The 144,179-nt window shown below is 48.9% G+C and overlaps 3 protein-coding genes across 3 annotated transcripts; 2 read left to right on the top strand and 1 right to left on the bottom strand.

The window, feature by feature from the left end:
- Nucleotides 1–44,793: 44,793 nt before the first annotated feature.
- LOC144724972 (uncharacterized) lies at nt 44,794–54,940 on the top strand. Its single transcript, XM_078604340.1, has 2 exons — nt 44,794–50,555; nt 51,794–54,940. The coding sequence occupies exon 1, from the start codon at nt 45,923–45,925 to the stop codon at nt 46,664–46,666; it is 744 nt and encodes a 247-aa protein (XP_078460466.1). The 5' UTR covers nt 44,794–45,922; the 3' UTR covers nt 46,667–50,555; nt 51,794–54,940.
- Nucleotides 54,941–60,300: 5,360 nt separating this feature from the next.
- On the top strand, nt 60,301–81,227 carry LOC144724971 (neuronal acetylcholine receptor subunit alpha-2-like). Its single transcript, XM_078604338.1, has 6 exons — nt 60,301–60,754; nt 64,946–65,097; nt 73,132–73,176; nt 74,878–74,987; nt 75,645–77,079; nt 78,608–81,227. Exons 1-6 carry the CDS (start codon nt 60,694–60,696, stop codon nt 78,731–78,733), a joined length of 1,929 nt encoding a protein of 642 aa, XP_078460464.1. The 5' UTR covers nt 60,301–60,693; the 3' UTR covers nt 78,734–81,227.
- Nucleotides 81,228–94,563: 13,336 nt separating this feature from the next.
- LOC144725113 (potassium channel subfamily K member 15-like) lies at nt 94,564–123,379 on the bottom strand. Its single transcript, XM_078604584.1, has 3 exons — nt 123,314–123,379; nt 97,854–98,076; nt 94,564–95,585 (listed from the first exon to the last, which is right to left on the bottom strand). The coding sequence occupies exons 1-3, from the start codon at nt 123,371–123,373 to the stop codon at nt 94,564–94,566; spliced, it is 1,305 nt and encodes a 434-aa protein (XP_078460710.1). The 5' UTR covers nt 123,374–123,379.
- Between the last annotated feature and the right edge of the window lie 20,800 nt (nt 123,380–144,179).

Below are 144,179 nucleotides of genomic sequence, written 5' to 3'. Positions count from 1 at the left end.
AGGTATCGGGGTTAAAAGGGAACGAAGAGTGGAGCTTAGAAACACGCCAATTGGCAGGAAGGGTAACACATGGATAAGGAGGCAATGTCAAATTAGAGGCAGCATAATGAGTGAGGGAATGGTGGCCGGTTGTCAAAGCTTGACCACAGAGTGGCAGCGAAGTCGCTTCTGAAAAAATTAACCCGTAAAAACAAAGTTTTTCACTATAAATCCTTTATATGCGTGGCATCGGTTTTATTTTATTATTAATTTCTGTTTTTCTTGAGTAAGAGTTTCATTGTTATCACATTGGTATTTAAAATTAAATATGAAAAAAAAAATTCCTAAAAAGTGGAAAATTTTGGATTTTTTTTCACAAAATAAATTGTCACGCACAACGAGTCTGTGTGCAAAATGTCAGCTTGATTGGATCACGGGAAGTGGGTTAAAAGACGACTGAAAGATTTGCACGGTCGTAAGCGCACAAGCAAGCAAGCAAGTGAACTTAACATAAAGGATTTAAAAATAAGCTAATAGCTCAGTGGGCTTTGCCTGGTAATATAAAACATAGTTTAGTTTTGTGTATATATTAAGTTATTTTTTTACTTTGCAGTCCTATCGTGTTTTTGTTTGTATTGTTTGGTGTCTTCTCGTTTTAACCTGCCCTGACTGATCATCTGCGAATAAGAGCTTTGCAGCTCATCGGATTCCTCCAGTATCAATTAATATTCTGATTCTGGATCACACCTGGGAGGGTGCCCCCTGGGGAGATGTTGCAATGAGATCAACTTGTGTACAGGATCAAGATCGGTTTTGGGATCGTAGAACGGCCAATTCCAGCGACGATTATCTGAACCGGTCCTGGGTCTCCCCTAGGTCGCCTCAGCCTCAAATGAGTACCTGAGTGCGGTGTGTAAACATCGCTACTGGGGTGACAAAGGCGGTCGGGCGTGGTGCTGGCCACCCACCCCCTCGTGTACCGTTCCGGCCTTCATAGGTGCTACTCGCTAACAGCACTTGCCCCAACAGTCTGTTAAGGCTAAAACGGGGGATTTTTGTGACAGTGTCCGTGCGAGCCGGTCTATCAGCACCACTCACTCGGGCGGGTGGAGGGCGGGTCTCACCAACACTCATGGACACGTACGGCCCGAAAGATTCCCTCATCCGCAGAGAGACACTTTATACGCCCCCCCCTCCCCAACTCGTCGTAACACAAAAGCATCGGTCTCGTGTTAACGATCCCGCACTCGTCCGCACGCGTGCTGCGGCCGTGACGGGGGGGGGGCCCTGGCAGTCCCCGCCGCACTCTGAGGGGGTGAGGGGGTGGATGGAGGAGGGGGTCAATTGCTCTTTTGTCATCGTCTCTGGATGCGGCCCCAGACGAGGGCGCATATTTCCCAGGAGAAAGAGCCCGCGGAAGGCCCTCACCGATGCAAACCGGCTGCTGCTGCTGCTGTGATATCCTCAGAATCCTTAAAGAAGCGGCGGGTGGGTGGGGGGTGAGAGAAAAACAACCACTACCCCACCCCCAGGCGTATGGTATTAAAAGGAGATGCTCAAAGTGGTCGTCTCCCAAATGGCAAAAAATATTTAGCTCCACCGCTGGATTTTTACTAATTCCCGCAATCTTCCTTTGCCGGCCGTTTGCCGTCTGTGGGTGACAGCGGGGGCTTTGTTGATTTTCGGGCACAGACTCAGCAGGGCATTGAATGCGAGCGATTCCGAAAATCCACAAACAAAAGGCTGTTTGTGGATTTGCGTAACCGGATGGTGATCTTAGTCCGGCTTCATAGGCACGTGATACGCCCCGGGCCGCGAAAGAAGAGCAATACGGGAGTGATTTCGATTTAAAGCTTTCGTGACTGCAGGGATTCATCTTCTTGGTTATTTCGGTAAAGTCACGTAGATTGGAAATAATAAAATAATAAAAATTAAACATAATAAAAATAATTCTCACGAATTATTTTATTATGTTTTATTTTTGTCTTATCGACAGACCTGTTCTTCACCTGAGGACGGCTGCTTGCGTTGTGGCCGAAACGTCGTGAGAATTATTTTATTATGTTTTATTTTATGATTTTATTATTTCCATTCTACGTGACTTTTCCGAAAGAACCAAGAAGAGCAATACGGGAGTGCTTCGATTGTATTGCATTACAGACATTCCTCAGGGCTGACAAGTGACAGTATAGCTCTCAGTATGGTTGAGTTTAAATGTAAAATGCGTCTTTCTCTCTCTCTCTGACACGATGTCATTCATCTCCGCGGTATTTCCGAGGCATGTAACGATACTTGGAGTCGTCATAATCAATTTTACGCTCGCGCCACGTGGCCGTGAATGACGCGCGTATCGTGAGCGATAGGCCGACTCCGCAGTGAAGCTAATGGAGTGGAGGACGTGGCGGCTAAGGTGACTCAGAGGTCAGGGCGCCGAGTTGGCACCGCGTGGAGTTTGGGTTTCGAATCCAGGCGGCTGCCAGACGAGCTCCCTCCTCGCTAGAGAGGACCTCGCTAGGGCTGGAGGGTGGTTTTTTTATCTACTCATTGGGGCCGTCCATAAATGACGTCACACGATTTTGGACGATTTTTGACCCCCCCCCTCCCTCGTCACACGGCGTCACAAAAAGTCAGACCCCCCCTTAAATATGACGTCACAAAGCTCTGCCCCCCCCCCAAAACCATATTTCTATTTTGAAGATAAAACATGCTTCAAATCGCTTTAAACTATTGTCATTGTAGTGCGTATTTAATGTGGCGCTGCACTCTGACGTAGGAGTGTTGTTATAACAATTAGTGTTGTTATAACAATTCTATATTAGATAATTGTTTTTTTACCCGTTTATCTGGAAACAAATTGACACCTTTTTTTTTTACAAGGAGTCATGTTTGCATTGACCACAATACCTGCGGTCGGAATGCAAACAAAAAACACAACTCTGAAAATGTACAGTGTATACAATGCAAACAAAAACACAACCCCCCCCCTGTCACACATCGTCACAACTGTCTGACCCCCCCCCCCCCCCCTAGGTGCGTGACGTCATTTATGGACGGCCCCTTTCACACCCACGCGTCACCCCGTCACACGCGACCTGCCGGTCGACGTTCCTCGGTGAACCTATTTATGTCCCTGCTCGGTGGACCGGGAGGTGGGGAGGATTCAATAAACTCGCCGCGTTCTCTCAACTGCGCGCGCCAGGAGTTGGAATCGAAGCGGGTGCTTCTGGTATTGAGAGTCTAGTGGACAAACTCAAACGATGAACGTCACGTGGTGACTGAAAACGAGCGTTTTTCTGGATTTTTGTTATTGCTATTCTGTCTGTCACTGTTCAAATAAACCTACCATTAAAATTATAGACTGATCGTTTCTTTGTGAGTGGGCAAACGTACAAAATCAGCAGGGGATCAAATACTTTTTAAATCCTTTATATTAAGTTCGCTTGCTTGCTTGCGTGTTTGCTTGCTTACGACCGTGTAAATCTTTTGGTCGTTTTTTAACCCACTTCCCGTGATCCAATCGAGTTGACATTTTCCACACAGTCTCGTTGTGCGTGACAATTAATGTTCGTGAAAAAAAATTCCCAAAATTTTACACTTTTTAGGCAAATTTTTTTTATTTTACATATATTCAAATAGAACTCATTCATGGCTTTGGCTGAACGTCACAGTGTAAGAGCCCAGAGCGTAACCCCTCCACAGGCCGTGGCGGAGTTGCGCAGTTGGTAGCGCCCTCGCTTCCCATGCCAAAGGTCGCGGCATCGATCCCCGCGTCCTCCACAGGCGAATATATTTTTAAATCCTTTATATTAAGTTCGCTTGCTTGCTTAGGACCGTGCAAATCTTTCACTCGTTTTTTAACCCACTTCCCGTGATCCAATCGAGCTGACATTTTCCACACAGACTCGTTGTGTGTGACAATTAATTTTCGTGAGAAAAAAATTGCAAAATTTTACACTTTTCAGGGAAAACAAATTAAATATTTAATTACCAATTGCTTAATGGTGGCAGACAATCATCTGACCCATAGGTGGCAGCCATCTCAAGCCAGAGGACGAGAGGACTCTAGCCGCCACGCATATAAAGGATTTATAGTGAAAAACTTTGTTTTTACGGGTGTACTTGTTTCCCTCACTGTATTCCGTACAATATAGCGTCATTTGTGCAATTTTAATTTCAAAACGTAACGGGTCCAGATTTCGCACCGGAGAAACGACAGGCGAGAATGGCAGAGGCAGCCGCTAGATCCGGCCACCAACAATTTGCCGAAGCTCCGTATCGGGATGTTCATACACGTGATAGGAAACCGGAGCAGCGCCCGGAGAGAAACCCCCAACCCCCCTACCACGCACAATTAATCCTGCACAGATGAAAATTATCCCACTTGCTGTGCTGCCGTACCCGTGACAAGCCTCGCAAATGCTCCGCGTGATCCACAAACCACCGTCGCCTCCGCTGTGCGCCGATTTGCAGGCGAGCGTAGCGCTACCGCCGCCGCCGCTGGCTGGTCCGCCACGCGCCGCTGGTTCTGCCTCGATGAGGACACGTGGGGTAGTGGGGGGGGGTGGGGGGGTGGTGAGTGGGGGGGTGGGTGGGGGAGCAGTTTAGCGCTCGCGGTGATGACAATACTATTTAACACGATTTTTGTCCCTGGGTAGCAAGTGTTATTTTGTAATTGCTTATGACTAAAAAGTATGGAAAATGACGATTATTACCCACAAATTTGGCTTTTGTGACCGGGACTTTACGTGAAGGAATGACACAAATGCACACGTTTTCTCATTGAAAATAGGTACATTTCTAAATATCACTGTCCTGGTCAAAAAAGCAAAGTTTGTGGGGAATAATAGCAATTTTCTGTACTTTTGAGGCATAAGCAAACAGGAAATAACACTTACTACCCAGGGACAAAGAAAATGTGTTACACAGTGCAGTCATCGCGGGGACGGGAACACCGTCCAACCCCTTCGCCCTCCCATCTCTCGCTGCGGGCAGCGTGATGGCATTTCCACGGGAACACGGATTTCCCACGGCTGTCACCATGCACCCAAGCGTGTACACCACTCGCGCCCCCATCTCGGCCCAATAAGGCCACAAGATTAATGGCCTTTCGGTGCCCATTAGCTGGAACAAAGCTAGATTAGAGGAGGGTGAAATTAATTTGATTAAAAGCTTCTTGCCTTCCTCAGTGTTGTTGCTGCTGCTGCTTGCGCGGCGTCTGCTCTTGCCGAGTAAGGCGTGCGTGCCTCTGTGTGCGTCTTTGTCTGTGTGTGTGCGTGTCTACGCAGCCTCAAATGTGTACCTGGTGCGGTGTGTTAACATCGCCACTCGGGAGGCAAAGGCCGCCGGGCGTGGTGCTGGCCATCCACCATCTCGTGTGCCGTGCCGGCCTTCTAACAGCACTCGGCACTACAATCTGTTAAGGCGATACGGAGGATCTTTGTCTTTGTCGGACTGTGCCTCTGTGGCGAAAGCTCATGAAGGACACTATTGGACAATTGGAGGCAGCCGTTCTCCTGTGTAGCAATGAAGGTCGGAGGAGCGACGCTCACAGCGATGAGTGGCGTGTCGGGCGCAAGCAAAGTTGGCACAGTGGGCAGCACGGGTGGGGCATCAGCCAGTCATTTCAGTCAGTCAAGCAATAAGCACCTGGATCTGTGTGTTTTGACCGAACAAGCTGTCGATATTTCACGTGGGCTTAAAGTACAGCTGGCTTGGCACAAGCCATGTGGTGAGGCCACCTTGAGTGTGGAAGTGCGTGTGCGTGCGCGAGTGTGTGTATGTTGAACCTCATATTCTTTGTGTCTAACGGTAAAGTCACGTAGATAGGTTCAAAGAAAATTACACCCTATCTACGTGACTTTACCGAAAAACCCAAGGAATTCCTGCAGTGACGAAAGCTTTAAGTCAAAATTTAACCGTCTCTACGGGGAGGGTTTCCACTTAACTATGAAATCTTTCAATAAACTTCGAGACAGGAAGTCTCATCTGATCGAGTCACTCACATTTCTGCTTTTAGCAGCTTTCCCCCTCTGTTTTCCTGCTGATGACGATCGCTTGTGTTGTGATCGAAACGTCGTAGTTTTTTGTTTATTTCATTTTTAATAATTTGAACCCATCTACGTGACTTTACCGAAAGACCCAAAGAATGTGAATTCCTACAGTCACGAAACCTTTAAGTCAAGATTCATGACTTAAAGCTTTCGTGACCGCAGGAATTAATATTCTTTGGGTCTTTCGGTAAAGTCACGTAGATAGCTTCAAAGAAAATAACAAAAACAACTACGACGTTTCGATCGCAACACAAGCGGTCGTCATCAAGATTCACGTTGAACCTTATTTCGCACTGTAGGTGGCCAACCGTGGTAATCGGAGGAGCGGGGGAAGGTCAACAAACTAAACGCAAAAAAACAAGTTCTAAAGAAAGTAATTTTCAATCTAGATTTAGAAGTGCATGGCTCCAGTGGCTTCCTAAAATCGCAAGGGGAAGAGCGTTCCAGACGGCCCCAGAAGCGCGTCTGAAAGCGCGCGATGCAGTGACCGTCTTTGCTCGATGGCCAGCCAAAAGCGAGTTGCAAAACGAGAGGCAGATGATTAATGCCCTACTTCCCGTGAGAACGTTTGTCACGTTTTAATCGGCAAATTAGCAAGGTCATTTCTTGACCAGATAATGACAGTGATTGTTACAACGTAAGTTGCTTAGCAGAAAGGCAGCCCTCCCCCGAGTCTCAATACAGTACTTTCTTCAACATACACACACACACACTGCCTCATTCCAAGACGTGGTCATCTCTCCTTTAAGGACCTCAATAAAGCAGGCGGTCGGCACCTTGCGACCTGTACATTCCCACTGGCAGTCCCTTGGAGACGGAGAGTCGCCTGACCTCAGCAGGAGCTCGCATTAACGCGTGGCGGTGGAGGAGGGGGGATGATGGGATGGAACAGGAGTGGAGATGGAGGTGGGGTGAGCGAGGCACGGTGCGTGGGGGTTTTGCCGTTCCCCTTAAGGTCAATCTGACCCCTTTAAGTGTGTCCTTGTTGTGAGCTCTCTCCCCCCCCTACCCCCAACTATGTGCCAACCGTGAAATTAACAGTGCATTCATTAATGAATTGCGGGGCAATTAACCCGAGTCGCTCGTGTGACACGATGCAGGCAATTTACTGTCACACAGGGAGCGCCATAGGGGGCCACGGCTCTGTGTGGGGGGGGGGGTGGCTATTGTCCCACCCCCTTGGCAGACTGGTGGAGGAGGGGGCGAGGGGAAAAAGACTTGAGTCGTGAACTTGGGTCTCAGTTTATTTGATTCGTTGCACCGTCGCCAGCTGCCCCGGCTATTTCGCACGGGAGATCCGTGGGCTGCGTGAGCGCAGCAGGAGCAACACACACAACAGACAAATAAAAACATTGACATCGCAGGAGAAATACAGCCGCGTCGTTAAGGTTGGGCGTCAACAGGGGTATGAACTTCCTGGCTTAATTTGAATAGAGAACGATGACGGATTTAAAAGACGTTTCGGCCACAACGCAAGCAGCCGTCCTCAGGTGAAGACCAGATCTGAGGACGGCTGCTTGCGTTGTGGCCGAAACGTCGTGAGAATTATTTTATTATGTTTTATTTGTATTATTTTATTACTTCCCTTCTACGTGACCTTACCGAAAGAACCAAGAAGATGAATCCCTGCAGTCACGAAAGCTTTTAATCGAAATTTCCCAGTGAGATGACCGAAGAAACACGAGACGAGAGGAACGTTTCCAGCAAGACCCGAACACTTGTGTGAAAAGCAACACGGCGCATGTGCGAAAAAGCCATCGCCGGCATTTGGATGAAGAATTGCACCGTGGCACAACGGCTGGCGATTTGGACACGTTTCTGCACGTCGCTCGAGACTTATGTTTTTTTTGTGCGATCTGCGCTGGTATTCCGCTACGATGTTTTTTTTCTCTACATTCTCTCTCTCTCTCTCGTAATTTTGCCGAATTGAACAGAGACATCTTCTTGGTTCTTTCGGTAAAGTCACGTAGAAGGGAAGTAATACAATAATAAAAATAAAACATAATAAAATAATATTATTATGTTTTATTTTTATTATTTTACTACTTATTTTACTACAAGAAGATGAATCCCTGCAGTCACGAAAGTCACGTAGAAGGGAAGTAGTAAAATAATAAAAATAAAACATAATAAAATAATATTATTATGTTTTATTTTTATTATTTTACTACTTCCCTTCTACGTGACTTTACCGAAAAACCCAAGAAGATGTCTCTGTTCAATTCGGCAAAATTACGAGAGAGAGAGAGAGAATGTAGAGAAAAAAAAAATAATAAAAATAAAACATAATAAAATAATTTTATTATGTTTTATTTTTATTATTTTATTACTTTCCTTCTAGGTGACTTTAGCGAAAGAACCAATGCAGTCACGAAAGCTTTAAATCGAAAAATGAACAGAGACAGCCAACTAATGCCAGGGAGGCTTACAGATGTAGGCGAGAGACAACAATGCAGTTGGATCAGAGGAGAGATGCACACGCAAGTCACGAGATGAGAGAGATAGATTACAACATTGGCATTCACGTCTTTTGAAGATTGTTTTCTTTGTTCGGATTTTAATTGAGGATGCTATTTGGGTCGTGCCTATCGCATGAGCCCACCACCTCGTGAGTTTATTGGGACCTTGATCATTTGCTTAGTTTGCTCTTTTCTAGCGCAGCCTCTGGCGCTAACAACCGTGACCGCCACTCCTAACGCAGACTTCTGCCTCACGCACAAAGACAAAGATCCCCCGCACAGCCTCAACGTACTCTCGGGACAACTGCTGTTTCAGGCCCGGCCGCCTTTGTCTCCCTCGTGCCGATGTTTAGACTTCGCATCAGGTATTTATTTGAGGCCGAGTCGATCCTCCGGAGGATCGGTTCATATTAATCGTCGGTGGTGTTGGCCGTTAGCGGAAATCAAACTCAACGTACACACAACTCGTGTCGCCGGCTTCGCGTGCTAACCACCGCTCCCCACAACTACTTATGCACAGACATAACTCAGACTTCCACGCACGCTCACACCTACACAAACACATGCGCGTGTGCATTCACTCATATGCGCAAGCACACGCGCACACACTTGCAAATGCATACAAAATACAAAGGTCTCCCCTATAGCCTGTAACAGGCTGTTGGGGCAAGTGCTGTTAGCGAGCACCTATGAAGGCCGGAACGGCACACGAAGGAGTGGGTGGCCAACACCACGACCGGCCGCCTTCGTCTCCCCCAGTGACGATGTTTACACACCGCACCAGGTGCTCATTTCAGACTGAGTCAACCTAGGAGAGGCCCAGTTCCGGTTCAGATAATCGTCACTGATGTTGGCGTGAGCGGAAATTTAACTCGGGTCGCCGGGTTCGTAGCGCAGCGCCCTAACCGCTACACCACCGGCGTGTGTGTGTGTGTGTTAATGCATTTGCATCAACACACACACACACAGACACCGGTAGTGTGTGTGTGTGTTGCATCAATATGGGGAGCGGTAGTGTAGCGGTTAGCGCGCTGCGCTATGAACCTGGCGACCTGGGTTCGATTCCCGCTCACGGCTAACACCAGTGACGATTATCTGAACCGGTCCTGGGCCTCCCCTAGGTCGACTCAGCCTTAAATGAATACCTGGTGCGGTGTGTAAACATCGCCACTGGGGAGACAAAGGCGGTCGGGCGTGGTGCTGGCCACCCACCCCCTCGTGTACCGTTCCGGCCTTCATAGGTGCTCGCTAACAGCACTTGTCCCTACAGTCTGTTAAGGCTATACGGGGGATCTTTGTCTTTGTCTTTGTTGCATCAATATACACACACACGCGTGCACATGAATATGAATGGTCACATTCAGGACGGAGCTCTTAAAGTCGCATGCGACACCGTGAGTGCCACCAACTGTGCAGCCAATAAAGTTTTTTTTTATGCGGCGAATGAAGATTTCATGGACAAAGACTTTAATAATGCAAACAAATACTGGAGCGCACCGGCATGGAGACAGAAGCCAGACCGTCCGCATGCGTTTTTATCCTTGCACTTTCGCAACCAAAGAGCACAACGGATGCTCTCGCAATCGAGAGGTCGATTTGAAACAATGGGGTCAAGTTTCGTCAATTCTCCCCTGCGCTGCCCCCCAACCAACCACCATCGCAGGGCTGCACCTTTACCTTTATACACGAGGGCGATGTCAATTGCAACCCATCGGGGTGATTGTGCTTCTTTCTTCTTCTTCTAAAACCACGTGTCTGATAAACATCTCAGCCACTGTGCGCACAATGCACCGCGTTTTTGTGCTCGGCAAGCTCGTTGATTCATTGTCGCTTAATATTCGGCTAAATACTGTAAATAAATGGTCAGGCCATCTAATCGAATTTGGTATGATAATAATTGAGAAAAAAAAACGATTCATAATTTCATAACAAGCTGAAAGATGTTGTGCCGTCTATGGCTTTGGCACGGGCTTACAAGAAATGCTTCGTTGCACACATGGTCTATTATCCTAAACATAATGAGGCCGTTTCTAGCGGGTGGCCCAGGTCTCAAAAGGCCCGCACCGCCGCTGTTGTAAACCCGCCAGAACGGCACCGCTGCGCTCCCATGAACGGTCAAAACGAGGGGGGCTGCCCCCAGGGTTGTGGATCTACACGGCCAAAGAGAAAATGTAACTGGACAGCGCAGACCACTTTATTTGGACCGCATTCAGGGGGTGGGGGGGCTACCAATGGGACCAAATGAATGGGCCGTCCTCATAAAAAGTGATGGCGATTATTTATGATTTCGCTTGTTTACCCAGCAAAGCGTCACTGAGTCTCAAGACTCTGTTATCGGAGTGTTTTGCCCGTTTTCACAGTCGATGCATTGATTTATATGTAGATCCAAATTGAGTTAATTTTGCGGTGTATTTTTTTTTTCAAATTGGGCACACAATGACATTACTCTTACTCTCGCTGCGAATGACTTCACGGGATCTCGAACGTCCCCTGTGATGCAGACGGGTGCGCATTATTAACATAGCGGTCAATGAACCCGCAGTGTTAATCAGGGCGGCCGCTGCGAGCTAAACCGTGAACTTCTGCAACAACAACAACCGCCGTGCCCCGTCACTGACGTCACCGCCGGCCTCGTCGAGCGCTTCATCGTTAAGGGGGCTTTTGCCGACGACGAGATTCCTCTGAGAAGCACGTTTATAGTTTCATAACACGCAACAGCCGGTGGAAAATTTTACAGAAAACAGATTTTAGACTGAGAAAGCATCGGTTAACTAATGTATCGGCGAAACGTAATTCTGCGTTTGTAAAAAAAAAATTGATTGTGAAAAACAATATTGCATTGTGGCTGAAGAAGAAAGCTTTCCATCGGTGCATTTTACTCGCTGTGAGAAATGGATCGGCGACATGGACATCGCGATGGTAGAAGATGTGGCAGAAGGGTTGGTTCAGAAATCACTCGCCAGGAATCGAACTCAAGTCACTAGGTTCATAGCAAACTGTGCTAACCACTACCCCACCATTTTGCTCGCCCCCCCCTCCCCCATGAAATTCAAACTGATAAATAATAAACACGACATCTAACCTGCTCACATTTCACCAATCAGAATGCATCGTTCGATGGACAACTCGGAAGTGCGAGCCAAAGCTCACGACTGCCCGCAAATTGCCCGCAAAATCTCCGTGAAATCAGCAGCGATTCTCTTTGGCTCCTGGCCACTTGGAAGGGTTGAAAGACGAGACCACGAGACCCCCCCCCCCCTTCGCCAGCATTAGGTCTGCGTGCCGAGACGTGACCCACTTTTTGTTTGCCAAACTGCTCACCCTTAATGGTCATGCTGCTTCTATTACGTCCGTCAGTTTTGAGCCGCTACAGCCAGCGTAGGGTTTACACTCTTAATGTTTCGTTGTACGTGTATATAGCGTCGTCGTTCACGCAAATTGCATCTCACAATCGCCGAGGAACTACATGTTGAAAGGCAGCAGCCAGGCGATAGCGCTGCTACTGCGAACAATTGTCCAAGCTCTGCAATCCTCTGCGTATTCAAATCTTGTCAGCCGATTCAGAAGGGTTTATATACGTGGGAGGAAACTTGGACACACAAGGAGAACACCCACGCTTGCGAGGAGGAAAACTCTATCCCAAACAGAAGGGACCAGATGTGATATTAGTTCATACTTAGCTGCGCTGCACTTCTGGCGAGCCAGGGTATGGCTTTCAATATTGCTCAAAGTCATTTGAAGGTCATAACATCGCCACGGGCGAGCTGCTGGTCGCGGTGTAGCGGTAATGCCACAGGTCGCCGGCTAAAGTCTTTCATCTGAAGCAACGATGGACAGTTTATCAAATCCCACCCAGTACCATGAGAGCGTCTTTGTCCTGCACTCGTCTTCTTCTTCTTGTTCGTCCATCAAAGTTGATGATGACCATTGCACGTTTGTCATTTTGTTGGGTTTTGATGAGTGCGCAGATGGCTGAAGAGGCCAATCCGAGCCCGGCATTCCCTGTGGCACACTGGACAGGTCAGGGAGGATGTAGAGCTCTGAGGTGCAGCCACACGTCCTTCCTTGGTAGATTTGCGCTGCTGCCTCTTCAAGATAGCACAGGAGCTTCTCCTGCTCTCACAGAGGACTGCACAGTCCTGTACTTTTCTTCTCCAGGCAGGTCGGTCCTGTGCTAGGGATTCCCAGCTTTTCAGGTCGAATCCAAAGCTCTTCAAGGAAGCTTTAAGGGTGTCCTTGTAGCGCTTTTTGGGGCCACATTGTGCTCTCGCTTGCCATTCTTCAGCTCGCACTCATCAGTGTAAATGTGTACTCCGTAGTCAGTGGATTGGCATTGTCGTGTGCGGTGGGTGTAAAGTGTGAATACGCCAACCTCTTCCACCGTGTCTGCCCGACGTGGAAGAGTAGGCCAACTGCCACTCGAGCGTTTGAGTTCATTTGATTTGTTACACGGATGATGGTCGCTTTAAGATGTTCTCTGTTCATATTTTGTTTGTTGCGGTTGCACCCGACTCAAGGGCCGCACGGCTCACAGGGCTATACCTAATCAATGAAACTTGAAACTTGATTTTAGCCGGCTGCTCGGCTATATACATAAATAGTGGAGGCCTTTCATTCAGCAGTGCCGCGAGCAAGCAGGTGCACATCAGCGCCTTTATCTATTTTGTTATACACATCCTGAGAGGCATGTTGACACTCTCCTGTTTCCTGTTGTTGTTGTTGTTATGTTGCATGCTGCAGTTAACCTGGGGTGTTATTCGAGTGCCGGCCCTGGAAATGGTCTCGTGCGCACTCGAGCACGGCACAATTCACTCCACTCTGATTGCGACGAATTCCCCGTCAGGCCGGATCCCACCACCGTGGGCTGCTCTCCACAGACCCCACAGTGGGAGTTGCGAGCTCGGTGTTAGAGTTGATTATATGGCGCGTGGGGAGAAAATCATTTTTTTTGTTTTTTGCCGATACCATCTGAGATGGTCACACTTGAGTCCAAACAACAGTTTTAATACGCCAATAAAATGTCGTGAATTCGATTCACTCTTTTGTTTATAAGTACGATATCGCGGGCGCCACGGTGTGCGAGATGTTAACTGTCTCGCCTGGTATACGGGAGGTCGTGGGTTCGATCCCGACCCTGACGCCAGTATACTCGGAGTTTGCGTGTTATCTCTCTCCCCGTGGTCGCGTGAATTTTTGTCCAGGTCCTCCTATTTTTCCTCCAACATTTAGAAACATGCGTTTCAAGCATTTGGCTGCTATAAATGTCCAGATGATGATCCAACTTCGTTGAGCTATCATTTGTGGCCAGATCGCTTCTCAGTGGGCCTTACCTAGCAAAATAAAAAAACATGAGTTTGGAATGTTAATTCTTTGCTTTTGACGGGAGCGTCTCAGATGGCCTTACATTGGCACAGCTCATCTCAACACCAAAGGTCACCCCCAGTGGCAGCTGTCTCCGTATGAAACAAGGCGACTCGGCACCTGGCCTGCAATCGGGCATTTGTCTGCCAGGAGGGGCGGGGGGGGGGAGTTGTGGTGGGAGGGGTGGCGATAATTGCTGCTGCCGCTGCCATGTGGAATCCCAGTTGAGCAATTTGCGAGAATGTTTTTCTAATTTAGCAAATGTGTGCGCATGGCGCCGGCACGCAATGTTCCCCCTCCTCCTCCCATTGTTTCGAACGAGGTCAAGCGAGACGGGCACGGGTTGTACGGTGAACGCACCCGTGGTGATAACCACGCGCCTCCTCTGGAGCAAGAGGAGGGGCCCATCATGTAATCCACATCGTTAGCCGTACAAAGATGAACTGCTGTTGTCGCTCCGCATTTTCCATCTCTCGGCGGTGACGAACTTCTTAGCCCCCGGTTCAGTGTCCTCGTCCCACGCGCCTCTACGTGGCGACTCGCGCGCGCTTTCACTCAAGGGATCGCGTTGCTTTGTTCGCGTCCCGGTGAAACTTAGTGTGGCTCGAGGAGGCATTGGAACCGATTTACGTGCAAACTCCATATGCGCAGCAATGCGCGTCGACGCACCTCTCACGATCCGCAGATGATTTTCACAACACAAGCGGGGCTTTCGTTTTACTTTCATATTCGACGATGCCAAACACCACATTATGAGGTAACAATGCAGTGTCTTGTGACGTGCTGGACCCTATAATTCCCTAGGAACTGCCCGCAATAACCTGGAAGTAGCGGAGTATATATATAATCTGTGACAGCTGGTAGATAAAAATTGGTGGGGGGGAGCGGGGGGGGGGGCACAGAAATACGCGGGGGTTGCCGGGAGGGGGGGCAGGGAAGGGGAGGAGAAGATGACTGTGCGTGTTAAGTAGGTTGGCAACCCGAGGGTGTATCCTATTTGGTCAAGTATAGTGATTGACAAACGCTTGCACAGCGATGAGCACCACCAGCAAAAGGTCTCGGCTCCGTCAGCCCCATCGTTGGCTCAGCCAAAGTCACCGAGGAGCAGGTGTCAGCGCGCCCGTGTCTGCAGCTATTGTGTAGGGCGCAGGCGTGAGCAAAGCGCATGCCGCAAACGAACCGCAATGCCTTGCTGATCTCGTCACCGCTCATCCTCGCGGCAGCGGCAGCAGCAGCAGCTGCAGCTTCTGGCTGACCGTCAAACAAAGACGGCGATGGTCACGGCATCGCGCGCTTTCAGATGCGCTTCTGCGGCCGTCTGGAACGCTCTTGCTTCCGATATTCGGAAGCCACTGGAAACATGCACTTTTACAACTAGATTGAAAACTAATAATTTGTATCACCGCTTTTTGTGTTCCGTTTGTTGTCCTTCCCCCACACCTACGATCAGCACAGTTGGCTACGTACGGTGCGAAATAAGTTCAACGTACAAACATACAGGGAGTCCTCTACTTACGAACGAGTTAGGTTCCAGAGATCTGTTCGTAAGTCCAACCTTAATCCTGTCGATTCCAAACATGTTGTAGGACATCTACACTAAACACGGGGAATTGCTTTAAAGGTTGTAAAATCTCATGTAGATGCCACTGGTTCTTCAAGTTCAGCAGATGTAGATGCCGCTGGTTCTTCCAGTTCAGCAGATGTAGATGCCACCACCGTGGTCGAACTTACAACTCTCGGTCCGGACAGGCAACTGGACATACGCACATGTTTGTTCGTATCTCTGAAAGTTTTGTAAGTCGAATGTTCGTAAGTAGAGGAGTCCCTGGCATACACGTCACGGCCGCTGGGTGAGTGCAGAGTGTGAGTGAGCCGACTGTGCGTGCGATGTTGCGTGGGGGTTATGGTGTGGGCTGGCGGATGAAACGGGGCTATCTGTGCCATCCAAACCTCCTTTTGTAAATTATTAATTCCGTCCATCACAGCGTTGAGGAGTGTTCAGTGGAACGTTGCTGTCCTGGCATATGTGTGTGCATATATGTGTTTTAAAAAAAGTAGAAAAATGTAGAACATCTTCTGAGGTTATTGTATTTCTTGTAAACCTCGCGGAAAAAAAGGAATTCTGCCAGGTCTGTTTGTTATTGCAAACATTCTCCCTGCGACATTCGAGCTGGCCTTTGGCAGGAATAGCTCGTCTTCTGTAGCCAACAAAATAACACGTAGGAAAGATCATGGGCGTGCAAAATTAAAACCACACGAGAGAGAGAGTGCACACAGAGAGAGAAAGTGTACACAAAGCCTCCCCCACCCCACCCCACATAGCCCCAAAGAACTCCAAGGATAAATAATGTTAGTGAGCACCTATTAAGGTCCGCGCAGCAGATACAGAGGGCCGAGTGTGGCCAACGGCACGCCAGGTAGAACTTTGACTCCCCAGCGCTGATGGTTTAACATCGCACACGAGTACCTCGTATCCGTTGGGATGTGGTTTGTCAGCAGTGGGTGCTCGTTTAAGGTCGAGGTCCAAGGATCGGTTCAGGTACCCGAAATCAAAGTCGAATCGTCAGCTTCGTAGCGCCGTGCCGCTAACGTCTAACACTTACTGCTCCCTCCACACAGGTATAAAGACCCCCCGTATAGCTTTAACAGAATGTTATGGCAAGTGCTGTTAGTGCACCTATGAAGGCTGGAACGGAACACGAGGGAGTGGGTGGCCAGCACCAAGCCCGACCGCCTTTCTCTCCCCAGTGGCGATGTTTACACACTGCGCCAGGTACTCATTTGAGGTTGAGTCTACCTAGGTGAAGGCCAACGACCGGTACGGATAATCGGCACTGGTGTTGGCCGTGAGCGGGAATCGAACTCGGGTGGCCGGGTTCATAGCGCAGCGCGATAACCGCTACACTACCGCTCCCCATCCACACACATACACACACACAGACACACGCACGCGCACACACGCGTTCGCACAGCAGCGCGCAGTGTCTGTGCCATGAACTCGTGCGCTGTTATTTCTCTTGACGCGACACTGCCGTCGGGCGTGACCCTTCACGTCGCAACAGGTTTCTCTAATGTCCATCACATTAGGGAGAAACATGTACGTTTGCCCGCGGAGATAAGGGCACGTGCGAGCGCGTGGGTGTGAGTTGGAAATTCGCGTTGTCACCCACACAATTCTCTCTCCAGACGTTTATGCTCCGCTTTATGCGCGTGGGGTGGTGGGGGTAAGCTGAATGATTTAGCATGCGTAATAACGGGGGGCGGGGGGTGAGAGCGAGGGGGGGTGCTTGCGTTTGATCTCAAGCTCTGTATCGAATGAAATCATCAAAAGGACATTTGGAATCCACTCCGCCACTCCACGTAGCGAGGAGCGGGAAGGCTGTGGCGCAAAAGCGACGTTTTGCAGGCAGTGGCGCCTGAACGATGCCCACAGTCGGTTCTTGACAAACGCTCCGGAGAAGCAATGCACAGCACGTAGCCCGAGCTGGGGAAACTAAACTTTTTTTTCTTCTTCTTCTTGGTTCTTTCGGTAAAGCCACGTAGAAGGGAAATAATAAAATAATAAAAAATTTAAACAATAAAACATTCTCACGACGTTTCGACTGCAACGCAAGCAATCATCATCAGGTGTGAAATCCACAGAAATAAATTTTGGAACAAGGTTGCTGTGGATTTCACACCTGATGATGATTGCTTGTGTTGCAGTCGAAACGTCGTGAGAATTTTTTATTGTTCTATATTTTTTATATTTTATTATTTCCCTTCTACGTGACTTTACCGAAAGAACCAAGAATATGAATCCCTGCAGCCACGAAAGCTTTAAATCAAAAGTTTTCTTCTTTGTTAACCAGATAAGGCCGACTGAGCTATATATCTTTCTTTTTCAGAAGCGGCCTGGTCACAAATGATCGTTTAACGAAGTGGCTTATCGCGTGGAAATTAATTGTAGCCAAATACTCTAAAACTGATGTCTCTAAATGTGGAGGGAAAACAACCGGAGGAGTCGGAGAAAAATCCACGCGACCACGGGGAGAGAGAAAGAGAGACACGCAGACTCCAAATATACAGCAGGCGTCAGGGTTGGGATGGAACCCACGGCTTCATGCATACCAGGCGAGGTAGTTAACATCTCCTAGCCACCGTGATAATGATGAGAGAGAACGGCTTCCTGCATACCAGGCGAGGTAGTTAACATATCCTAGCCACCGTGATAATGATGAGAGAGAGAGAGACACGCAAAGTACAAATATACACAGGCGTCAGGGTTGGGATGGAACCCACAACCTCCTGTGTAACAGGCGAGGTAGTTAACATATCCTAGCCACCGTGATGATGATAAGAGAGAGAGACACGCAAACTCCAAATATACACAGGTGTCAAGGTTGGGATCGAACCCACAACCTCCTGTATACCAGGCGAGGAAGTTAACATCTCGCCATCGCGCTTAGGCCCACACAGATGGGGTTTGCAAACAAACCGTTCTGTACTTCCTGACGAATATTGAGAGCTTCACAAATGTCGAAATGATCCACTGACCCCTTGCCTCAAAAGCGCCGCATTTTCCTACTGCTGGCGTGCGTTCATTCATTGTCGACTCCCTCCCCCTCTCGCTCCTCTCTCTCTCTCACCCTGCGGTGGAACCGCCACGGATGAGATTCGTTTTGATGTGTGGGAGGGTGGTGCGTTTCTGTTGGTCGCGTCATGAATATTCACGTGGCGGCGTGATCGGTGCCCGTCACACCAACGCTGGCGCCGTTGAGGTCTGCCACGTGCGTCTTTCGATTAGAGCCGCTCGTGCTCCGATGCGCGCCGTGGTTGGATCACCATCTCGAGCAGTGGCGGCTCCTGCAAAATCTCTGAGGGGGGGCAAATGTCTGGATGATTGATAAGGATAAGGTCCACCCATGCAATGGATAACAGCTTAAGCATGTAAAGGCAACTTCACTTCTTTAATATTAATGAAAAATAAAGTGACTCTTGCAATACATCTTGTTTGTTTCTATACTCACTATTAATACAATCCACTCAAGTTTATTTTATTAAAGATTCCACTAGGTGGCGACAAATTATTTTGTTGGATGAAACGTGCTTACGTATGATGACGTAAGCACGTATGATGACGTAAGCACGTTAGGGCGAGCCCTCCCGGAAGCCATAGAGAATGCATTGCAGCGCCCCCGTTCGAAAAAAAACATCTTTGAATGTAAGTCTATGGGAACACTCTGGGCGATTCTCAGCCGGAGTGAAATCGCCCAAAAAGAGGCGGTACTCCACAGAACGTGACATGATGCTGATTGGACTATATCCAGAGGCACAGTGACGGCTAGCGTGACTCTGTGGTTGAATGACATTGGTGGTGCGTCGCCCAATCGCCCTAATGAAGAAACCGCCCCTATTTCTCGAGCATTCGTTCTCGCCGTGCGATCGCTACCTCGTTTGAGCTGCCAACGAAGCAGAGGGGTCGGCTTCCGAGAGTTGCAGCGGCGAGCGCGATCGCTGACCGTTCTCCCCTCGGCGGCGGCTCACATCACCGCACGCTCGCGTACTTAACCAGGCACCGGTGAAACGTGGCAAGGAAAAATCTAATTAATAATAATACTACTCTCTGATTCTTTCGGTAAAGTCACGTAGATAGAGAAAAATGATGAAAGAAAGAACGACGTTTTCGGTCACAACACGAGCGTCCGTCTTCACCTGAATCTACCTCGGTGACTTTACCGAAAGAACTAGAGATTATGGATTCCTGCAGTCACGAAAGCTTCAAATCAATAATAATAATGATGATCATGCGATTTGTGACGAGCACAATGTTTCACAGACGTTTTAATGGCCGTGACTCTGAGGCTCAGAGCAAAGCTCGGCGTCGCTAGAAAGTCAGGGGCAAGATGTGGAAGAGGTGGAAGGGGTGAAAGATGTGGGGGTCGTTCAAGTGTCTCTTTGAAAGTCGGTGGTGATTGAATGCTGCTGCGAGTGTGTAGCATCATCAGCAGCACGGCAGTGACCACGGACCCGCTCCTTGGTGTAGAGAGGAGGAGGCGGTGGTGGTGATGGTGGTGAGTCATGCTGATGCTCCAGCAGCTGTAGTGCAGGGTGACAGGAGCTGTAGTGCAGGGTGACAGGAGCTGTGGTGCAGGGTGACAGGAGCTGTGGTGCAGGGTGACAGGAGCTGTGGTGCAGGGTGACAGGAGCTGTGGTGCAGGGTGACAGGAGCTGTGGTGCAGGGTGACAGGAGCTGTGGTGCAGGGTGACAGGAGCTGTAGTGCAGGGTGACAGGAGCTGTAGTGCAGGGTGACAGGAGCTGTAGTGCAGGGTGACAGGAGCTGTAGTGCAGGGTGACAGGAGCTGTAGTGCAGGGTGACAGGAGCTGTAGTGCAGGGTGACAGGAGCTGTAGTGCAGGGTGACAGGAGCTGTAGTGCAGGGTGACAGGAGCTGTAGTGCAGGGTGACAGGAGCTGTAGTGCAGGGGGACAGGAGCTGTAGTGCAGGGGGACAGGAGCATTAGGTGCTATATTTAAGAGACAGGCTTTGACTTGCTAGCGAGACAGAACACACCAGGCAGACAATACGAACGAGAGAGCACAAATGACAATGGAACTAACAGGAGTTGACAAGAATTTCGACGCCGAATTTCAGGGGTTTCGTCCTCATGCCTATGAGCTCAACGCACCCACGAAGCTACTTGGGGCAGCGATTGTGAGAGCTGGTGCATTCATTATGAAACCGCTTTTTTCCGTCTGGATTTTTTTATTATTATTGTAACGTTACAATGAAGGCAATTATGTAAATGAGCAGATTTCCATTGTACTCTCCCGAAGTCAATTATGCAAATCAAGTATTAAAAAGCAACGTATTTTTTTTATTTTTGGCTTCAGCTTGAGGGCCCGTTCAGGCTTGCAGGGGGAGATCAGCCAGCCGTTCTACGGGTCTCAGAGCGACGCTCGTAAAACCAACCACGTCAGCAAAACAGTCGAATTAAAACATTCGCCCTGACCCCCGACGCATTGGCAGCGAGCAAATAGAAACACGAAACTGTTATTTTATTTTACCAGCTAAGGCCCCCAACTGAGCTGCATAGCTCTTCTTCAGAAGCCACTAGGCTATTACTACGATAATAAGCCAAGAATGTCGGTGTGTCACGCACGTGACGTCACTCCACATGCCACCCCCCCTCATTAATATTCATGAGTGGGTGGATTTTTACACTTACGCAGAAGGTCGGGTGGAAAGAATTTTTTTTTTCGCAAATTCGCTTTAATTTTGACGTTTCTTTGTTGAAAGTTGATCTAATAAATAATGCTACGCAGCAACAAAGTGGATTTGGTGTCTTTATTTATTTCTTCAGCACTTGAGACAAAAGGTAAGTCTAATTTATGCTTGTACATTATGGTAAAAGAGACATTTCTCGGTGATTTTCCAGATATTGTATCGAATTCAAAATCTATTTCATCCCCAGCGACCGAAAGCAGAAGAGAATAAAGCATCAGAGCAGCGAATTTGAACAAAGGTAAGGTCAGGTATATACAGTGCTACAGTGAACTGCAGTGAAGTGTTTGATGACATACTTTCGTGCAAGATACACTGCCATTACATTTACACAAGATACAATTATACTCTGCTCAATTTTTTTTCGTAAATATTACAGCTTCCGTCCTAGGACGGGCAAACAATCTTGTCACAAATAATAGCTCAACGATAAGTGGCTTATCACTTAGACATTCATATACGGGTGATGTTAGATTTTAAATGTGGACAGAAAAACCGGAGTAGCCAGATGAAAAATCCACACGACCACGGGGTAGAACATGCAAACTACAAATATACAGGGGTCAGGGTCGGGATCGAACTCACGACCTCCTATATACCAGGCGAGGGAGTTAACATCTCGCCACTGTAGCGCCCGTAGTTTTTGGGCTATCAATTAAGAGACTCTGCTGACGTGTGAATGAACGTGTGTCTGTATAATTTCGTAAAATGTGCCATAGGCTCGCAATGACCGACTCTTTTTTTTATCATTTGCGAATGACATGCATTGGGTCTTTAACGCCCGCAAGTGAAGCAGACCAGCGCTTATGTTTCTGTCGGTTAATCTCCCTGGCGGTGTTAACCAGAGCGGCCGCCGAGGTTGAGCCGCGAACCTCTGCCACGCATTTCAACCGCGTTAATTTCCGACCCATTAAACAAAAAAACGCAAACACACAAATGAAACCCATTAGAGATAAGTACTCCACTAACTGCCGCTGTCATTATCTCCACCACTGAAACACGCAGGCAGACAAATAGTGGTGATGTTGTTGTTGTTGTCTAAAATCTCTCACGAGGGATTAATCAGCTTTCATTGTCGAGGTGCATGTCCCCTGTTTTGTTCTTGTAACCGCTCGCAAATAAAAAAAATTAACCCGTAAAAACAAAGTTTTCACTATAAATCCTTTATATGCGTGGCGGCTAGAGTCCGCTCGTCCTCTGGCTTGAGATGGCTGCCACCTATGGGTCAGATGATTGTCTGCCAGCATTAAGCAGTTGGTAATTAAATATTTAAAAAAATATCCCTAAACAGTCTAAAATTTTGGAAAAAAATTTTCACGAAAATTTATTGTCACGCACAACGAGTCTGTGTGGAAAATGTCAGCTCGATTGGATCACGGGAAGTGGGTTAAAAAACGAGCGAAAGATTTGCACGGTCCTAAGCAAGCAAGCGAACTTAATATAAAGGATTTAAAAACCGCTGAGCCGGCCGATTTCCACGACGGTCGATTTGAGTCGCAATCCGTCGTCTCGCTGCCGTCCTCCGGAAATAACAAACGCGAACCCTGCGCGGTGCCTGCAATGAGACCGGGCGCGTCCATCATAGACGACTCCGGTGGCTACGAGCGCAAACACCGCAGAGCGACGGTTCTTCACTCATTTTCAGAGGTGGTGGGGAAGGGAGAAAGTGGGGGGGGGGGGGGGGTAATTTAGCTGAGAAGACGACATCAGTGTGAGGGCCGGCACACACGTGAAACCATTGGGGGTTTGACAGCAGGATGATGACGATGATGATGGGGGGTGTTGTCACGTGTTGTGTATTGTCTGGGGGAGCTGGGGGGGCACTAAAGGCCACCAGGGGCTGCCAGTGGCACGCGGGCCGTTAACACCCAATGGCTCATTGAGCTCAGCTAAGGAGGCCGAACTGGACGGAGTAAGAAAGCATTGTAACCTAGTGTAACGATCCACTGGTGGACACTAACCCCGTGAAATATATTAAAAAAAAAAAATTCCGGTTTGCTACCAAATGATGATTGGCATCAAATGTGCACGATGTTTCGGTTATGAATGGATATTTTGTCTCGTGGCATTACACCGAGAGCACAGTTGAACTAAAATTTAGATTTTTTTTGTTCATAAATGCCCACGATAATAGTGACCTTTACATACCTGAGAAAGCCACAATGACTCAGCACTCTCCTTTCAGGAGGGCCCTTCGTTGACGTTAACCCCGTAACATCATCCCAAAGAATAGGCCATTAGATCCAAGCGGCCGTCTTCAATTTTTCCATCATCATCATCAGCATCGTCGTCATCGGCCATGTTCAATCCACTACAAGATGAAGTCTTGCAAAAGCCACCACATCACAAATCTGCAAAGCAACAATCCATCTAGCACCTGCACATAAACTAGATTTATCAACGCATTATAATACCTCACTACGTATATGGTGTTTAATAATATACAGTACATATATGGTATAATAGAGACAGGACCAGTCATTTGGGGAGAGAGCGTTGGAAAAATTGGGTCGCCATGGTGGCAAAGATGTTAACTACCTCGCCTGATGTACAGGAGGTCGTGGGTTCGATGCCGACCCTGATTCCTGCTGAATATTTAGGAGTTTGCGTGTTCTCCTTGTGGTCGCATGTTTTTTTGTTCCGGGTCCTCCGGTTTTTCTTTCCACCTTTATAATCAAAGTGCCTTTAGCTTACTCTTTGGTTATTTCGGTAAAGTCACGTAGGTAGAAAAATAAACTTCTTGTTCAGCAGTTCTACGGCTGTATCTTTCTACCTGATGACGATTTATCGTGTTGAGATCGAAACGTCGTAATTTATTACTTATTTTTTTATACCTACGTGACTTTACCGAAAGAACCAAAGAGTATGGATTCCTGCAGTCACGAAAACTTCAAATCAACATTGCCTTTAGCTTATTTGGCTGCTATACATTTTTCATACGATAAACCGCTGCGTTGAGCTATCATTTGTGGCCAGGTCGCTTTTGAAAAAGAGCTAGCATAGCTCAGTGGGCCTCACCTGGTAAAATACAAATAAAAAGAGGGCGATGACAAACACATCTGTGAGATGATTGTGGGGTAGAGGCTGGCCGGGTGATAGTTGGTGGGAAGGTGGTAGTGGTGGTGGTGGTGAGGGGTGGCAGTTGGAATGGTGGCATGCGGTGCTGCGGAGGTAACAACTGCATCAGCTTCCCGCATGCACGGTGGTCCCTCGACTGTGTGGGTGGTAAACGACGTGAGCGTCACTGCAGCAGAGAGGGCAGCACTGACCTCGTGGAGGAATCCCGGGCGATCGAGTGTCTAGACATCCGGCCGTGCGAGAGCCGGGGAAGTGGCGTGGTGAGAGAGAGAGAGGGCAGCGGGGGGAAGGGAGAGACGGTAATGCAGGAGGCGACTGCGGGGTTGGGGGAAGTAACGCCACATTCCAGAAATCCTGGGGATTCTATAGAAATACTGAGGGCTCAGGGACTCCGACTGAGAGGCCTTCACGGACAATGCCATTTGTGCCTCAACATCTCACCGTGGCTCCCCCTTCCTTCTGCCAGATCTAAGAAGTGTTGCACGTTCGACACCTGACCATCAATGTCAGAACCAGAAATAAGAATATGTATTCATACTGGAGTAATTTGATGAGCCATGAAGCTCTGTTTCACATATGTCCAGTTGGGGCGGGTCAGAACGTTACAACAACAAACAATACAAAACACGAGAGGCGTGCAAAGTATAGGAAACGTAAATAAATCGCTTGAAAATATGCAAATACAAGTATTTTTTAAAATCTTACCAGATAAAGTCCAATGAGATATTAACTTGTTTTTCAGATGCGACCTGCCCACAAATGAGTCTTATCATGTGGAAATTCATCGCAGCAAAATAATCGAAATAATCTCAAGGGCCTAAAACCCTCTGACTTTAGCTCTTCTTCCAATTGCTGCAAAGTCAATGTGTCTATTAAGGGCCACTCTTGAAGTCTCACCACCACCATCTGGCTTGAGGTCTTCTCATCTGGTCGCCAACCTCTGGGTGCCACTCAAGTGCCCGTCTCAGTCGCATGGCCTCCTCCATCCTGCGCATGCTCCTCCGCCCAACACAACACATTATTTATCTTTAATACAGGGTTTTTTTCGGGTTAGATCGCGTAAATATATAAATGTGTTGTTATTAAACACGCCATTACCCGACACAGCAAATTAGGTTTGTCACGTAAACAGAACATTCCAATTCGTCACTAGTACAGCACACCGGTGTGTTGGAAAGCAAAGCCACAACATTTACAGTCTGTTTACGTGACAACCCTTACTAATTGGCTGTGTCGGGTGGTGGCTGGTGTAACGACATATTTATATATTTACGCGATCTAACCAAAAAAACCGCTGTATTATGAATGATATTGGTTGCGACAGCATACGTGTTAAATCCTTTCTCTTGATTACACAAAATACTTTTTTTGCAACATTTAATTAATTCCAACTTCAAAGTTGTTTTCCCGGCCTGCCCGACTGAAAAATGTCATTATTATGTATATTAAAACAAATGTTGTTAGCAAGCACCTACTAATGCCCGTACGGTACACAGGAAGGTGCTGTGACCACGTTTGACCGTCTTTGTTTCCCCAGTGCAAATGTTCAAATGCTACAGAATTTAAGGGACAGCCTAGGTGAGGCCCAAAACTGGTTCAGACTCCACTCGCCACTAATCTTATCCATGCAGGCAGAGGCTCACGCAGTGTACTAACCGCTGCACTCTCCATGTCACCGTCACAACAGAATGGCACACATGTAATAGCCTACATCGGCTGATGGGGCAAGGGCTGTTAGTCTCCACCACAACAAAGACAGATCCCCCGTATAGCCTTTAACAGACTTTGGGGCAAGTGATGGCACCTATGAAGGCCGGCACGGCACACGAGGTGGTGGGTAGCTAGCACCACACCCGGCCACCTTTGTCTCCCTAGGTACTCATTTGAGGCTGAGTCGACCTAGCGGAGGCCCAGGACCGGTTCAGATAATCGCCACACACGCACGCACGTTCACACGCACACGCGTAAACGCACCCAGCCCACGCGCGTGCGCGCATGTGTGCAAAGTATGAGAAGCAGAACATTCCGTGACATGAAAGGGGGGTGTTTTAAATTGGAACCGTATCTAAACCTGCCACCGCCTTCCCTTCACCCGCGCGTGCCCCTCCACCCACTGACGTCTCTAGAGGTGGCCGTGCCCTCCCTTTGGGTGCAAGTAGGATAGGAGGAGGGTCGTGGGATGGAGGTGAAGGGAAGGGAGGGGAGGGAGGAGTAACGTGGCACGGGCTTAAGGGGGGGGGGGTGGGAACAAAATAATTGCAGCAGTTTTCATTCTCCTCTTGGTCTGGCCCAAGCAGTTGTTTATCTGGGTGACCTTTGCCCCCCGTGTGTTCGCGTTTATTTTGGGTGGTTCGTTCAACGGTAACGTATTCACCGTTGGTGTATTTGTTACGGACGGCAAAGATACAAAAGCCACAACGTTTAGATGCATCTCGGGGCGACGATATACAGATAGCGAGCACGTGTTTTGGTCAGTATGGAGTACAAGGTTACACGACTAGCATCACACCTGCCCGCCTTTGTATCTCCCCTTGCTAGAGTTCACACATCGCACCGGATGCTCATTATTGTCCGAGTCAACCTTGGGGATGGCCAGACAAAGCTGAAATACCACTTACTACGAAAGTTTGTATATGACCAATAATCGCCAAGGTTTGCAGTGCAGAGCAGCACTATAGCCACTATTACAAAATCCCAAAGTCGTGTAGCCTTATACTGTAGACCGGAGTGGAAAGTTCTGTTCGCCAAAACGTTTTAAGGACAGCACAGCAGAGCACGCAGGGGGTGACGTAGCCGACACCATGCCTGGCCGCCTTTGTCTCCCCAGTGCTGATCATGCCAGGTACTTATTTAAGGTTGATGTGGAAGAAATAAAAAGTGAAACCCTGAACCGGTTCGGATAGAACGTGTGCGTCCACACACAGCACCTTTTAGACGAAGACATTGTTCAAAATCAAAGTCTTATCATTACGATACTGTATAACGTACGCACAAGCTTGCACACACGCACGCACGCACACCGATAATACATTTAGCCGGTGCGCTTGCTTTGCTCGTACTGCGGTATTCATTGTTTGGCGAGCGCGCATTAGAAGTGACGCATGCTGGCCGCGTTGGTGAGCGGCGAGCCATATGGGGGGGGGTGGTGGTGGCGCTGGTGGGGGGGGGGTGAAGCGAACCGTTCGGCGGAGATGGCGCCACGCTATCGCCCACTCGGTGCTCGCGGAGACGCGAGGGGAGCGAGAATCGGAGCCGCCGTTGCGACCGACGAAATGCTGGCCCCGTCGGTCGGCGTCGCAAAAGCAACAACAACAACAAACAAATTGACGGCGATTTAAAGACGAAGGCAGGCAGGGGAGGAGGAGGAGGGTCATTTAAAATAAAAACGAATAACGAAATGTCATTCCGTCAAGTACACGCGCGCGCGCGTGCGGGTCTTGCGTTTCAACCGGGAGGAATTCACAATGACGTCTTGCTCTCTCGCTCGCTCTCTCTGCATGTCAGTTCGCCCTGGCATTTTGCGTTGCACCTCCTGCAGGGCAGAGTGAAAGCCAAAGAAAACTGAAACCCAACCGCGGGCATCTTACGAGCAACGCGCGTACGTTGAAATACTTTCGTGCCGTACGTAAGCCAACCGCGCTAATCGGAGGTGCGGGGGAAAATAGAACAAAACTAAAAACAAAAGGCAGTCCTGAAGAAATCAGTTTTCAATCTCGACTTAAACGTGCACAGCTCCGGTGGCTTCCCAACATCGGAAGGAAGAGCGTTCCAGACGGCCGCAGAAGCACATCTGAAAGCGTGCGATACAAACAATCAATTTCTCTTACTCTTGGCTTCTCATATCCTCCTGCAAAACGTAAAACCCGTTTTTGTATATATATAACTCGTAAATGACGTGCCAGCGCTTTAATTCGTGGGGAAAAAAGCAGTTTTAGCTGGGAAGTCGTAGCCGGTTTAATGATGCGTGTCTTTAAATGCCACGTAGCCCACTCCACAGCCAGAATGTCTTCATTGGATGGGCGCGTGCGATGCTTGCAGCGTGAGCAACTGTTTGTGTCGGCCCTGTTGCTATCACATTGTGTGCAATGGCATTGTCAGCTGAGAATATTCCAAAATAAATATATATGCATGCTCTGGGTGTATATCGAATTATACTGGTAGGAACCACCTGGTTCCACCAGCCCACAGGGGATTATTGTGTCCGTCCGTCCGTTGTGCATCCAAAAATGGGAGGAGTGGGGCTGAGTGGAGAGGGGAGGGTGGGGAGGGGCTGGGTGGGGAGCGTGAGGAGGGGTTGGGTGGGGAGGGGAGGGTGGGGAGGGGCTGGGTGGGGGGTGGGTGGGTTGGGGCTGGATGGAGAGGGGCTGGTCACCCCGTGGTGCCCTTATAAAACTCAACGTTTAACCTACGCACGCCGGCTTGTGCCCGCCCTCACAGTCGGCCATTTTTCCGGAAAACACCACGCCGCCGTTGACCCTGGCCATTGACCGAGCAACCCAACGTTCCTACCAGCTCCCTCCGCAGGAATGTGTTTATGGTTTACCCAGAAAAGCCATCAAGACTCTTTGATCAGAATTGTCCTATGATGTTTTCCCAGCAGGGGGCGATGCTGCAAAGTGTAATCCTAATTTACCAATTTGCAATATTAATGTTTTGGCAAAAAACTTACAATGGGCATTGGTGTTGGTCAAACATCCCAATGCAGTAGCCCCTCCTGAAATAAACATAATCGACACCCTTCTGGCAAATCGTCCGATGATGCTGGATGTAATTACCAGCGAAACGTCGTACTCAGATTGTGAATATTGTAGATTCACTCTCCAACACACCGGTGGGCTGAAGTAGTAACTATTTGGCGTTTTGTTTACGTGACTTTACCGAAAGAACTAATGAGTATGGATCCTTGCAGTCACGAAAACTTCAAATCTAAACGTGAGAGAGTCTTCATATTCAGCGTGGCTTTCCTGTGTGCACAGTATGGATTCCAATGACAAATAACAATAATACATTTGAAATAATTCTTATCTGTGACCCTATTATCCACTCGTCCTCTTATCTAAGGCCCCTAAATCAATCTGCAATGATAAACTCGTCCGATTTCTCAACATCATCACATGTGTACCATCCACCGCTTTGTGGTTATGTGGATAAGTGGAGTTATATAACGTGGACAGGAGTGGACGATAAGTCTCACAGCCCCCCCCCCCCTCCACATCGTCGTGGTTCAGATTAGGTTCACTGTGTATATCGTGTCCTGCATTCAAGTGCATGTTGAAGTGTGGCCGTCTGGAACATTCTGCCTTGCGATATTCGGAAGCCACTGGAGCTGTGCACTTTTAGATTTAGATCGAAATCTCATTTGGTTTAGAATTGCCATTGTGTTTAGTTTGTTTCCCCCGCACTTTCGATGAGCACGGTCGGCTATGTACAGTGCAAAAGAAGTTCAACACATATTCGTATATATTAATAAATGTACCAATCTGAAACCTGGGCCACTAACGTAACCCTTGTCCTAACACTGACCTGAGTTCTCACTTTATCTCTAAGCAAAGTTAATACGCAAAACCAGACTTACAAATAGTATATTGATATCCATGCGTAGTAATCCACGTATTTAAATGAGCTCAATCCTCCTGTAAGTCATGTGACTTGTGTTTGGCCAACCCCAGTTTGAATCCCTCCCCTCTCCGCGCCCACTGTGAAAACAGACGCCGCTCCATGCAGCAGCATTGAGGCCCTCATTGAATTTGAAATTTTTGATGCTTCTGCTGTTATGGAGTGACTCATGCTGCCAGCTATGGCTGCAAAGTTTGGTTGTACATGTTATGTATATTGTTTATTGTTAAATTTGAATAACAGTTTCTATGATCACTGTCACATTGTTTTCATAGCGTTATTTTGGTGATTTCGTAAACGTATTGTTAAGCCATGTTTGTTTGAAGAACGGAGTTAGCCTGATAACTTTATCTAAATTGTGTTATGGTTGTTATTGTTCGACTTGCATCCCACTGATATTTTTGCACACAGCGTTGATATACGGTGCTCTGTTCTGGAAGATTTTACTGTTTTTTCCTGGATGTTTCTGTTGCGCGTCGTCACTTTAAGATGTTTCTTATTCATGTTTTTGTTTGTTGCGGTTGCACCCGAGTCAAGAGCCTCACGGCTCACAGGGCTATACCTAATAAATGGAACTGAAACTTCTAGATTTGAAGCTTTCGTGACTGCAAGGATTCATATTCTTAGGTTTTTTCGGTAAAGTCACGTAGGTAAAACATTAAAATTAATACAAGTAAAATAAAATAAAAATCCACCTGAAGACGGAAGCTTGTGTTGCCTCCGAAACGTCGTGATTTTTATTTTATTTTACTTTTATAAATTTTAATGTTTTACCTACGTGACTTTACCGAAAAAACCTAAGAATAGGAACTGAAACTGAAACTCATCTCTCCTGACCCTTGTCTCCCATTTCTCTCTTCCTTTTCCGTAATTTTTCTCCAATTTCCAATTTTATCTGTTTACGCTCCTTTGCCTTTCTCAACGCATCGAATCCTTCCCTCTGCTCCCCTTCCCATGGTGGTCCCACCAGTTGCCGGGAGAGCACCAAGTAGGAAGTCACTCCGTAACATTTAATTCACGCGACGATAAACAAAGAGTCGGACAAGGGCTGCTCAAGAGTGCTTTTGGAATAATGAATTTTGGTCACGAAAAGCAACGTGCACCAATATGCCCTAAAAAAAATTGAAGTTGTCAATCATTGAATATTGCCCTGCTCTGACACGTGAATCGGAAGCATGGACGTTGACAAAAAATATGGATGAACAAAAGCTGAACGAACGCACAAAGGAGCACGGAGAGATGTATGCCTGGAATTCCCGAGGCACAGAAAGAGGAATGCATGGATCAGGGAACAAACGCAAATCGTGGACATCACCTTGACCGTTAGTACACGACATTGGGCAGGACACATAGGGCGCTGCGATGGCGAGATGTTAACTCCCTCGCCTGGTATGCAGGAGGTCATGGGTTCGATCCCAATCCCGACCCTGACGCCTGCTGCTGTATATTTGGAGTTTGCGTGTCTCTCATCATCATCACGGTGGCTAGGAGATGTTAATTCTAGATTTGAAGCTTTCGTGACTGCAAAGATTCATATTCTTAGGTTTTTTCGGTAAAGTCACGTAAAATTAATAAAAGTAAAACATTTTTTTATTTTTTATTTTTTTTATTTTTATTTTACTTTTATTAATTTTAATTTAAATTTTTTACCTACGTGACTTTACCGAAAAAACCTAAGAATAGGAGATGTTATTTATCTCGCCTGGTATGGGTTCGATCCCGACCCTGACGCCTGCTGCTGTATATTTGGAGTTTGCGTGTCTCTCTCATCATCATCACGGTGGCTATGAGATGTTATTTATCTCGCCTGGTATGCAGGACGTCGTGGTTTCTATCCCAATCCTGACGCCTCTCTCTGTGGTCGTGTGGCTTTTTCTCTGCGTTCTCCGGTTTTTCCCTCCCCATTTAGGAACATGCGTTTAGATTATTTGGCTGCTACAAATGTCCACATGATAAGCCGTTTGTGGCCAGGTCGCTTCCGAAACAGGGCTATACAAAAATGGCTCAGTGGGCCTTACCTGATAAAATAAAAAATACATAAATATGTTTAGTTTCATAGTTTAGTTTCACATCACTAGAAGGGATGACGACCAATGGACGAGAGGACATCGCACAAGAGACGCAGATTCAACAAACAGGCATTCACTGCGCACACAAAATCATCTCATGTTCCCTGGCCTGCACTCGTTTACCTGCCGTGACGCATTTTTTACCTCGCCATTCGCTCGGATAGGTACAGCCACCGCCGAGGAGGAGTGACGTCATTAGCACGTGCTCAAGGAGCGAGATGGTTTGTTGCAAGTCCGTGAGACACGGTAGCCTGCGGATGGTGGACTTCATGCAGCAGGTGTTTCAACAACAGCTGCCGACAATGATGCCACCGGTGACTCCGAGTTACGCCGCCTTCCAGCTATGCCGCGTGAGATTATTGCCCAGGTTCTAAACCGCCGAAGCGCTGAAAGGGGGCGTCCATAAATGACGTCACTCGATTTGGACGATTTTTTTACCCCCCCCCCCCCCATCGTCACACGGCGTCACAAAAAGTCAGACCCTCCCTCAAATATGACGTGACAAAGTTCTGCCCCCCCCCCCAAATACACATTTCTCAAACACCCCCCCCCCCTCGTCACACATCGTCACAAATGTCTGACCCCCCCCCCCCCCTAGGTGCGTGACGTCATTTATGGACAGCCCCCAACTATCCACTGGTCGTGTGAGCCGAGTGCGTGAATGAGTTGACGAATGGATGAATGAATAAGCGGGTCCGTCCTCGCGGGCTGCGCTCATTCGCTGAGCCTCGCTCGCCCGTCGTAGGAGGGTCAACCGTGGGGTCGTACCTAGTCATGCTCGCGCGCGCGCGCATTTGTCCGTGAGCATGGTGCGTGCGGTTTTGAACGTCGGTGTCTTGCGTCGTGCATGAGAACTCGTGCGTGCGTAGTGGAGAACGGTGGTGTGAGCGGTGACCCGAATTCCCATTCCCGCTCACGGCCAACACCGGTGACGATTATCCGAACCGATCCTGGGCCTCCCCCTAGGTCGAATCAGCCTCAAGTACCCGGTGCGATGTGTGAACATCGCCACTGGGGAGACAAAGGCGGCCGTGCTTGGTGCTGGCCACTCACCCCCTCGTGTGTCGGACCGGCGTTCGTAGGTTCTCTCTAAGAGCACTTGTCCCAACAGTCGGTTACAGGCTATACGGGGGATCTTTGTCATTGTCTGTTTTGCGCGCTTCGTGCACGCATGTGTCTGTGTGTGCGTTTATGTATGAATGTGTGTGTGCATGTAAGGTAGTGGAGTGGTTAGGATACTGTGCTCTGATTTTGCTGACCCGAGTTCAATTTCTGCTCATGGCCACATTGTTGACGAACTGGTCTGAACCGGTCCTGGGCCTCCCATTAGTCGATTCAGGCTTAAATGAGTAGCTGGTGTGGTAAGTCTCTCCAGAGGGAATCTTTGTCTGTAAGCGTTCGTGTGTGTGTGTCTGTCAAGCTTCACACAGCCATGGATCGGCCACCCAGGGGCTGTTTAGCCCTCAGCCTATCAATCATTATTTAATGAACGTTGAGAATGTTCATCACGTGTCACTGCTTTGAATGTCTCCGTTAGCCAGCTCGCTAGGATGCTATCAAGTTCCCCCTTTACGTCATCATTGTAAATCAACATCAATCACTCAACATCCATCATAATTATTCATCATGAATGATAAAAAATAAAACTTTCATGCTATTTCGTGCTACGAAGAAGCGCCGTTGCCCAGAATTCCCACTATCATATAGTTCTACATTCAAGGCGACAGTGTTATTGACGAATATGTTAAGTTGCTTCTTAATTGGAAATAGCGCAGCAGCAGAATCACCGAACAATTAGCTAAATCGCGAATAATAAATATTACAGCATTCACCATCAATCACCCATCGCCATCATCATCTATCATCTGAACGCACGTGCGTTGTAGGCACGATAATAACGCTTGCATTAAAGATCAAACTTTTCTTAATGATTTTGTGGGACAACGTCTCAGGCCGTGTCGGGTGGTGGAGGGTTACGACACATTTATAAATAACGCGATCTAACCCCAAAAAACGTTTATTATGAATCGTTAAGTTGTGAAATGTAATATCATATCGTGAACGATTTGCATAGCTGAAACCCTACCCTGCGGCCTAGAGTTCCAATGTCTATTTTTTTTTCTCTTTGGGGTTTTATCTGAGCTACCCCGGTCCTTTTGAACCAAAGTCAGCGCTTTGTCTTGCTCCTGAAACAGTTTTTTTCTACAACGGCTGCTGTGGACTGTGCTGAAATGGCCCCTTTCCTGTAATTTTGTGAACATAACCCTTGACATCGTGAGACCTCGACCGGGGCCTCAATGAATGTAACCCCAACGACGACTTCGTACCCAAACTCGGCGTGAGACATCTCAGCCACATTCGCGTTTCGAGGTGGCACAACAGATTTGCCGGCCAAGACAGAGGATGATTTTCATTTCTATCGGCCCCCACCCCGCCCCATCCCCATGAACGTTTTTGTTTTTGTTTTAATCGTACTCACAAAAAATACACTTTCAGCTGTGTTGCTTTGCGCTCTGTAAGCATGCAACGGGTTGCTTTGTCGTATTTAAATGAGCCGTGCATATTTAAGCGTGCCGGGAGAAGGTTATTTACGAGGTATGTTTTTTTTAAGCTGTTCTCGGGGGTGTACTGTTTGCTTTGACCAAGGGGCATGAACCACGGTGTTTTTACCCCTATCCCGTTTATCTGGAGTAACACCTGGATATAATGAAATAACAAAATTGAGCCCTTTTCTCAATCCACTGCTGGATGAAGGCGTTCCCACAGCCGTCGATATTGAAGAGGTGTGGGGGGGGTGGGAGTTTGACCATACTTCACCACACTGTCACGTGCGCGTTGGTGAAGGGGTGGTGGACGCCCCAGCACTGATTCGCACACCACTCGCCACTGTCGTTCCACCGACAAAGGAGCTCGTGACCCTGGGCTGGATTGACCCCCATCTGTATTTACAACCACACGGCCAATGCTTGACCAACTCGAATTTTACGGCCAATATATTTTAGTCCGTGGCTATCGTCATCGTCGAAATCTTCAGCATCCATGGGTCAATCTGCTCCTGGGGGAAAACCTCCCCAAGCCGAAACAGGAGGAATTCTCCACAATTCTGGCTGTCACCTGATGAGGCTGCTTGCCATTACTGACGAAACGTCGAACTCAAATGGTAAATGTTGCAGGTTTACCCTCCAACACAGAAGTGTGCTGAACTAGTAACCAATTGGCACATTTTGTTTGCGTGACAAATCTTATTAATTTGCTGTGTCGGGTGGTGGCGGGTTTAATGACGCATTTATATTTACGCGAACTAATCCCCCCCCCCCCCCCCCCTATTAAGGATAAATTGGTCACGAAGGCCTACTTCTACGCGTTAAACTCCCCAAGCCGTGTCCCATCTCTCATGGCCTTGTGATGGAACAAACCACTTAGCACCTGCGGAACAAATTGATATCTTACCTCCATCTTTCTAAGCGTGCGTTTCATCTCTTATGGCTGCCACTTTCTGTTGCCACAGTCTTGATTAGTAACTGACATCACACCCTCTGTAGCGACCTTCCCTGCCTAAGCCCACTCGCTCTTCTTAATCGTCCACCTGACGTCTCGAAGTTGCACATGTTTTCAAATGCACGTGTTTCTCTTCCTGCCTCTTGTGTAATTGCAAGTGCACACTTATTTCTTACTTCTCAGGTTGTGTTACTTTTTCTGGTGACAATGTCCGCATTTCTGATCCACGTGTCGAGGCAGGCAATATACACTGATTGCAAATGTTCTCCTACATATGAGGCACATTTCTATGTTGCTTTTCATTTGAACGTAGCTGAAACAACTACAGTAATACAATTCATCCTTATCAGGTTCCAAAAATACGCTCAAACGTTTTAGATATATTCTCAAAGTAATAATAGTTATTTATCCATCCAGGAAAGCCACACTGAGTCCAACGACTATTTTTCAGGAGGATCCTGCTAGGCTGGGTTTTAATTATAAGATTTATATTTTAAGATGTTTTCAGATAATGTATTGACTTCATACACGTTATTATTGGAACGCTCGTAAAAAACGAACCCTTACGAGAAGGGCAACACAATCTATCCACCGTACAGATGGAAACAGATGGTGATTAGTCCACTTGCTGTACTGCCTTCCCCTGGCAAATTCCAGGGTATGGCACTTCTACGCCCATGGGGGGGGGGGGAGGAGTTGTTTCACAACATTGGTGGTGCGGTGATCCATCAACCTCCTACACAGTGCTGGATTAGTGGCAGCTACGTACATGTGTGTGTAGTATGAAGCTATTTCGCACTCCACGTGGCCAACCGTGCTATTTGGATGTGCAGGGGAATAACAATAAACTAAACACACGAGAAAAAAAATTCTAAAGAAATTAGTTTTCAGTCTAGATGTAAAAGTGCACAGCTCCATTGTCTTCCTCATATCGGAAGAAAGAACGATCCAGGCGGCCGCAAAAGCACATCTGAAAGCTGAGCATCATCAAAATTAAACATTATTATCAACATCAGCATCATCATCATCATCATCAACTTTTCACTGCTATTATAATGCAGATAGTATGTACAGAATTGAATAATGTGCAAAGTTGAAAATGTTGAAACATGATGTTGACAGGGTGGCATGAATGGGATGCTTGCACTTGCTCCACGTCGACACGTCTCTGCTAAAGTTAATAGCTTGCCCCCTGGGTCAGCCAAACCAACCCAACCGTCCCCTTCAGATTTCGAAACCCGAGCCCGCAGCTGTGAAGGAAACGGATCCAAAGAAAAAAGTTGCGCAACCTTTGGTGGACCTGGCAAAAAGAGCGCAACCAAACCCAACTTTTTGGTTTTATTCTTGGCCACTCAACTGAGAATGTCAGGACGCGTCGACGGCCAGGGCTGAAGGGCTAAAATCGCAGTGCACACTCAGCGCACATTCGTGATGGGAAACGGTAGCGGCATGCCAGCGCAAAGAGCGATACTGATGCGCTGCTTGGTGCTCTGTTTGGTGCTTGGCATTTGGTGTTTGGTGCTCTGCTTCTCAAAATTTCCCAACTGAGGTCGAACGGTGTGGATGCAGTAGCTCCATCCGTCTGTCCATCAATCTGTCGGCAATTGCGTCTGTCCGTTCATCTGTCCGTCTAAATAATGGGGTCATGATAACTCTTTAAAGGATGATGCGATATGAACAAACTTTATCATACAGTTGAGTCACTATTTGCGACTCACTATAGAGAAATCTTGCCACATTTCCAGAGTCAGGAGATATGGTGAGGGCTATGACTTATCTTGGTGATAAAAAATATATTTCTACAACCTTTAAGGCGTGGCACATCATGAGAAGGTGAGTAGAGTCAAGTGAATAATAAACGTACAAGGAGAAAGGAACGTGGAATGGGAAGGAATGCTGGGGCCGGATCTCCCCAAGACGGACAGAAAGGTCTATGGCTCAAGGTGAGCAGCAAGCAGGAAGAAGAAGGAGCGCCAGGCAGGAAGGGAAGGCGAAAAGGAATGATCCAGCCAAAATGTTGGGGATGAGAGGGAAGGAGAGAGGGAGGGAGGAGAGGGAGAGAGGTGGAAGGAGAGAGCAAAAGCGAGCTGCACGGAGGACCGGCGTCTGTTTTCACAGTGGGCGGAGCTGAGAGCGGAGCCCTTCAGAGTGGGGGTGGCCACACAGAAGTCACGTGATGTACGGGAGGCTTGAGGCGATTAAAAAAAATATGCAATTACTTGAGGCGTAACGATGCATCGATTCGTGAATTATCGCTCAGAGCGCGCGCATCTAAACTTGTAGATGCTTTTCGGTTTATTCTAATGATCAATATATTTATTGGAAAATTATGGTGTTACAAATAGGTTAAGCAAACAAACTAAATTGAACGTCAAAAAGAGCTTTCATATAAAAAAAACGAGACGCCAAAAAATTCGAACAAATTCCTCACTCGAATCGAAGTCCTGATTTGCGACTCATCGTATGATAATTGTTTTTTACCCTTCTACCTGGCAACAAAACTGACACCTTTTTTTGTTGCCAGATAGAAGGGTAAAAAAAAGAAAATCTCATATTTTTTACTGGTAAATGAGGTTCCAATGGTTGCGACTCATCGTTGACTCGCGGCACAGAGGGGTTCACCGTTACATCGCCAACAGTGAGGCAGCGTTCCAAGGGGCTCATGCCTAGGTTCTGTCATGGCTTCTGGACCGTAGGTGCAGCTTGCCATGTCAACGCAGCCATCACCACGGCCGTCATCGCCGCGGGGTCAAACGGAAGAAGCAGTTCACGCTGGAGAGTGAAGACCCACCAGTCACTGCCATTTGGAGACCACCCGTCTTGCTTCGATGGGATTGTCGAATGTTGACCACTGCCTCGGTACCCCCAGCAGATCACTAGTTATTGTAGCGTAGTCCATTGATACGCTTAGGTAAAAAAATTACAATAATAATAAATGAAAATAACTACATTAAATCACGACGTTTCGGAAGCAACACAAGCCTCCGTCATCAGGTGTAACTGCTCGAGTAAAATTACGCGACAGTAATTTGTGTTGCTTCCGAAACGTCGTGATTTAATTTAGTTATTTTCATTTTTTATTATTTTATTCTTCTTCTTCTTTTTTTTCCTACGTGACTTTACCGAAAGAACCTAAGAGTATGAATCCTTGCAGTCACGAAAGCTTCAAATCTAAAATTAGTCCATTGATGTTTGCACACCACGATTCGGACTGATGCATGTGTGTGTATGTATGTACATTTAACTTCTTTCGCACCGTACGTAGCCAACCGTGCTAATCGGTGGTACGGGGCGGGTGGGAGGAAAACAAACACAACACACAAAGCAGTTCTACAGAAATATTTAGCCGATGCTCTACTCATGGTGACTAGCTCAAGTTGCCTGCATCCCCTTGTGATGGCAACAGCGTGCTTAGAGATTGTGAGACTCAGCAAGGCGAAGGGTGATGGTTGAGTCGGGTTCCTCTTGCCTTCATCGAATGTGCGTGACCAGATGCGGTCAAACATCGCACCGAGGGCATGTTTAGCTTCACAGAAGCATCTACATTTCATCGTTGGCTAATTGTTACAATAAGGAGCGTGAACGCAGTGCGTGGTAAAAAACAAAACTCAACGCACATGTAGCTGTGAAGAAGGGCCATGAGCCTGAAACGTCGCCTCGTGTAGATTGTTTACCTTCGAGGGCAGTGTTCTTGATGAATGTGTTGGGGTGTTTTTTTTTGTATTCATTCGCATATTCGACGAAGGGTGCATTCCAACAATGAACACACGGTCAGGCGTTGCAGGTCGTTGCGAGTTTTCATTTACAGAGTTTATAGGGTTGGCTGAACGTTTGAGTGTTCATGATTGGTAATGATTATTTGTGCCTGCGCATCACTGCCGACACAGCAAGCATCACCAAATAAATAAAATTTAGATACATTTTATACTGGTAGGAACCTCCTGGTTACACCAGCCCACAGGGGATTATTGTGTCCGTCGTGCAGGGAGGGGCTGGGTGGGGAGGGGTGGGTGGGGAGGGGCTGGGTGGGGAGGGTGGGGCTGGGTGGGGGGTGGGAGGGGTGGGGCTGGGTGGGGAGGGGCTGGTCACCCCGTGGTGCCCTTATCAAACTCAACGTTTAACCTACTCACGCCGGCTTGTGCCCGTTCTCACAGTCGGGCATATTTGCGGAATACACCACGCCGCCGTTGACCCTGGCCATTGACCGAGCAACCCAACGTTCCTACCAGCTCCCTCCGCAGGAATGTGTTATCTATCCGGCAACGCTTCAGTCATCCTCAAGAATAGCTTTTTGTCAAGAGTACCCTGTAAACGGATGTTGGGATAATTGATATTTTAAGGATTGTTTTGTATCGTGTGGGGGAAAACCAGAGTACCTGGAGACAAAGACACACACACACATGGGACAATAACAAAGGTCCACACCAATGTTGTCCTTCCTCCCGCACATCCGATTAGCGTGGTTGACCTACGTACGGTGCAAAAGAAGTTCCGCATAATACTAATCGCTCTACCGCCGTCTAATATGGCAACGTCGCATACCAGCGAGTGTGAGAGTGTTACTTTGAGATTTTTATAGCAACCCTTTGATGACGGTCAAGAATAAGAACGGATCGGCAGGTGCCGGGCGGTTCATCACATCGCTCATGGTATCACGAGAGGTAGCGTTGGCTTGCGGACATCTTCATCGAGCAGTGGAGTGATCCTGACCGCTGTGATGATGATGACGATGATGAGGACGATAAACCCTTGGCCCTCTAAGCGCAGGATCACAGGCATACACCGCTATGCCCGGGTCAGTTTAATCACAAAGTGCCTGACGAATTTAACTCATTCTCAGTGCCACATGTGGCTTCCATTAGTGGCGTTTTTCGTGAGCAGCAAAATCACATTCCGCAATGTACTGTGCCGCACTGCATGCGTGCTCCCGATAAGCGTAACACCTTTAGAAGGTCCCAGGTTTGTTTATAAATCCGTGTCCACCCCTCCCCCTTCGCAACCCCCCCCCCCCACAGTTCACTAATTAAAACTAAATACGCACTCACTATTGCACTGCCCTGTCCGCTCGTGCGTACAGCGTGCACACACGCGCTCGGCAGTCACGTGTGTGATTACTGTGTTTTAAAAAAAAGATATTATGCCGCCGTATATATGTGGGATTAATTCAGAAATTCCACGTTATAAAACAAATTTGAGCCACACTCCAGAGCAGCTGTGTGTTTGATTCACACGGGAGCTTTAAAATGAAAATAAAAAAAAATATTTATATATATTTTTTTATTACCAACACTTAAAGCACGAAAAAAAATCCATCGAGGGTTTAAAGCTGACTTCATAGCCACACGTTGGACCATAACAATTCCAAGTTCGATCAACCAGAACAACTCCCCAAAGCCCAGTCTGTTTTCTGAGTTAGCAAAGACCTACAGTGTACAATTATAGGATGTCTGGTCAAGTTGCCTACTGTTTGTAAGCACGTATTAAGGGTGCCGTGACTTAACTGGTATGGAATGCGGCTAATTTCATGTACGTCCAGGCTGCTTTGTCTCTCTAATGGCCAATGTTGGCCACGCAGCGCAGATACGAATTTACAGCCACTGTCAATGCACTCGTGTTGTTTGTGGGGATGAGCACGCGATCCTAATGGCGAGGCAAGGACTGAGTCCATTACCACGAGCCATTGATGTTAGCCGTGCCTGGTAGTTAACATGTCGCCACCGGCCGCCATGGTGAAGAGACAATAACTACCAAATGTGGTTATACAGGAGGTCGTGGTTTTGATCACGACGCCTGCTGTATATTTGGAGTTTGCGTGTCTCTCTGAAATAAAATGCTGGAAGGTGACACTGACGGCTGCTCTGTGCTTCCAGTGTTCAGAGGCCTGCTTAAGGCGCGGCTCCGGCTGGAGCACGCATACCACACACATGTCGGTGATGTGCACGTCTTCTTCGAACGTTGGGGAGCCGGAAAATCCCTCTGTACCAGCGTGGACAGCACCCTAATTGTCACCTTCTCAAGCGCTCGCTCGTCACCGTGGCGTGCGCGATGACCACCACCACCACGTGACTTTTCTTTCGTGTTGTGCGCGCTGCATTTAGCGCCACAGCGCGTGGATGTATAGCGTTGATTTTCATTCGTGGTTTAAAAGTCAAAAGTCTCCCCGTGGTCGCGTTGATTTGTCTCCGGGTCCTCCGTTTTTTTCTCTCCCCATTTCCATACACGTCCACATGGTGATTAGGCCACTTCGATGAGCTGGCCAGGTCGTTTGCAAAAAAAAAGAGCCATATAGCTCAGTGTGCCTTACCTGGTAATATACAAAATAAAACATTGTTTCGTTTTTTGTTTATTTGAATTCATGTGACCATGCTGATAGCACATTGTACTCACCACTGCGCCACCCAGCACATACGTATACAATGCGGTACTGTGTATCCATGATCACGTTTTTTGCGGGGGGTCAGATCACGCAAATGTTTGTCGTAAACCCATCTCCACCCGAAACGTGGTGCAAGTTTCTTGAATCCCTGCAACCTACGTTCACTCAGTAATATCAATAGGTTGTTGCGATATTCCGTTTAACACGTTGCCCTTCGCGACCAATATTATCCATAAAATAGGTCTTGTTTGAGTTACATCGCGAAAATATAAATGCGTCGTTGAACCCGCCACCACCAGGCACAGCCAGTGAGTAAGGTTTGTCCCGTGAACAAAACGTGAGAATATGTAGCTACTTCAGAAACACTTGGAGTGTCCAAGAGCCGACGCACATTGTTTACAATGTCACGTGACAAACCTTACAGACTGGCTGGAAGCGTCGGGTCGAGGTGCACTTGCGACGCGTTTATGTTCACGCGATCTAACAACAAAAGCACACTTTACCGTGACTAATATTGGTCTCGGAAGCCTGCGTGTTAAACCGTACCGTATATTCTTCTTCTTGGTGCTTTCGGTAAAGTCACGTAGACGGTAAATAATAAAATAATACAAATAAAACGTAATAAATACAATTCTCACGACGTTTAGGCCACAACGCAAGTAGCCGTTCTCAGGTGAAGAACATTCAGACGCTGTCTTTCCGACAGACCTGTTCTTCACCTGAGGACGGCTGCTTGCGTTGTGGCCGAAATGTCGTGAGAATTTTATCTTATTATGTTTAATTTGTATTATTTTATTATTTCCCTTCTACGTGACTTTACCGAAAGAACCAAGAAGATGAATCCCTGCAGTCACGAAAGCTTTAAATCAAAATGTAGTACCGCATATTATTATATTCAAACCAGACGAGAGCCCATCCAGACCAAAAGTCTCCGTTTCAAGAGAGACCTGGTGAACAAAGCAATGGAGAACACACCTCAACAAACGGTCCGAACGTGTCACACAGGGGATCGGCAAGGGAAGTAACGAGAGCCGCAGTGCACCGTGCGGCAGAGGTCGCAAACGGGTTTTGATTCCTTACCCGTACCCGGCTGCACCAGGGTCGCAAATGGGTACCCGTTCCCTACCCGTACCCGTACCCTACCCGAAATGAGTGACAAACGGTGACTCACCAGTGACTCACGGCCTACCTGTACCCGTAACCGGCTGCACCAGGGTCGCAAACGGCTACCCGTACCCGTACCCGGCCGGGTACAGGTAGCCGGGTATCGGGTAGGGTACGGGTATCGGGTACCCGGTTGCGACCTCTGCCGTGCGGTCAATGCGAGAGACGTTGGTCCTCAATAGATAACGCCACGAAACAGTGAAATAAACGAGCAGCACTCGGAAGGTCGCCGACCCCCTGGTCTAACGCTACGAACCTCATCTCAATAGGAGCGTCAGATATTAAAAACCACAAGACACATTGAATTGACGATACCGTAGCAGACATTTTGAATCAGAAAACACGAGTGCAGTTTGTCGCGGCTGGAGGAAGGCTTCGACCATTCCACTTCGGTCATGGGAGTCTCACCTAACCATACTTCACCGTACTGGTGAGTGCAGGCTGGTGGAAGGGTGTGAGTCTGGGGGGGGGTGTGGGTGGTCTGGCCTTTGTTAAGGTATCGCTCGCCGCTGATGTTAGTGCCGCCCGGGAATCGAACTCATGTGGCCAGGTACAAAGCGAAGTTCGCTAACCATTGCGCCCCCCGCCCCCCCTTCGTATTACCTACATTGGTGGAAGGCACCGATTTTAGGCTGAGTCAACCTGGAGGCGTTCCAATCCTGCACGTCGTACGTACCGTATATTACAATGCCCCTCTGATGGAGTGCGTGGGACCAGTAATGGAACCTCGGATTGCTGGGACGTGTAAGGGCAGTGCAGGAAACACGATATGCCACTGCTGCCCACTTACACAAACAAGGCTTCCCCACACACACACACACGTGCACTCACACACAGCAGCTGTTACTCCCACTCGCCAACAGAGAAAAAGCAACAGGCCCTCATTTGTAAAGCGATCCTTTTGCCTTCATATATTTAAAAAAAAACTCAACATATTCGTCAATAACACTGCCAATAACGGGGAAAATATATGTAATAGCTGACGTTTCGGCCAATGGCCCTTCTTCATAGCTTTTCACAAAATACTTTAGCTTCATAGCGGGCCTCTGCTGGTCCGCCTTTTTCACGTCCCAACTCAGTGCTATCCCAGCCCCCACACACACACATCAACTTCTGTTTAGCCTTACATGTCCATTATATATTTAGTGTTAGCGAGCACCTCTTAAGGCCAAAACGTCACACGAATAAAGGGCATTGTGGGCAAGACCACGCCAAAGCCACGTGTCTGCCCCAGCGCTTGCACTCGTGTTTAAGGCTGAGTCCACCTAGGGGAGGGCCCACAAGCGAGTCAAAGGTCAGTTACCAACCATGGCAGGGAATCCAACTCAGGTGGCGGTCTTGTAGTGGTGGTGCTCAGTTGGGGTGTTACCACAACAGTACTGTCATGTTTTTTTGGGCATCAACCTCTTGATTCACAAACATCTCTCAATGAGACGACAGGAGAGAGAGACAGATAGGCGAGATATACAGTTTGTAGTGAGATAATAGAAATGCAGACAAACACAACGATATCGTGAGATGGGAAAAAGAGATGCAGATACAACGGACAAGAGATATTAACCGGCTTGTCACCGTAATTAGCTTATTGTGTTTACATTACGATGCAGTTATTTGAATTTAAGCTAATATATTGCCCATGAATGCAGGGCACATTGAGCCTTTGGGGCGCTAAGCTTTCACTTGGTTTGCTACTGGCTGAGCGAGGCCACCACCATCCACCCCCCTTTCGTCCGCACAAACACACCCCGTGCCCTAACACGAAGAAGAAAAAAACACCGCTCTCCTCCACAACTTAACGCCCCTCACAATCCACCGCTCCTCCCACTACCCCCTCCCTTCTCATCTCCCTCTACCACATGGCTCAAAAGGGGCACGCGGCTTGTAACGGAGTCGATGCGTTGTAGTGTGTGCGGAGTTGTCTCGTGCGCGGTGCTGGCCACCCACGCCATCCCACCCCCCCCTCGTGTTCATAGGTGCTGCTACTCGCCAACAGCACACTTGCCCCAGCAGCCTGCTGAGGCTATCCTGGGGGTAATCTTTGTCTTTGTTGTCTAGACAGACGCGCCGGTATCTGCCTGCGCTGCTACCCAAAACTTTTTCGCCGACTTCAGCTCCGCCACTACAACTCACCAAAGGGTGTGGGGGTTCAGGTTTTAGACTGTTGTTTTTATTTACGTGGCAAGCAATACTAATAATCATAGTGAAACCTCACGGTCGTGATGCTGGCGTGTGGATGTCAAAGGCCGTCGCCGGTGAACGAGAGACGCAGCGTGCGGGGAAAGGTCTCGATTTGGATGACAGCGTGAACTCGTGGTTGGGTGATCGAGAGGACATCAGGGCCGCCGATTCGCTCACGGCACCGTCTGCGTAACTTGCAGCGGCCATCGTCAGCGGCTTTCGCAGCCGCTGAATTCCGATGTTGGCAAGTGCCGTGAGAAAACCTATCGACTCGGTGAAGTGCTTGCATTCTTTCCGTGTGTGTCCGCTCGTTCTTTGCGCTGTAATCGATTCGGTTATGACAAACAGATGTAGTCGCTCTTAAGAGCGAGCTATCTGCCTTTTTTTCACGTGCACATATATATATATGTTCACGCCAACTTATTTTAATATTTATGCTTCGTTATTGTTTTAGACTGCTCAGTATTTTTTTTGAAAGAAGTCCAGTCTAACTTTCATCCGACCGTAAGGGCGGTTCGTATTGTTGTATCGAGCTGTTATTGACCAAGTAAATCGATCTCCCTTCCTGACGTGTCTCTACTGTTAAGGGGGGGGAAAGTCTATCGGCGTTTCGGTCTTCCAGACTTCTGATAACAGCTCTGAAACCGTAAAATCAACAGGGGGCAAACATTTAGTGCAGGACATTTTAAGCACCGCACCAACTTTAACTCTCCGTATTGCGCAAAAAAAAAAACACGGACACTCCGCTCAGGGTATCGTTTTCGAGGCGCACTTCACCCAGCCCCAAGCTGTTGCCGTCGTCTGCCGGCTCATCCGAGGGAGGAGGTCCTCATGATGCTGTTCTCGCGGAGCTGCCGGGCCGTGGCTCTGCTCCTTCTCTGCGTCCCGTGGGCCGTGAGCCACATCAGCGGTGACGGCGACAACGACGGAGGCTCTGGCTCGGGACTCGAAGCGTTGTCCTCCGTGTGGTTCCAATCGCAGGCAGTAGCTCCTCCTTCTCCTCGCCCGTTAATTACACCTCGGCGCTCGCTGAACCACGATGGACCCACCACCACGACTGCCACCACTCCAAAAGCAACAACAACAACATCATCATCATCAACAACGACCACCGCTTCTCGCGATCAACGGACGGATAATTCCGCGAGCGTCGTACCACCGGGTCACCAGGACCATCGCTCAGAACCTACCCTCATCACGGACTCGGCGGAGGTCTTCGGCAGCGGCAGCGGCAGCGGGAGCGACCGCTGCGGCATCTCCTTCGCCATCGAGACGGCGGGCCCCGCGCGCCCCGCAGAGGGCAAGTGCCGCCCGGCCACGAGGCAGGAGATGGACCGGGTCCGCCGGGTGGTGTCCGACTACGGGCTCGTGCTGTCCAGCGTGCGCGACACGGTGCTGGCCGAGGCGGGCGAACACGGCTCGTTCGCCGGTGCCCTGCGTGCGTCGCTGAGCGCGCTGCGTGGAGAGCACGGCGAGCTGCAGCGGGGAGTCGTTCGAGTCGAGGCAGCGTTCGAGGGGGCCGCGGGCGACACCCTGGAAGAGCGAGATGCCGTTGGCAAGGCGGCGGTCAGGTGATTCGTGTCGCGCGCGCTCTTCATCGGCGTCGCATGTCACAGAAAACTAACTTTAACAAACTCACACTATGGGAACCTCATTTGCCAGTAAAAATATGATAATTGTTTTTTTACCCTTCTATCTGGCAACAAAACTGACACCTTTTTACAAGGAGTCATGTTTGCATAGAAAGCAATACCTGCAGTCATAATACAAACAAAAGAACATAACTCTGATAATGTGCACTGTCCTTGAAGTTGATTGGTCCACACCCGAGACAGCTTTCCTTAGAGCCTAGTCTCACATGGGTTGGACCAGATGACGCCAAAAGGCGCACAACTCAAAGACAATGCACCATCAGAGTATGAGAGCTCGGGGCAAGCATCTACACTATGGGAACCTCATTTGCCAGTAAAAACGCATTAATTGTTTTATTTTACCAGGTAATAGCCACTGCGCTATACGGTATAGCTGTTTTGTAGAAGCAACCTGGCTACAAATGATAGTTCAACGAAGTTGGATTATCATCACGTGGAAATGTATAGCAGCCGAACACTCCAAACGCATTTTGATTATAAATGTGAGGGGTAACACCGGAGGACCCGGAGAAAAGTCCACGCCGATCACGGGGAGAGAGACACGCAAACTCCAAATATACAGCAGGCGTCGGTGTCCGGACCGAACCGACGACCTCCTGTATACCGGGTGAGGTAGTTAACATCTCGTTAGCGTGGCGCCCCCCAAAATAAACACTGCCTTTCGCTCTGTGAGCTGCACGCCGAGGCGAGCCGAGCTGCGAGAAACTCGCCACTGATTTCGCTGCTGTGTGGATCTCGCCCGATCTCGCTCGCACGCTTTAAGCAAGGCTTGAGCGTGGCATGTGGTGGATGGGTCCACCAAACCCACCACCAGCAGGTCGGTAAGGCTTGTGGCAGTGAGGTGTGGGCTAGGAGTTGTTATTGCCAGCTCGTGGGGTGCCACGGTGGTGGAACGTTAATTACCTCGCCTGGTTAAACAGGAGGTCGTGCGTTAGATCGATCACGACCCTGACGCCTGCCGCATATTTTGAGTCTGCGCGTCTTTTTTTAACGTGGTCGCGTGGATTTGTCTCCGGGGGGATCTCTGTGTTTTTTCTCTCGACATTTAGAAACATGCGTTTTAGAGTATTTGCAGCGATGAATGTCAGCATGATCATCCACTTCGTTGAGCTATCAATTGTGGCCAGGTAACTTCCGAAAAATAGTTACTGTATATAACTCAGTGGGCCCTACCTGGTAAAATATATAAAAAATAGTTTCGTTTATCTAAACACTCATCACGTACAATAACTGGATTGGTCACAAACAGCCCAATGCTGGAACCGTCTTGAGAAGTCATCTTGAGACCCCGGGAGACTTAGCCGTGAAGCGTGAATTTACAGAGTGATACCTCCTCGCACGCAAGGGGTTTCCTCCGGGTGATGCGGATCGCACTCAGCCATTGGCACGAAACATTTTGATATATTGAGGATCGTAGAACTTGGACAAATATCGGTAGCGTCGGCTCACCGCATGGCTGCAATCTTCCAGTAGCTCGCCTGTGGTTCCTCGGCAACTGTCAGATGCAATTCGTACGAACGGACGCCGCCGCTATATATACAGCTACGATGAAGATGATTAAACCCTGGATGCGAATCCAATATCGCAGCAGTGCCACCAGCTCAAGTGGTCCGAATCCTGGGTCATACCCAGGTACCAACACTGAGCAAAACTTTTCGGCTTCTTAATTAAAGTTGTACATTTCAAGACAAACATTTACGCTCGTGTATGTTCACGTCTTTTTTAATCTTCAAAATTCTCTTTATCAGAACGTTTTGAACTCTCGTATTACTGCTACACGGATAACCCCGCGTACTGTTTACAGGTTGGGGCTCTGAATTAAATATGCACGTTTGATTTCACATCGTTGGTTCATTTTAATCAGTTAATTTCAACACGTGGAATAGAGCGATCGTTGAGCCTGTTGAAGTTTGGTCACTGAACGCCTCTTCCTCCCTCTCTCTCTCTCTGCCTGTGACTGCTGCTATACCTCGACTTGTTTTGAGCAACACTCGCACATACGATCTTCTCTCCCTGTCTAACTTGTGGCCTCCCACCCAACTGTCTGTATAGCGCAGAGAGATGCGGAGACCGTACACGCAAACGCTCGAAATACCAACTTGTATTGTATTTTGCAAGGGGAGTAAACCAAATATGCAGTTCCTTTATCGCCCTCGAATATCATAAACAATGCTTTCTGCGCGAACGTCAAAGAGGGAGAAGAGAAAATACGTAATGGTTGGCCCGCTCCGTTATAAACCCAACGACCCGAGCTCGATTTCCAGCCCCGGCTTGTCATCAGCGGTGACTAGTTGTTGTGATGTTATGGTGAAACGAACACCATGGTTGACTCGTGTGGGAGGAGTCTTTCACCCGGCAGGGAGGCCGCAATTTTATATGTTTACGATTAAAAACACAAACCCGAGTGTCGGTGACACGCCCGGCATTAGTTCAGTGCGAATTATTTTTAAAGCGAGATAATTTCTCCGATTTTAATAACTTAACTTTTTTGTTGTATCGCGAATCGGATGTTTACATGGTACTCTTCGTCCTGAGTTTAACACAACTGATTACACGCCAGAGCGACGATCCGATCTGCGCGGTGGGGGAAGAAAGAGCGCAAGAGAAACCCCGGCAGGAATTCAACTCCGTGATCCCCTGGAGCGCGCAATTGCTTCACGCGCTTGAACCAACGCGGCTCCACTTTTCATGCTCCAATTCCGGGCAGATGAAGTGCTCCATCTCAGGATTTTTGTGGATCAGCCGCAGCACGTTGGCACGCACAGGCCCTCCGCTATAATTACCGGCCGCCTCACCTCCGCATCGCAACTCAAAGGGCGGCGCGTGCAGGTAATTGAATAAATTCACAGATCAATTAGGATTCCTGTCCTGACGGTATCATCTTTGCGCCGGCAGACTTTAAGAACGGCAACCGGCCCCAAGTGGTCATCCCGCACGAGGGTACTGAAGTTAATTCGAGTGCTTCAAGCAACCTGCCCACTCCACTGCAATGGGCGAATTGACACGGGCCGAGAGAAGAGGGTTTTGGGGGTGCAGTGACGCCTCTCATTCATGGCCAAGTTGTTTCTGGAAAAGAGACACGTAAATTTTGATATAAAGCGTTCGTGACTGCAGTGATTCATATTCTTGGTTCTTTCGGTAAAGTCACGTAGAAGGGAAATAATAAAATAATAAAAATATTAAACAATAACATTCTCACGACGTCTCGACTGCAACACAAACAATCATCATGTGTGAAATCCACAGCAAGAAAATTTGAAACAAGGTTGCTGTAGATTTCACACTTGATGATGATTTCCCTTCTACGTGACTTTACCGAACGAACCAAGAATAAGAGATACGTTGTTCAGTGGGCCTAACCTGCCTTTGTCTTTGACTTGATTACCATTTTCACTATTTCGCACTCCTATCGTTTTCTTCGTATCGTTTGCTGTTGTAACTTTCTGCACCCCCCCCCCCGCCCTACTCTGCACATCTGTAAAAAAAACAGCTTCATTAGCTCATCGGACTTCCACCTCCGCTCTAAATAAACATTCTGATCGCGACGATTCTCCGCCGTGCCGCTCCCCTGACCTCTCGATGTGTCGCGGCGAGCAGAATGCGCGCGAGTCTCGCCGAGATGTCCGACTCGCTGCTGAAGGCGGCGCGGCTCCACGCCTCCCTGGAGGGGGCCCTGCGGGGGCTGCACGACTCCGCGCGGGACCACGGGGATCGCCTGGCCCGTCTGCAGGGCGCCCGCATGCATGGAGGAGTCTGGGCGGACCGTGGCGCGTCGTAGAGGGCAAGCGATCCGTCCGTCCGTCCGTGCGAACGTGGGTCTGCGCGTCTTGCGGGAGCGACGCTCACCACGACGAGCGGATACAACGCAGCAAGAGGGGAGCACATTCGGCACATTTGCCAGTCGTCTCAGGCAGTCAACCCACGGCACCTGGGTCTGTTACAAATATTCGCCACTGTTATTGGACAGCGATGCTTGATCTGAAAGTCCACGTAGCCTGGCACAAGAGCCGTGGTGACGTCACCGCCGCTTCGTGGTGAACGGCGGTTGTCGTTTGATTGTGGGGAGCGGTGACGCAGCGGTTAGCGCGCTGCGCTAGAAACCTGACCACCCGAGTTCGATTCCCGCTCACGGTCACCAACACACAGTGACGATTAGCTGAACCGATCCTGGGCCTCCCCTAGGTCGACTCAGCCTCAAATGAGTACCTGATGCGGTGTGTAAGCATCGCCACTTGGGAGACAAAGTCGGTTAGGGGTGGTGCTGGCCACCCACCCACCCACCCTCTGGTGTACCGTGCCGGCCTTTGTAGGTGCTACTCGCCAACAGCATTTGCAGACGTCAGCCACATGGGGCCCCATTTGTCTTGATGTGTTGGCACAGTGGTGAGACACAGGTGGTGCATCTGCCAGTCATCTCAGCCAGTCAGGCAATAACGCCTGTGTGTGTCCCGTGAACGACTGCAAGCAGGCCACCATCACTTGACGTGGTGGCCTCAAAGTGTACCTAGCCTGGCACAAAGTGCACTGGTGACATCACTAGCGGCGCAGTGGCTGGGCGCTGCACCACAATCCTGTTCGCACCTAGGCGTGACTCGCAGTCATTCACACGATGTGTGACTGTCCTGGGCCTCCCCTATTCCTACTCAGCATTAAATGATTACCCGGTACGATCGTGTCGGCGTCGGAAGTTGGGGAGACTTTTTCGAGCCAGACACGTCGTTAGCCCCACGCCGCGCTTTCTAATAGCCCTGGGCCATATATTATCCCGGGCTAAAAGGGAATGATCGCGCCTGCGCGCGCGTGCGCTGCAGACGAATGCAGCCCGCGCGCGCACGCGCTCGGTCGCGATCGCAAGCGGCTCGCGCGAACGCGACGGGCGCAACGTGGCTGTCGGTCTGGAGTCACCGTCGTCGTTGCATTACCTCCGCTGCTGCTGTGGCAGATTGTGCGGGCCCCGTTTGCCTCGGGCTTAAGAATAATAACGTTGTGGATTTTTTTCTTTGTGTGTGTTGGAAACGTCCGCCCCCGACCCCCTTCCACCGATACACAGGCGCGGCGTGCCACTGAACAGATCCGGATGCTCGACCCTGCCTGTGGCCAAGAAGAAGGAGGATTACCTCCGGACCCCCTGCAAGGCGACGCTACGATTGCGGCATCGGCAAGGGGGGCTTCGTTTCGCGCCTGGAGCTGTCCGGTGCTGAGCTCTGGAAAATATTTCCCTCCGTCTGTTGTCGCCCGGATGTGTTTTTGGGTGGGTGGTGCCGTTGGCGGGATGGTGCGGGTTGGGGAGGGGGGAGGGAATGCCAGGAAAATGTTCCATGAGAAATTCGAGCTCTGGGCGTCGGTAAAATAAAAAAAAAACTAGCTGTCGCCAAAAAATTACGTTTGCATAAATTCCCGGGGATGAACGGGGGCCACTGAGGCTAGTTCATAAATAATCTCAGCGATGCTTATTTTTCGTTGCTACCCAAAAAAAAAAACCACACGGCCACATTCCCGCAGCAGGCCGCACTACGCCGCAGACAGATCCCGTCGGAGTTTGGAAAACGCAGCGTACAGAGAGGGCTCTTGTGTGCACTGATGTACGCAGAGCCTCGTAAAGCCAAAAGCAACAGCAAAAGTCAAATCTCACAGGCACAGCCTCTGAACCGTTATAGGGTAAAAAAAAAGGGCAAGGCAATAAAGTGTTGAAAACCAGTATTTAGTGTGAAACACCGATGCACATGATGAAGGTTTATCAGTCAAGAAAGATCAAAGCCATTTGTCTGGTCTATTTGAAAACACTGGAGCACCACGCTTGGTCTGTAGCGTCTGCTGGTCAATGTTTCGTTTTTTGTTTACTTTCATATGGAAATAGTAATTCAACTTGGTAATGCGGCGCTCAACGGTAAACATACAGGAAGCACAGGAAAGCGGTGAAGGCAGCCACACAAGGAGCCGGTGCCTACCCCAAGCTCTGGAATCCTCTACATATATGAATGTGTTATATTAGCCAATTAATACGTGTTTACACGTGAAGGGAAACCGGAGCACCCGGAGAAAACCCAATCGTGCGAGGGAGCAACACTCTATCCCGTGCCGATGGAGCAGGCGGTATGCACATTTTGCCGGGGTATGGCACCTCACCAACCCTCACCGACTGTGTGGCAAAGGTGGCAACCCTGCATCGGTGTCGCGTCGCATAACGAAGCGTCCATTCGGAGCTCTCGCAGAGCAGTGCGACCGCCACGTGTAAGAGAGTGGCCTGTGCGAGAAGACATCACGGAATGACTTCTGCATTTAAAAAAAGAAAATCTCCACACCAGCTCTTGTGTTTTTCTCGCTTGACCCGCTGCGGAGAAATGTTTTGCAGCTTGGCACTCGAATCAATATTTTGTTGTTGTTGTTGTTGTGCTCAGAGCTGGTGAGTAATCAAATTAATTTGAAAGCCAAATGTAACGCCTATTGATTTTTGTTGAGTCATTGGTGACAAAGCCACGACCATCAAATCACTGCGCCCGTGAACCATGCTTAATCACCGGGTGGCTGGAACCTGGTTTCAGCCACCGGGTGACTAAACAGGACGTCTGGAACCTGGATTGGAACTCAGGGTCTCAGCATATTTGTACCCTGAGCCATCGGCCCACCTCACACTCTGCTTATAGAGTCCATGGTGGAAATTCGACGTTCATTTGTCAGGGGCATGGATATCTATCGCACAACCACTGTTGGCTTCCCGCTAAAATTGTACTCATTTTGGTTGACCCCTGATGGTATGAATGGCTGAGTTTAGTTGAGGCTATAACTTTGAATCCACATCATAGCATCGCTTTGTATTCCGTCAATAGAAAGAAACCCAACATACCAGTGCAGGATGCTCTTGAAGTAGGCATTGAGATTCGGTGAAACTTTTGCCAGCTAAATAATTGATTTTCGTGGGGTCATTGGGCAGATAAGGAAAGAAAACGCGCAACAAAAATTGTCACTAAAGTTATACACGCCTGGTTACACGCGTGCGCACGCAACCCGATTGATTATGAAACACACCCCGGATGCAAGTGGTAGGGGGGCGAGAAAGCGCAGTTACTATCGCGATTCGTACAAACTAATAAGTCGCATCATTCGCCCAGATTACCAAGCATTGTGTTATATAATCCTGGCAGCGTTCAGTCCTGGCAGTGCAACAATTGTGTTACGTAATCCTGACGGATAGGATGCCGACGTGGTCGTTGGCAGGTTGGGCTGGCTTGGAAGGAATTAAATACTTCCTTTATGTAATAATGATGGGGTAATCAAACGACGGCTTTTTTACCGGTCACAGGCTCTTGCGAACCCACGCACAGCCCCCTTCGGGTCAACGTCAAAGCGATTGCCTCGCTCCATTGAGCATTGAGGCATTGGTGCTCATTTCCTGTTTACATCACCTGAGACAGTGGACGTTCATAGGGCATGGCCAAGTCTATAGGACAACCACCGCTGACTTCCCCACAAAGCGAGACTCGTTTAATCGACCGCCCCAATCAGGATTCGAACTCGTATCCTTCCGATTACAAGCCGCTCGCTCTACCACTGAGCCACCGGTCCAGCTGATTTGATTAAGCATTGAGTATTGATTACGATGGCATGACATGTACCGGGTACGGCTGTGGCTCAAATAACTAAGCTAAGCCGCTGAGCCGCCTTTGGGTACAACATCAATTAACTCTGAGCCTCAACAAGACCCAACCGTGGTTCACGGCTCAGGTTTACCAATCTCCTCCGTTTTTGAGATGTAAGTGATTCGGAACTGCAATCAATCAAACTTTACTTACCTAGCGCAATTCGTGCAAATAAAGCAATACAAAGTGCTTTACAGGACAAAATAAAAGCGACTGACACAATGTACACAGCGATAAGAATGTCGCATATTTCTTTTTTACATCGCATTATAATGAACTAACAGTATCATAAAATGTATAATAAACACGTAAAAAAAGCATCCTAATTAAACGCCAATCTAAAAGGGTATGTTTTAAGATTTCGTTTAAAACCTTTCACTAAATCTGATGCCCTCAGATTCTCAGGCAAGCTTGTTCCAAAGGCTATTTGACCATAGAAGCTCAAGGTATCTTATGATTGCTAAAAACGCGGACGTGTTTGGGGCGTCACGGTGGCGAGATGCTTAATCCTCGTCTGATATGCAAGAGGTCGTGGGTTCGATCACGACCCTGACGCCTGCTGTACATTTGCAGTTTGCGTGATTCTCTCTCTTTCCCCGTGGTCGCGTGTATTTTTCTCTTCACATTTAGAATCAACGTGCGTTTAGGGTATTTGGCTACTATAAATGTACACACGGTGATAAGCCACTTTGTTGAGCTACTAGTTGTGGCCAGGTCACTTCTCAAAAAAGAACTCTACGACCCAGTGGGCCTCACCTGGTAAAAATAAATCAAAAGTTAGCTTCGTAAAATAGCTCACGGTCAGGGTCCCTGTTTCTCGCATCCACCGTGGGGGGGGGAAGCGAGGGGCCCATTCCTCGCTGAGTCTGCTTCGACGGTCGAGGACGAGAGGGATTGCTACGGATATCGATGGAGACGCGAGCCGAGGGTGAAATCTAATCGAACGCGACAAGGGTGACCAGTCGACGGGTGCACGCGCCGTGGCTCCGTGAGCACACAGCAGCGGTGTGTGTGGTGTGGGGGGGGGGAATTGCCCGATGATGCTGGATGCAATTACCAGCGAAACGTCGTATTCAAATTATAAATGTTGTGGTTTCACGCTTCAACACACCGGTGGGCTAAAGCAGTGAACTATTTGTCTTTTTGTCAACGTGACACTTTTTTTGCTGATTGGCCGTGTCGGGTGGTGGAGGGTTACGACACATTTATAAATAACGCGATCTAAACCCAAAAACGTTGATTATGAATAATATTGGTCGTGAAAGCCTACGTGTTAAACGGGAGGGGGGGGCGGGTGGGGTGTTGAGAGATTTCGTTGCGCGGAGCTGACGCCACGTCCCAGTGATTAACACGGGCCCCCGTGCGCTCTTGCAGCTGCGATCATAATTACTTAGTGGCATTTCTCTGAGCGCGCAATTAATAATGCCCCCTTTTATGCGCCTGCGATTAACGATCGTGGGGGACGGAGAGAATTGTTGTCGGGCGGTACGTTGTGTCGGCTTTGGGGGGGAGGTTTGGGGGGGGAGGAGGCAAAGAAATCTCGAAGTCTGAGAGTCTCTTTTTTCACAAGGGTCATCGTGTGGCACTCAGTGGCCCTTCATCGGACCAAATGGTGGAAATTACCCATTGCCATGGTGAGGGCCAGTCTTTCCGTAATACGAACCATGAAATTCTGACTAAATTAGCACTGTGGTCTTGATGATTCTACCGCGATTACACGGGGCAGCGTTCATCTGTTTAATGTCAAAGCAGCTTTTGAGTCCACGAGATGAAATCTGATTTTCGCTTTGGGTGTGAATTAAGCTCACGTGCATCCATGTTTATTGATCGAGTTTCGTTTTTTCGAGGATTGTATCGAGTCTAAAGCCCACTTTAAAGAGGCGCGTGCGTGTTGATTTCATTAAGATTTTATGATCGGTTAATGCGATGTTTAGATGTGCATCAGAAACCCTGTTTCTACCCTTGGTTGCAAAGGATGTTCAATGAAAATGGACATCGCGGCTATAAATGTAGACACAGCGAATTCAATGTAATGATCCAAACATTTGCAAGGGATCCTCTCAATGTGTTGCGACTTAGAAGCAAGGCCAATGTTTGTTCGAAAGCACAATCTCCCCAGGGAGAGAGAATGGGCCAAGACTTGCTGTGTAACACTCTCAAGAGGTCACAGGTCAGTCGTACTTAGTAGGCACTTGAAACAATAATGAGATTTTAAGTAAGCGGATCAATGATTGCTTCCATGAACTCGGAAAAAGTTAAAGGCCCCCCCACCCCCCATTCAATTACTTGCAAATGTCGAGGTTTTTTCGATGGCTTTGGTGATTATTTCGCCACCAGCGGTGGCACACATCGCCGAGGTGATGTGGTTGTGGTTGTCGGACGAAAGGGTGGGGAGTGGCAAACCCTGCGCCAACGGTGTCAATTCCACATTCCTGCGACGGGAGGGGGTCGATCGTGAGGCACTCACGAAGCATCTCGCTGGTCAACATTTTGAGCATTGCTACTTTGCGTTGCAATGTTGCACATCAGGGAGCAGACTATGCATCAAGTGTATTCAATGTTACTGCTTTTATTATTGTTCTAATTATCGCTGCTGTATTTCTCATTGCCGGCATTAATGCACGCGTCGGCGGTGCGTCTCCAAGGTGCTATTGTAACGTGCGGTGTCGTGCGAACGTGAGCTCGCATCTCATGAAAAAATACTGTTCTACCCCCCCCCCCTGCCTCCACATCTGTAAACTGTCACCTGTACATAAACTCGCTCACACAGCAAGCAAGAGTGTTGCTTTCGTGTCCGCTCTCAGTGTCCGCGTACTATCGCATTCCTATAAATGCTAAACAGTGGCCACAAAGGCCCTTTGCATGACGGGGCCTCCGGGACAATTCGCCTTCGCAATTCGGGATTTATTTGAATCAGGAATTCAGTGGACGATGGATTTGGAGAGGATCTGATCCGATGTGGCTGCCCCCGAAGCTCACACCTGACAACCGCAACATGTACAAATAATTCCCTTTGGTGAATTGCCTTTTGGGGAATTATCAAGGAGAATACCTGACGCTTAAGATTGACAAATATTGAGCAACTCAAAACAGCCGTGCGTTCAGGAACTGCTCTTCCACAGTATGCAACCACCATCCGCTCGGAAGAATCTGTCAAGAAGAACGTGGGCAGAGATCGAGCCGTGGGTTGCGACTGAGGAGCAGCACCCAGAGCTGTTCATCCCAAAGAAGCTCCGTGGCCGCCCTGTAGATGATCATAAATTAGTGAACTATTTAAAATGTTAATGATGTTCTAAACGGGCGAGAAAGATATTTGGCACATATTTAGCCCGATTTGTTACTCCAATCAAAGATAAAATATATTCATCCAAGAAGAAAAACTATAAAAAAAAACCCTATATGTTCATAATTGGGCCCCCGTAAATTTATGAGCCAGTGGTTTATTGGGTGTCACTGGGCATAGCCATTTAAAGTTATACTACTGGATGAAGACCAGTACACAACAATTGAAACTTGTAACACGCACAGTATTCACTCACCATTGAACACAGATACCGACTGAGAGATGCAATGAGCCAGAGACAAGCAGGAAGGTGCGCGGGTGAACTTAGAGCAACAGTTGCCCAAGCTCTGCGGTCCTTTATATATGCAGGTGTTATCGCACCAACGAATGAGTGTTTGCAAGTGGGAGGAACCCGGAGCACTCACAGACAGCCCACGAGCACGACAGGGCAACATTCTATCCCCGTACAAATGGACAAAGATGGAATTTCGTCTACATTTCACTCTACCGCCGTCTCCTGGCAAACCAGAGTATGGCACCTTTCTCGACACCCACTGGAAGCGAGTTTGCATGGTAAATGAGCGTTCCATCAACCCTCGCTGCTGACTCTACAGTGCTGGATTACAGGCGTGTCTCGCCAACACCGCAATATATACCGTGGCTTTCCTCTGGAATGTTCCAGCAGCTTGGGTTGGACACCTGTGACTAAGAAAGGATTCATAGCTCATCGGATTCATCAGCTTCAATCAAAAACTTACAAAAAACTCAACACTAGAAATTAATATTCTTGGTTCTTTCGGTAAAGTCACGTAGAAGGGAAATAAAAAAATAATAAAAATCAAATATAATTAAAAAAATATTTTTATTTATTTATTATGTTGTATTTTAATTATTTTCGTATTTCCCTTATACGTGACTTTACCGAAAGAACCAAGAATATGCATCCCTGCAATCACGAAAGCTTTAAATCGACTCGAAATTAACGCTGCCTTGACAAGGAAAACGTATATTACAGGTGACGTTTCAGGCAATGGCCCTTCATAGTACATAGAGAGGCCACAGAGATAAATATCGCCACTAGGGAGACAAAGGCGGCAGGGCGTAGTGCTGGCCACCCATCCCTTCATGTGCCGAGCAGTCTGTTACAAAGTGACATGGGTAATCCCGTCCCTTGTCTAAGAGCGAGCGGAGCTGTTGGAGGAGTGGTTCGAGCACTCTGCTACGAATCCGCCGACCCGAATTCGATTCACGCGGCCAACATATCAGAGGCACACATCTGATCCGAGATAGACTCGACAAACGGTGGCACTGGAGAGACAAAGGCGGCCGGGCGTGGTTTTTTGCCACAGCAACAGTCCTCTACTGCCCTCTGAGCCACGGGGCCACCTGATTCCATTCTTGCGTTCCTCTTTGGAGAAAACGCAAACCATGAAAGGCGGGAGAGTGCGGCGTGATGATATTGTTGCTAAAAACCGCGCATTGTTGATATCAAACATCATCTCAAGTTCAAACAAATTTCAAATACGGCGTCAAATGGCATGCCACGGGATTGCTGTTGTCGTTTCATATTGTCCCGGTGCTGCGGATATGAACTCCACGGGGCTGTAATCGCAGCCAGTAAAATATTACATCCATACGTGGTACACACGTGGTCTATGTGTGTACGCTGCCACGATTGCGTGAATGCATGTATGCATGCAAACAGCACATCCGTGTACGTACACGTGTGCACGTGGGTGTATGCATGTATGCATGTTGGAGGGAGCGGTAGTGGAGCTGTTCGCGCTGCGCTACGAACTCGGCCATCCGAGATCGATTCCCGCTCACGATCAACACCCAGTGACGATTATATGTAACGGTCCTGGGCCTCCCCTAGATCGACCCAGCCTCAAATGAGTACCTGGTGCGATGTGTAAACATCGCCACGAGGGAGACAAAGGCGACTGGGCGTGGTGCTGGCCACCCACCCCCTCGTGTGCCGTGCCGGCCTTCATAGGTGCACGCTATCAGCACTTGCCCCAAGAGTCTGTTACAGGCTATACGGAGGATGCAGTATTTGTCTTTATTTGTTTTGTATTAATGCATGCATGTATGCGTACATGCATTGAACCATGCACATATGTTCACAGTATGCGCGTAAATATCTGTGTTACTGTACATGTATGCATATATGTACATGCGTGCGTGCTTGCTTGCGTCTCTCTCCGTGTGTGTACACTCCACACGTGCGCTCTGCGCTGTGCGTGTGCGAACTTCAGAGCGGCGAAGCATGCACGCAGCTCCACTCAGCCCCTCCTCCCCCTCCACACACCGCACTCGCCCCCACCTCGACCCCCCATAAGCAGACACGTGCACCCATCCACACACACTCACACTCCTCATTCTCGACGAGACGGTGCTGCCGATATTGCGCAATTTACGCAGAGCGAGTGTGGCTGTGGTAGTGTAATCCAAATGCTGCTGTTGCTGCTGCTAAATCTAATCATCATCACCACCACCACCACCAACCAGCAGCATCATCATTTCCGTAATTATCATCAGCGACTTTATCATTAGCACGCTGGTTAATCAGCCATCGTCGTCATCACCACCACCACCTCAAACGGCACCGTGATCACAACCATCGGCTTTGTATTCGCGCGAGCGGCACTCTTAACGAGCTCGAATTTGTTCAATGCCATTCGAGTCAACGCGATTGCAAGAGATTCTCAAGACGGGGTCAAGTCAGCCCGCGCTGCTCTTTGCCGGGAAATCACGGGCGCGGAGGGCATCAAGGGACAAGGCTGCGAGCAATAAGGGCAAAGCGGAAGGCTTGACTACCCATCTTCGCTGGCACCAGCCCTCTCCTCTCCTCCTCTCAGCGGTCCCCCCGTGTCCTCTCCACGTCGTGGTGGCCGGGAGAACTTCGGAACTTCTGATCGACGCGACCTCTTGATCCGCCCGCTTTGCAACCAGCGTCGGAGTGTGGGTTTCGGCCGGGTCCGGGGAGTGCAACTCATGAAATTCTAAAAGTGTGGCGGGGCTGTCGGAATGAGGAGCGAGGGAGGCATGCTGGGCATGCTGCTGTGTGGGACCGCCTTGCTTGCGACGTGTAAGTTGCAAACGCGAACACACGACACGTGCGTGTTGCTCAACCTCACATTCATTTACTGAGCAAAACGGGCAATGCGTACCAAATACGTTAAATGCACTTCTGTGCATAGAATCATACACTTACATGAATCCGTCTGTTCATTAAAATGAGCGTCCATTCATCCATTCACACTTGCGTACACATATCAAGACGAATTTACACCGTGAAATATTACGGACCTTTGGGGAAAGTGCCCCAACAGTATACAGATAATCGAGTACATTTTAAGGCTGCAACGCATACAACACACAAGCGTTATATCATAAGCACACATATACGAGGCATGTGTACTTTAGATGATAGATTGCTCCACAGAGCCCTGTGTACATGGATCATGCACATTCATACCATGCATGCACATATACTAATGAGTGTCCATTCATTAAAATACGGAGTACACGCGCACCCGCATACACACATGCAGACGAATATCCACCGTGTAGTATTGCAGACTGATGGGTCACGTGCTAATCAGCGAGCACCTATTAAGGCAGCAACTGCGCACGAGGGGTGGATGGCCAACACAACGGCCGGACCGCATAGGCCTCCCGCATCAGGCGCATAATGTTTCTTTAAGGCTGAGTAAACCTAGTAGAGCATGCGCATTTCGATACAGTGCAACACGCATTCGTTTGTTTTGGCGTTTGAATATGGGGGAACTCCGGTTTTCACCGGTTACCGATTTTCCGCACACATAGAAATGTCTAGCACAATAATGGACATAATGTAGTATGTTAACTTTTTTTTTTTTGAAAATGTATAAACGAAGGGAGATGCCACAGTGGTTGTGATGGTTCGATCTCAGCAGTGGCGAGATGTTAACTACTTCGCCTGGTATATAGGCGGTCATGGGTTCGATCCCGATCCTGACTCCTGCCGTATATTTGGAGTTGGCACGTTCTTCCCGTGGTCGTGTGGATTTTTCTCCGAGTTCTCCGGGATTTTCACTCCACATTCAGAAACGCGCGTGCAGAGTAGTTTGCTGCTATACATTTACCACGTGATAAGCCACTTCGTTGAGCTATCATTTGTGACCAGATCGCTCATGGAAACGAGCTGCATATCTCCGTGTGCCTTACCTGGCAAAATAAGAAGCTTTTTGACTAGTTTATAGATATTCAGACAGGGTGAGAATAAGACGGTGGGATGGATACACATCGAGATGGGCTAAGAGAAACGAGTGATAGATGTAACTTCGGTGATAGAGATATAAGAGAAGAAGCGTTGAGATGGGAAAGGTGGGAGAGAGATGGAAGGACAGAGAAATATCCATTCGTGTGAGACGACAAAAGATCCGTTCAGTCGCGATTGAGATAGGTACAATTCTCACGAGATGCACTCAAATGAGTTGGGGTGACAGGCGTATTCACATATATGACCTTCCTATAACATCTCTCTCGCTGGTTCAGGAGTTCTACTGCTGGATGATTGTTTCCGCCTGAGGACGACCGCTTGTGTTGCGATCGAAACGTCGTGATATATTAATTTTTGTTTTGTTTTATTTTTCTACCTACGTGACTTTACCGACATAACCAAAGATTATGTATTCATAAGGTTAGAAAACAACGAATAAACACAACGTGACTAAATTATTTCACCTGGAACAAAACATCCCTTGAGATTGCACGTCTCAAGTTTGCCAGGGTGTCCAAGGGTGATGATTGACAGACAGCAAACACGTAATGCCACGGGTAAACAGACATGAAGAAGGACGACAATAGACAAGAGTTATGCATTCAGATGGGACAAGTAAGCTGTAGAAAAGACAGCAGAGCGATGTATTAAGATGAGATTATCGGAGGGACAAGTGAGAATGTGTGTTCAGGATACGTACTCGACACTATAAACAATTTTATATTTGACCAGATAAGGTCCACTGAGCTATATAGCTATTTTTCAGAAGCGACCTGGCCACAAATGATAGCTCAACGAAGGTGGCTTATCACGTGGGAATTCATAGCAAACCAACACTCTAAACGCGTGTTGGTTCTAAATGTAGAGAGAAAAACCAGAGGACCCGGAGAATAATCCACGCGACCTCGGGGAGAGAGGCATGCAAGCCTACCAATATATACTGGCGTCAGGGTCGAACCCACGACCTCCTGCATACCAGGCGAAGTAGTCAATATTTCACCACCGTGGCACCCTATAAGACATGAGAGAAGTATTTAAAGACGAAGTCGAGAGAAATGTGTTTACACATGAGGCTTGGACGAGCGGCAGGAGATACGCGATAAGCAGCGATTCACGACTGAGATGTGTTCAATGAGAAGAGAGGAGGGATAAAGTGAGAACAGAGAGAGGGGGGGGGGGTCGTTTAGAAGAGGTGAGGGACACGAGAGAAAGAGAGAGAGACACGGGTGATGCCCCCAGTCACGTCACCAGATGTCTGCCGCTACTGCCGCGATGCGGATTAAAGCCCCATCAGCCCCGTGCCTCGCGTGACCACTGGACCCGTTGCGCAACTTAATTGCATCACGCAGCCGTGTGAGATAATTGACGTTAATAGACTCGGTGAAATCCAATCCTGTTATTAGTGTTGCGAGAAGAAAATAAAAAAAACATGTTATGCTTATTTAGGCTTTGAATTTTAGCCTATTTTTGGTGGCCCGTCAGAATTTTTTTTTTATGAATCTACAGAGCCTTGAGTAATTTGGGGACCTAAGCTTTTGCTTGCATCTCGCGCCACCACGAGATACAAGCAACTGCTTTTTTGGTGTTTTAGTTTGTTGTCCTTCCCCCGCGCACCTCCGATTAGCGCGGTTGGCTACGTACGGTGGTGCGAAAAAAGTTCAACACACACACACACTCCACTGACTCGTGACGTCTTTAGTCGGGTTGTCACCTGTCCTGTGTTCCCCAGGATCGTCCTCTTGTGGATGTCCTGGGAAATATGCATGTCTTCCACGGGACTTTTAAAGTGCTTTTCTGTGTCAGTTGTGTAATAATACACCACTCAAGACAATGCATTTACATGTAGGTCTCTCCCACTTCTAGACTCGTGGTGTTGTGAGATATGCTCTTTCTTTCTTATTTCCAAGCTATGCCTCGTTATTTTTTTTACCAAACTTGGCACACCTGAGCGCCGCATGCCACATCATCACGGCAAAGGCAAACCACAAGACTTCATCGAGGGTCATTGATGAGAATGTCTTCTTTTCAAATCTCTCCACGTAAAAAAAAGTTTTTTTTAGACATCCCATCAGCCAAACACAGCCTTCTGCGAGTGCGTAATTTCAGTAGCATTTTCTTGGTTCTTTCGGTAAAGTCACGTAGAAGGGAAATAATAAAATAATAAAAATATAACATAATAAAATACAATTCTCACGACGTTTCGGCCACAACTCAAGCAGCCGTCCTCAGGTGAAGAACAGGGCTGTCGGAAAGACAGCGTCTGAATGAGTCTTTCCGACAGACCTGTTCTTCACCTGAGGACGGCTGCTTGCGTTGTGGCCGAAACGTCGTGAGAATTGTATTTATTATGTTATATTTTTATTATTTTATTATTTCCCTTCTACGTGACTTTACCGAAAGAACCAAGAAGGTGAATCCCTGCTGTCACGAAAGCTTTTCATCGAAATTCAGCAGCATTGTTTCAACGCGAGATGAGACTCTGCATTTCTTGTGATGGGTGCACCAATGATGCTGAAATTATGCACTTCCAGAATGGTAGCTAATGGAATGTGTAACAAAAACACTTCTGTTTTTTTTATGTGGATGGACAAATATGGGAAGAGGACTTCGCACGTTTGGCGTTATGTGTCGGAATAAGAATTTACATTCATGAGGCGCAATCCATCTATGGATCTCAGTGAGCCATGCACGAAGTTAGGAAATATGAATACTACAAAGTGGTGGTGTAGTGGTTAGCATACTGTGCTACGGACCCGGCAAAACCAAGTTCGATTCCCGCTCACAGTCAACATCGGCAACGAATCCCTGTAACAGTCCTACCGTCTTCCCCAGGGTCGACTCAGCCTCAAATAAATACCAGTTTTTTTGGCCGAGGAGACAAAGGCAGCCAGAGCGTGATTGTTGCCAACACCGTCCCTTCGTGCGCTGTGCCGCTGTTCATCGGCGCTTGCTCAACGGCACTTGCCCCAACGGTCTGTGAATGCCACATGGCGGTGCATCTTTATCTTTGTGCAGCGTGTGGAATGAGTCGTCAGCGTTCCCTGGCCGAGGACCGTCTGTTTCGGGTGCTGTTCACGGGCTACAGCCGCTGGTCGCGACCCGTGCCAAACATCACCGACATCGTGAGCATCACCTTTGGCCTGTCCATCGCTCAGCTCATCGATGTGGTGAGTACATTTGTAATGGCGAGAGAGCCTGCATGCGGTGCAAGGGGACTAGTGGCCACGGGAGGTAATGACAGTGGAGTCAGCCTGCGGTGTGAGTGGACTGGTGGCCACGGGAGGTAATGACAGGGGTATCAGTTGTGAGTGTGAAGGGACTGGTGGCTAGGGAAATGTTCGAGAAGGCAGCGTGGTCAGGTGACGGTAGAGTCTGCCGGTAGAGAATCAGCGAGAATAATCAAGAAGGGGGGCGTGGCCTCGAGTTGATATATAAAAGGAAGATGCACGGGAGACTCGGGGCTGTTGCAGTGGGGGTCTGCGCCGGATGTCAAGTGAACGTGTCTTCATTAGAGTTCCATCTCAAGAGACGTGTGTCAAGCCGTCATTACACATTGACAACGACAACGGGACCAACAGCAGCGGCCGCCATTCGCCACTAAGTGGCGGTGACATCGTCACGGCGGCTCTGTGCCAACGCCAGGTGCACTCCGAGGCTATCGAAGGCTCGCCGGCAGGAGGTCACGGGACAGATCCCGGTGCGTTGGGTTGACTGACAGAGATGACTGGTAAATGCACCACACCTGTGCCCCCTACTGTGCCAAATTGCTGCATTTTAGCCGCCCAGTACTCCGCTTATTGTTGCGAGCACCACACTCACTCACACACGCACGCACGCTTATTTTTATAGATTGGTGGGACAAACGGTCATGTTTGCGAGCACCTATTCATTTTGTGACACAGTTGCACGAGGGGGGTGGTGTGGACACAATTATCCAGCCGCCTTAGTTTCCCCAGTGCTGATGTTTACACACCACACCAGGTACTCATTTTGGGCTGAGTCAACCTAGGGGAAGCCAATGTAGATTTTACTGCAGCAACCTTGACCTTGGGCTATGTGTACCGTGGTTATTACTGCAGTAACCTTGACCTTGGGCTATGTGTACCGTGGTTATTGTCTGCAGTCCCCTCCCCCCTGTATTTTAAAGCGCAACGGTAGGAGTGCATCTTATAATCTGACACAGGCGCGCGTGTGTGTGTGTGTCCAAAACCAGGGTTCCGTGTACAGATAAAGCATGCAAAATTCAACTTGCAACTATTGTTGTAGGATCTAAAATTGCGCATCCTCACAGATAGCAATGCTGGGAGCGTGTCAGTGGTTGCTAGGGATTGAGTCATCGTTTCTGCTTCACAAGCCAATCAACTGCAAGTGTGCAGCCAATCACATGCAAGGGGGGGGGCGGGCGGGGAAGGGGTGGAGTGGGGCTGATTGCGTGGAGCCAATCACCTGTAAGGATGATTAGCAGCCAATCACCAGCAAGGGTGACTTTTATCTCTGCGCCAAGTGTCACGGAGGCTCCTCTTCTCATACCGAGGGGAAGAGCAAAGTCACTTGCGGAGTTGGCACCACGCTCGTTTTGTGATGCGGGTTGTCCACCTCGTTGGAGCGCCCGAAAGCGGCACCAGCAGCAGCAGCGACAGCAGTGCGGAGCCACGAGAGTTGAGCGTCGGTGTCGCGCCGTGGCCGAAGCCTCGTGAGCGGTGGTATCGAGTCGAAGCAATGACAATTTATCGTCGTGTCAGCAATGTCACCAAGCGTGCTAGGGATGTCAATGCTCGTGTCGGCCGGAACTCCCCCACCACCCCCGCCACTTTGGCCCAAGTGTAGAAGTTCTGCAGCTTTCATGCTTGTAGCTGTCCATTGCCTTAAAACAATATTTATAGAGTAATGTGAGTGTGATTTTTTTGCGAGAATTAATTTGCGCGAGTGCGTGATGGTGCATGATGCTGACGACGTATGTAAGTATGTACGGTGCGAAAACGTTCAACATACAATACATGAGTGTATTGTATGTTGTTTGTGCGTGTCTATCGTGAGCCATGCCAGCCTTCATAGGTTCTCGCTAACAGTCTATTAAAAGGCAGTGGTGGGGGGGAAGGTCTTTGTCTATTTATGACAGCATGTGTCTGTATGGGGAGAGTATGTACGATTGAACACGCGTGTATGTTGTGTGTTTGGGTATGTGTGTGTTTGTTCAAGCGTGTTGCTTATGTGTGTGGGTCTTTGAATGTGTATTTGTGTTCGTGTGTGTCTGTGTTACTGATGCATTTGTTGAGTTTATTTGACAGAATAGTTGTGTTCATGCCAGGTAACCTTCATCAAAAGCTTTGCAATGCATATGTCGTGAGCAGGGAGCAGCGGTGACTTGAGATGGATTCTTGACCACGGCTAACATCAGTGCAAAGACCTTCCCACCCCACTCCCTGTCACCAACCCGCACTGACCAGCGTGCATAGTTGATCGTGTGATCGGACAACCCCATGGCATGGGGATACCTATCATCCAGCAGTGGATTGAGAAATCCACCGTTAAATATCTATCACGTTAATTTCAACGCCACGCGTTCGGCAAGGGCACGTGTTTGCTTGGGCCCACGGGGTGTGCGTGTGCGTGTGTCTGTGACGGCTGAATTGGTGATGTATTGCGGGCGCATTTTAGACACTCTTTAAGATGTATGCTTGCCCGTTATCAGTGATAAAGTGTGAAATCCTTCAGAATCAGAGCGCATGGGAACGTCTTGTCGATAACACGCTCTCATAGATGCTGAGGCTCACAGTGAAGTATACATGAGGTCAGTAAGCCTTGAACTTGCAGGATTTATGGCGCCTCCCATTGTAGCGACGTCGCTAGACATCAATCCATTGCGAAACAGGATGACAATGCTCAAACCCGACAAACCATGCGCAGTGCTCTGACTTCGTATTCGCATCGACTTATTTTCATTCACAGCTCACGTCTCCGCGCTCCCGTCACCGCAGCGTACACGACCAACAGGGGCATCCATATCCCACCTAGCGATTGTGTCAATGTGTACAGGGCCCGTAGATTGATTGATGAGGACGAGATCATTGATAAGCTGAGATTTGAATAGATCACATGTTCCCCTATTGCAAAAGAGACACGTAATTAACCCCCTCTCTGTTACCTGTGTTGCTCTCGCTATGTATCTTGGTGATATCTGTCTGCTAATATGTCTGTCTATAGTTTTCTGGTTAGATTTTATGTCGCTATTTCATTATACCTGATGATGATTGCTTGTGTTGCAATCGAAACGTCGTATTCTATTATTTAATTTAATTTATTATTTTATCTTTAGACGTGACTTAACCGAAAGAAACAAATAATAATTCCTGCAGTCACGAAAGTTCTAAAATTAAGACGTAATTAACCGTTTACCGTTTTTTTCCGGGTTTCCAATTAATCTGTTTTGTGAAAGTGTTCAGCCTCTTTGTCAATCTACTGCTGGATGAAGGCCTCCCCGTGCTGCATCGAGTCGTAGAAACCACAACGAAGAATTGTTTTTTTGTGTGGTAATGTAGAGCCGCACAAGTACACACAGCAAAAGCTCGCTACACATTCATCAACAGCACTATCCTACAGGGGAGGATATATATTAAAGGCAATGTTTTTGGGCAATCTCTGTTATAAGGGGACATTATTATTTTTTTTCCCGAGGGCAAATATTCCTGGTACAGAACGAACCCAGTAAACGGTTCCAACCACACACCAACGTTGGCACGATGTTCGCATTTTTACTGGGATTGTGGTGAGTGTTCAGTTTTTCATTAATCTGGATAAAAATGTGAGAGAATTTCCTCGGACAGAAAAGAATAATAAAGCTTATATACTCTTTGGTTATTTCGGTAAAGTCACGTAGGTATAAAATAAAATAAATCACGACGTTTCGGGCGCAACACAAGCGTCCGTCATCAGGTGGGAAAGCTACGTGACTTTACCGAAATAATCAAAGAGTATGTATTCCTGCAGTCACGAAAGCTTCAAATCAAGATGAAAGCATATACACGTAATTTATATCTAAATTTAGATTTAAAGCTTTTGTGACTGCAGGGATTCATATTCTTGGTTCTTTCGGTAAAGTCACATATAAGGGAAATAATAAAATAATAAAATAAAACATTTAAAAATAATCCCTGCAGTCACGAAAGCTTTAAATCGAAACCTTTCAGTAAAGTCACGTAGAAGGGAAACAATAAAATAAGAAAAATAAAAAACAATAAAAGATAATAAATTATATCTAGCGGAATACATCTATCCGTGACGATGTAAGTCTTCAGTCGATTTGCAAAGTGAGTCCTAAGTCGAGGTAAATCACCGCAGCTGACAGATTCCAACCAGTCAGTTGTCATCAGGACTGCTGTCTGGTAACATCAAGCACACTGCGGCAATAGTTGCCGTTCAAAGGAAACAATTCAGTTTCAGAAAACATTGCACGGGTCAACTTATTGAGTTACAATTGAACACGTAGGCTTTCGCGACCAATATTATTCACAATATAGGTTTTTTGGGTCATCTCGCGTTATTTATAAATGTGTCGTAATCCTCCACCACCCGACACGGCCAAACAGTAAAACATGTGTCACGTTTTCAAAGGACAAATAAATAGACTTCTTTAGCCCACCAGTGTGCTGAAGAGAGAATCAACAGCAGTTTAAAATTTGAGTACAACGTTTCGCTGATAATTACAATCAGCTTCATCGGGCAAGAATGGTGAAGCTCTCCTGTTGCTTCCGGTCTGACCCAAAAACCTATATTATGAATTATTGAGTTACAGTTTTTTTTTTAAATATGTAATGAGATGGTGACATCTACTGGTTGGAAAAGGGAAGTGCGGGTACAGGCACCACTAGAAACATCATCCATTCCCCAAGGGAGAGGCATCTGGGCCACAGGTGAAGGGCGGGGCTAGCCGAGATACTCCGGGAACCGGCTAGAAGGTTCCACGAGAGGGCGTGGCCGGAGGCGGAGCCTAACCGCGCCTGCGGCTATATAAGCGGAGGCGGAGGAGGACTCGTGGTCGGTGTGGGGAGCCTTGGGTCCGGACTGCGTCGCTGCTCGCCGTCATCTCTCTCCGTCGTTCTTGCACCCACGTGGCGGATCTCCTTGCGGAGTTCCACCGCCCTTACCGGCACGCCGTCAGCCAGCGGCGAGGCCAGGAGTGGACGGGCAGAGCCCCGCCGTGTGATCAACCATGTGTGTAGTCTGTAACAACGTTAATATCCAAAGCGTGTACTGGGAAGAGCGAGAAGATAACGTTAGCCTGTGCTGTGCCCGATTGTGAAATAAAGAAGAGTACCCTCTACACGACGTGTCACGGAAGTCGCTCATTGCAAATAGATAAACACAAAGGCGCATCCCTGCAATTGCTTGTTCAAAGCTGCCGCTACCAGATAGGTCTCCACCAGCGGGAACTCTGGAGAGCCCATCGAAGAGGTCATTTGGTCTACTCTTCCATGCTGGCCACACGTCAAAGCGCAGTGGGGGAGTACCCACACTTTGCCCCACGACACGCATCTTGCCAGTCTTACCGGTCGACCGAAACAGGAAGAATTCTTCACTGTTACGGCCAATCGCCCGACCAAGCTGGTTGCAATCACCAGCGAAACGTCGTACTCGAATTGTAAATATTATGGATTTACTCTCCAATACACCGGTGTGCTTACGTGACAAACATTACTAATTGGCTGTGTCGGGTGGTGGCCGGTTTAACGACGCATTTATATTTACGTGATAGAACTAAAACCTTTATTGTGGATATTGGTCGCGAAAACTTAGGTGTTAAACTGAATATCGCAAACCTATTGACTTTCCTGAGTGGACATAGATTTCAGGGATTCAAGAAACGTACGCCATTCTTTCAGCTGCCACACCCGTTAGATCGAATTGGAAACCCCGTGATGAGTCCAGCAACATTCCTCTATTAATTAATTGCGTAAATTATCCTGCTTTGCCATAAAAGCATCCCAGTTTGTCGGGGAAACCCTCAGTCGAAAGCCGTTCCAGTGAGCAATGCTATCAATACTACCTCTTTTCTCTCCGCCTGATGAAGACCGCTTGTGTTGCGACCGAAACGTCGTGGGTTATTTGCTCTTATTATTTTCTAAATGATTATATATTTGTACTTTTTATTTTCTATGTACGTGATTTACCGAAAGAACCAAGAATACAATACGATCACGCAAAAGTCGCCACCTAGTGCCGACTCCAGTCTCGGAGCAAAGTCTCGGCGCAAAGTCCGTATTTGTTGTGCCAGAGTTGCTGCTCAGATCACACAAGGTCCGGTCAAAAGCGAATCGTTCTTCCCACAACAGTGACAGCCAATGGACGAATGGCCCGAGAGATGGAGAACACGTCCACCGAGGGTAGATGGTGCGATAGAATCAATTCGTGCGCATCAGATGAATCGGGCGAGGTGGCAGCAACAGCTTTGGGGAGGCCTTCATCCAGCAGTGGATTAAACATGGCTGATGATGATAATTACGATTTTTTTTTTTTATTGCCTCTTTACGTCTCTGATAGTGTAGCTATGAGTGTCTTGGGCCGTGACGCAGAGGTTTGCAGTTCGATTCCGCCAGGCCACCCTGGTTATCAATGCGGCTGTTTTAAAAGCAACAATTTAGAGCCGTCTGCTTCACAGTGGGCGTTAAGGATCCCCTGAAGTCATTCGAAACGGATCACACAATTGGGATTTCACAGCAGCAGCAGCCATTGCCCCTCTACTGGCAACTAAATGACTCAGGCCAGGAGCTGAGTCATTTAGTGCTGCAGAGTGACAGCTGCCTCTGGGGGTGCCCTTTTTAAATTGTGTTGAGATGAGCGGGGGCCTCGTCACGCTCTCCCTCTGCACGTCATCCCGTGCCTCCGCAACAAGTTCGGCACAACGCGCATTGCACGCTGCTGCTGCTGTTGCTGCTGTTGCTGTTGTTGTTGTGGTTGTTGTTGCGCGCGCTTGCAACACGACCAGCGTGTAAACAGGTTTCAACCATCCCATGAAATATGTTTTTTTATTTCGATTTAGACTCTGTCTTATCGACAGACATGTTCTTCACCTGAGGACGGCTGCTTGCGTTGTGGCCGAAACGTCGTGAGAATTATTTTATTATGTTTTATTTTTATTATTTTATTACTTCCCTTCTACGTGACTTTACCGAAAGAACCAAGAAGATATTTTTTTAAAATTAAAATTCTTTACTTTTTTGTTTGTTTTACTACTTACCTTTCTTATGCTATTCGTTGCGCGCGGTTTTCACCCCCTCCCCCCACCGGTACCGTTCCCGCTCCGTTGTAATGCGCACTGATGCCCACTTTATTCAGGGCGATATTGGCACGTAACATAAAGATGGACTAATTGATTGAGGTCGACGATGATGATGATGAACTAAGTAAAACTCAACTTTGTATTTGACCAGTTAGGGCACACTGAGCAACTTAGGGGCCGTCCATAAATGACGTCACGCATCTGGGGGGGGGGGGTCAGACCTTTGTGACGATGTGTGACGAGGGGGGGGGGTGAGAAATGTGACGTCACATCAAAATGCGCAACTTTAAATAAATATAGGCATTTTGATGTGACGTCACATTTCTCAACCCCCCCCACCACCCCTCGTCACACATCGTCACAAATGTCTGATCCCCCCCCCTCGGTGCGTGACGTCATTTATGGACGGCCCCTTACCCGTGGTTCCGGTGCCGCCATACGACTCTTAAAGGGCTGCTCCGTCACGTTATTGTCATGGGATCTTGAAATATTGAGTTTTTGTTTTATACCAAATTCGAAAAAGTATACATCTCTTCTTGTTATCGTTGGTTACCTTAGAATAACGTGGTGCATTCAACGTTTTTGGTGGCTCTTGCGTTACGCAGAGTTCCGTACACATCTGTGTGACTGTATTTAACACAACTCAATCCACACGTCAACAACGAAGCCTTAAGATAATAAAGATGTAATCGGCGACGTTTCAGGCAATGACCCTATGGCCATTCTTCACTCTGGCGAGCGAGGATCATTGTGCTGACATGGCGCTGATTATATATATATATATATTATTTTTATGCAGTCGTGTTGATGAGCGTGTTGAGTTTCGTTGTTAATTGTGCTTGTACACCGCTGCCGCTGCAGCAGCAGCAGCATTACAAAATACTCCGCATTCAAAGGCATGTTGTCCTGTTGTTGTTTTTTTCAGGATGAAAAGAATCAGATGATGACCACGAACGTGTGGTTAAAACAGGTATGGCATTCATCTCGCACGCAGGTGGTGGACAAAACATAATGAGATCTGTCTGTTGTGATGAGTATTTGCACAGAGGTCATCATGGTCCCATAAATCGTGAATTTGAATAAATTCCATGAAGTCTTGGTAATGTTTGTCTGCAGACGCACACTATTGTTAGGCTCTGTCCATTAGTTTCCTTCGAGAATGTCACGCATCGTGAGTAATGGGAACTGTGACACCTGATTCCGCGACCTTTCCGTTCATTATATATGAAAAAAAGAACACACGGTGATTCTTGCCAAAAAAAAGAATGTCACGACAAAATCGTTGCCTTGATAGCGATGAATATCTTCTTGGTTCTTTCGGTAAAGTCACGTAAAAGGGAAATAATAAAATAATAAAAATAAAACATAATACAATTATTCTAACGACGTTTCGGCCACAACGCAAGCCCAAACGTCGTGAGAATTATTTTATAATGTTTTATTTTTATTATTTTATTATTTCCCTTCTACGTGACTTTACCGAAAGAACCAAGAAGATGAATTCCTGCAGTCACGAAATCTTTCAATCGAAATTTATTGTTCTGACACTTGCATTTTAACGTTACATTCACACCGGATGGCTTTTTTTTCGTAATATAATGTCTGGAGTTGACTATTAACTGTGCACTCTGTAACAACAGCGGTTGACGTATGTAGAAAGACCGGCTCCCGTCAGGAGGAATGTGGAATTTCCACCACTGGCTCAAGGCTGCCGTCAGCGTTGAGCACCATCCCATTTCTCGTTTGAGCTACGGAGGTAATTTTCCCATTGAAAAAATTATCACGAATATAACTACGCTGGCAAATTGAGATAAGCAAAGGAGCAGCCCTGCAATTGCTCGCTCAAGCCACTGCTGGCGGTAGGGCCTCCACTAGAGGAAGCTCTAGAGGAAGCCCCATCTCGAGTGGTATTTGGGCTACTCTTTGACACTGGCCAGCCATCTTGGAAGAGGTGGGGGTATCCAGACTTTACCTCATCATGTGCGACCTGCCGGTCAACTAATTGTGGTGAACCAATGTCCACTATTGGGGGGGGCGGGGTGGAGAACCCATGTCCACTATTGGGGGGGGAGTGTGGGGAGGAAAAGGTGGGGTGGGGATTTAAGAAACTTGCACCAATAGGAATCCACCTCTGGATTGCAAGTCCAGTTAGTGCACCAACCACCATTGCACAGCCGAGAACACGATCGGGTTCAATATTTCACGTTACAAATTCTTAGGTTTTTTCGGTAAAGTCACGTAGGTAAAAAATTTAAATTAATAAAAGTAAAATAAAAAAAATAAAAAAAACGCGACGTTTCGGAGGCAACACAAGCCTCCGTCTTCAGGTGGAACCGTCACAGCACGATAGCTGTATCAAGTGAGAGAAATTCCAAGAAAACAGTCCTTGTATGGTTGAGGGTGGGTGGAGCCAAGGTAGGCCCTGGATATTATTATAACTTTTATTTAAAAAAAATTTACCTACGTAACTTTACCGAAAAAACCTAAGAATATGAATCCTTGCAGTCACAAAAGCTTCAAATCTAGAATTTCACGTTACATTTGTGAACGTCGGCGTCCGTTGACGACGGTGATGGTGACGACGACGGCGGAGCTGGTAGGTCGTGGACCGACCTCTTGACGAACGGTCCCGTGGGAACAAACCTCATGAGCCGCGGCCCTGTCCCTACAGGAGTGGGATGACTACAAGCTCCAGTGGGACCCCGCCGATTACGAAAACGTCACGTCCATCCGCGTGCCCTCCGAGCTCATATGGGTCCCCGACATCGTCCTCTACAACAAGTACGTGCCGGGACATGTCCACGTGGTGGGTTGGGGTGGTGAGCGGATGTGCCGCGGTTAGCGCGCTCGCGCTACGAAACCGGCAGGTTCCCGAGTGCGATTCCCGCTCACGGTCCAATACCAGTGAGGATTATGTGGACCAGGTCCTGGGCCTCCCGTTGGTCGACTCAGCATTAAATAAGTACCCGGTGCGGTGTGTGAACATCGGGCGTGGTGCTGGCCACCCCACCCCTTCGTGTGCCGTGCCGACCTTGATAGGTACTCGCAAAACAGCACTTGCCCCAACAGAATGTTAAGAGGGGGATCTTTGTCTTTTTGGGAGACTCCTGTTGACTGTTTTACCACCACCCATGCCAAAAGCTCGATGTATATTTAAACAAACAAAAAAACATTCTACACATTGCTCAATAACACTGTAGGCCGTAAACGGGAAAAATATATATAATAGGTAACGTTTCGGGCAACGACCCTTCCTTATGGCACCATGATGAGGGCCCCTAAGTGACGTTACGCGACGGCGTGGCGTGATCCCACGCCAGCCCCTCCGTGCGCGGTGTTCGCCTTTCATAGGCGCCGCTCGCTAACAGCACTTGCCCGAGCAGTCTGCCGCGGCTACACGGGCGAACCTTTGTCTTTGTGTGCACGCGCGCCGGCCAGCGCGGACGGCGACTTCGCCGTGACCCACATGACCAAGGCGCACCTCTTTCACACGGGCCGCGTGCGCTGGAAGCCGCCCGCCATCTACAAGAGCTCCTGCAGCATCGACGTCACCTTCTTCCCGTTCGACCAGCAGAACTGCACCATGAAGTTCGGCTCGTGGACCTACGACAAGGCCAAGATCGACCTCGTGAGCATGGCCAGGGACGTGGACCTCAAGGACTACTGGGAGAGCGGCGAGTGGGCCATCGTGCACGCCGTGGGCACGTACAACACCAAGAAATACGACTGCTGCCCGCAGATCTACCCCGACATCACCTACTCGTTCATCATCCGCCGCCTGCCGCTCTTCTACACCATCAACCTCATCATTCCGTGCCTGCTCATCTCGTGCCTCACCGTGCTGGTCTTCTACCTGCCCTCGGACTGCGGCGAGAAGATCACCCTGTGCATCTCCGTGCTGCTGTCGCTCACCGTCTTCCTGCTGCTCATCACCGAGATCATCCCGTCCACGTCGCTCGTCATCCCGCTCATCGGCGAGTACCTCCTCTTCACCATGATCTTCGTGACGCTCTCCATCGTCATCACGGTGTTCGTGCTCAACGTGCACCACCGCTCGCCGGCGACGCACGGCATGCCGCGATGGGTGCGTCGCGTCTTCCTCGACCGCGTACCGCGTTGGCTCGTCATGCGCCGCCCGCCCCTTCAGCAGCGGCGCGCCGAGCTCCTCCTGGCCCGCACCGCGCGCCCGCCGTGCGCCCTCGGTGGGCAGCGCAACCACCACAAGCCGCGTCACCATCACCAGCACTACCAACAGCAGCAGCAGCATCACCTCCAGCACCAACCGCACCACCACTTCCTCCTGCCGGAGCAGCTGAGCGTCTTCCGCGACGAGCGTCCGCCGCCCCGCGGGAAAGATGCGGGCGGCCCCCCGCCGCTCCCCCGCTGCTGCGCGTGCCCGGGCGTCGAGGCCACCGCCGTGACCACGTGGGGCACGAGCCGCGGCGACGGCGAGTGGCTGCACGAGCGCGAGCGGCAGCGCCACGTGGCGCGGGAGCTCGAGGAGCGTCTGGAGCACGGAGGCGGCGGCGGCGGCTGCTGGGCCGTGCCGGTGGGCGCGGGGTCCCGGGCGACGCCGTGCGAGCTGGGCACGCGCGATGCCGGCAAGCCGGAGTCACCGTGGCCGGGCGGTTGCGCGTGCCGCTGCGCGTGCGGGGAACAGCAGCAGCAGCATGAGCAGCAGGATGAGATGGAGGAGGAGGTGGAGGAGGTGGTGGTGGAGGAGCAGGAGGAGGAGGCCGCGGCTTCTTCACAGCCGCCGCCGTTAGCGCGGCCACCGCGGCCACCGCGACCACCCCGGCCTAGCTTGGTGCTGGCGGTGCAGGGGGTGCAATACATCGCCAACCACCTGCGCGCTGAGGACGCGCATCTCTCGGTTAGTTGCGGTGGGGAGGGTGGGGAGGGAGGGGGGGTCAGCCGGGCAGCGGTCGCGCGCATGGCCGGGCGAACGAGCGAAGCGTTTCCTTGAGTGAGCCCCTGGATTTTATTTTTCGATTTAAAGCTTTCGTGACTGCAGGGATTCATCTTCTTGGTTCGTTCGGTAAAGTCACGTAGAAGGGAAGTAATAAAATAATAGACATGAAAATTATGTTTTATTTTTATTATATTATTACTTCCCTTCTACGTGACTTTACCGAAAGAATAATTATGTTTTATTTTTATTATTTTATTACTTCCCTTCTACGTGACTTTACCGAAAGAACCAAGAAGATGAGCCCCTGAATGTGAATGGATTTTGTGTTCATCAGCAATCATCATCGTGATCCGTGGGGCAGAGAGCCCGCGGGTGTCCGCTGCACTTGTCGTCATTGGCGTCCACTTTCATTGTCTTGGAGCGCCAATTCTACTCAAGTCGTGGCCCCATCTTCCCGGCAGCGGCCTCTTACGTCGCCTAATCCGTTCTCTGTTTGTGACTTAAAACCTTCGCGACTGCGGGAATTCATTTGCTTTGGATCTTTCGGTAAAGTCACGTAGATAGAAAAAAAATAAAAGTCAAATAAAATAAAAACTACGACGTTTCGATCACAACACAAGCGATCGTCATCAGGAGGGGAAAATGGGGGGGGGGGGCAGGAAAGGATGACTATCGCTTGTGTTGTCATCGAAACGTCGTAGTTTTATTTTATTTACTTTTAGTAAATATATATATATATCTACATGACTTTACCGAAAGATCCACATAATATATCCATTCTCTGTGAGGTCTTCCTCTCTTTCCGGTTCCTTCCATTTTTCCGAACAACAACAACACTTTAAATGTGCCCGTTGTTGATTATCCTCCTTCAAACGTTGTCCAATTGGTGCCAGTTTCCTTCTCATCACTGCCTGCACCAAGTCTCCGTCTGTGCACAAACCTTTTCCTTGCTCCGACGTTGCTTTCATCTACAGCGGGATGCAATTACCTACAGGAAATATTCTCGGCATGTGCACAGCACTCAGTGTGAAGCGCTGTGAACCCCGTGGTGACCTAAGTTCGATCCCCAGCCTTGGCTACAATCAGTGGCGAGTGATTTTGAACCAGCACTGGACTCCAGTCTCATCCCATGAATACGTCTGCCCATTGTCAATCAACCAATGCATGAATGATGACTCCCCGAGCTGTCAGTCACGTGTTTTTTTTTAACCATACTTCACCACGCTGGTCAGTGCGGGTTGGTGAAGGGGGGGGGGTGTAAGCATTGATGGTGGTGGTGTTTACGCGTTGCGAGTGAAATTCGCCCGAGTTAAATTCCTGCCAATTGGTCTCCGAAACCGCGATGGGCCTCACCCCTCGGTCTTGCGTGAAGGGGGAGCTCCAGGAATAGTTCTGATATGCACGTACGGTATGTTGAACTTCTTCTGCACCGCACGTAACCAACCGTGCTAATTGGAGGTGCGCTGGTGGGGGGTGTCTCCTCGTCCAGGTGAAGGAAGACTGGAAGTACGTGGCCATGGTGATCGACCGCATCTTCCTCTGGGTCTTCGTCGTCGTGTGTCTTCTGGGCACCGTGGGGCTCTTTCTTCCACCGTGGCTCGCCGGCATGATATAACCTCCTCCCGTCTCAGCTCTCTCCTCCTCCTCCTCCGCCTCTACCTCGTCGCGTTTGGACGATGATAGGCTGAGCAATGGAGAACCGCGCGCCGGAGTTTCTTTACCGAAAGACTCAAAGAATATGAAGAAAAGGCCCCAATCTGTGGGTGTGTGTGTGTGGTGGGTGAACACCCCTCCCAAATAGGAACTGGGGACTCAGAAGATCATAGCTTAACAACGTTGCCACCAACAGGAATCAATCGACCGATCGTTCACGGTCATCTTCGAGCAGGTGGGAGACGCATGAATTCGTTTTGAAATGCAGAATCTGAACAATTGAAGTAACGGGGGAGTTTTACGTACGGCTGAATGTTTTCGTGTAACTCCGCGGTTTAAAGATTCCCGTGTAATCGTTTAAAATCTGTATGGGATTTGTGTGTGAAAGGTTAGTCAACGGACTATTTGAGTGAGCTATTTACCTGTAATTGACTTTTTTCATAAACAGCAGGATGCAATTAGCTACGGGAAATATATTTATAGCACTTGGTGTGGACCGCTATGCACCAGCCATGGACTCAACTCTCATCCCTTTCACCAACCCTCACTGTGCAGCGATCAGAGGTGTGCTTCAACGACCCCCCCATGACTGAAGCAGTTTGGGGAGGCCTTCATCCAGCAGTGGAGTGACAAAGGGCAGTCAATTATACGTCGTTATGAATATTCGCATCGTTACCACGCGTTTATATCGCAGCAAATGGTCAAGTGGTGACCTTTGTACTCACTCACGCTTTCAAGAATGCAAAGGGAGCAGCAGCCACGGAATGGAATGCATCCGAGTGTGTCACGTCCTCAGTGGAGATGAAGCAATTAAATCAGACTGTTTAGCTGTGGAAGGGAAGGCATTCTCAATGTTACAATGTTCTGGCCTCATGGCATAGAAGCTTTTGATTCTCCACCTTGGCTGGCACATTGCTTAAATTGTGGCCTCACAATTAGGGCACTTTTGCATTCGAGCTAGGGTCGTGGTGGATTTCCCACCGCCTGATCGGCACGCTTGGCTACGCACGGTGCGAAAGAAGTTCAACATGCTTACGTGAGTAAGTACGTACTGTACTTCCGATTGTGTTCGCCGATAGCTCAGCATGAGACGTCGCGGCGCCGTCTGTGAGTGACACTTTGGCGTGTTTTAAACACAGCGATGCACTAACGACAGCGAATGTCGGGGCCTGCTCTGCGGTTAACGTGTGCTTGCAACCAGCGCTCAATTTCTCACTCGATATGTATACACACAAATATATTCTGGAACGCTGCTCGGCTGGCGTGAAGTTGAGCTGATCGGGGCAAGGCGCTAACCACCAGAGTACAAGCTACAGCATGAAGTCATTCCTTTTGAACTGCTTTTTTCGTGGTTTAGTCTGTTGCCCTTCCCTCCGCACCTCCGATTAGCGCGGTTGGCTACGTACGGTGCGAAAGAAGTTCAACCGTACGTACAGAGTCATCCATAGTAATCCCCGACAATGCTACGCTATTGCACCCTATATTCCGATTATCTGGTTGTGGGACCCCCTGTTGTTTGACAAGATGGATGTCTCGTGCAAAATATTATTTAGCGAACAGCGTGTTCTGGACTGTTATTAAGCACCGGCTGTAACCGTGAACAACACGTGATACACCAGCAGAGGAAAACAATATCTCTCTTTGTATGCCGTTCTATTAATACGGCTACTTGTTGATTTTGTGATTACAAATGTTTTGGGTTTTTTCAACAGCGATATACTTTTGTCCACGTTTTTTTGGGTCTAACGCCCTCCCCCCCATGATGTTGTCACTCTATCATTGGCAAACGTGGCTTCGACAATGCATGTCCTTGGTACGGTGGCGAACACAATCACCCAACGGGCCAACCACCACGCATTGTAATATAAGATCATCCAATTAATGTTACGCTAATGCGAATAACCCATTAAGCTCATGCGAAATGGCGATGATCTAATCAATGTGAAGATTTAATAACGGCATTAGCCATTTAGGAAGTCACCCTAATTTCATTCACAATGAAAAACTCCCTACTTGGAATTTCCGCCCTGTTAAACACAGTTTAATAGCACGCTTCTTGCTAAATAACAACTTCTGTCCCGCATTATCAATAACGTTCAACCAATTCTTGGCTTGTTGGCAGTCTCACCTAAACAGGGTGCACGCAAGGTAATCCACTACAACTGAACTTCAGTTGCAGGATACTCGGTGGCGTGCAACTGTGTGGACGTCTGCAACCGATTGCGGGCCGTGGCGCAACCGCATTGCTCAAAGTGGACCGCAATCCCACCCCGTACTGCGAGAACTTGGCAGGACCCTCCTGAAAAAGAGAGTCATGAGACTCGGCGAGGGTTTGCTGGGTAAAACAAGTCGAATATTAATAATAATCAAGCTTAACACGTAGGCTTTCGAGACCGATATCATCCATAATGCAGTTTTGTTTTGGGTTAGATCGCGCAAATATATAAATGTTTTGTTATTAGACCCGCCACCATCCGACACGGCCAATTAGTGAAGTTGGTCATGTAAAACAGAACATGCCAATTCGTTACTCGTACAGCACACCGGTGTGTTGGAGAGCAAAGCAACAACTTTTAGAATCTGAGTACGACGTTGGTGATGGTGAGTTTAACGACACATTTCGATTTAAAGCTTTGGTGACTGCAGGGATTCATCTTCTTGGTTCTTTCGGTAAAGTCACGTAGAAGGGAAGTAATAAAATAATAAAAGTAAAACATCATAAAATAATTCTCACGACGTTTCGGCCACAACGCAAGCAGCCGTCCTCAGGTGAAGACCAGGTCTGTCGAGGAGACAGCGTCTGAATGAGTTTTTATTATTTTATTACTTCCCTTCTACGTGACTTTACCGAAAGAACCAAGAAAATGTAACGACACATTTATATATTTACACAATCTAATCCCAAAAAAAACCTGTATTACGAATAATAATACCGGCACTTCTCAGAACGCCAAGCACATGTGTGTCACCGCTTCCCAGAACGGTTCCTACTTCTGCTGCACCGCGATGTTTCCGCAGAGGAGAAGCGGCAGTTCACGTGGGCCGCAGGACAAATGGGTTTCACAGCGGGACTTCCAATTTTCCACTTTGACCGCTGGAGGTCGGAGTGCTGAGCCACTATCATCGCGGAGATCCCGGGATTGGAATAATCACGATAATACATCTCTTTGTCGTGCCACTACTCGCTCCTGTGTGGACAAAGAAGTTTCAGGCGACGATTTGAGTTGTGAGATTTCGAGAGAGATGTTTTTGCTTCGGGGAAATTACTCGGTTCAGGGATGGGCCCGTCTTCATTAGATGCAGAGTTGCTTCTTTGGGCAATACACTTTTAAATGGCGTAATCGCCGAGGTCATCTTGCAATGCATGTTGGCGTTCGGTGCAAGGCAATTCATAAGACTTCCAGCAGGAGGCTGGTTCGTGGTTAAACTGAAAGTAAACGACACTAAACGCACCCGCTTTTTAAGTTTTTCCCCTGCTACGCGTCATCCATTATCGCATCGGTGTTGTAAGAACCAGGGATGATTTTATCACTGGACATTTACTAGAACGCTGATAAGGCTGGCTCGGAGCAGGGATTAACGGCGTAAGGCACTACCACTAGAGACCCTGTGTTATTGTATTCTATATTCCTATAATCCTATGAGCGGCTTTGCACACCACCGCAAACCCACAGTCACCGCAGCATCACGAGGCCAATTTAAGGCGACATGGATGTAACTGGATGCCAAAATAATTCTGGCTGAAATTGAGCGCTGTGTAACTCACGCATTAATCCTGGGAACGTGTCACTAATTGGGACAGGTACGAAGACACGTGGGGATAATCCGCACCTGCCATTCGCGCCACTCACAACACACTTCTGTGCATGAGAGACGCATCGCCACATTCAATACGAGCGAGTATGTATCTCAGCCATTATATATGTGGTGTATAAAATTAAATACATCTTTTGGTTACATTCCAGCGGCCAATATTTAAAAAAAATAGCGGCTTAATTGAGTGTATGGTAAAATGCGCCCGCTATTGTCTAAAGCAGGGGTGGGGAAGCTTTTTTCTGCCAAGGGCCATTTGGATATTTATAACATCATTCGCGGGCCATACAAAATTATCAACTTAAAAATTAGCCCGCTATATTTGGTCAAACGTTTAATTAACTCGCCTCCTAATGTGATGGCTGGAACTGCTTCTCTTTTGCGAGGCGTGTGATGTTAGCTGGTATTGATGATGTTGCTACCCACAACTGCTTTTCCAGGTTTGCTCCTAGATTTATTGAATTTCGAGTCCCGCCTGCGGTTGCCTTGGCAGGGCCAGACCAAATGATTTCGCGGGCCTTGTACGGCCTGCGGGCCGGACGTTCCCCACCCCTGGACTAAAGGATACAAATGCCGTTTTTTGTCCACCAAAGTCTCTTGTTGACGCATTTCTTCCACGGCCGCTCTCTGACACAGTGGGGCGAACTGCCGTGCAAGATATCCTCAGGGGTCCTTCGTCTCGTGAATGATTCCGGTAGCACGACTGGAATACCATGGGGGGGGGGGGGGTGGTGGGGAAAGTACCAAAAAATAAAGTTACCCCTTGTTCTTGTCTCGTTTTTAGCATCTCGTGTGTGTCTATTTCTGGATGGCGCCTTGAGCACAAAAGGAACATTAACGTGACATTTGCATGTGATTTGTTTAAACAGCATGCATTCGTGTGTGAGCATAATCTATTTTAATCGGGGAATCAATCCATCCTCAGGCGTCTAATTGTTAGGTCTTTCTTTTTAACACTTTTCAAACTATTTTGTATCTACCAGGTAAGGCTCACTGAGCTATATAGCTCTTTTTCAGAAGCGACCTGGCCACAGAATGATTATTCAACGAAGTGGCTTATCACGTGGACATTTATAGCGGCCAAATATTCTAAAGGCATATTTCTAAATGTAGAAAGAAAATCAGAACACCCGGACAAAATTCCACGCAACCACGGGAAGAACGTGCAAACTCTTCGTAAACCGGTGTCAGAGTCGGGATAGAACCCACGACCTCCTGTATACCAGCAAAGTAGTTAACATCTCACCACCGTGGAGCCTAGGACAGTCCTGGCTTGAGAAATGTTATCCACGTGTCCCAAATAAATTAAGAAACAAACTTTGATTTTGTCCCGGTTACAATTTTCAGACCTCGTGACAGAGTTTTTGTTTCCACCTTGGCTTGCACATATCTTAAATTGTGGCCTCACAATTATGAAATGTGTTAGGGTCTTGGTGGATTCAAGCATCCGTCCATTCAGCCCTGGTCATAATTTTGCGGAAGTGAGCAGCAATTGTTATTTGGATAATCTTGCCTCTGTCAGAGGAGTGTGCAATGTCTGCCTTCAGCTGAGGTCAACAAAGGAAAAGATGAGCACAGCACGATGCTCATATGAGCGCTCAAACTTTGACAGTTTTCGCCAGGGTCAACATAGAATGTTTTTAAATATATATTTTATATATATATTAGGATATATAAAACTATATTTTGACTTAAAACTTTCGTGACAGCAGGCATTTATATTCCTGGTTCTTTCACTAAAGTCACGTAGATAGAAAATAAAAAAGTAATTAAGTTAAAATTAATAAACAAATGAAATAAAAGGAAAAAACCACGACGTTTCGATCGCAACACAGGCGGTCTTCAGCAGGCAAAAAACCACAGCGTTTCGATGGCCTGATGAAGACCGATTGTGTTGCGATCGAAGCGTCGTAGTTTTTTGCTTTTAATTTTAATTTAATTGTATTTTTATTTTATTTTCATTTTCTATTTACGTGGCTTTACCAAAATAACCAAAAATATATAATTTTGTTTACATTGTGTTGAACAGTGGGACTGGAGCTGCCATGGTTCGCACGCTGGAATTGCAATGTGATTCTCAGTCTCCCAGCGCAACAGTTGAATCAACGGCGCAAGTTTCTTAAATCCTCTCTCAGCGCCACTGCCCTCCCAAGCAGGGGTGTTGATGGGTTTCAGCGCAGTTAGTCCATCGGCGGGCGGCTTGTGGTGGGGTAAAGTGTGAGTAACGCCCACCTCTTCTAAGACATCTGACCAACGGGGACGAGGAAACCAGGTAACCCTCGAACACTCCCTCGAGTGGGAGATATTTTTGTTTCCAGCAGTATGCCCCGAGCACGCACTTGCAGGGCTGCACCTTTATCTATTTATAGAGTACGTGCCGTCTTGATTTGAAGCTTTCGTGACTGCAGGAATTACTCTTTGGTTCTTTCGGTAAAGTCACGTGGAAAGAAAATAAATTAAATAATAGAATACGACGTTTCGATTGCGATCGAAAGAGTAGTACGTGCAGTGTCTGCGTGAGCTAGGTTTAACCGATTGTATGCAACATATTTGAGTGGACAAATATTGACTGAATGATTCTTTGAGCGCTATAATTGATTTAAACTCGATGCATTGTTGCATATCTTAAAACATTAGTACATGCGCGATTTAAGTAAATACAGAGGCTTAGCGCAGAATATGGCCACCATAATAACGTGTCTAAGGAAGAATCGTTTTGAAGCTACATGCTCCGCTACGATCAATTATCGCGTTCAAGTTTGAATAGCACTTGAGTCGGTGATGTTCTTCTGAAATGAACATTGAGATATTGGCGTTCATCTCCTGATTACAGTCCTGAACCAGTGGTGGTAATTCCACATTCGCATGGCGGGTGGCAAAGGGGGGGGGGGGGGATTCTATCCATAGAGGACAACGGTGGTGAATTCCTGACAAAGAGTTACGGTGATTATTTTATATGGAGCCCGGAAGGGCTGATGGGCTGAGTCAACCTCCACAAGCAGGGTTTAACATGACCTTTACTCCTCGATTTAAGACCGAACCAGGAAGACGTATTCGCAATTCCGGGCCAATCACCTGACGAAGCTGGTTGTAATCAGCAGCGAAACGTCGTACTCGAATTGTAAACGTTGTGGGTTTTACTCTCCAACACATTGCTGTGCAGATGTACTCACGAATTGGCACGTTTTGTTTACGTGGTAAACCTGTACTAAATTGGCTGTGTCGGGTGGTTGTGGGTTTAACGACGACGCATTTATATTTACGTGATCTAACCCAAAAAAAAACTTAATTACGAACCAGGATTCGAAGTTGTGACCTTCCGCCAACTCCGAGCGCTGAATGAGAACAAAGCGAAAGATTTGTTTTTGTGTGCATCGCAGCCAGGTTTCTTTTTGTCGCTGCGTAAATAACGTCTCTCTTTATTGCAAAGCCTGATAGAAAACAAGCATCATTTACAGGTTATATAATACAGTGAAACACCCCCTTGACGCTCCATGGCGCCACCGTCACCCACACACACCGCAAGTTAGGACATCATAGTACAATAGTGCATTGTTGCAGCATATTTAAAAAAAAACTACAATTTTATTCTCCCTATTTAAATTACAACCCACTTTTCTTAGCTTTTTTTTACATACATTTTTACATAACCTGGATATAATCGACGAGGTGCAATGCGTACATTCAGTTCCTGGTGCTGGTCCAGGCAATTCAATAATGGTGAGGTTGATATGAAGTAAGATTTTTCTCGGCTGGCACGAGCCTTTGTGATTCATCACAATGTGCATCGAATTAATGACTGCGTAGCCGTCTTCTGTGGGTACACGACTCACACCTGTTCCGAGACGTCGGGCCAAAGGGGGAAGATGTTCGGCCAAAATACCCTCTCCCCTTTTTGATTACAGGTCTCATTTACGAATACGTTCATTTGACCATTCTCTAAAAATCTTAATTGTTTTTTAGGATACTTTAGCTATGGGTAACGCGCCTCTCTTCAAACGAGGGCTGGCATCAACTCCGACGCATTGGAATCTTATGCCGATAATTGTATGCAAAGTGTGAAAAATACAAATAAGTTATTTCGGAGATTAACGGAGTCATACGTACAATCAATTTAATTGTTCACCCGCGACAATGCTCAGGAAGTTAAGCAAAGGCTAGTTTTCTTTTTCCAGGTGGGCCTCTTTCACGAACGTTTTAGCCAAGCTGCGTGCGTGCTGCCCCCAAACGGACAGCACCTTGAACTGCAGGTATCTCGAGCGCATGACGTTGCCCCATCTCATATGCGATCCAACAACGCCCACACGCTGTACGTTATTGCAGGCGAGCGCCAATGACGCACTCGATGTCAGCGGTCGCGTCGGATCGGTTGCATCGATGGGGTGTAAGGATTTAATGGATGCTCAGTCCAAATGCCGATGGCATTGTTTTGGTCTCAGGAGCAATTGAGTGGTCAACATTACGCAATGTGTAAAAATGCGACTGCGTTTTCAAAATCGAGCTCAAAAACAACTCTGAAAACCGCGCAGATCCCCGTAGAAATTGACCACGCAAATAAACAAAGTATGCGGAACCACGCCAAAATATTACGTTAAGTTACGTAGAAACATTTTACCGGCCATCCAGAACTCTTAACCACCCACTGCGAGAGGTCGTGCCATTCTGATGCGTTTGTCACATACACACACGGCGTCTCTGTTAACGACGCCGATGTACAATCAAGTTACAGCGTCCTGGGCACAAGCAGCACACTCACCCCATGCGTCTCCACGCGCCACACGACCCCACGCAACACATGCACCACACAAACCCACACGATCCCACACAAACCCACACGATCCCACACGACCCCATGCACCACACAACCCAACACCCCACATGCCCCCATGCACCACACGACTCCACACGACCCCACGCACCGCATGACCTCACGCGCCACACGCACCCCACACGCACCCCACACACAACACGCACCACATGACCTCACGCGCCACACGCACCCCACACGCACCCCACACACAACACGCACGCGGTGCGGACATCGGATAGGAAACTGAAAAGGTGCTAAGTTTAAATGGGGAGAAGCAAGCGGTTTGGGAGCAGTGCAGATTATCCAAACAAATTCTAGCCACAAGGAATGGCCCTCTTATTCACCATAACTCCAAGCAAACAGCCATGAGTACTCATCCTCCCACTGATCCTAACCAACGACTTCGTGTTGACCCTCTCTAATATTAACCCACATCCAAGCGACGCGAGACCCCACGGTGGTGACCAACTCTCTGCTCGGCACGAGCAGCATGCTCCCGTCCGCGACGACGCGAGGCGTGACGACGATTCAGGGGGCCGCGATATGCCTCGACAGAATTGATTCTTTAAAACAAGAACGCTAACGGTCAATGTGGTGGCCGCACGTGGCTGCGAGGTCGGTGCGCACCCGTTAAATGCAATGCGCGAAATAAAATGAAGAGGGGAAAAAAACCCTCCATCGTGGATTCCCACACACGCGATTCGACACGTGGTAGCGTGCGCCTCGAGGCGCTTCGGTAGATTTACCAGCGGCAAGCCGGAGTCGAGCATTCTCATCCGTTGTAAAGTGGCTCAGGGTTAGGGGCGCACTCATCAACCGTTGCAGCACGGCCGCCTCCTAGGCGAAGAGCATTTACGGCGGTTCAACTTTAAAAGTCTTTTTTTTTTTGTTAAACACGGGGAGTTTCTCAACGCAGAAGAAGAAGACTAACGGCATTCTTACCCTGGTGAGTTGGTGAGAAATCAGGCAACGCAAACGCGCGCGTTCGATTGAGCGCTGGGCGAGCTTTCGATGTTGTGATCCAGTCCCATGGTTAAACGGCGAGCTGGCGTGACTCACGCACAAAGTCCTGTGATAGACCATTAACCGAGAGGGAGCTGGGGGGTGGCAAATGCTACCAGTGTCCAACTTAGACAGTGTCCAGAGTGGGCATAAAACTGAGCGTACACACGCCGTCTGTACATAGACATGCTTCCTCTTTCATTTTCATATTCCGTAAGTTGTTTCTAATGACACTGCGCGCGATTACTTTCTTCCAACATGAGTATATCTCTCTGTCGAGCACACCACGTCACCCATGGCAATTATATTGTCCTCTGGTTAAACGCCACCGCGGTAACTTTGCTGTCATGCGGATGCTGCCATCCATAGATACAATGCTTCGAAAAAAATATTGTTAGTATTTGCCACCCTGAGCGGTACCTATGAGACGTGTTTGAGCTGTGGGCTCAATGCGCAGTCGGATAAATAACACTGGTCAACAACAACAAAAATTCTGGCCTGGACTTTTGCAGCTGTTTTAGACTAATTTCAGTGTGCTGATTCCAAATCTGATCTCAGATTTGCTCTATCACATAATTTTTATGCTATCGGCTTACCCCATTTTCATTGATTTTACCCGAAATTAACTCTGTCACTTATGCTTGCAAGTTGTTGCGAGTCAGTGACTGCTTTAGTGTTAAAATATGGTGCTGTATTTTTAGGATAGTGTGTTTATAATATAATTTTATGTAGATATCCACATTTATTTAATATTTTTCTTCTGCAGTTTTTATTGAACATGCAATGTTTGATATCTCAAAAACCTGATGTGATGGACAAAAACTGATGCCAGATTTGGAATCAGCACCCCAAAATTACCTTAAAACCATTGGAATACCTTATGCCAGAAAAAGTGTGTTGACCAGTGTAATTATTCCTGAAATGGCCCAATCAGCCAAATGTCTGATAATGAATTGTGTTTGAACGTGCTGATGGTCTCGGTTAGTGTTGCACAAAAGAACACGCAGCTGAACTATACTGGCATGCGATAGTCCTCACAGTAGTCGAGGAAATTAGCGAAATTAATGAGTGCACAGTACTTTTAGTCACATGCTGCTTGCGTAGTTGACATGTGTAGGGACACGTGCAGAGCCACGCCTGATAATAGATGCTCACAAACTGCAACCCTCGTGTCGCACAACCACCCCTAAAAGTATTGACACATGTATCGGTCATCTGCATTCACATGCATCATGTAGTCTATACACGCCGCACAAGCCTGATGATTGGTCCCATGTGACTTAGGAGAGCGGGTGCTAATGAGTGGATGACACCGTGTGTGGTGTGTGTGTGTGTGTGTGAGTATCACGTGACGTATACATAGGTACACACCACAGTCATTCACGGTGGACATAGACGCAATGCCACCATGTATCCTTTAACAGACAGAGGAGAGTGCACACATGAAGGCCAGCGCAGCATGATGGAGTGATGTGGCACCAATATCCGTGAAACAAAAATACGAAAAAAATCCCCCGTATACTTTCAAGAAACTGTTGAGGGCAAGTTTTGTTGGCGACCTGTGAAGGCCGGCACGGCACTCGAGGGTTGATGAAGCCAGTAACCCCGAGACTGAGGCCGCATGGGGAGCCATTTACCAGCAGCGGATGAGCCAAAACTGTGCCCCTAACTTAACATTTCCGTGAGCAGCAATGGTTAACTAAATACGCCGTGATTTCGCTGGGCACGGCGCGACTGTGTTTGAGCAAGCAGAGAGAGGAGAGATTGTCCAATTAACCTGCAAAACCGCGCGTTTGGCATGCAAACAGCTGCTGGCAGTCAGGCTCTCCCAAGATTATCTGCAGCAAATGATGACACGACGAGGGGTTCATCGAAAGGCGACCGCAGTAGTCGTCCGCGTTCGTTTTGTTGTTGATTTGCCAATTGTCAGGCACCACGCATAACGAGGCAGACGCGGGTTATGAGACGCACTCTCTAACGCTTCGCTTTCCTACACAGTACCATGATTTTAAACGAAACACCGTTGCGTCCTGTTAATTAGGAGAACACGATAAATGTATCCGAGGATTTCCAAACTGAACTCCACCACAGTCCGCCAATTCATGTTCAAATGCCAAGTTGTTTGGTGATGCTGCTACTGCGTGTTGGCAGCGGTGAAAATAAATACAACTCAACACCTTTGTTAAAAAGATGTGGCCTTAAAAGTAAACAAATATAATAGGCGACGTTTCGGGAAATGTACCTTAATTTATATTTGTACTATAAAGAAGGGCCATTGCTCGAAACGTCGCTTATATATTGCTTTATTTCCCGTTTAAGGCCACAGTGTCATTGAGGAATGTGTTGCGTATTTGTCCATTCCATGAAATGTCTGTCCATGAAATTCCAAGTGACCGCTTAAGCACGTGCTGTCAAAAACGTACTAGAGCCTCGAGTGTTTCATGTTTGAATTGTCAACGTTGATAAATGTAGAACTTGGAATCAACGAAACTGCTTACTTGGCTCAAAGTGTGCACACAATGCAAATTCGCACTTCCATTCACAGACTGAACAGAGTCGGATAGCAAGGAAGTTTTCCGTTGTGATGTCTGCGTAATGTTTGTCTCGATGAAGCTATAGGAGGTAGCACAGTGGTTAGCACACCGCACCATGAACCCTGCGAAACCCGAGTTCGATTCCCGCTCATGGACAAAAATCGATGACGAATATCCGAACCGGTCATGGGCCTCTCCTGGGTCAACTCAGTAGTGGTGAGACAAAGTCGACCGAGGGTGGACGAGCCAAACTACTCACCCACCCCCCTCTTGTGCCGTATCGGTCTCAATGGATGGCTACTCGCTGACGGCACGCGCTTGCCCCGACAGTCTGTTAAAGGCTAAATATGTGGGAGCTTTGTATTTGCTATACAAGCAAAGTGTCTGTGTTAAGCTCTATTGGATACAAAACACTGCAGCGGTTTGCACATGAATTATGTTTTACGACCAAAGCTGCTTGTAAAAAAGAAATCAAACGTAACCACGTATTTAACAGTGGATATAGCGTAATGGAAAAACAAACTAAACACAACACACGCGCTACATACACACACACACACGCACCGGTCATGAGTGGTGGCGCCAGGCATTAGCGAACCGAGCCAAAGCTTAGGGCCCCCAAGCAGCCCAAGGTTTGCGTCACGTCCAAATATTGGAAGCGTCAAATATCAGCTCAAATTCAGGTGCTAATCAACATAGCAATCAATTTCACGTACATGTCAATTACGCTCTGTCTGCATCTCTTAACTCACAACACCTGTCCCCAGTCTATACACAACAACTCACCACACCTGTGCCCAGTCTATACACAACAAGTCACACTACATCCGATATTAGCAAGCCACTGGAGCTATGCACTTCTGTAAAACTGCTTTTTGTGTTGAGTTAGTTTGAGTTTTTAGTTCGTTGTCCTTCCCCCCGCACCTCCGATTGGCACGGTTGGCTACGTACGGTGCGAACGAAGTTCAACATACATAATATATTATTATTTTCAAAAAATAGCAATGTACTACATAGCTATTGTGCCCCCAACCTCTGGAACTCCCTCCACATGCGCCCTCCCTCTACGTTAAATTATCTCCTAACAACCTTCCCTCGCTTATCCCCTGCGCCTTCAGAGGCCCATTCTCGATTACTCTCTCTCACACTCTCCTTCCCTTGCTCAGCTTCCCACCTCCCTTCTCTCATCCCCGCTCCCACCAACCCCACAGTTCTAATTCGCCATTCTTCGCCTGCGTTCGAGGACGTTTGTGCTGGCAGGGATTTAGTATAACGCGCGCTGTTGCTGTTGTTGTTGTTGTTTGGATCGTTGTTTGTTAAACGTTTGCCTTTTGTCGCCCGTATCATAATCTCTCTGATAAAATGACGCCAAGTTGGAGATGAGTCATTCAACGTGAATAGCAAGACCCTGAGCCGAAGCTGTTTTCATGATGATTGCTGCATTCTCCGGATTATTATAAGAGCTCTGGAAAGTAATACGCAATGCAGACAAATGCCCGGTTTCAATGCAGTAAAATGAATGTGGTCTCACACGCAAACACACATTGCACAACGACATTAACCGAGTTATAACACTCGCCCCCGCACGCTTGCTTTAAATTAGGCGTATCTCACAATTCAGAGAATATGGTCCGGTAATACAAATGTAAAATACAAACCACACGTGCGTGGGATACATGTCGATGCACTTTGAGGACGCAGGACAACAACTAAAACAATACACACAATCGCAAAACCATCAATTGCCCTCGCTCAATAAAACCCGGTCAATATCTGGGAAACGTCCAACGTGAAAGCGTCTTTCAAATGACGCGCGCGAAACCTCGCCCTCGGTGCAGCACAAACTTAAATGTCCCAATCGAGCTCTGGTGGGCCACGTGGGTTAATTGCATCATCGGGCCCGTTGACCGAGATCGTTGTGGTTGCCACCTTCGTGCGCGGTTGCCCACTCTATGAGCCCGTTCGCCAAGGGATGTCCGGTACCAGCTGGGGTAGCAAATGCTGTCAAGTGTCCATCAATGGGCAGTATCCGTGCTTGGGCAGAAAGCGAAGCGTTGTTTTTTTTTTGACCGTCTGTGTAATATACACACACTTGCTATTCACTGTCATATTCCATCGATGTTTCATATCACGACCGTTTTTTTTTCTCTCTCTTATAAAATTATATTCTCTATCAAACACACGACGGTGCCCAAATAATTCAATCTTTCTTCTTTAAAAAAAAGCTACAACGTTGGACTTGTGTGATCACATGTTTAAAAAAAATACGCGTTAGCATTTGCCACCCTTGGGTGGTGCCTAGAAGCCATCACCAGGCCCATGGCTCAAGGGCTTAAATCGCAAAACGCCACCCAGGCACGGCCCACACAGTCTGAGCTCCGAGTGAGCGGACTAAGCCATGCTCGTGATGTTGGTTCAAACAACATGCCGCGTGCAATCCATACGCGAACCACGGGACGGCAGCAACGCACAGTGCAAGATCTGTGCGTGAGCATTCATTCTGAGCTTAAGGTACCCCACTGCGTTTTAACGCCGTCAGAAGAAGTCCATAAAAAAAAGATAAAATGGTTAAATTATTTTTCAGCCTTTCTAGTTTCGCTATTATACATCGCTCAGGCAGCGTGACGGATGGTTTTCCAACGTTGCTGCAATGGTAATGGGTGCCCTATGGCTCATGTGGTTATCTCACCGATATATATATTTTAAAAAACACTTTGGGAGATCATTGATTCTTTACTTGGCTATGGCTGGCCCACTGATGAGTCCTCATAAGGGTGAATCCATGCTGCTGGCTGCAATATTTGTCAATCGGCGCAAAACCGCTTTACATTTACGTTTACTTCAATGCATTATTGGCGGCTTGAAGTGGCCTACTTGTTGCAGAGGTTCGCGGTTCGAATCCAGTGGCCACCCTAGTTGATACTGCGGGTGTAATAACCATCATAATACTACGCAGTTGGACCTTAAACATTTCCTGACTTAAGTTGCGCGAGAAGGACATTCATAAGTGCTGGCGTCTGAGTCCAAATTTGGGCAAAACGAAAAACAAAAATTACCCCGCAAATTACTCAATTGGAATTTAGCGCAGCAATCATCGCCACTTATCGGTAGACGAATCCCCAAGGTCACCCTTGCAAACGCGACTCTCATTGTCTTTTGGTTTCTCAAGTTGTTTAAACAAAATATTAAATACATTTGTAGATTTAAAGAACCTGGCGCCACCTTCATTCTTAATCTTCTCTTACCCGCGTGTGTGCTTCTAAAGATCTAAAACAAAGTCAATGGTTTATTTTTACAGTTTCAAACTTGTAATGCCGTCGCGTTTGAGAGCTCAAAGTGGAGGCGGAGATGAGGGATTGCGTCGGGGGGGGGGGGGGGGTGGCGGGGAACATTCAACCGCTCCAATTTCATCACGTAAGTCGTCTGAAGTCACAGCTTCGTAAGTTCAGGCAACACTGCCATGCAGGAACGCTATCGCGTTCAGCATTCACGGTCACCGCGTGAAACTCTCCGTTGAAACGCGTGTATGCCACACACGCACACACACGAAAACGCGTGTGTGTGCGTGTGTGGCATACACGCACACACACGCGTGTGCCACACACACAGCGCGCACCGTACGCTCCACCGCCATCAAAGCGAGCGTCGCCTAATCCCCAGCAGCCTCCACTTGCTACCGCTGAACTCCCTCCACGAGCCGCAGAGGCCCGAGCACGAGCTGAGCGCGGACGAGGCCATCGGCGGCGTGGGGGGCTCTTCGCCTGGCGGGGCCCCCCGCGAGCTCCGTCTGAAGCCGGCGTCGAGGTGCGATGCTGACGCCCCCGTGTGCACCAGCGCCGCTGCGCTGCTGTTGAGGCGCGGCTGCTGCTGCTGCGGCGCCGACAGCCGAGACGGCGGAGAGAGCCGCTCCACGTGTCCCCGCTGGGGGCACGCGTAGCGCAGCCCGGCCTCGTTGCGCGCCGTGGCGCCGTGATACCGACCCACGCCGCTGCTCGTGCCGCTGCTGGTGCTGGTGGTGGTGGCGGCCGCGGGCATGATCACCGCCTTCCCGTTGCTGCGAGTCTCTTCTCCGTCGATGACGTACTGCTGCTGATGCTGCTGCTGATGCTGCTGCTGCTGCTGCTGGTTGTTGTCCGCCGCCAGGCGCAGGGACTCTCGCTCATTGGAGTCGCGCTTCTCGTCCTCGGTGTTGAGGGTGAGGTAGCGCAGCACCACGAGGTTGAGGAACGCGCCGATGACCGTGAGGCCCACGAGGATGTACATGAAGCTGAAGGCCACGTAGGGAGGCTCCCGCTGCAGCGAGTCGTTCTTCTGCAGTGCCACGAAGTCGCCCAGGCCGATGGTGGTGAGCGTGATGAAGCAGTAGTAGTACGCCTGGAAGAAGGTCCAGCCCTCGAAGTGCGAGAAGGCGGCGGCGCCGATACACAGCGTGCCCGCGCACGACAGCAGCCCCACGGTCACCATGTTCTGCGTGGACACCTCAGTCTCGCGGAGACCCAGGCAGCACTTGAGGCGCTCCAGGAGGTGCTTCACGAATGTGTTCATCCGCTCGCCGAGGGTCTGGAACATGACGAGCGTGAGCGGGATGCCCAGCAGCGCGTAGAACATGCAGAAGACCTTGCCCTCCGTGGTGCCGGGGGCAGAGTGTCCGTAGCCTGCGCGGCGAGAGGGGTCACGACGAACGGGGGGGGGGGGTGGGGGGGGTTACAAAAGTGCACGTGGTCATGAGGTAGCCGGGTGGAGCCGAGGTGCACTCTGCACGTGCAATGTTGAAGACATTTTCTGACCGACACGAAGAGCGTTTTTGTTGTTGTTGTTGTTGCGATATGAACGTGAAGGACGAGGAGGTGCGGATGACCGATGAATCCAAGGGCACGGGCTCACTCAATCCCATGCAACAGATGGGCGCTATATGCAGGTGTAGATTTGCCAGTGTGTGCGCGTGTGTTGGACTTCTTTCGCACCGTTCGTAGCCAACCGCGCTAACGAGAGGTGCGGGAGAAAGACCCCAAACCAATCAGTGTACAAATGAACAGCCGAAATCGAGTAGTTCGGGTTACGCTGTGACGACTGGCGCTGATCCCTAATGAGACTGGGAACGCTCTCAACTGCGGTCATGTAACATCATCCGGGCAGCACTTGCCTTGGTCGGCATTGCGATGCAAATAATAACGATGTGATTTTTTTGTAACGCGCGCAACATTTCACGCACACGAATGACCGTGGCGCTGGGGAATGGAGCCGAGGCTTGGTGCCGCTCGAAAGCCAGGCGATAGACACAGGTGGGGGGAGGTGGGGGGGAGGCTTTAAGTGCCTCTTAAAAGTCGGCGTAAATTGAACGCTGCTGATGCTGCAGGGGCGAATGTTGCAGCAGCAGCGGCAGCAGGACTACGATGGCCGCATTACAGACAGTGGTGGCTGCCATGGAGCTGTAGTGCAGGGTGACAGGAGCTGTGGTGCAGGGTAACAGGAGCTGTGGTGCAGGGTGACAGGAGCTGTGGTGCAGGGTGACAGGAGCTGTGGTGCAGGGTGACAGGAGCTGTGGTGCAGGGTGACAGGAGCTGTGGTGCAGGGTGACAGGAGCTGTGGTGCAGGGTGACAGGAGCTGTGGTGCAGGGTGACAGGAGCTGTGGTGCAGAGTGACAGGAGCTGTGGTGCAGGGTGACAGGAGCTGTGGTGCAGAGTGACAGGAGCTGTGGTGCAGGGTAACAGGAGCTGTAGTGCAGGGTGACAGGAGCTGTGGTGCAGGGTGACAGGAGCTGTGGTGCAGGGTTACAGGAGCTGTAGTGCAGGGTGACAGGAGCTGTGGTGCAGGGTTACAGGAGCTGTAGTGCAGGGTGACAGGAGCTGTGGTGCAGAGTGACAGGAGCTGTGGTGCAGGGTGACAGGAGCTGTGGTGCAGAGTGACAGGAGCTGTGGTGCAGGGTAACAGGAGCTGTAGTGCAGGGTGACAGGAGCTGTGGTGCAGGGTGACAGGAGCTGTGGTGCAGGGTTACAGGAGCTGTAGTGCAGGGTGACAGGAGCTGTGGTGCAGGGTGACAGGAGCTGTGGTGCAGGGTGACAGGAGCTGTGGTGCAGGGTGACAGGAGCTGTGGTGCAGGGTGACAGGAGCTGTAGTGCAGGGTGACAGGAGCTGTGGTGCAGGGTGACAGGAGCTGTGGTGCAGGGTGACAGGAGCTGTGGTGCAGGGTGACAGGAGCTGTGGTGCAGGGAGACAGGAGCTGTGGTGCAGGGTGACAGGAGCTGTGGTGCAGGGTGACAGGAGCTGTGGTGCAGAGTGACAGGAGCTGTGGTGCAGAGTGACAGGAGCTGTAGTGCAGGGTGACAGGAGCTGTGGTGCAGGGTGACAGGAGCTGTGGTGCAGGGTGACAGGAGCTGTAGTGCAGGGTGACAGGAGCTGTGGTGCAGGGTGACAGGAGCTGTGGTGCAGGGTGACAGGAGCTGTGGTGCAGGGTGACAGGAGCTGTAGTGCAGGGTGACAGGAGCTGTGGTGCAGGGTGACAGCAACTGTAGTGCAGGGTGACAGGAGCTGTGGTGCAGGGTGACAGGGGCTGTAGTGCAGGGTGACAGGGGCTGTAGTGCAGGGTGACAGGGGCTGTGGTGCAGGGTGACAGGAGCTGTAGTGCAGGGTGACAGGAGCTGTGGTGCAGGGTGACAGGAGCTGTGGTGCAGGGTGACAGGAGCTGTAGTGCAGGGAGACAGGCGCCGGAGCGATACATCGGGCGACCCGAATCGGAGTTGCGTTCTATCGCGCGTGGGATGTCAATTCCTATCGACACCCGCTACGATCGCGTCCCACGGGAATTCAATTCGTGCACGCGTGCCGGTGTTCACCTAGGGCGTGAGTGGCGGGGGGGGGGGTGGTGGTGGCAGCGAGCTGCAACACCCCATCATAGGGCTCGTGAACAGCAACCACCCCTTACCGATGGTGGTGATGACGGTGATGGAGAAGTAGAACGACCCGGCGAACTTCCACTGCACGCCGGCTCTGTGCGGCTCCGACAGCATGACCACTCGCTCGAGCTCCCTCCAGTCGTCGCTGCTCACGTTGTACTTGCCTCGCAGGAGATTCTCTCGCTTCTGCAGCCTCTCCCTCTCCACCTCCTCGTTCTTGGACTCGAGAGCGTCGAAAATTGTGGCACCGACCTGCCAGTGGGTGGGCGTGGGGCGCATGGGGGGGAGGGTATGGTCAGCGTTGGTTCAAGCAATGGATTTTTCACTGGGTCCTACCTACGGTTTTTATTCTTGGGTTTTTTCGGTAAAGTCACGTAGGTAAAAAAATTGAAATTAATAAAAGTAAAATAAAAAAGATTTTTATTTCATTTTTATTTTTACTTTTATTAATTTGAATTTTTTTACCTATGTGGCTTTACCGAAAAAACCTAAGAATATGAATCCTTGCAGTCACAAAAGCTTCAAATCTATAATCCTACGGTTTTTTAATTCTCGTATTTTTTATTATTATCAAGTATTTGGCTGCTATACATTTCCACGTGATTTGTGAGAGCCAGGTCGCTACTCTGAAATAAAAAATAAAAGCTTTCTGGCTCAGTGGTAAAAATAAAAAAAAGTTTAGTTTAGTATTAGTTTCAATGCTAAAGCCGTTCTCTGCTCAGAGGGCACCGTGTGGCTGGCCGCCCGCGGGTTTAAAGTATCGGCAGGTGCCGCTGGAGTTCTGGGTTACTAAGCTGAATGTTGCAGTCTGCCGCGCGTGATTCATCCACGTTCACGAGGATCGTCTGAGTTGGTGGTCGTAGACCCGGTAAATCAGTGACAGCTGAAATAAATAAACGTTCATCGTGTCTACCCGTGAGATCACTGTATCAGTGTGCTTATAGATATTGCACCCAAGAAAACCCCCCGCGATATTGAATTAGCTTCAGCTTAACATCACTCAATTTCAGCGTTGTGGATATCACTCGATATTTTGTTTGTGCATGCGTCAAACGGCTCTCTAGAGCAACACCTGACATTTAGGTCGTCACTTTATTTGGCTGAACTGTAGCTCTGGCATTTTGCCGCTTGGAGAATGTTACTCTGCGACACCTCGAAAGTAGTTCTACGATGTCTCCTTCTGCAGGCTGTTCTGCATTGCACTGCGAGAGATCGGAGACTTTATCTCGTGACATGATGCCGATAGCACGATTGTAATCAAAGAGTAAAACGAGATTTTTGCCTGTTTTCACTAAAACGCGGTTCTTCCATACGGAAACACTTGTCGCACAACGCGGAACGCGCCCGTAATAACGTGGAACGCGCCGTTATAACGTGGGGCACGCCGTTATAACGTGGAACTGGCCCGTTATAACGTGGGACACGCTGTTATAACGTGGAACACGCCTGTTATAACGCGGAACACGCCGTTATAACGTGGGGCACGCCCGTTATAACGTGGAACGCGCCCGTTATAACGTGGGACACGATGTTATAACGCGGAACACGCCGTTATAACGTGGGACACGCCAGTTATAACGTGGGACACGCCCGTTATAACGTGGAACGCGCCCGTTATAACGTGGGGCACGCCCGTTATAACGTGGGACACGCCCGTTATAACGTGGGACACGCCCGTTATAACGTGGAACGCGCCCGTTATAACGTGGGGCACGATGTTATAACGCGGAACGCGCCGTTATAACGTGGGGCACGCCCGTTATAACGTGGAACGCGCCCGTTATAACGTGGGGCACGATGTTATAACGCGGAACACGCCGTTATAACGTGGGACACGCTGTTATAACGCGGAACACGCCGTTATAACGTGGGACACGCCCGTTATAACGTGGAACGCGCCCGTTATAACGTGGGGCACGATGTTATAACGCGGAACACGCCGTTATAACGTGGGACACGCCAGTTATAACGTGGGACACGCCCGTTATAACGTGGAACGCGCCCGTTATAACGTGGGGCACGATGTTATAACGCGGAACACGCCGTTATAACGTGGGACACGCCCGTTATAACGTGGGGCACGATGTTATAACGCGGAACACGCCGTTATAACGTGGGACACGCCCGTTATAACGTGGGGCACGATGTTATAACGCGGAACACGCCGTTATAACGTGGGGCACGATGTTATAACGCGGAACGCGCCGTTATAACGTGGGGCACGCCCGTTATAACGTGGAACGCGCCGTTATAACGTGGGGCACGCCGTTATAACGTGGAACTGGCCCGTTATAACGTGGGGCACGCTGTTATAACGTGGAACACGCCTGTTATAACGCGGAACACGCCGTTATAACGTGGGACACGCCCGTTATAACGTGGAACGCGCCCGTTATAACGTGGGGCACGATGTTATAACGCGGAACACGCCGTTATAACGTGGGACACGCCCGTTATAACGTGGAACGCGCCCGTTATAACGTGGGGCACGATGTTATAACGTGGGACACGCCAGTTATAACGTGGGACACGCCCGTTATAACGTGGAACGCGCCCGTTATAACGTGGGACACGATGTTATAACGCGGAACACGCCGTTATAACGTGGGACACGCCCGTTATAACGTGGAACGCGCCCGTTATAACGTGGGGCACGCCCGTTATAACGTGGGACACGCCCGTTATAACGTGGGACACGCCCGTTATAACGTGGGACACGCCCGTTATAACGTGGGACACGCCCGTTATAACGTGGAACGCGCCCGTTATAACGTGGAACGTGCCCGTTATAACGTGGAACGCGCCCGTTATATAACACAGGAGGTGGGAACCGGAGCAGAATGCACCGAAGATTGAAGCAGATCGCGGTCGTCATTCAATCCACTTCGTGTTACACAAATCGTGTACTGTCTGTGTAACGTTGAAACATGCATTTTCATTATTTTGATTATTTTGCTGCGATACATTTCCACATGATAAGCCACTTTGTTGAGCTATCATTGTGGCCAGGTCGCTTCTGACACAAAAAGCAAATAGCTCGGTGGGCTTTACCTGGTAAGATCAAAAAAAATTTTTTTTATTTGTATATATTTTAAATGACGTGTTTACTTTCCTATACTTTATACTCCTGTTGTGTTTTTCTCACCTCTCCCCCCACCCCCACCCCACACACCTTCAAACAAAGCGACAGTAATAACCCTGAGCTGGTGGTGAAAACTCCAAGTTCCCATGGGCAGAGATCAGTGTAGCCACGGGACAACCGCTGCTCACAACTTCTCACCGAGCGGTGCAGCAGCCTCCCCAGGCGCTTCTCGTTTCATTCAAAGTCAGCGCCGTTCCGTGTGCAAAAGGGCATCGATAAGGCAGTGCTTGGTCCCCTCCTGCTCACAGCCCCGAGGCAGTGATTTACACATTCAGCGAGTCTATCCACTGTTGACGTCCCCACAAAGCGGTACTTCGCTGTATCGACCACGGAGAGATGATGGGCTGAGTCAACCCCCCCCCCCCCTCTCCGACCAGGATGCCGACTCGCGGCGTTCAAATTACGAGACGTTTGCTCTGCCGCAAAGGTCACCGGGCCGGCTAAATTTGGTTAAGGGGCCGTCCATAAATGACGTCACGCGATTTTGGACGAGTTTTGACCCGCCCCACCCCTCCTTGTCACACGGCATCACAAAAAGTCAGATCACCCCTTAAATATGACGTCACGAAATGTTTTCTTCAAATCGCTTTAAACTATTGGCATTGTAGTGCGTATTTAATGTGGCGCTGCACTCTGATGTTGTAGGAGAAAATATTTATTAAAAAGTATATTTAATCAAGTAGAACGCAATGCCAACGCAGCAGCAATGCCAACGCAGCAGCAATGCCAATGCAGCAGCAATGCCAATGCAGCAGCAATGCCAATGCAGCAGCAATGCCAATGCAGCAAAGGGCCGCCATCAAATCCCTGCACCCCGCTCCACACACCACACTGCTGACGGTGGAGGTTGATTGATAAGAAATCACAACCATTGGAACCTCATTTGCCGGTAAAAAATATGATCATTGTTTTTTTTACCCTTTTATCTGGCAACAAAATTGACACCTTTTTTACAAGGAGTCATGTTTGCATAGACCACAATACCTGCAGTCATAATGCAAACAAAAAACATAACTCTGATATGTATGCACTGTCCTTGAAGTTGATTGGTCCACACCCGAGACAGCTTTCCTTAGAGCCTAGTCTCACATGGTGTTGGACCAGATGACGCCAAAACACCATGTGAGACTCTGCTCCAAGGAAAGCTGTCTCGGGTGTGGACCAATCAACTTCAAGGACAGTGCATACATTATCAGAGTTATGTTTTTTTGTTTGCCTTATGACTGCAGGTATTGTGGTCTATGCAAACATGACTCCTTGTAAAAAAGGTGTCAGTTTTGTTGCCAGATAGAAGGGTAAAAAAAACAATTATCAAGAAAACACAAGTCAAGTCATGACCCAAAGTGGTTGATGACATCTTACCAATGATTGCTGACTCTATGACCTTCCTCTCGGTTGAAATTGTGTCTGTGTCTGTATATATGGATGGCTTCACTAACGAATCTTTGTTGATAGCCAGTAGGTTTGCAAATTACCATCGTCTTAGATAAATCAATTTCGTGTGGGCCAAGGGTGGACGCGGGGACACGGGAAGAGTCGCTGAAAAACGTCTGGAGAGTTCCCGAAGGGGGCGTGGTTAAGGGCGGAGCCAGAGAGGGAACAGGTGCGGTGTAGCCTGGAATCAAATTTCGATTTAAAGCTTTCGTGACTGCAGGGATTCATCTTCTTGGTTCTTTCGGTAAAGTCACGTAGAATGGAAATAATACAATAATAAAAATAAAACATAATAAAATAATTCTCACGACGTTTCGGCCACAACGCAAGCAGCCGTCCTCAGGTGGAGAACAGGTCTGTCGAGGAGACAGAGTCAGAATAGCCTGGAACCGTCGAGAATATTCCTGAGGTGGGCGTGGCCGAGGGTGGAGTCAGGCCGCGCCAGTGAAGGATAAAAGGGGAGCTCTGATCACGTATCGGAGCTGTCTGCAGGTGAAGTGGAATCCAAGTGCTACGTCTCCGTCTTCGACATCGTGGGTCAGACAGCACGTTGGCTGCTCTCACCCGCTATAGTTATCCCGTATGGAGAGGAATAGGTGTATTGTGGTCCCGTGTGTAACCAGAGTGAGAGATAGGTGTATTTAGTACGGTGTTACGTAAATGTAGAGTGAACGTTCTTGCCTCCTAAATAGTGTTTCTGAATGGTTCACTCAATATGTGTAGAGGAGTAGAGGAGAGTGGTGGCGTCGTGTGCGCTGTCCGGTGCGATGACATCACGGGACGTGGGGTCGCGCGCGCTGGGCAGTGCACGTGACGTCACGTCTCCTAGGGTACTTAAGGGATACCCCGTGACGTAAGCGGGGTCACCGTGGTAACAGGTAAAGTAAACAGGGTGAAGAGGGAACCAGGGATAGAGAGAGGGATCGAATAGGGAGTCTGGGGAGAAGCCGGTGGTAGCCGTAGAGGTGCTTCTCTCTCCGGTCGGTGGAGTCGGCAGAGTCCACGATCCGACACGAGAGAGAGAGAGACCGGAGCTAGCCGGCAGGGACCCGGACTCAGAGTAGGACCCCTAGCCCCTGGGAGTTGTGTACCCTGTGTAGTATTGATACGCTTTAATAAACCCTGGCGAAAGCCCCTAACTTACCTCCATCTCCGAGTACGTACGTCAGGAACTACTCAACATATGTATCACTTTTTTACCAGGTAAGGCCCACTGAACTGTGTCGCACTTTTTCAGAAGCAACCTCGCCACAAATAATAGCTCAATGAAGTGGCTTATCACGTGGAAATGTATAGCAACCAAACACTCTAAATTCAGGAAATGTAGATCTGTCAGTCATCTCAGCCGGTCAACACAAGGTGCCTCTGTCTGTGCCGTGACCTCCAGCCAGCAAGCCTTTGACAATTCACTTGGCCTCACGATGCACCTATCCTAGCACAAGGGCCGTGGTGACGCCACCTGTTGTTATATATATCCAAATCCACATGTTTTGTCACTTTTGAATGTTCCAGCTCAGGGGTTTAAAACCGTGATCGCGGAGCGATGAACACCGCTGTAGCAGGCCCTGTGGCACGGCGCACCAACACAATTGAGCGAGGCAATTGAAGGGAACATCAGATATCAGTTCTGCGGTGTCGTCTCCCAGATGCCCGTTTTTTTTACACACGTGGCGACGTGGCACAGCGATATGCCATTGCCAGGTGAGATCGTCCCCAGGGTGAGATCGTCCCCATGGTGAGATCGTTCCCATGGTGAGATCGTCCCCAGAGTGAGATCGTCCCCAGGGTGAGATCGTCCCCAGAGTGAGATCGTCCCCAGGGTGAGATCGTCCCCAGGGTGAGATCGTCCCCAGGGTGAGATCATCCCCAGGGTGAGATCGTCCCCTTTGTGAGATCGTCCCCAGGGTGAGATCGTCCCCTGGGTGAGATCGTCCCCAGGGTGAGATCGTCCCCAGGGTGAGATCGTCCCCTCGGTGAGATCGTCCCCAGGGTGAGATCGTCCCTAGAGTGAGATCGTCCCCAGGGCGAGATCGTCCCCAGGGTGAGATCGTCCCCTGGGTGAGATCGTCCCCATGGTGAGATCGTCCCCAGGGTGAGATCGTCTCCTTGGTGAGATCGTCCCCTGGGTGAGATCGTCCCCTTGGTGAGATCGTCCCCTGGGTGAGATCGTCCCCAGGGTGAGATCGTCCCTAGAGTGAGATCGTCCCCAGGGCGAGATCGTCCCCAGAGTGAGATCGTCCCCAGGGTGAGATAGTCCCCAGAGTGAGATCGTCCCCAGGGTGAGATCGTCCCCAGGGTGAGATCGTCCCCAGGGTGAGATCGTCCCCAGAGTGAGATCGTCTCCAGGGTGAGATCGTCCCCAGAGTGAGATCGTCCCCAGGGTGAGATCGTCCCTAGAGTGAAATCGTCCCCATGGTGAGATCGTCCCCAGAGTGAGATCGTCTCCAGGGTGAGATCGTCCCCAGAGTGAGATCGTCCCCTGGGTGAGATCGTCCCCAGGGTGAGATCGTCCCCAGGGTGAGATCGTCCGCTCGGTGAGATCGTCCCCAGGGTGAGATCGTCCATAGAGTGAGATCGTCCCCAGGGCGAGATCGTCCCCAGGGTGAGATCGTCCCCTGGGTGAGATCGTCCCCATAGTGAGATCGTCCCCAGGGTGAGATCGTCTCCTTGGTGAGATCGTCCCCTGGGTGAGATCGTCCCCTTGGTGAGATCGTCCCCTGGGTGAGGTCGTCCCCAGGGTGAGATCGTCCCTAGAGTGAGATCGTCCCCAGGGCGAGATCGTCCCCAGAGTGAGATCGTCCCCAGGGTGAGATAGTCCCCAGAGTGAGATCGTCCCCAGGGTGAGATCGTCCCCAGGGTGAGATCGTCCCCAGGGTGAGATCGTCCCCAGAGTGAGATCGTCTCCAGGGTGAGATCGTCCCCAGAGTGAGATCGTCCCCAGGGTGAGATCGTCCCTAGAGTGAAATCGTCCCCATGGTGAGATCGTCCCCAGAGTGAGATCGTCTCCAGGGTGAGATCGTCCCCAGAGTGAGATCGTCCCCAGGGTGAGATCGTCCCCAGAGTGAGATCGTCCCCAGGGTGAGATCGTCCATAGAGTGAAATCGTCCCCATGGTGAGATCGTCCCCAGGGTGAGATCGTCCCCTGGGTGAGATCGTCCCCAGGGTGAGATCGTCCCCAGGGTGAGATCGTCCCCAGAGTGAGATCGTCTCCAGGGTGAGATCGTCCCCAGGGTGAGATCGTCCCCAGGGTGAGATCGTCCCCAGAGTGAGATCGTCTCCAGGGTGAGATCGTCCCCAGAGTGAGATCGTCCCCAGGGTGAGATCGTCCCCAGAGTGAGATCGTCCCCAGGGTGAGATCGTCCATAGAGTGAAATCGTCCCCATGGTGAGATCGTCCCCAGGGTGAGATCGTCCCCTGGGTGAGATCGTCCCCAGGGTGAGATCGTCCCCAGGGTGAGATCGTCCCCAGAGTGAGATCGTCTCCAGGGTGAGATCGTCCCCAGGGTGAGATCGTCCCCAGGGTGAGATCGTCCCCAGAGTGAGATCGTCTCCAGGGTGAGATCGTCCACTGGGTGAGATCGTCCCCAGGGTGAGATCGTCCCCAGGGTGAGATCGTCCACAGAGTGAAATCGTCTCCAGGGTGAGATCGTCCCCAGGGTGAGATCGTCCCCAGGGTGAGATCGTCCCCAGAGTGAGATCGTCTCCAGGGTGAGATCGTCCCCAGAGTGAGATCGTCCCCAGGGTGAGATCGTCCCCAGAGTAAGATCGTCCCCAGGGTGAGATCGTACCTAGAGTGAAATCGTCCCCATGGTGAGATCGTCCCCAGGGTGAGATCGTCCCCTGGGTGAGATCATCCCCAGGGTGAGATCGTCCCCAGGGTGAGATCGTCCCCAGAGTGAGATCGTCTCCAGGGTGAGATCGTCCCCTGGGTGAGATCGTCCCCAGGGTGAGATCGTCCACAGAGTGAAAACTTCTCCAGGGTGAGATCGTCCTCAGGGTGAGATCGTCCCCATGGTGAGATCGTCCCCAGAGTGAGATCGTCTCCAGGGTGAGATCGTCCCCAGAGTGAGATCGTCCCCAGGGTGAGATCGTCCCCAGAGTGAGATCGTCCCCAGGGTGAGATCGTCCATAGAGTGAAATCGTCCCCATGGTGAGATCGTCCCCAGGGTGAGATCGTCCCCTGGGTGAGATCGTCCCCAGGGTGAGATCGTCCCCAGGGTGAGATTGTCCCCAGAGTGAGATCGTCTCCAGGGTGAGATCGTCCCCAGGGTGAGATCGTCCCCAGGGTGAGATCGTCCCCAGAGTGAGATCGTCTCCAGGGTGAGATCGTCCACTGGGTGAGATCGTCCCCAGGGTGAGATCGTCCCCAGGGTGAGATCGTCCACAGAGTGAAATCGTCTCCAGGGTGAGATCGTCCCCAGGGTGAGATCGTCCCCAGGGTGAGATCGTCCCCAGAGTGAGATCGTCTCCAGGGTGAGACCGTCCCCAGAGTGAGATCGTCCCCAGGGTGAGATCGTCCCCAGAGTAAGATCGTCCCCAGGGTGAGATCGTACCTAGAGTGAAATCGTCCCCATGGTGAGATCGTCCCCAGGGTGAGATCATCCCCAGGGTGAGATCGTCCCCAGGGTGAGATCGTCCCCAGAGTGAGATCGTCTCCAGGGTGAGATCGTCCCCTGGGTGAGATCGTCCCCAGGGTGAGATCGTCCACAGAGTGAAATCTTCTCCAGGGTGAGATCGTCCCCAGGGTGAGATCGTCCCCAGGGTGAGATCGTCCCCAGAGTGAGATCGTCTCCAGGGTGAGATCGTCCCCAGAGTGAAATCATCCCCAGGGTGAGATCGTCCCCAGAGTAAGATCGTCCCCAGGGTGAGATCGTACCTAGAGTGAAATCGTCCCCATGGTGAGATCGTCCCCAGGGTGAGATCGTCCCCTGGGTGAGATCATCCCCAGGGTGAGATCGTCCCCAGGGTGAGATCGTCCCCAGAGTGAGATCGTCTCCAGGGTGAGATCGTCCCCTGGGTGAGATCGTCCCCAGGGTGAGATCGTCCCCAGGGTGAGATCATCCCCAGAGTGAGATCGTCTCCAGGGTGAGATCGTCCCCAGAGTGAGATCGTCCCCAGGGTGAGATCGTCCCTAGAGTGAAATCGTCCCCATGGTGAGATCGTCCCCAGAGTGAGATCGTCTCCAGGGTGAGATCGTCCCCAGAGTGAGATCGTCCCCAGGGTGAGATCGTCCCCAGGGTGAGATCGTCCCCAGAGTGAGATCGTCTCCAGGGTGAGATCGTCCCCAGAGTGAGATCGTCCCCAGGGTGAGATCGTCCCCAGAGTAAGATCGTCCCCAGGGTGAGATCGTCCCTAGAGTGAAATCGTCCCCATGGGAAGATCGTCCCCAGAGTGAGATCGTTTCCAGGGTGAGATCGTCCCCAGAGTGAGATCGTCCCCAGGGTGAGATCGTCCCCAGGGTGAGATCGTCCCCCGAGTGAGATCGTCTATAGGGTGAGATCATCCCCAGAGTGAGATCGTCCCCAGGGTGAGATCGTCCCTAGAGTGAAATCGTCCCCATGGTGAGATCGTCCCCAGAGTGAGATCGTCCCCAGGGTGAGATCGTCCCCAGAGTGAGATGGTCTCCAGGGTGAGATCGTCCCCAGAGTGAGATCGTCCCCAGGGTGAGATCGTCCCCAGAGTGAGATCGTCCCCAGGGTGAGATCGTCCCCTTGGTGAGATCGTCCCCTTGGTGAGATCGTCCCCAGGGTGAGATTGTCCCCAAAGTGAGATCGTTCCCATGGTGAGATCGTCCCCAGGGTGAGATCGTCCCTAGAGTGAAATCGTCCCCATGGTGAGATTGTCCCCAGGGTGAGATCGTCCCCTGGGTGAGATCGTCCCCAGAGTGAGATCGTCCCCAGAGTGAGATCGTCCCCAGGGTGAGATCGTCCCTAGAGTGAAATCGTCCCCATGGTGAGATCGTCCCCAGGGTGAGATCGTCCCCAGGGTGAGATCGTCCCCAGAGTGAGATCGTCCCCTGGGTGAGATCGTCCCTAGAGTGAAATCGTCCCCATGGTGAGATCGTCCCCAGAGTGAGATCATCCCCAGGGTGAGATCGTCCCTAGAGTGAAATCGTCCCCATGGTGAGATCGTCCCCAGGGTGAGATCGTCCCCAGGGTGAGATCGTCCCCAGGGTGAGATCGTCCCCAGAGTGAGATCGTCCCCAGGGTGAGATCGTCCCCATGGTGAGATCGTCCCCAGAGTGAGATCGTCCCCAGGGTGAGATCGTCCCAAGGGTGAGATCGTCCCCAGAGTGAGATCATCCCCAGGGTGAGATCGTCCCCAGGGTGAGATCGTCCCCAGGGTGAGATCGTCCCCTGGGTGAGATCGTCCCCTTGGTGAGATCGTCCCCTTGGTGAGATCGTCCCCAGAGTGAGATCGTCCCCAGAGTGAGATCGTCCCCAGAGTGAGATCGTCCCCAGAGTGAGATCGTCCCCAGGGTGAGATCGTCCCCAGAGTGAGATCGTCCCCAGGGTGAGATCGTCCCTAGAGTGAAATCGTCCCCATGGTGAGATCGTCCCCAGGGTGAGATCGTCCCCTGGGTGAGATCGTCCCCAGGGTGAGATCGTCCCCAGGGTGAGATCGTCCCCAGAGTGAGATCGTCCCCAGGGTGAGATCGTCCCTAGAGTGAAATCGTCCCCAGGGTGAGATCGTACACAGGGTGAGATCGTCCCCTGGGTGAGATCGTCCCCAGGGTGAGATCGTCCCCAGAGTGAGATGGTCTCCAGGGTGAGATCGTCCCCAGAGTGAGATCGTCCCCAGGTTGAGATCGTCCCTAGAGTGAAATCGTCCCCATGGTGAGATCGTCCCCAGAGTGAGATCGTCCCCAGGGTGAGATCGTCCCTAGAGTGAAATCTTCCCCATGGTGAGATTGTCCCCAGAGTGAGATCGTCTCCAGGGTGAGATCGTCCCCAGAGTGAGATAGTCTCCAGGGTGAGATCGTCCCCAGAGTGAGATCGTCCCCAGGGTGAGATCGTCCCTAGAGTGAAATCGTCCCCATGGTGAGATCGTCCCCAGAGTGAGATCGTCTCCAGGGTGAGATCGTCCCCAGAGTGAGATCGTCCCCAGGGTGAGATCGTCCCCAGAGTGAGATGGTCTCCAGGGTGAGATCGTCCCCAGAGTGAGATCGTCCCCAGGGTGAGATCGTCCCCAGAGTGAGATCGTCCCCAGGGTGAGATCGTCCCCTTGGTGAGATCGTCCCCTTGGTGAGATCGTCCCCAGGGTGAGATCGTCCCCAAAGTGAGATCGTTCCCATGGTGAGATCGTCCCCAGGGTGAGATCGTCCCTAGAGTGAAATCGTCCCCATGGTGAGATCGTCCCCAGGGTGAGATCGTCCCCTGGGTGAGATCGTCCCCAGAGTGAGATCGTCCCCAGAGTGAGATCGTCCCCAGGGTGAGATCGTCCCTAGAGTGAAATCGTCCCCATGGTGAGATCGTCCCCAGGGTGAGATCGTCCCCAGGGTGAGATCGTCCCCAGAGTGAGATCGTCCCCTGGGTGAGATCGTCCCTAGAGTGAAATCGTCCCCATGGTGAGATCGTCCCCAGAGTGAGATCATCCCCAGGGTGAGATCGTCCCTAGAGTGAAATCGTCCCCATGGTGAGATCGTCCCCAGGGTGAGATCGTCCCCAGGGTGAGATTGTCCCCAGGGTGAGATCGTCCCCAGAGTGAGATCGTCCCCAGGGTGAGATCGTCCCCATGGTGAGATCGTCCCCAGAGTGAGATCGTCCCCAGGGTGAGATCGTCCCAAGGGTGAGATCGTCCCCAGAGTGAGATCATCCCCAGGGTGAGATCGTCCCCAGGGTGAGATCGTCCCCAGGGTGAGATCGTCCCCTGGGTGAGATCGTCCCCTTGGTGAGATCGTCCCCTTGGTGAGATCGTCCCCAGAGTGAGATCGTCCCCAGAGTGAGATCGTCCCCAGAGTGAGATCGTCCCCAGAGTGAGATCGTCCCCAGGGTGAGATCGTCCCCAGAGTGAGATCGTCCCCAGGGTGAGATCGTCCCTAGAGTGAAATCGTCCCCATGGTGAGATCGTCCCCAGGGTGAGATCGTCCCCTGGGTGAGATCGTCCCGAGGGTGAGATCGTCCCCAGGGTGAGATCGTCCCCAGAGTGAGATCGTCCCCAGGGTGAGATCGTCCCTAGAGTGAAATCGTCCCCAGGGTGAGATCGTACACAGGGTGAGATCGTCCCCTGGGTGAGATCGTCCCCAGGGTGAGATCGTCCCCAGAGTGAGATGGTCTCCAGGGTGAGATCGTCCCCAGAGTGAGATCGTCCCCAGGGTGAGATCGTCCCTAGAGTGAAATCGTCCCCATGGTGAGATCGTCCCCAGAGTGAGATCGTCCCCAGGGTGAGATCGTCCCTAGAGTGAAATCTTCCCCATGGTGAGATTGTCCCCAGAGTGAGATCGTCTCCAGGGTGAGATCGTCCCCAGAGTGAGATAGTCTCCAGGGTGAGATCGTCCCCATAGTGAGATCGTCCCCAGGGTGAGATCGTCCCTAGAGTGAAATCGTCCCCATGGTGAGATCGTCCCCAGAGTGAGATCGTCTCCAGGGTGAGATCGTCCCCAGAGTGAGATCGTCCCCAGGGTGAGATCGTCCCTAGAGTGAAATTGTCCCCATGGTGAGATTGTCCCCAGAGTGAGATCGTCTCCAGGGTGAGATCGTCCCCAGAGTGAGATCGTCCCCAGGGTGAGATCGTCCCCAGAGTGAGATCGTCCCCAGGGTGAGATCGTCCCTAGAGTGAAATCGTCCCCATGGTGAGATCGTCCCCAGAGTGAGATCGTCCCCAGGGTGAGATCGTCCCTAGAGTGAAATCGTCCCCATGGTGAGATCGTCCCCAGGGTGAGATCGTCCCCAGGGTGAGATCGTCCCCAGAGTGAGATCGTCCCCAGGGTGAGATCGTCCCCATGGTGAGATCGTCCCCAGAGTGAGATCGTCCCCAGGGTGAGATCGTCCCAAGGGTGAGATCGTCCCCAGAGTGAGATCGTCCCCAGGGTGAGATCGTCCCCTGGGTGAGATCGTCCCCTTGGTAAGATCGTCCCCTTGGTGAGATCGTCCCCAGGGTGAGATCGTCCCCAGGGTAAGATCGTCCCCAGGGTAAGATCGTCCCCAGAGTGAGATCGTCCCCAGGGTGAGATCGTCCCTAGAGTGAAATCGTCCCCATGGTGAGATCGTCCCCAGGGTGAGATCGTCCCCAGGGTGAGATCGTCCCCCGAGTGAGATGGTCTCCAGGGTGAGATCGTCCCCAGAGTGAGATCGTCCCCAGGGTGAGATCGTCCCTAGAGTGAAATCGCCCCCATGGTGAGATCGTCCCCAGAGTGAGATCGTCCCCAGGGTGAGATCGTCCCCAGGGTGAGATCGTCCCCAGGGTGAGATCGTCCCCAGAGTGAGATCGACCCCAGAGTGAGATCGTCTCCAGGGTGAGATCGTCCCCAGAGTGAGATCGTCCCCATGGTGAGATCGTCCCCAGAGTGAGATCGTCCCCAGGGTGAGATCGTCCCCTGGGTGAGATCGTCCCCAGGGTGAGATCGTCCCCAAAGTGAGATCGTCCCCAGAGTGAGATCGTCCCCAGAGTGAGATCGTCTCGTCTCGCCACGCGACGTCGATGGCACAAACTCGGATCGTTATTGGTAACTGGAGACACCAACGTTGCAAGCAGCGGGCGTCATAGCGACGTTATCAGCTCAATGGGGTGCGGCAAAACCGGCCAGCGTGGGACCCCAACATTGGATCCGTCTCGCACGGTCGCCATACGTTACCGCTCTAAAATTAAATTAAAATGAAACGTGCAACGGAAATGAAATCATCGTCATGATTAAAGAATAATGCGAATCGCGTTTTAAATATTTTGATGTTGTTGTTCTTTTACACCTTGCCGCTGAAAACAAATCTCGTGGTGGTTGTCAAGGGGGGTGAGGGGGGTGTGTGCTCCAACTCGTAGCTTTGGCCACCGGGGGGGGGGGCAAGGCACCTGCTGCCTGCCCCCCACGGCTGAGTTAGGCGAACTGTTCGAACTGCCCCCCATCCCGGGGCTACGCACCAGTGAGGGCGCCGTCTCGCCCGTGCTACACTCGAGCAACGTGGGCGCTTATTGACAGCCGACTGCGCCGTGCTACGGCTGTTCCAGTTAACTGACTTATCTCCGAGCTATGGACGCGTGGGTAATTTAAGAGCGCAGTGACCCCACCAGAGACCCATCTGTCAGTCGTTGGCCGGTTCCCCCTCCAACACCCCCCCCCCCCCATTCGCTAGTTAATGGACTAAGGGCATTTAACAGCGAGCGCCGCATGCATTTGCGGACTGGTAAACACGGAGCAACTGGCGGCGGGGAGGTTTGGTGAAGCCTCCGCCGTTTGGTCTGCTGCGAGTGACCGCTTTGTTTGCGCTGTTCCGGCTGTGGAACATCAGAAGGATGTGGGGGGTCCCCCCCCCCCCACACACACATGCGAGTCGGCTCTTAACCGCGTTAACAAAAAAACCGCCGCACCTGGCATCGGCCGCCGATAACAACAAATATGACAACAAAGATAAATATCCCCCGCGTGGCCTGGACCGACCGTTGGGGCAAGTGCTGTTACCAATGTAGGCCGGCACGGCACGGCACACATCGTTTTCACATCGTTTACACATCGTCCGATGAACTCATTTAAGGTTGAGTCGACCTAGTGGAGTCCCAGTACTACAGGGTGGCCCATAAGTCTGGAATCATAGGGAAAAATAACGAATTTGTTTTGTTTCTGCAGGCCCAAGATGTCTCTGAATAGTAAGGAAGAACGAGTCCAGATAATTCCACTCGTAGGAAATCAGAGTCAGAGGGAGGTCGCTGTTGAATCGAACGGACTTGCATCCAGACCGCGAGCAAATAACACGGGGCTCTGTTTGTCCTGTGATTCCAGACGCACGGGTCACTCTGTACTCACCACTGTTATTGGTCGTGAGCGGGACTCGAACGCGCGTGCCCAGGCTCGTAGGTCAGCACGCTTACCGCCGCACTTTCACACCCCACCACAGGACAACGCACACAGACACAGTACAAACGACAAAGATCCCCCGTATAGCCTTAACAGACTGTAGGGGCAAGTGCTGTTAGCGAGTACCTATGAAGGCCGGAACGGTACACGAGGGGGTGGGTGGCCAGCACCACGCCCGGCCGCCTTTGTCTCCCTAGCGGCGATGTTTACACATCGCACCAGATACTCATTTGAGGCTGAGTCGACCTAGGGGAGGCCCAGGACCTGTTCAGATAATCGTCACTGGTGTTTGCCGTGAGCGTGAATCGAACCCGGGACGCCAGGTTCGTAGTGCAGCGCGCTAACCGCTACACTGCCGCTCCCCACAACAGACACACAGCCACAGACAGACACACACAGACACTCACGCTCCCGATGAGGCATTACGAGTTGCGCTGGGTGGGACACGTGTGCAGGATAGGGGAGGAGGAGGAGGGGTTCTGGATGGAGGCACTGCAGTGTTCTGCTTCGATAGATTTCCAATGATAAGCCGCTGCGTTGGGCTATCACTTGTGGCCAGGTCGCTTCTGGCAAATAAGCTAAGAGCTCAACGGGCTTTAACTGGTGGGATGAAAAATAAGAATTAGTTTCGTTTCATTTGTATATTTTATTTATGTTGTTAACCTTTCCTATACTTTGCACTCCTATCGTGTTTTGTCGTGTTTGTTGTTGTAACGTCCAGAGCCCGTGCCCCTAACTGGACACCTGTCAAAAAGAGCTTCATGGCTCATCGGATTCCTCCAGGATGAATACATATTCAGATTTTCTGATTCTGTCCGGTGACCAAGGGTGATTTCGGAGACCTAAGCCTAGAAGGTGGAATACTCTCCGGGCAGATCAGTAAAGGTTTTGTGACGCCTGGGCAGTGGTGGATCCGGAGCGGGGAGAATGCTTTGAGGCAATTGCCCCTTCCCTTAAAGTCTTTGTAGGGCTCTATTAAAAACTTTTGACATTTCTCAGGACAACCACCCCCACCCCCCCACGACTACCCCCCTCCCCAACACCTTCGTTGGGACGTCTCTTGGTGTCTCTGACGGTGTTGGCCACGATGGGATCTTTATCTCGAAGTATCGACATCACATCTATCCCCTCTATTTAGGATCGAAAAGCAGGAGGATTTATCCACAACTCTGGCTGTTGCCTGATGATGCTGGTTGTAATTACTGGCGAACGTCGAACACAAATTGTAAATGTTGCGGGTTTACTCTCCAACACAAAACCGGTGTGCTGTACTAGTAACGAATTGGCACGTTCTGTTTACGTGACGAACCTTACTCATTGGCTGTGTCGGGTGGTGGCGGGTTTAACAACGCATTTGTATTTACGTGATCTAACCCAAAAACTTTCATTATGAAAAGCAGAGTGAGTACATCGGAATAAGCCACAGAAGTTCGAGGTGGCATTTGAATTGTGGTTGCATTGAGGCCCCTTTTAGGAAGCAAGCTCAATTATTTTATTATGTTTTATTTTTATTATTTTATTACTTCCCTTCTACGTGACTTTACCGAAAGAACCAAGAAGAGGAAGCAAGCTCGTCTTCTTCTTGGTTCTTTCGGTAAAGTCACGTGGAAGGGAAATAATAAAAAAATAAAAATACAACATTGTAAAATTATTCTCACGACGTTTCGGCCACAACAGACCTGGTCTTCACCTGAGGACGGCTGCTTGCGTTGTGGCCGAAACGTCGTGAGAATTATTTAATAATGTTTTATTTTTATTATTTTATTATTTCCCTTCTACGTGACTTTACCGAAAGAACCAAGAAGATGAATCCCTGCAGTCACGAAAGCTTTAAATCGAAATTCAAGCTTGTCTTGTGTAGTCTGCGAGTAAGTCTGTGAGCACTGAGCAATAACGAAGGCAATCCGAAGGATTGAGTGGTAAACATGTGGAAGCTTGCAAAGTCAAATAGGAGTTTAATGATGCGCAGTTAAACACGCAGTTGAGCCGTGTGTATTCTCGTCAATATTCTGCACACAGTGTGCCACTCGAGTAATCTTCGTGCAAAGTCAGCCGTCCATGGAAACGCTTCGCATCGCTTGTTAACGCTGCCGATTTGTCGATCTGGGAGAAGAGATGCCACTCGTCGTCGTTGTTTGGTGCGTATGAGTAAGGTGGTGTTCTGGAACAAACTAAAGAAACAACCAACCTTCTGTCTTCACTGAAACCTTTGACAGTCCACGATGATATGTTTTTAAAATCGTAATATCTCCCCACGGATGGCCACACAAATCAACTTAACAATTCACTTCGTTCGTGCAATTAACAACACCTACTCGCAAACGGAGCCAGACAAAGCGGTTTTGTGGACTATCGAGTATTTTGAAATTGACACCGTTAAATCAATGTATGCTTAAAGTCGTATATCAGCCGACAACACAGCGTGACGTGGGTTATCCTTCATAGGAGTATCTCGTTACCGCCTTTTCATTTAGTATCGTTTCCATTGTGTTTGTATCTGTTTCCATTGTACTTTTGTTCACTCTATCAGGCTAAAATGTGGCACTAACATATAGTTTCCGTATAATTTCGTTGATTTGAAACGCACATTCATTTCTTACAAATCGTTGAACGTTCATCGATATCGGTCGGTGAACCGTTGCATGCGTATACGCGTCGAGTTAAGGGACTTTAACGAATCGCCACCCTCGCGATTCGAGTTTATTTGGAGTTTATTTTATTGAACCTGGTGAGAACGCAAGAGACCAGGTGGAGAATCATTCTGCAAGAGTTGATCTGTGTGTGGTATGACTTTGCCAAGAGGGGGGGTGGGGTGGGTGATGACTACTACTGCTGCTGTGTGTTTCATCCTAAATGAGTAATTACGGTGTAATGTTTCAAATTTGTGAATCAGAATGATACTATTTATTTGTACTGGAGGAATCCGATGAGCTATAAAGCGATTTTTTCACAGATGTCCAGCAGAGACACGGGGGTCAGAACGTCAGAACAACAAATACCAATATCAAAACACAATAGGAGCAGAAAGCATCGGAAAGGTAAACAAATGACTTTAAAAAATCTATATATACAAAGAAAACTGAACACATTTTTTGATATTACCAGGTAAAATTTGCCACGTTTGGACCCCGATGCCGGTACACGATGGCCTACTCTTGCAAATGGCGTCTCGGCATCTTTAACGCCCTCTGTGAAGCTCAAGGTGCGGAGTAGAACCGTCACAGTGATCACACCCGTACATTCTTTTCGTAATGTTTCTTGTTGCGACTCTCTTGTGACCCGCCCCCACCGGACCATCGATAAAAAGCGTAGCTTCATAGCCCATCGGATTTCTTTCAGGACAAATACAAGTTCCGATGACCGATTCCGATGTGACCGCGAGCTTCACAAACCCACGTGTGCTAATTGCTTGATTTCACCGGTACGCATGCGTTCAAGTTGCAGTCAATGACCGCACGAAAATCTCGCAGCACTACACCCAGCGAAACGAACGCCGTCATTTGTATCCAGCAACCGCGAGACAACGCCACCCCAATTATAGCTGGCGGTGACCGATCGGATTACGGGGGGGGGGGGGGGGTGGTTCGCTTGTGGTGACTGGTTTCCCATTTTCGTCGCAGGTATTTATAACGGTGATTTAAGAGGCAATTCCCAAAAGCCGCTTGAAATCTGCGGGAGCGCGAGCTTGCGTCGCTGAGAAGTGAGATCCTCAGCGTTAAAAGGGCAAGGCGCTTCCCAGGATGATTGTGCAGTTGGGCACTGTGAACCATTTAAGTGTTTTGCATTCCCAAACCTCCACGCACGGCTTGGTGATTTGTTATTTTTGGTCCTTTGCTCCGGCTTCTCTTTTTTTGTCAATGTGTCATCACAGCTTATTGTTTTAATAGGGATATTATATATGGCGTTACATTTCAGCCGGAACAGTTAGGAACGCTGTTCCGAGAATTATTTTGGTCCCTCCTCCCACTGACGACATCGGTGAGGACATGCATTTATTCCTTTTTTTTTATTAATAAACATCTTTTCCTGGCAATATAAGAATATAGGTACAATAATATCGGATTCGTATGTGTAGGCGTACTCCTGTACTCTCTGCTGGTAGTGCGTCGGACGTAAAAAAATATCAACATCTCATGCAGCACCCTGCCATCGAACCTCGCGGTTTCAACCTTCCACGTCGCCAATTGTCGATCATCAGCCGAATCAGGGAGCCGGGCCACGTGTCCGATGCGGCCACGTGGCGATGCCATAAATGGCGCCATCCGAGCTTCGGTGGCCTGCGAGTGGTGCGGCCACTAATCCCAAACCACCTTCGACCCGCGCATCGTGAACACTCCGCGGCTGCTGCTGTCTTCACTCGGTTAAAGGAGCAATGGGACGAGATCCACTCTGCTTCGGAACAGACAATTGAGTGGGTAACAACATCTAATATTACATCTTTGATTTGCTGATAATTACGCGTACGAAAGAAGAAGAAGCAGTGCCTGAATGGCGATGTTTAATAACTTTCAAGTTAGCCTAGCAACATCCCAGAAGGGATCGAGTGAGAAATGAAGACCTGAAGATTTAAAGAAACATATCTATACAGCCGTGAATCAAAGAGGGGATGGGCGGTAATGGGGGATGACAGCACCCCTACCTTGAGGCCATGAAAATTCGTGTTTTATTGACTCTTTCAAGAAAAAATGCAATGGATGTATTAATTATTATTAATGTAGGGCCCGATTTAAAAACGTGGACTTTTGGAACAATGTTCTCCCCCCTCACTGCCCCTGGGAGGTTTAGCAATGGGCCTCTGCATCCATACACCAATAAATAACAAACAAATGTCTGTTACATTCTCCAAGAAAGCCTCACCGACTATCAATGCACAGGAGGGTCTTGCATAAGGAAGTCTGTCCAATTCCATAAATATAAAACTACGAGTGTGTGTAACTGGAGTGCTTCAAAGAAATCCCACGACATTCAAAGCTCAGCACAGATGGATTCGACAACCCATCGCTGTCCCTGCCATCTCGCGGTTACCGGCAACTACTTTGATGGTAACCAGACTCACCCCTGCTTCGCCTCTGAGATCCGACAGGGTTACAAACATTACAGGGTGATTATCGTGGCTTTGTGAGCGGAGTGGTAAGGGCTTACAACTGGTACGAGTAAACGTAATTTAGTTTTCAGTGAAAGCATAATATGAGCTTTACAAAATAATCATGGGAAGGGAACGCTGATGTGTGCACAAAAGTGTCCGTGGAGAGATGCGTTCTCAGAATTAGCGAGATTTAAAGAGAAGAGGCAAATGGACCAGACCAATAAACGGGCTCGGCCAGGACCCATCATGATCGGAGATGATGATGATGACGACGATGGCAAGCGGACAAGACTGGTGATGGAATAGCAGCAAGCCAGAGGAAAGAATTGCGCCCACGAGCACGAACACCACGAGGATGTAGTAATGAGAATCGTGTGTGTGTCTGAAACGCATTGTGTACGTACGTCTGTGATTTAAAGATGAGATCAGCGCATGCGCAGGAGTGACACGGCACGTGGCATGTTTTTGCATGGCGACGTTGCGGGTAAGCCCTCACCAGAGGTCGCAACCGGGTACTCGATACCCGTACCATACCCGATACCCGGCTACCCGTACCCGGACGGGTACGGGTAGGCCGTGAGTCACTGGTGAGTAACCGTTTGTCACTCATTTCGGGTAGGGTACGGGCACGGGTAGGGAACGGGTACCCGTACCCGGCCGGGTACGGGTAATGGGTACCCGTACCCGGCCGGGTACGGGTACCCATTTGCGACCCTAGTGCGGACGGGTACGGGTACGGGTAAGGAATCAAAACCCGTTTGCGACCTCTGGCCCTCACCCAGGCAGTAGATAGACCATGGCTAAGTATGATAACACTGGTAAAAAAAAAAAACATTTTCTGGCCTGGACCTTTGCAGCTGTTTTAGACTAATTTCAGGGTGCTGATTCCAAATCTGATCTCAGATTTGCTCTATCACATCTCATTTTTATGCTATCGGCATACCCCATTTTCATTGATTTTACCCGAAATAAATTCTGTCACTTATGATTGCAAGTTGCTGCGAGTCAGTGACTGCTTTAGTGTTAAAATATGGTGCTGTATTTTTAGGATAGTGTCTTTATAATATCATTTTATGTAGATATCCACATTTATTTAATATTTTTCTTCTGCAGTTTTTATTGAAAATGCAATATTTGGTATCTCAAAAACCTGATGTGATGCCAGATTTGGAATCAGCACCCCAAAATTACCTAAAAACCGTTGGAATACCTTATGCCAGAAAAAGAGTGTTGACCAGTGTAATAGGTTTCTGTGCGTGTGTGTGTCAGTGCTGTGGGAAGCAGCAGCGCAGTAGTTAGTGCGTCGCGCTACGAAACCGGCGGACCGGGGTTCGATTCCCGCTCACGGCCAACACCAGTGACAATTATCTCATCCGGTCCCGGACCCCCTTTAAATCGACTCAGCTTCCAAAAGAGTACCGTGTGCGGTGTGTAAACATTGTCACTGGGGAGACAAAGGCGGCTGGGTGTGTTGCTGGCCAAGCACCCCTCCTCGTGTGCCGTGCCGGCTTTCATAGGTGCTCGCTAACAGCACTTGCCCCTACAGTCTGTTACAGGCTCGACAGGGGATTCATACTCTTAGTTCTTTCGGTAAAGTCACGTAGGTAAAACATGAAATTAAAATTAATATATTATTTCGTTTTATATTATATTATTTAATTATTATTATTATTATTTTAAGTTTTTATTAATTTTAATTTCATTTTTTACCTACGTGACTTTACCGAAAGAACTAAGAGTATGAATCCTTGCAGTCACGAAAGCTTCCAATCTAGAATCTACAGGGGATGTTTATGTGTACATTAGGGATTAACCGAATATGCGTATGGAAACGTGATGTTAAATTTTTTTCTGGAATGGCATCCTCCTTCTCACGTGGTTAGTTTTGGTGTCAAAGTCAACAGCTGAGAATCTCATTGGACTCTGTTGATGTTTACAGGAGGCTCAGCATCAGCTCGTCTCTGTGTGTATTGGCTTTAACTCAATGATTCAACTCTGTCGAGCAACCGGTAAATATTGAGGGGCCGTCTTTAAACTCGCAGTGCAATCAGTTTTACAGGCAAATGGATACAATGAGGAGGCGTGATTTAGAAAACAAACATTTCTTCATTTTACCAGGTAAGGCCCACTGAGTTATAATAGTTCTTTAACAGAAGCGACCTGGCCACAAATAATAACTCAATCAGGTGGCTTATCACGTGCAAATGTATAGCAGCCAAATGCTCTAAATGCATGTTTATAAATGTGGAGGGAAAAACCAGAGGACCGGGAGAAAAATCCATGCTGCCACGAGAGAGACACGCAAACTCCAAATATACAGACATCGGGGACAGGATCGAACCCACGACCTCCTGTACACCAGGCGAGGTAGTTCATATCTCATGTCTCAGTGAGTATTTTACGGGTGAATCAAAGCCATAATCATAGATTCAGCCCCTAACACCCCTTTTTTAACTGTCGATAAGCATCAAGCTATAATAAGATGTTCGCCAATATGTCGCTGAAGCCTAACTTTGAACATGGCTCCCAGTTAAGGTAACCCGATTTGAGTGAGATGTAAATGACGTCAGCGATTTTGATATACTCTTTAGGACAACCACAATTGATTTCCCCGACAATGTGGTACTATTTTATCGACCCTAATTTGAATGATGGGCCGAGACAACGATCAATCAGGATAAAAAAATCGCAACCTTCTGATTGCGAGCTGCTTGCTCTACCGCCGAGCCCACGCGGCTGGATTATTATTTTTAATGAAGCAAATTTTTCAATGATTTTGTAAAACAAATGTTGCTGCTTTAAGGAGGGTCCTACATTACTATTTTGGCCAAATCCGATTTTTTTTTTACTAACCAGTGTGTGCAGGAATAACGTGGAGTAACAGGAAAGGCTGAGTACCCACCGAGCATGCAAAGTGATTAAAAAAACACTCAAAGGTCGGCACACACGGGTTCACAAACCCACCTGCTCGACAGCTCTCTCACCGCAACAACAGCAGACTTTGGAGGTTTGACAACACAATCTGCCTGCGATCCGACAACCCTTGCCCCTCTCCCAAAGCGTTGGGTAACAGGCGTGCGAAACCACCATCACCAACACCACCGTCACGGCTAGCTATTTCGCGATCTTGCCTCGAGGCAATGGCTGGCGCACAGACGGTGCATTGGGACGGGTGAATTGCCGATAGCTCAGCGGGATCGCCACTAAGCCGCTTCGTACGGAGAACACAGTTCGATTCCCGCACTCGGCGATTCACTGACAAAAAAGTGCGCACCCCCGGCTTAGAAGTGGATGTCACGCTCGACACCTGTATGTATGTTGAACTTCTTTCGCACCGTACTTAGCCAACTGTGCTCATCGGAGGTGCTCGGGAAATAAAGGGGCTTAAAGGGACATAAGACGCCGTTGATTATCTTCGTGTGTTGTAAGCACATGTGATAGAAGGCACATGTGAACATGATCCACAAGCGATGTGTTATTGGTTTACGTGCATACTCGACGCGTCACTTCGCTCAGGCGAACGATGGGGCAGCACCCATCTCCGTCAGCAGCCCTCAGCCACCGGTGGAAATTCCACGTTCAGATGGCAGTAAGGGGAGGCAAGTATGTCCACATCGCAAAAACTTTTCACGGTGGAACTCGCGTTATTGACTAGAGGGATCAGGCGCGTCAATCGCTGCTATACAGAGGCAAGTGGAAATCAGTGGTGCAGGGGTTAGCGCGCACTGCGCCACCTGAGTTCGATTGCCTACCAGGACTGAAATCATTGGTCAGTGATATCTGACACCGATCCGAGTAGCACCCCCCCCCCCCCCTTCATTTCACGAACCCGCACCGACCAGCATAATGAAGTATGGTCAAACAGCCCCACGGCCACCAAGGCGCAAGGGAGGCATTCATTCAGTAATGAGATCGAAAAAAGGTGCTGAAAATCAACGATCGTCAATTCAGCGTGCAGATTGAAAGCACATCCGACTTGCAATGTTGAAATCTTGAGGTCGCCAGCTCAATCTGCCGGCAGAGGCAGTTGAAATGATTTGCCAAGGCTCTAATCCCCCTTCAACCGTCGCCTTTATCCACCGTCCCAGCGGTGTAAACGGACACGCCACCGTTTAATTCTTTAATCGATCTACAGGTTGCTTGAGGTGGGGTAAAGCGTGAGCACTTCCCAACTCCTTCCACGACCATCGTGGACGAGTCGGAGCAAAAACCCTTCATGGGGGTCTCTCTAGGGCTCCCTCTAGTGGATGTGCGTTTGTTGAACTTCTTTCACACCGTACGTGGCCGACCGCGCTATTCGAACGTGCGGGAGAAGGACACCAAACTTAAATACACAAAATAAAAACCACAGCGCTAAAGAAATAGTGGATGCCCCTCTGCCAGCAGTGACGTGGGCAAGACATTGCAGGGCTGCGCCTTCACCTTCGTAGAGAGTTTTACTTCCCAAATCCCAACGGGTTATCACTGGGGGGCCGGGGGGAGGGGGAGGAGGGGTTTTTAAATAATCATCGAGTGAATAAATGAATAAACATAACTGAAGAAATTAGTCTCTTTGGTTGTTTCGGTAAAGTCACGTATAAAGATAAAATAATAAATACAATTAAATACTAGCACACGACGTTTTTAATTTAATTTATTATTTTATCTTTATACGTGACTTTACCGAAAGAACCAAAGAATAATTCCTGCAGTCACGAAAGCTCTATATTAAGTTTATAACTGAAGAAACCCCATCACCGACAGACTGCCACGTGGCCTCCTGTTCACTGCCGATGGCTCTCTCTCTGTGACCTATCGGCATCCCACAGCACACTTCCACCCACCAGCAAATAGACGAAGGTGACAGCGATGAGCGTGAGAGTACGCGCGTTCTGTCGTTTCATTGCCCCGGCCAAACGAACTCTCCAATTCTCCAGGCACTTGGTCCCCCAGCGTCGCACGGCTGTCCAAACTCCCCACCGTCTCCTCCTCGTACCCCCCGCACACGCCTGATGATGCTGATGCTGCTGCTGCTGGAGGGCTCGCAGTTGAAGTTCCTGCAGGTGCTGGTGGTGCTGCTGCTGCTGCTGTGATTGATAGTGTTGAGGATGAAGAGTATGAGGAGGATGGTGATGATGTTGATTGTGTTGCTGAAAGTAGGGGTGATTGTATAACTCGGAATTAAGGAATTGGCTTTGCTGTTGCTGCTGCTGTTGCTGATACTGCTGCTGCTGCTGCTGCGGATGATGCTGCTGATGTAGATGATGATTAGGATGATGGTGATTGATGGTGTGGTAGTAGCTTTGGCGAGGGATGTCGTATTCGTGATGCTGCTGCTGCTGTTGCTGCAGCTGCTGATGATGGTGGTAGTGCTGTTCGATGTGTTGCCGTTGTTGTTGTTGTTGCTGCTGTTTCTGGTGCTGGAGGTGGTGATACGGAAGTTGATTGTGGTGATGGTCGTAGTGGTCGTGCTCCTGTTGACGTTGATGCTCAGATTCCTGCTGCTGATGCTGTGGCTGCTGCTGGAGGTATTGGTGGTGATGGTGGTGATCTTGCTGCTGCTGCTGATGGCGGTGCTGCTGCTGCTGCTGCTGGAGGCGTTGTTGATGCCGGTGTTGGTGGTGCTGCTGCTGCTGCTGCTGGTGATGATGATGGTGGTGATGGTGGTGTCTGTCTGGCCCGCTCGGGGCAACATGGTCCGCGCCGTTTCCTGCCGGGGAGCCCCGGTGAGAGTACTCGGCGGAGGCGGACAGACACAGCAGGCTACTGGAGCGCCTCAGCCTGGCTCGGCGGGTGCCCGTGATGCGCAGAAGGCGGCCCAGGCAGTAGTTAGTCCCACTGCGCAGGGCCATCAATGAAGACGAACTCGTGGCATGCTCGCTCCTCGGGCCGTGCATACGGCGAAGGAGAGGTCGCCCCAGGCGGTGCCGGAGCGAGCGAATATGTTGACCATGCGAGCACGGGCGGAGCGGCGTTCCGTGCGAGCGTGGGGAGTTGAGTTGAGTGTGTGAGTGAGTGAGTGTGTGAGTGAGTGAGTTGAGTGTGTGAGTGAGTGAGTGAGTGTGTGAGTGAGTGTGTGTGTGAGTGAGTGTGTGAGTGAGTGTGTGTGTGAGTGAGTTGAGTGTGTGAGTGAGTGAGTGTATCAGTGAGTGTGTGAGTGAGTGTGTGAGTGAGCGAGTGAGTGAGTGAGTGAGCGTGTGAGTGAGCGTGTGAGTGAGTGAGTGTGTGAATGTGTGAGTGAGTTAGTGTGTGAGTGAGTGAGTGTGTGAGTGAGTGTGAGTGAGTGAGTGTGTGAGTGAGTGTCTCAGTGAGTGTGTGAGTGAGTGTGTGAGTGAGTGTGTGAGTGAGCGAGTTGAGTGTGTGAGTGAGTGAGTGTGTGAGTGAGTGTGTCAGTGAGTGTGTGAGTGAGTGAGGGTGTCAGTGAGTGAGTGAGTGTGTGATTGAGTGTGTGAGTGAGTGTGTGAGTGAGTGAGTGTGTGAGTGTGTGAGTGAGTGTGTGAGTGAGTGTGTGAGTGAGCGAGTGAGTGAGCGTGTGAGTGAGTATGTGAGTGAGTGTGTGTGTGAGTGAGTGTGTGAGTGAGTGTGTGAGTGAGTGTGTGAGTGAGTGTGTCAGTGAGTGTGTGAGTGAGTGTGTGAGTGAGTGTGTGAGTGAGTGTGTGAGTGAGTGTGAGTTAGCGGCGTATCTCTCGCTCTCCCCTCCCTGTGTTGTGCACGCGTCGAACGCACGACTTTTAGCGCAGCGCTGCTTTTTTTGGTGTGTAACCGGTGCTACGTTTTATATATATATCGATCACTAGTAAGATTATCTAAACATCGATCGTTACAAAAAATGCACACGCCGTTAAATTCGCCAAAGACAGACAGCTTTGGAGCGCGTATTAACACCTATCCCCCGCGCCCTATTCTTACCACTGGATCGCTATTAATAGAGCGGCTCTCGCGTTCGGGTGCAGGCGGACAGGAGGTTTGGTGTATTTGTATACTGTATTTAGTAATCGTATTTTGTATTATTAATATGGTGAAGAGCGATCCATCTTAGTCCGCACGCCGCCACAACTGCAGCGCTGTTGCCTTGTAGCGGTGCTGAGGGTCGCGAACGCCCCTCTCAATTCGGAGCTGAACAGGAAAGAGACATCAACTCCTCCGCGCTGTCGCGTCCCTCTCTCACTCTGGGCTCTCGCTCTCTCGCTCTCTCTCTCTCGCTCTGTGCGCGCAGGCAAATAAATAAATTAAAATAATACAATTTCTGCCCTTGCTCAATAGCGGCAGCAGCTGCAATAGCAAATCCAGCAACGCAGAGCCGGCTCGCTCGCCCGCCCACCCACGACACGCATCATCCTACAGCAGCAAAGACAAAGATCCCCCGTATAGCCTGAACAGACTGTTGGGGCAAGTGCTGTTTGCGAGCACCTATGAAGGCCGGAACTGCACGCGAGAGTATGGGTGGCCAGCACCACGCCCGGCCGTCTTCGTCTCCCAAGTGGCGATGTTTGCACACCGCACCAGGTACTCATTTGAGGCTGAGTCGACCTAGGGGATGGCCAGGATCGGTTCAGATAATCGCCACCGATGTTGGTGGCCGTGAGCGGGAATCGAACTCGGGGCGTGTGATTCGTAGCGCGGCGCACGAACTGCTGCGCTACCGCTCCCCATCAGCAGAGATGGCAGAGACGCGTTTGACACGGGGTGTGATTTGTGCTGGTTAGCAGTGCGCACGAGATAGGGGATCACTCAAGCTCCCCTCTCTCTGTCAATCTGCCCTAAGCGAGACATGTTGCCCATGTGCTGATTTGTCTTTGTTGCTTACAGCGTGTGTCTGTGTGCGTTCGCGCGTCTATGGTGCAGCGGTGGTGGTGGTAAGCGTTGAGCGCGCTGCGCTACGGAGTCCCATTCCCGCCCAGGGCCAACACGAGCGACGATTATCTGAACCGATCCTGGGCCTCCCCGAAGTAGACTCAGCCTCAAATGAGTTACTGGTGCAGTGTGTAAACATCGCGACCGGGGAGACAAAGGCTGGCCGGACGTGGTCCTGGCCACCCACCCACTCGTGCACCGTGCCCGTTTTCATAGCCGCACCTCCGATTGGTACGCCTTGGGCTACGTACGGTGCGAAAGAAGTGCAACATACATACATACATAGGTGTGCTCGCTAACAGAACTTGCCCCAGCACTCCGATTGGTACAAGTTAGGCTACGTACGGTGCGAAAGAAGTTCAACATACATACATACATAGGTGTGCTCGCTAACAGCACTTGCCCCAGCACTCTTTTGAGGCAATACGGGGAGGGGGCGGGGGATCTTCGTGTTTGTGTGCGCACGCGTCTCTGACCAAACATGGCCCTTTTACCATACACGGATTACGGGGAAAATCGCCGTCTGCGTGATCCTGCGCATCGGAGGAGGCGCGAGGGTTGGTGGACCACGTTAAATCACAATTGTTAAGCTGTCAATCCCGTTGGTTCTGCACTACTCCCAGAAGAACGGGCCAGAGTTAGGGGGGCTGGTTGGCAAGCCTTTTCTGCGGGCCTTCGAATGTGTATTCGTGTGTTTTTTTTCTTTCTTCCAACTCTCAAAATATAAATTATTTAATGGATTCGTCCAAACATCCAAGCACAGGACCAACCTCCATTGTAAGTCGTAGGTCTTAATGGAGTGGAAAGTTACTCATGCGAGTGCGCGCTGAATGGTCGGTGGCTTAAGATTCAGAAACGGAGAACCTGGGTTTGAATCCAGAGTCAGGCCACTCATGATTACATAAGGTGCAGTGAGTTAATAGTCCTAGCCCTGTCAACCGATGACTGCATCATAAAAAAAATTAACCCATAAAAACAAAGTTTTTCACTATAAATCCTTTATATGCGTGTTCAATGGGCCACAACCCAGCCCACATTGGTCTTTGAAACGGGCGGCTAGAGTCCTCTCGTCCTCTGGCTTGAGATGGCTGCCACCTATGGGTCAGATGATTGCCTGCCACCATTAAGCAATTGGTAATGAAATATAAAAAAAAATCCTAAAAAGTGTAAAATTTTGGAAATGTTTTTTTCACGAAAATAAATTGTCACGCACAACGAGTCTGTGTGCAAAATGTCAGCTCGATTGGATCACGGGAAGTGGGTTTAAAAACGACCGAAAGATTTGCACGGTCGTAAGCGCGCAAGCAAGCAAGCAAGTGAACTTAATATAAAGGATTTAAGAAACCCATCCTCTCCGCTCTTAAAGTGACAGTTTAGTTATGAATTTGTCTCATCCCTGGGCACTTTCTCAAGGCAAATGTAGTCAGTTGCACATATAATTCCTGTCATTCATGTAACTCTTTAATCCTGTTCTTATTATGATAATTAAATACGACATGCTTATCGATCGTACATTCTTTTCCAATATCAAGATTATGAATGATAGAAAAAAAACGACTTAACTATTTCTACCATGAATACGGCTTAAGCAGTTAGAACTGGAGTTGTATATCTGTTATAACTTATAATTTTCAAGCACGATTATGCAGATTATTATACACGGCTGTGTCATTGCTTGAGGATGGATCACTTACCCCCTCCTCCTCTCCACTTTGATTTCTCTCCCCTCGATTGTGTTTCAAAGTTGTCCTCACGAATTGTTCTTTGGGTTATCCAGACATTCGATTGAGACGGTGATGACTACTCCAGTCAAAAACGAACTCACTTTTTTTTTACCCCTCCCCAAGCAGCTTCAGGGTTGCGTAACGATGCTTGGCTTGTGATTCAGGAGCTTTGTGTATTTTTTTGTGTGGATGTTCTTTGGCGGCGACAGGGTCGTGCATTGGTAACGCATTGTGCCCCGCAGCACAAAGAACCTGGGTTCCATTCCCCGACCTTTCTATGCGGAGTTGTATATATGATCGCCTGCTATTCTGCGTGGGTTTCCTCTGGGTTCCACGGTTCCCTTCCAGCTTATCTATCATTTACCCTGCATCTAAATCTCATGAAATCTGTGCACGTTACAATAATTTCCCACTTATTTTGTGTCACACAAAGCTGGGCTGACAGGTTCAGGAATTCGGCACAATCAACGGTGCAGTACCCTGGGTCGCCAGGAGCTGGCGATACAGCAAATTAAAAATCTTGTCATCTGTCCCATCTGTACTGAGATCGAGTGTTGCCCCCTCGCACGCGTGGGTTTTACTTCGGGTGCTCCGATTTCCTCCTCACGTGTATTATGAATGGTTATTAATTGGCTTATAAGTTTGCAATACACGTGTACTGTGAAAATGAGCCATTGGCTGAATGATCGTTTTTTCATTTTTAAGGCACTGTTAATCTAATTCTAGATTTGAAGGCACTGTTAATCTGTACGCGCCTCCGTTGTTTGTATGTTGCACAGCGTTGTGCGATGCAGTTAAAAATCAGAATATCAATTCATGCCGGAGCAATCCGATGAGCTATAAAGCGCTTTTTTCACAGATGTCAAGTTGGGGCGGGTCAGAAAGTTACAACAAACAATACCGGGAGTGAAAAGTACGGTAGGAAAACCCCTCGACAAATATATAGTTGCATAAAAATGACGCTACGATACAAACGAACTCAATGCTATTGTTGTTATGCTATCATTGTAAAACAAAAGCTCATCTTCCCGTGCTGCATGCGCGATACGCTCGCTATTGATTTCACGGACGTCGTCTTGGGGAGGGTTGAAAACATATATGTTTACACGCGTCACGGGAGGGCTCAACATGCAAAACCCATTAATACCTGGCACACAACCTAAGTAAACATTTCCACTCGTGCTTGAGGGCGTAGATAATTCGCGGCTCCACACTGAAGAATTACAACGTGATATATTGTTCGTATTTTTTCGCTATACGACGCCGCGGGTCACTCAAGTTCAATCAAACGAGTCGTCGTTTGAACTGCAACTCCGTAATGAAGTTTTTTTTTGTATAAATGTGTCGTTAAACCCCCCACCACCCGCCTTTGTAATTGAAAGTAGGCATTAATGCCACGTAAAAACAATGCAATTTTTGATTAACAATACTTCTGCAAAACACCGCTCTCTGCTAATGCGTACGATCATAAACGCTCGACCCGAGATTCGTTGTTTCGTTTAAATATAGCAACAACATAACTAAAGACGGCACCATATTTACTTTTAAAAATACAACTGTCAACACCATTTCGTTATATTTGTTTTCTAACTGGTCACTGAGATTAGGTTTATGAATTCTGGAAGAGATCTGTTGAGGCGTATAACTCAACACGTCCATCAATAACACCGTGGCCCTTAAAATGAAAACAAATATATAATAGTCGACGTTTCTGGCAATGGGCCTTGTTAATCGCTCATGGTACCAGCTGCATGGTAATGTGTGCGTGGGGGCTCTTTGGCACACACATGCACAAATGTAAAGATTCCCCATATAGACACAAATGACTGTTGGGGCAAGTGCCGTTTGCGAGCACCGACTCTATCAAGGCCATGCACGGTCGCTTCTGTACCCCCAGCGCTGGTGGTCAGTGCTGGATGAAGCTAGTTCGGGGCTTGTAGCACATGTTATGAAGCGGCCCTACATTAAAAAAACAGGTAAATATTAAAACGCAAAGGTTTTACTTGTATAGTAAAGTAATTGTATTTTTTCATTTCCGATACAGCCAGATAATAGGCCAAATCGCTAACCTTAAACACCCAGTCGTTCATAAAAGTTGAAGGCAGAATAGTACTATAGTAATAGAGCAAGTGCAGAAGCACTGAACCGGAATTGATATCTTGAAAGCATTTAGCGCGGGGCTCTTGAAAGTGCGGGGCCCGTAGCCAATGTAGCTACTTTTGCTACTGGGATAATCCGGCACTGCTGGTGGTTTACACACAGCACCAGGTCATCATTTAAGGCTGATTCCACCTAGGACAGGCCCAGGACCTGTTCAGATAATCACCGCCGAGGTTACCGTGGCAAGAATTTGAACTGGGGTGGACCGGCTTCCTAGCGCAGTGCGCTAACCACTACACTACCGCTCCCCTATCTACAGCAACAATAACCGCAATTTGCCACTTAGCGATGGTGATACCACCACGGCGCTTGCGCTCGGCTAAGTACACCTTGGGGCCACCTGAACTGTCGAACATTCGCTGCAGACAAGAGGTGACGGTACAAAACCAGGTGTTATGGATTAACTTAGATTACTGGCAGATGACACAAAAACAAAGATCGCCCGCATAGACATAACACACTGATGGGACACGTGCTGTTTGCGAGTACCTATGAATGCCGGCACGGCACACGAGGGAGTGAAATGTCCAACACCACGCCCGGCCGCCTTTATCTCCCCAGTGGCGATGTTTGCTACACACCGCACTAGGTACTTATTTGAGGCTGAGTCGACCCAGGGGATGCCCAGGGACGGTTGAGATAATCGTCACTGGAGTTGGCCGTGAGTGGCAATCAAACTCGGGTCGCCGGGTTCATAGCGCACTGCGCTAACCGCTACACACGACACACACACGCGCGCACACAACCAGCGGTGGACACTAGACTGGACTAATTAGTCGATCGGCAAAGTGTGGCTACTCCCACCTCTTCCAAGACACATGGACAGCGTGCAAGAGCGTGACAAAAATACCCTCTAGGCAGGCTCTCTATGTGGTACAGAATGTGGGTGTTTGGCGGCCCTTGCACCAGCAGTGATGGGAGCAAGTAATTGCAGGACTGTCACGTTTTAGCTTTTAGTCGTCGCAGTAGGGTGTATTCAACCCGCTAAACGCCCTTCTACAAAAATGGACATGAATCGAGAAGTTTTCGCTGTGTGAGTGGAGGGAATGCATGGCATCTGAGGCTTGCAGTGGTCTTGCTTGTTCTGGAAGGGTCTCTGTGCAATATATGTGGAGTGACAGTCGACTGCTTTCAAATCTTCTCGCTCGCCATAAGTCCCACTCCATCTGTAGCTCGGTAGCCGGAACTTGACGGCACATTCACAATAGCTTTTACCTCTGTTACATCTGATTATATATTTTTTGTCCGTACTTTCTGTCCCGTTTCCTGGTCCTGGATTGTGTTTTTCAATCACCACTTTTATGGTTTCAGCTGTAAAGATTGCTATTCTGACACCATCGCACTTTATCAACTGCAGTCTACTCCTCGCGGTGTTTTAATAACCTTGGATATTTGTTACCTTTCCCAAAAGTTGTATCTGTGTGTTAACACGATTATAACTTTTATTTTTTGGTCACGCTTGATATAAACTTGTTGTTTTTTTGCTGAGCCTTGTTTTCTAACAATGGAGTGAAAAGTGGGGAGAGACGAACATGGACTGACGCTCGGTTTATTAATTGCTTGATTTGTTCACCGCCTGCACTAAACATTCAGGAGCGACCGAAGAAAATGCTGGAGGCCTTGCCTAATCTTTGCACGTGGGTTTGCTACTTGCGAAGATCTGATTAGAACACATCTTAAAGTTCACCAGTGGTACAAGCTGCAGAGTTCTGGGCTCTCCGTGGTATTGCAAAGTGGATAATGGCTTAGGGAGGGCTACGTGGGCTCAGAGATCAAAATATCTTCGCTTAAGTTTGGGCAGCCATGCAGAAACTTTGAGAGAGAAAGAAATGATGCGCAGTTTAAGCCGCAGGGAGTCTCGCTAAAGTTCACAATCCCATTGAGGCCCCGTGGATTTTCCACGCTGTATGTATGTTGAACGTCTTTCGCACCGTTCGTAGCCGACCGTGCTAATTGGAGGTGTGAGGGGAGGACGAGAAACTGTACTCAATAAATAAGTTCTAAATAAATTAGTTTTCAATCTAGAAGATTTAAAAGTGCATAGCTCCAGTGAGTTCCTAAAAAGCGGAAGAAAGAACGTTCCAGACGGCCGCAGAAGCAGTGCGATGTAGTGACCGTGGTGCCACGTGACTGCTTGTGGAATTTTGCTCGTCTTGGTGAGCGGGAATTTTCAAAACCTTGTTGGGAGAGGGCTCAGTAAGGTAGAGGAATGCTAAAAAAAATTCGGAACCAAATATATTGTACAAGGAATGACATTTGTAATCCCATTAGCCCGTGATTTACACGGCAATAATCTGCACTGTGCAATAAGTAATGACTTGTGTATGCGGTACATATGAACATAATTTGGTGAGATTTGAGTTTCAGGTTTCTTTGTATAAATTATCCTCTGCCTCCACTGCTCGCTCTCTTAAAAAAAAACAACTCCTAGGTCAGTTTTTTGCGGCGTTATAATTTTTTCCCGATACAATAAGATACAACGTAGGCTTTCGCGACCAATATAATCCATAATAGAGTTTTTTGGGGGTATATCGCGTAAAATATAAATGTGTCGTTAAACCCGCCACCACCCGACACAGCCATTTAGTAAGGTTTGACACGTAAACAAAACATCCCAATTCGTTACTAGTCCAGCACACCGGTGTGTTTTAGAGCAAATCCACAACAATTGTGTGCGATTTTTCCCCAACAATTATAACGAACATCATCAGGCGACAGACAACCAGATTTGTGGTGGTGGCGGTTTTAACGACGTATTTATATTTACGCGATCTAACCCCCCCCAAAAAAATATCTATTATGAATAAGATACAATATTACATTGAATGGTTTAATGCTTCTCGCTGTATCAGTGTTCCTTGACTTTGTATTTCACGTCATTATTTTATTGTTTTTGTGGTGCTTTTCTGTACTGCTAGTATGAATTCTTTGCTGCTGCTGCCGCCGCTGATGCATTGGCAGCGGTGTAGAAGGACACAAAAAAACACATTCGTCAACAACATTGTGACCTGAAAAAATATATAACAATATTGAATAGGTAATTACCCTTCTTCACGGCACATACAAAAGCTAGAGAATTCGAGTGGATAATAAGTGTTGGAAACAGCACTTGACAGCATAGGGTCGACTACATTTTTTTTATGGAAAATTAAGAGTTACCTAACAGTCCCTATTGTGTAACGAAAAAAAAGCTACAATAATACTTTATGTTTTATTTTTATTATTGTATTATTTCCCTTCTACGTGACTTTACCGAAAGAACCAAGAAGAGGAAGAATAATACAAGTCTTCTTGGTTCTTTCGGTAAAGTCACGTAGAATGGAAATAATAAAATAATAAAATGAAACATTTTACAATAATTCTCACGACGTTTCGGCCACAACGCAAGTACCCGTCTTCAGGTGAAGACCAGGTCTGTCGGGGAGACAGCCTCTGAATGACAGACCTGGTCTTCACCTGAAAACGGCTACTTGCGTTGTGGCCGACACGTCGTGAGAATTATTTTATCATGTTTTTTTTAATTATTTTTTTTATTTCCATTCTACGTGACTTTACCGAAAGAACCAAGAAGATGAATCCCTGCAGTCACGAAAGCTTTAAATCTAAAAAAAATACAAGTGTTGCGAAATTAACTCATTTATATTAAAGTGCATTTTTTAATTGTTGTTCGCATGTTACATTGTGGGAAACTTTGTGTGAGGGCGAGAGCTACGTGGATTATGCCTAATCGTTGAAACTTTACAATATATAACGCTTATCATGCGCATGCTGTCATTTTAATAATTGAAAACACCAAATAACACATCGTGCAGTGAATTTCTCCGGAAAACCTTTTGTAAAGCATGTTTTGAATGGGTAAGGGCAATAAATTTGAACCTTTAATTAGATTGTAAACTTTGATTATTGTTATTTAATAAATATTTCGTTATGAAATGAAATATAAAATATTCAACTATCAACATTAATCGCAATATGACGATGTTTTAAAAATAAAAAAACACAATTACTGTGGATCGTATATTGTACAACGTAGCATCGTATCGCCAGATCACAGCATACCTTGTTTATCAAGTTCACCCAGTAGCACGGACAATCATTGACATCTTACAGATTCTACACGAGAATTGAAGTAGTGCTGATATATATTAAACACGTAGGTCGAAAAATAATAGATCACGACGTTTCGATCACAACACAAGCCATCGTCATCAGGTGGGACAACCACAGCAGTGTTTTTCTTGCTGTGGTTGTCCCTCCTGATGACGATTGCTTGTGTTGCGATCGACACGTCGTGATCTATTACTTTTCTACCTACGTGACTTTACCGAAATATCTAAAGAGTATGGATGCCTGCAGTCACGAAAGCTTAAAATCAAGATTCTATTAAACAGCTTATCCTGAATAAGTCACGAAAGATGACATGGAGCTACATCTGTTACAAGTGCGCCCTCCGTTTTGTGAAGTGCGCGTGCGTCTCTCATGTTGTGCTCAGTATCTGGCTGCGTGAGCGATCTGCATAAAAAGTGATTACTATGGCGCACAGAGGGCCATACATGCAATCAATGCTAATGTAAGTGCTTATGCCAGTGCCATCAACCCAAGTCAGTCAATAACAATACACGCCACGCAGACACGTGCTTTGGGACAAATACACATGTGAATATTGATTTTATGAAATAAATAGAAAACGGGGTGTGCCGTATTTAACAATAAACACGCACACATTTGACTTAACAATATAGACACACTCAAATTAATAACGTCTCTCACGAAGGCTTATATACCAGTTTGCTAGAGCTTCCTCTCGCGGAGACCCTCCTGCCAGCAGTCGCGTGAGAAAGGCATTGCAGGGTTGCGCCTTTACCTTCTACTTTAACTGTAACGGAGTGAATGCCAATTGTTGAAAAAGGCCCATAACACGCAGCGTGGTGTGGGACACAGGGCGCGACACGAGGTGTGGGGTGTACACAAGGCAGGGGCACAGGGCACGACACGAGGTGTGGGGTGTACACAAGGCAGGGACACAGGGCACGACACGAGGTGTGGGGTGTACACAAGGCAGGGACACAGGGCGCGACACGAGGTGTGGGGTGTACACAAGGCAGGGGCACAGGGCACGACACGAGGTGTGGGGTGTACACAAGGCAGGGACACAGGGCGCGACACGAGGTGTGGGGTGTACACAAGGCAGGGGCACAGGGCACGACACGAGGTGCGGGGTGTACACAAGGCAGGGACACAGGGCGCGACACGAGGTGCGGGGTGTACACAAGGCAGGGACACGGGGGTACACGGGGTGTGTGTGTGTGTTGTTGGGGTGTGGTTATTGTTGTTGTTTGACTTGCATCCCACTGGGATTTTTGCACAGCGTTAGTGTACGCTCCTTTTTTCTGGAAGAATTTGCAGTTTTATCCCGGATTTCTCTGTTTGCGCATAGTCACTTTAATCTGTTTTCTTGTTCATGTTTTTGTTTTTGTGTGTGTTGCGTTTGCACCCGATTCGAGAGCCGAATGGCTCACAGGGCTATACCTAATAAATGAAACTGAAAACTGAAGCAGGGGGCGCGGTGTGGCTCGTGCGCGTGTTGGGTTTGGCCCCAGGGCAGCAGAGCGCATGAGGCCGCACGGAGCGATGCCTGCGTGGCAGGGCGGGCCCCGGTGTTTGAACAGCGAGGCGACGAGTCCACACAGCCGTCGACACTGGACGACAACAACAACAACAGCAGCAGCAGCAGGACAACAATCGAAGCGCACGCGGTCTCCGATTTTAAAAAACAAAAACGCTCGTGTTGATATGGCCATTTAGGATTTGTCTTCTTGGTTCTTTCGGTAAAGTCACGTAGAATGGAAATATTAAAATAATAAAAATAAAACATAATAAAATGTTTTATTTTTATTATAAAACATAATACAAAGTTTTATTTTTATTATTTTATTATTTCCATTCAAATGAGTTATTTTTATTGTTTTATTATTTCCAATATACGTGACTTTACCGAAAGAACCAAGAAGATGAATCCCTGCAGTCACGAAAGCTTTAAATCGAAATTTAGGATTTGGTTGCGTTTAAAAATAATAAATGCTGTGTATGTGCATAACATCTCCGCATGAGTGTCTATCTTGGACAATGTTGTGGTCATCGATTGAGAGAGATTTTCGGATGATTGTCCAGTCACAAACTTGTTCTTATCAGCAGCATTCATTTTGAAAGAGATCTTTTTTTTTAATCAACAACGTCGGCAGTGCCCCGAGTCTTAGTGGTCATTGTTGCTGCCTCGGAGGATGAGCGGATGTGTTGTTGTTATTATCGTTGTGAAAAAAATAAAATCGATTTTACCCTTTCTGGCAATAAAACAGCAGGTGTTAAGATGTGCAAACACCAAGGAATCATGTCTGCATTAAAACCACACAAGCGTAGTGACTAACTTGGAGACATAAGTTCTTGGAGGCAGTTTTTTTTATTAAACCGAGCACCCTTTTGCTACACACTCCTGTCTGTCTCGTTCATACACAACTCGACGTAAATTTCGATGTAAAGCTTTCGTGACTGCACGTATTCATCTTCTTGGTTCTTTTGGTAAAGTCACGTAGAAGGGAAATAATAAAATAATAAAAATAAAACACAATAAAATTCCTCCCCTAACCCAGCTTAAATATACGCTGCCAAGCCTCGTGGTGTTCATTCAGACGCTGTCTTTCCGACAGCCCTGTTCTTCACCTGAGGACGGCTGCTTTCGTTGTGGCCGAAACGTCGTGAGAATTGTTTTTTATTATGTTTTATTTTTATTATTTTATTATTTCCCTTCTACGTGACTTTACCGAAAGAACCAAGAAGATGAAACTCTACGCAAGTTGCTAGCCTAACCACAACGCTCGCCGTCTGACACTGACGGCGCTGAACCGAGACATTCAACAGGTGAAGACGACGGTGACGAAGGCGACGAGACGACAGCGACGACGACGGTGATCCCACTCCAAACGACAGCCCCGAGGTCCCCTCCCAGGGCCACGCTTATCCTGTCACCGTGGCCTGCTGGCTCCGCGCCCTTCTGGAACCTACTAGCGGGGTCTTGACGTGTCCCTTACGTCAGCGGTCCCCAAACTGTTTGGCACCAGGGACAGGTTTCGTGGAAGACAATTTTTTCACGGACCGGGGCGGGGGTGGTTCATCATTAGGTCTTTCCCCCTTTTCAAGGAAGCTCTCCAGCGACGTTTGTTTTCTACTCATTGTGGCTACTAGGGGCTAGAGCTTGTGGGCTTACCAACCAGAGGTGTGGACTCGAGTCATGTGACTTGGACTCGAGTCAGACTCGAGTCATGAATTTGATGACTTGCGACTCGACTTGGACTTGCATAACAATGACTTTGTCCCACCTATGAGATGTGGACTCGAGTCATGTGACTTGGAATCGAGTCAGACTCGAGTCATGAATTTGATGACTTGCGACTCGACTTGGACTTGCATAACAATGACTTTGTCCCACCTCTGTTACCAACACTTTGACTGGGACAAGTGCGCAGTGCGGGGAAGAGGCGCGGATGGAAGTGGTGAATAATGAAACAATGGGGGCGGGTTCCACGCGCGGACTCACCGCTCTCACCTCCTGCTGCTGTGCGGCCCGGTTCCTAACAGGCCACGTGACCGGTACCGGTCCGCGGCCCGGGGGTTGGGGACCCCTGCCTTACGTAACCTTTCCCCTCCATCCCTCTCTGGTCTATCACGTGCTCTGCTGTCAGCCAGGGCTGCTGTAAGCTGCAGATCCCCTTCCCTGCCAGCAACCAGCGCTTTGCTGCTAAGTGACCAATTCTATGTCACTACACATGCATTCTTCGATAATATATGGCGTTGTCTTTGAAACTGAACAGTATAAGGACAATGTACGTATCAGAGCATTTATAGCTCGGGGTGACTTTTTCTTTGCCAGTATCAAAGTATGAAAACAAAAAATAGGGTTTGTCAGTTTCAAAAACAATGCCATATTTTATCAGAGCATTTCAATTTGCGTGCTAACCACAAGTACGTGTGTTTAATGCGGACTTGATTCCTTGCAAACGGGTATCTATTTGACGTTCGAACATCTTGACACCTGTTTTATTTCCAGCAAGGGTAAACCCTCTTTCTTCTTGTACACACTTTGATACGGGCACAAACGGTCTCGTGTTATTATTGTTCTTCTTGTTGTTGCTGTGCCATGAAGAAGGGCCATTATCCAAAACATCGACTTTTACCTTTTATTCATCCTTCCATTTTCATGCTAAAGTGTTACAGCCGACTGTGTTTAGTTGTTGCTGTTAACCGTATATGTGCACCACTGTCAACGCAGCAGCATCACGACTTCATATTCTTAGGTTTTTTCGGTAAAGTCACGTAGGTAAAAAATAAAAATTAAAATTAATAAAAGTAAAATAAAAATAAAAAATCAAGATACAGCTGTCGGGCTGTGACGGTTCCACCTGAAGACGGAAGCTTGTGTTGCCTCCGAAACGTCGTGATTTTTTATTTTTATTTTATTTTTATTAATTTTAATTTTTTACCTACGTGACTTTACCAAAAAAAACCCTAAGAATATGAATCCTTGCAGTCACGAAAGCTTCAAATCTAGAAACATCACGACTTCGTTTGCTTCATTCGTGTGTGGTCGAGTACTATCAGCGAGCACTTCCCAAGGAAGGCACGCGCCACATTAGGGGCCCTGTCGATCCATTGGCAGCGCCCTCCAGGCGCCTTTGTCTTCCCAGTGCTGGCGAATTTAATATTTTGGACCTTGCTCGTGGTGTTTCATAAGGGGCCGTCCATAAATGACGTCACGCGATTTTGGACGATTTTTGACCCCCTCCTCCTCGTCACACGGCGTCACAAAAAGTCAGACCGCCTCCCCTCAAAATTGACGTCACGAAGCTTTGCCCTTCCCCCCCAATAAAATATAAAACATGCTTCAAATCGCTTTAAACTATTATCATTGTAGCGTGTATTTAATGTGGCGCTGCACTCTGATGTTGTAGGAGTTAAACATTTATTAAAAAGTCTATTTAATAGAGTAGAACGTGTTGTCAATATTTATTTTAAATTGCGCATTTTGATGTGACGTCACGTTTCTCAAACACCCCCCCTCTCCCTCGTCACACATCGTCACACAGATCCCCCGTATAACCGTAACAGACGCTTGGGGCAAGTGCTGTTAGCGAGCACCTATGAAGGCCGGCAAGGCACGCGAGGGGGTGGGTGAACAACCACAGTGGCGATGTTTACCCACCGCGCCAGGTACTCATTTGAGGATTAGTAGACGCAGGGGAGACCCAGATAATCGTCGCCGTGAGCGGGAATGGAACTCGGGTCGCCGAAATCGTATTGCAGCTCGCTCACCGCTACACTGCCGCTCCCCTCGAAGCATGTTAACAAAACCCGCATGAACGGCATGGCATGGGGAGGCGATGATATCCAGCAGGGATTGATAATTTTACACGTGGCTGTAAATTATTTAAAATATTCATACATATTACATGGCAGTAAGTATAGCGGGGGAAAGGTAGCAACGTAGCATCATTATTGTGTTATTTGGTGAATACGTATATTGAAATGAGAATTGAACTACGTGGATTAAGCGAAGGCTGCTAATCAGCACACATTTGTATAATCGAATTTTCATCAGGCCCCGTGGTATACAAAGCGTCGTCTCCAACTCGAATCGTCTAATCTAACTCCCTGGCCATCCCTGCGTGCTGCGAATAATGTGGCATTGGCCCAAAACGTCGCTTTATTTTATATATAATGCTTTATTTTTTAAGGCCACGGCTGCGCGCGAATCTTCAAGGACTGCTCCGTGACGCTATTTGTCTACGACCACCGTCTCGTAATAACACGGATGTTGAACTTCGTTTGCACCGTACGTACGGCGGAGGGACAGCAAACTACATACACAAGCACGCATCGCGCACTCTCTTGAAATATTGAGCGGGGTTTCTTTTTTTTGGTCCTTTTACCGAATTCGACAAAAACAAAAAAAAGATGTCTCTTGATTTGAAGTTTTCGTGACTGCACGAATCCATACTCTATGGTTCTTTCGGTGAAATCATGCCTCTTCCTCTCATTTCGGTCGCGTTCGGTTATCGTCCCCGACGTAGCGAATCTCGCTCGCTCGCTCGATCGTTTGCTCACCAACGGCGCTCACTCATCCACTGACCATGGACGGGCACTGGCTGACACATGCCTGTCCGAGCTGAGCGGGCCGCGTTGCCGTCGTCGCCTGCTGCGGGGAACTTCTAAGTGCGCCCGTCTCACGAGAGAACCGCAACACGCCGCTGCTATTCGTGACCAACGCCGATAACCCACGCCGTTCGCTGCTAAGTAACCGTGACTTCAACCACGGCGCCTGTGCCAGGCCAGATGCACTCTGAGGCCACGTGAGGGTTTCGTAGGCTCGCCGACAGGACGTCTCGGGGCAGACCCAGCAGGTGCCACGTGTTGGCTGACTGAGATGACCGGTAGATGCACCACCAGCTGTACCCCCTAATGTGCCTGAATTTGAGCCGCTCCGCTCGCTGTTGTGAGCGTCGCTCCTCTGCCCTCCGTTGTTGCTGGAGGGCGACTGCCTCCAACTGCCCAGTAGCAGCAGCAGCGTCCTTCACGAGCCTCCTCCATATTCGCGACGCTCACACAGGGACCACCCACACCCCTACCGCACACGGCCTGTGAACCGGACAGCTGCATCGCAAACAAAATTTCGTGGGAATTGAAAAAAAACAACACAGTCAGAGCAGCCAGCCAATCCATTTGTACGTTGTTATTATAATAAATAATAACTTTTAATACGTGACAACTCATTATGCATTTCGACCGAGAGCAACACAATTGGAACACGTGTTGCGGATTTAGCACCGCTAATTTGAAATTATGGCCAAAGTGTTACATTGTAAAAGTCAACAATCATGGGGAGTGCGGGGGTGAGGCTTTTTTGTTCGTAAATTATTTTCTTTCAATGGCCGAACATGTGTCAAGCCTATCTATTTCGTTCTGCCTATATTTACTCTGATTGAGACAGGCTTGCTGGCGGGCATGGCGAGAAGAGAGAGAGAGAAGAACTGACACTCGAGTGACGATAACAAGGGGACTTGTAAGAAACAGTTTTCTTGCTGTGTGTGGGCTGAACTTCATTCGCGCCGTACGTACAACTAACTTAGCACAATGTACGGTTCTAAAGGAAATGTAGATTTTAAAAGTACATAGCTCCAGTAGCTTCCGAATATCGGAAGGGAAGAGCGTTCCAGACGGCCGCAGAAGCGCATCTGAAAGCACGCGATGCGGTGAGCAACTGCATCGCTAACTGGACTGTGTCTTGTCCTGCAAGAAGCAATCTTCCTAAGAACATTTTTACCCATTTCTATTTTTAACATAAATAAGTTATATTTTAAAAAAGTTTTTTTAAACACGCTTTTATGAAATGTACTAGTAATGGAAGAACTCCACGACTCCAGGAAGTGGCCCCGAAGCTTGCCACAACGTAAGGGGCCGTGGGCAATCACAGCCAACGCCAGTTGACCGTGGACAATTAGACCCAAGCCGAAACATAACATATACAAATTTATGTTTAAAAAAATGTATATTTTCATGATAGCATATAGTATTGTCATCAGAATGACATAAGTATTCCAAGTTTGCAGTCGATACCACATTGGGAAGTGGGTTAAAATTGAGTTACAAGATTTGAGGATACAACAACGACAACAACGACAACAACAACAGACAGAGTTAAATGAAAGCGTGTAATTAGAGATTATTTACCTGCGATAGTTTTAAATTGTTTGAAGGAGTGTGTAAGTTACGCATGACAGACTATTAGACAACTATTCATATGGCAATAAAAAAAAACTGGTCATCATAAAACAGTTTTTTTAATTGCTCACAAAATTGACTCGGCTCACAAACGGGGGCTTCATTTCAGCTGGGTCTGGCCATGTTATCCCAGCCTGCACCACCACATCATGTACGGCTCTCATTATGGCCGTGGTCATTTGTAACTGTACCGAGAAAACGGTGAGAAGTTAAGCCCAGCTCACACTCACGCCCAATTGTACCTTCATGGACACCCAGTTTATTTCAAGGCTGTGTGTCTTGGCCTCGCTGCTGCTGCCGCCGTCTCATCCCGTCTCATTGTTACATCTCTCCATCGCTCTCCCTCCCCATGGTTATGAATGTACAAACGCACAGCACAGTGCACGAGTTTATCTCCGTTGCTCCGTCAGCCGCCTCCGTTCTCGTTGTTTTGGCCCGATCAGTCTACCGACGAACGATGAAGAACGTGATCGGGACGAGCCGATGGGCTGTCGTGAATGCGCGCGTGCCGACACCGCACCTCCGATTAGCACGGTTGGCTACGTACGGCACGAAAGACGTTCAACATACACGTGTAGGGGTTGTTACGGGGTGAAAGGCGGACAGAAACACAAGGGTGTCTGCACCCACACACGGGTGTCTACATCCACGTTTGCATCGATTAACCCTGGGGGGCCATGGGGGCGCTGTGATCAACCATAGCCCCACCCCTCGGAAAGGATTCCTATAAAAGGCGGGGAGCCAGAGGGCTCGGGGCCAGTGTGTTAGAAGCTTCACCAGTGAAGACTGAAGACCGGCAGAATAGGCCCTGGGACTCCCCTGGCTCGCTGTCCTTGTCAGGGCCGAGCAGGGCAAGCCAGTGGCGCGGCCCCAAGAGCTCCAGGACCGCTGCTCTTGTAAGAGCACGGCCTGGTTAGCTGGGTGCCGGGATCCGTGCTTGACCAGGGCCGGGTCAGATAGCCTCCCCTAACACTCATAGCGGAGGACTGGGAATAGGACAGTCAGGGGATAGTGCTAGGGGTGTTTCCCATTGAGTACGGGTGAAGGGGCCGTTACCCCTTCAAGTGTTGTTACCGCCCTTTGGTTAAATAAAAGAGTGTGCCTCAACTAGGTCGTCTGACTCACTGAGAATTCACTACACACGCACATACGCATGCGACGAATACGCGCGGCGCCTGATGGGGATGGTTTCGTTTAATTTGTGCGTGTTTTGGATGTATTTGTTTACTTTATTTTAGTTTGCATTACGTTCATGAGCTTTTACTGTTTGTTGTCGTAACGCTCTTACTCCCCCCCACCCCACCCCCGCCCCAAATGGACATCTGTTGAAAAGAGCATTATAGCTCATCGCATCCCTCCAGTGTCAATGATTCTTATTCTTAGGTTTTTTCGGTAAAGGCACGTAGGTAAAAAATTTAAATTAATAAAAGTAAAATAAAAAATAAAATAAAAATCACGACGTTTCGGAGGCAACACAAGCTTCCGTCTTCAGGTGGAACCGTCACAGCACGCTTGCTGTATCAAGTGGGAGAAATTGCCTCCGAAACGTCGTGATTTTTATTTATTTTTTTATTTTACTTTTATTAATTAACATTTTTTACCTACGTGACTTTACCGAAAAAAACTTAAGAATATGAATCCTCGCAGTCACGAAAGCTTCAAATCTAGAATCAATGATTCTTCTGATTCTTCTGATTCTGCCAAGTGTCTAATCCGCGGGGTTCTGAACGCCCTGTGCGAGCCCAAGGTGGGGGGGGGGGGGGGGCTCTGTGCTGGACTGCGCATGCGTCCAACACGCGCATCGTACCGTGAGGTCAGCAGGGAGCCGTGGGAGCCGAATGGCAGCCGCAGAGTTTGTAAGTTTGCTTGTTTATATATACAGGGACTCCTCTACTTAAGAACGAGTTAAGTTTCAGAGGTCTGTTCGTAAGTCGACTTGTTCGTAAGTCCAAGTTTACTCCCGTCGATTTCAAAATTTCAAACATGGTGTATGGCATGTACAATAAACACGGGGAATGGCTTTAAAAGTTGTACACTTTCCTGTAGATGTAGATGCCACTGGTTCTCCGTGTTCTGGAGATGCAGCTGGTTCTTCGTGTTTAGCAGATGTCGATGCCACTGGAACTTCACGTTCAGCATATGT

The sequence above is a fragment of the Lampetra planeri genome, chromosome 22, assembly GCF_965212315.1.
Source record: "Lampetra planeri chromosome 22, kcLamPlan1.2.h2, whole genome shotgun sequence".
NCBI lineage: Eukaryota > Metazoa > Chordata > Hyperoartia > Petromyzontiformes > Petromyzontidae > Lampetra > Lampetra planeri.
This window is presented reverse-complemented; position numbering and strand designations above follow the sequence as displayed.

What these genes read in the sequence shown, in the direction of transcription:
- LOC144724972 (XM_078604340.1), top strand. Translation starts at nt 45,923, where the DNA reads ATGATGCTGTTCTCGCGGAGCTGCCGGGCCGTGGCTCTGCTCCTTCTC.
- LOC144724971 (XM_078604338.1), top strand. Translation starts at nt 60,694, where the DNA reads ATGAGGAGCGAGGGAGGCATGCTGGGCATGCTGCTGTGTGGGACCGCC. An exon ending in GACCGCCTTGCTTGCGACGT is followed by an intron (nt 60,755 to 64,945) that starts GTAAGTTGCAAA and finishes ATCTTTGTGCAG; the next exon opens with CGTGTGGAATGAGTCGTCAG. An exon ending in GACATCGTCCTCTACAACAA is followed by an intron (nt 74,988 to 75,644) that starts GTACGTGCCGGG and finishes CGCGCCGGCCAG; the next exon opens with CGCGGACGGCGACTTCGCCG.
- LOC144725113 (XM_078604584.1), bottom strand. Translation starts at nt 123,373, where the DNA reads ATGAAACGACAGAACGCGCGTACTCTCACGCTCATCGCTGTCACCTTC. An exon ending in TCACCTTCGTCTATTTGCTG is followed by an intron (nt 98,077 to 123,313) that starts GTGGGTGGAAGT and finishes ACCCACTGGCAG; the next exon opens with GTCGGTGCCACAATTTTCGA. An exon ending in CACCGTCATCACCACCATCG is followed by an intron (nt 95,586 to 97,853) that starts GTAAGGGGTGGT and finishes CTCGCCGCGCAG; the next exon opens with GCTACGGACACTCTGCCCCC.